Source organism: Manduca sexta, chromosome 17 (genome assembly GCF_014839805.1).
Source record: "Manduca sexta isolate Smith_Timp_Sample1 chromosome 17, JHU_Msex_v1.0, whole genome shotgun sequence".
NCBI classification, from domain to species: domain Eukaryota; kingdom Metazoa; phylum Arthropoda; class Insecta; order Lepidoptera; family Sphingidae; genus Manduca; species Manduca sexta.
The window spans coordinates 15097046-15241224 of record NC_051131.1 but is presented as its reverse complement, the minus strand read 5'-3'; the positions used below and the strand labels follow the sequence as shown (position 1 = coordinate 15241224).

Below are 144179 nucleotides of genomic sequence, written 5' to 3'. Positions count from 1 at the left end.
CTACCCTGTGATATACATAACACACTAGCCCGTTACTGGATATAAACCTTTACTACTAAGAGGACATGGGCCTATTTAGGTTCGGATACATATTTCATATTTAGATATAAAATATTACTTTTATTGAAATTATTGTAAATTGTAAAGGTACTTAACGATTACCTAAAAAGTTCCACAATAAAAAAATTATATAGACAAAAATGCTATGGTATATAAATAATTAATAAACTAATAATATAAATACAGAATAACATTGAAATCAAACTGGTCACGTTAGAAGACAGCAAAATCTTCGAAATATCGGGAGAAAATTATAATATAAAAAGCCGCGGGATAGAGCTATTTCAATGTTTTACATTCGCGCGAATATAAAAGGTCATTATAAAGAATAACAACTATATATAAAAATATATTAAAAAAATATTTTTGTAACTACCTCCTCTAATTCAAAATACCTACATAAATTTTGCGTATTGTTGAAACGGTGAATCATGTCGCAGATGTAAAAAAAAATAACTAAAAACAATAATTATGAACTACCTCCTTTATTGTAAATACAAATATAAAATTTTGAATACTGGTGAAACATATGGCACATGTATTTGACATCATAATTTATACCATGTTTTGAGCAAAATAATTAATTTAAATTTTCGTCTACCACGCCGGCTTAGTTCCCGTTGATTAAAATAAAATAAATAAAATAAAATGCTTTATTCATTACTTAGGCGAACATAGTTGCACTTATGATAAGTCAAGGTACATGAGAATATTTAATTATTACTTAGATAAAGTCCCTTATATAAACTAAAGACAATTTATATTTATATTGATTGAGTTGTCATACCCTCAAAGCTAATTATATAACTAAGCATCGACGATGCACTCCGCAGTAGTCGCCAAAATAATTCCTGTCTTACACGGCTATTCGTCAAGTAACCTCGGAACGCGAGTAATCGGAATGAAACACTATGCCAGACAAGGTACGGTGGTTTATTGAGTAGGCATACCTGAATTCAATCAATTATACATACGTCATAGTTTATACTTTTGCAATTATGATGTAAACAGAAAACAGGTCTGATTTTTTGCTTTTTAAAGCACCTACTTCAATAACAAATTAATGAAATTCGTCAGTTTTTTAGCTATATTTTTATTTGGTAAGTTAGGTATATAGAATTAATCCCGACTTAAAGAACTCTTTAAATGAATATCTTATAAATTATTAAAAGACGCGTCAACACTCGTTTAGTGGAAAATCTTGAAACACATTTTTATTCAGTCTCAACGAATTTTTAAATCACTATCTCAGTAAAGCCAAAAATCCCTAGTATACAAATCGAATGAATTTTTCAACAAAAATTGCATCTCCGCTGTGACGTGAGTGAAATTCATCGACATCTATCGTAAGAGAAATGCTCACTATTTGTTTGTGAATGGGACTGATTGGGAGCGATGCTGCGGTCTAGGAGTGGATAGACAGACATAGATAACAAATTAAGTGCACCAGTCTTATCTCAGTAGCTTTACCTCTTCCCAGGTTTTATTACAATGTCCCACTGCTGGGCATGGGCTTTCTAGCAAACTGCACACACCTTCAAAATTCTAACGAAGAATACTTAGGTACGTAGATTTCCTCACAATATTTCCTTCACCATTAAAACGAACGATAATTGATAAACAATACACTCGTAATTTTGAAACGTTTCAGGTGTATGTGTTGGTTGTACCTTTGTTTTTGGTTTCGTAGCCAAATTGACCACGACCTGCAGATACATAAGGAGCGACGTGACGGTTATGTTGGCTTCGCCGATCTTACGAACAGGCGTTAAGATGCCCAGAGAGATGTGTAGTGTTTGTGATATAATTATACTTATATACACATTATATATTATTATGAAATATCAAATATTATTATATTTAACATTATACTAAACAAATATACAAATAAACATACATAAACATAATATATACATTTCACTGTCTCGAGCGCACCGCGTCAGTACACGAGAGCCTATCAGCGAGAGTGGACGCGCCTTAGTGTATAGTGCGAGTCGAGCCTGTGTAACACTACACAAAAGTAAATATTACAAGATGGAAACGGGCGACCGCCAGAATGAATCCCGAATATATAAACACTAGCAAGAATGTATAATATATAAGCTATTTAAACCCTATGCAGTTTGACTGCAACTCCGCAGGAACCCTCTTCGGCGCATTAAGAACGATTGCGAGCTTCCTCTGGTGGAAAGTGTTTTTCATCAACAATCGCCCTTGCGAGGTGCGCCCAGTGCAGCCCGTCTCCTGTTGTACCTCCGAAATCCCTCTTCACGAGCACTTGTTTTACGAAACTGCGTATTTTTGTATCCGTATCAGCTCCGTTTCATTCCTTAATAGGTTATCGTACTAGTAGTATTTCGAAGGTGGAGAATATAATATGTAATATCGAATTAATAAATTTCTTATCATCTATTTATTGACAACGCATAGATTGAAATAGTGGATTTAGGAGAATACCACACGGATTTGTTATGTAACTCAAGTAAGCAATAAGAAAGAATTTTATTAATGCATTCCCTAAGTTTCAAATCCCATTGAGAAAATTAGAATTTTAGTAAAAATAAACCCCGTACATTATGTTTGTGTAAAGGAATTCATAGCGCCACCTAGCGGCATTCCGCGCCATATTTCATCGCGCTTCCACATTTACCGCAATTCAGTGTTAATATTTATTAAAATATAATTAAAACCACTCAACAATTTCCAGAGTATGCTTCAGCGAATTACGAATGCGGTAAAATCGAATAGTTATTAACATTTATAATATAATAATCACACTTTATTTCAGAAATTTTAGGAAGAAATAAATTAGACGATCTTTTTGTTAGCATTATTTCCCTCTTGTATTTTAAAAGGCATACATGTCATGTTAATATTATTAAGTAATGGCGGCTTCAACTTTGGCTCTAGGCGGGAGATATTTTTGACGGATTTTAACTCTTTATCCAAAGGAAGGTTATGTTTTTCCTTGTGCCCCTTACAAGCACGTGGTCCTGGAATCATACCCTTTTTCCCTCCCTAAGGCGTACACAGTTAATAATGATAATATTAGTCTTGTATTAACTTTGGGAACTGTAAATCAAATGTAATCCAAAATACGGAGTTTCTTCGATTTCAAAGTCGAAGTACTGTCCCACTAGATTTGGACTCGTCTAAGATGATATTCATTAATAACTTATTATTATTAAATGTTGCGTATTTTGAAAACAGAATTAATAAGTTACTTTCAATATGGACGTTATTATTATTTGGTTTGATTTTTTGAATTCGATGCCAAAATATTTATTGCAACTTGAAATACTAAATGCAAATGTTGCCAATCTACAAAAACTTGCTTAGTATTGCTTACGCTGTTAAACAATGAAAGCTATTCAAGTTATATTAAGTTAATCTGCAATGAAATTCTTGACAGCAATACACGTAAGTTATTTTAATAAACTTCTTTATTATTCATCACAGCCCTACGCTGATTTAGGTTGTTCTTGCACAACCTTGCATCCTAGATACAGCTGCCAACCTTATCAAACCAAAACGCAGCATAGATATTAAAATAAATAGTAAAATCAGAAATTACGGGCTAGGGGTAAAAAAATCTCCCCGATTTCAATATTTGCTTACGTAACGTGCGCAATATATTTGTTTTTTTTTCTGGTGACCAAAAATAATACGCCCGTGAGGTAATACATTCAAAAAAAAACTAGGAATATTCAGAATCTAAACAACAGGGATGACATAATAAAATCAGTAAATCAACTGTTAAAAGAGCAAGGTTGGCAACACTGATCCTATATGAGCCTAAATACATTCACTAACCCATATACACGCAAGCAACGAACGCCGCATCGATTCGCCTAATTGACGCACAAGCGTATCGACGAAGCGCACAATACGTGCTCACACGGGCGTAAAATACAACGAGTTTAACGCACCACAAACTCTTTAATCAGAAAAACGAAACCCTACCACGATATTCAAAAGAAAACCGTGAAATAATAAATATGCATCGGCAACGACAAATACTTAATCCTTTATTAATTAAAGCGGCCGGGACGAGACTTGGAAGCCGATGCCATCCGAATGTTTGCCTCTAACCTCTTGTCTTCATTTACATTACTATTGTGTCCCGGATAACCGTGCTAACATCTGCTAATTAAGGTTTTGACCTGGTAAAGAATGTATGAGTTACCTGGTGGAGTACTCTAGTGAAACTATTGAAGAACTAAGTTCAATATCTGGATCAAGTAAAAGTCATAAAAAGAAATGTGACATGATTTTTTTTCTTTTTGTAATTTTAAACGAAATTATTCTTACGATAAATCTAAATCTAATAAATGAATCCCTATTTCCTTTGGTCACGCCATCACGCATGAAGGGCTGGACCGATTTCACTATTTTTTCTTTTGTTGTGTTTGTTATTGTCAGGAGAAGGTTCTTATGAAAGAAAAAATTCAAAAAATTGCGCGAAATTAGAAAATTTAAGAAAACTTAACGACAATATTAATTTTATATAACTGTTAGTGGTTTGAAATAACTATCAGCGATCGACAGAATGCGCGCGTGCATACATAGTTAAGACGGGACAACGTCTGTCGGATCAGCTAGTATGTTATATTTTGAATCGCAGTATCAGTAAAGAAATAAAAAATATTGTATTCGACAAGTTATCTAATTTCGTTACCTTCTCGGCATAGCCACCCTACTTCGAGTTACTCGTGTGGGGCCTTTCGAAGCAATAAACGATAACATAAATATCAATAGGGTTGCGGTGATCGATTTCTAACCGTACATTAATACAATCATTTCGTCGGATCGGCTGAGCGTTGCCACGGGATTAACATCTGTATTACATTAACATTTGGGTGTGTATTGCGATAATTAAATCATTTTATCGATGTACTGTTATAAAGTTTAAAATTATTTAATTCTTTCTACCACTATAAATATAAAACAATAAAACAAATATGGTGAAAATAATTAAAACAACGGTGCTACAAATGGCGGTCTTATCGCTCGAGGCGACCTCTACCAGAACCATTGGATGGAGATGATAAAAATAGTGAAAGGGGCAGTTTAGGGCCTATGTAAAAAAATGGTTAGGAAAAGATATAGAATGGAAATCAAAATAGTTTATTAAAGAAACGGTTTTAAAGTTCTTTCGCTAAAAAGTTACATGATTTATTAGTGGTTATAGGCTACATAACTTAGTATTATAACACAACTATATCCCCGAAGGGATAGGCAGAAGCGGAATTTATGAACTACAATACCGATTTCACAGCAAAGCTATCACAATTTATTTAGTATCTAATACCAAAAAAGTTACACCCGTATCTGAACCCGGAATTTCGATAACTACTTAGGTACACTGCCAATTGACAAATAAGGCGAAACAAATTCATAACTGTTTGTCTGAAAGTTGTAGATCTCGGCCCTAGTTTAAGATTGCCACACGTTCGGATAATGTGGGACATATCACAATTTGTAACATTATGCCAGCATTTATAATTTGTCCTGGTTTTCGATTTAATATTATAATTAATAAATACACTCGTCACAACTTTAACCCTAAAGGAAACCAGAGGTGTAACCAGAGCACCCACTTTTCGCCTGCGTGTTTCATCCCATGATGTGATAGGGAACGAGCCTATAACCATATCGAGCACAAATTCCAGACTCCGGCCTGATATAATAGCAAAACCCATAACACTTTACCCAACCAGGGATTTGAACCCAAGACCCAACGATGTCATACCGCGCACGCCATACAACTACCCCACCAAAGCAGTAAATTAAAAACTGGTGTAAGGCAGGCACGTCTCAAATAAACGAACCAATAAGTTCTCTTTTATTCATTTGAAAAAGGCAAGTTGTAAATATCCCGTAGGAACTTCAGCAACGTGGCAACCCTAGTTCCATCGATAGTAACCACAGAACAGTTCGGAACTAAATAAATCATGAACGCGGCGAATCGTTAATAATTGATTCGGGAAACTAATTTCATGAATTCCCTGCCGGTGCGGAACGCGATCTGATGATGTGGGGACTTGCTCAAGGACATCTGTGATATCTTTACCGTCTTGACGTTTAATTAGTTATACCTTTTTAATATCGGCATGGCAAAATTATACTACTAGATCTAATGATAAGTGGAGTAGGTTCCAGGGAGTATCGACTGACGACAGATGATTATCCATCGCCAGTTGACACAATTATGCCGGCCTGTTCGAGACCTGTGCTATGAACAAAGTACCGAAAACAGGTTGCTAGAATGACTCCCACGTATTTATTTATTTTATTAGATGAAGACTTTCTTTGGAATAAAAGACTCACATTGTACTTTCTCGAAAGAAACTTATATTAATCTAATACAATCAATATTGTCTATTTATGTGCAGCTAATTTTATCGAAATGACAGGTAATTTCAAAGGTTTGTACGGTACTGGCCTCCTCTATTACTGAGAGAGATTAGGCGCTGGTCCAGTGAGAATTGGCTAACTTCATATACCCAAAATTCTTGTAGAAACTACTCAGCTATGCAGGTTCCTTCACGATGTTTTCCTTCAGCGTTAAAGGATAACTTTAAAAAAATCATCGTGCCTTTGAGTTTTGAACCTGCGGACATTCGTCTCGGCAGTCCATTCCACTCTCAACTAGGCTATCACACATACTGATGAGTTGTAACAAACATCCAGATATCCTGACAATTTTTTCTTCAGTTGAATTTCGAGAGGGGTTTAATAGATGGACTGCCACTGATATTTTCTATAGACTTTTTGCACGTATGTAAATCTCAGCCAACTTGTACATATTGTATATAGACACCCTCAATTACAACCTGGGACACTACGCGAAAAAGGGTGATCCAATTGCAGCTCTGCCTACCGCTTCGTGACAAAGGCGTGATATTTATTTTGTGGTTTTTATACATAATTTCCAATTGAGAAACTCACGCAGTATTTCACAAATCAAGAAACAAGATCTAATAAACCAAGATGGCGGACTAAAAACTATTTTTCGCATAAAATATTTCCAACGTGCGAGTCTAGATCGCACTCGAGGAAGTGTGATAAGCCGAGAGGCTCTCTTAGATTAGTGCCATTGATAACTATACACTAAGTCCTACGTCTTAAGGGCTTTAATCGTCGAGAGGAACTGGAAATGCCAAGAAAAATGTCGTCAATAATTGTTTTGTAGCAAGCTGCGATGGAGCAAATAGATCACGTGATGTGACCACACCCCCTTAAAGATCTTACAGTATAAAACAGGGACTAGACACAGTGGCTTATTTCTACAAGTTGCCTTGTGTGACAGTCAGTGTATTTAGTACCATAGGCTAACATAATCCTAAACAATATAAATATAATATTTTCTTCTTTCTTACTTGCTCCCCTTTACTATGAAATTACAAAAAACTATAGAAGACTAGTACCTATAACAAAATAGAAACAAAAATAAAACTTTAAGATGCCACTCCCTGCATACGTTGTCAATTTGTAACTGTATAACACTGCTTAATTACTGACAGTTACTAAAGTTACTAAAACATATAAGTCACACTAGCGCAGTATTACTCAGCAACAAGTACCCGCGTCTGCGCGACGCCTTAACACTATAATTCAGTAAAAACAAAACGATTAGTGAAACACGAACAGATTTCATCGTAATTAACATAAAAACGTCGCTTGCCGTACAATAAAACTAGCAACTCAATTAAAAAGCTATTTCCTGTCCTGCGAAGCGTCCTGCACGCAAGCCGGCAAAAACACCGCTACACCAAATTAAACAGTAAATGTACGAAACAAGGGTGAAGGTGTTTTGGAACTGCTTTAATTAAATATTAAGACATATTTCACATTACATTACTGTTGTAATAATCATAAATATTATAATAAATTGGAAGTTATTTTATCAAATACTCACTTTCGCATGTGCGCATTTTTTGATGGAAGGGTGGACTATAAGATAATGTTATATTGGAATTTATTTATTACTTTTGTAAGTTCGTGGAAAGCATTATTAGGCCTTTCATATTATAATAGTTAATGTAATCGTTAACATATTTAGGCTGACGCTTTTCCTTACAAATTATCATATAAAACAACATATTTTCATACATCGCTCATGTCACATCGACCATAGTGAGTCTCCTTTATTTAGTGCCGAGTCTACACACCGTATGGAAAGGTCCAGTGTAGGATCAGCGCTAGATTAATTTCCCACGCATACCGAAATATATAGGTTAATTATTACAACCGACCCTATCTAACGTCAATGAATGACGCAATCCTGATCAAATTGTTACTTTCAGAAAAGCTAGTAATTGTTGCACGAGCTAGGAATCAAACCCTGGATTACCCAATCAATATCACCTTCAAAGCGATATAGGGCATGATAAAACATTATACTAATCAAACAAAACAAACTAACATTTAAATCTCATATCCTTACCTACAAAGTGTTAAACCCTACGTATTAATTAAGAAAATAAAGACATAAACAATAATGTTTACCTATAATGTATTCCACGGAACCGCCGTATTTCAAACCGGGGTTAGTGACAGAACTGGACCGGGTTAATTAAACCATATCTTAATTGGCGTAACGTCCGCGCTCACTTTTGTTTTATAAATTAGTTTAAGTCGTAAAAATATGGTGAGAGCTAATTGTGACCTTATTTTTACGAGGGTTATAGCGAAAACTAATTGCAAATGAAACATTTTGATGATAATCATTAAAATAGTAATAAAAGGACATTTTAATTGTATTAATTAACTGTAAACAATGTGCAGTATTGTCATTAAAAGCGTAATTCTAGATATACCTCGGGTGTATGGAATCCGTTCCCAAACATTAAGATTACAGAAAACTAGCAAGATCGTCTAAACGCAAGCGGCAGCGTCTATAAGCACCCAGCACGCCTAAGCAAAAATTGCTTAATCGATTTCTAATAATAAAACAGCATAGAATGACCGAACGATGCAACAGCAACTACTTTCGAATTTCGTCATAGATATATTTTTTTATCGTGATGAGCCAAGAAAGAGATGTCTTCTTTAAACGGTGACCACACTATAACTTATGTTTAAAAGCCCTATATAACACCTTAAGATTCATAATCCCTCATCAAGCAATAGTTCCCAATTCCACTGCATCTTTCAAAATACAAGTTCAGTGCCGCTACGCTGCATCAAACGAAATCATATATATTTTCAAACCATCGGAGCAGCGACAAAAATGGCGGCGGTTAAAATTACCACTAGAGGTTGAAATCGTTGGGAAACAGCTTATTTGAGTGCAGTCTAAAAATACATTTCCCCGCGCGGTTTCACTTTCAACGGGGAAAGTGCAATGTCGGCGATCCAACTGCCCTTGTCTATATTTAGGAGGCCGGCCTCCACACCAGGGTTTGTGATCAAACAGTGACCGTGGCTAAGTGAGGCAGCCGTCAAACTAGTAGCACTCTAGTATGCGCGAATCTCCAGATGGATTCTTTTGTCATTTCATTCGTAGACAAGTTTTCGTCGTGATGAGGCTATTTTTGATTACTAACCAATACCGTTCTTCTTGGACTAGTGGCAGTGTATATAGGATGCTAACCCGTGGGTTTGATTTTTACATCGGACCTGTTTGTGAGGTTTTTGAATATTATTGGCGCGATTGATAAATATTCCTTAACCCAAAAACCCGCAGCGGCCTTCTTCGGCGCATCCGAGACGGCCCCGGGGTATCTCATTGGTCTCCTTAACCCCGATACAACGTACATAAATTATGAGCTGGTCTGGGGCCCGAATCCCGGGTCAGGAACACTTTGAAAGGTTTATCTAACTCATTGAGTCACGATAGGATCACCGAAAAAGAGTTAGGCGTAATAGGCCCTAGTTGTAACTACTAAGCCATTACCATTCTGCCGCTTGTAAAGATGTGTTTTATCAACACGAACTTAGAAGCATATACGAACAATAAGGAGAAAAAGATAACATTTCAAAATCATTTAGGTTTTATCTATTTACTTTTCAGTGTAAAACAGTTCTATTAATTTTATTCCTAGTACAAATTTCTAGGAACTGCACTATTAAATAGCCTTTCCCTGAATGGAATGTTGCGCATTATTCGGAGAATGCATGTTGTCATTGATAGTGAAACAGAAAGTTATCATTGAGAAATAAATAGGTGAATTGTTACACGACGTCAATATATAAATCCTATTTTATATCAGTCAAAGACGGAAAAATGGTTCCTTTTCTTATACAATAAGGCAGTTAATTCAGGCATCGACGACGCAGCGCCGTTCGTTAGTAAAATAAACTACACTTTTTCAGTATGATTTGATAGCCTTTATCAAACATGGGATTCTTTTTTTTTTATAAGCGAATGACAATATTTTGGCGCGTGATAATATGCCTTACGAATAACCTTTAACTATAACATAATAAGGACTTTAAATAAGAAATTGTATGACACTGCACCATGCACTTCTCCTTAAGACATTATATTAAATAAATAAATAAAATAAAATGCTTTATTCATCACGTAGGCGAACATGGTTGCACTTATGATAAGTCAAGGTACATGAGAATATTTAATTATTACTTAATTAAATTAGCTTATATAAACAAAGACAATTTATATTGAAAATAAAATAAATAAAAAATATACTTAGTAAACAAAGAAGCCAGCTCGGGCTGGCAGGGAAGAATATTAAATCTATTATACCAGTATACCGGGTATAACAATATACTTAACCCAAACACAACAGCTCGGCTCGACAAAGTAACCCCACTACACCTGATGGTAAGTGGAGTGGGATCCAATCGGATAGACTAGAGATCACCTCTCGACAGTCGACACAATTATGCCGGCCTGTTGGAACCGGATATGGCACAGGCTGATCCCGGACGCGACACACTTACGTGGGCCACTGTGGCGAGTTAAACACTTTGTGTACAGTGGTCGCTATCAAGGCGGATATAAAATATATCCTACCACCAGTATAATAAGAAATTATTCGCGGTAGAAATAAATAAATTGAAGGTAGGTACAGACTCCACATACGAAAGACATACTACGTAACAGATTCTTCACACAGAACCTGGATGCAATTCCCAGTGCTCAAACATTACTTAAAACCGTAATTAACTAGTCCGTTTTGCTTTGTTTGTACATATCTAATTACTAGTCTGGTTGCCCCTACGGATTCAATAAGTCTAAATTAATTTATTTTTTAAGTTAACTGTTTCTAATTACACATATAAGTAAAGAGGACCCAGTAAAGATAGCTCGATGGCAGATGCAGGCTTTCAAGAGGTGGAATTTAAAATCTTTTAGGAAAGACTATTATACTAGTGCACATGCTGTGAAAAATAATTATGAAAAATATTATTATTATTAACAACGACCAGTCATAACTAGTCATGTGGCGATTTTATTATAATTGCGTTTACACACACGCGAGTTATTTATACTAGAAGGGTGAAATAGAGGCGTAACTGGTGTAACCATTTTTCGCCGTGCATATTCCGTCTGACTGCCGAGACGAATGTCCGCAGGTTCAAATCCCAAGGGCACACACCTCTGACTTTTCTAAAATCATGTGTGTATTCTTTGTGAATTATCGTTCGCTTTAACGGTGAAGGAAAACATCGTGAGGAGACCTGCACATCTGAGCAGTTCTCTATAAGAATTTCGAAGGTGTGTGAAGTCTACCAATCCGCACTAGGCCAGCGTGGTGGACTAAGGCCTAATTCCTCTCAGTAGTAGAGGAGGCCCGTGCTCAGCAGTGGGCAAGTATATAATACAGGGCTGATATTATTATTATTATTATATTCCGTCCCATGATGTGATAGGTATGTGCCTCTTGCTATCGGGCACAAATTCCAGACTCCAAGGTGTTACTGAGTAGAAAAACCCAATATCATTTTGCCCGGAGATAGAACCTGGGACCACAGCACTGCAGTCAGCAATTATGTAATTATCTACTACATCTTATAATGACTGATCTGGTTCTCCACACTATGCATTAATTGGCATTCTTTAAATTAGTAAATTACAAAACAGCTGATTTATTCATTTGTAAAATATAGATACGGTAGCAGAATAGTTGTGAATCAGTTCTTTGTAAGACGAAAACCAGAATATTACTCTGCTGAAAGTATACTATTCACACAATAAATGCAGATTTAGTGCTCTACACCTGATAAATATTATTTTATTTATCCAGCCACGGAAAAAGTAAACACATAGGGCTTAATATAAGTTCTATATTACCTAAGGAATAATGTATACTTCTCAAATAACTCGGCTAATAAACAAAGCTTCCCTCTACGATCGACAAAATTACTACTGGCTGACGGAAACTCAAAACGTATCACGAACAGATTTTTCGCTATCCTGTAAACGTATCCAATGTTCATCAGAACTAAACCATTTTTCAGGAACCTACAAAAATAATGTATAAAGCAATACTAAGACCAAAATAGAACGGGGGCGCGACCGAGCGCCGGTGACGTCACGCGCGCGTCCCCCGCGCCCCGCGCGCGCACCGCCGTGCCTCCTGCCCGTGACGCAAGCGGGCTGCGTTTCTAAATCCCATTTGTACCGTATAACTGGACGTCGCGGCTTCCATCATTGTAAACAAGGGAGGGTGTATGGGGTTCGGTCAGATTTATTATTCAAATTATTTTTATTGATATAGATAATTATTCGGTTTTTGATGGTTTCCTGATTGTCTAAAGGCGGCTTTAAACCTTTAAACTGTTTTTTTTTGTTAATTGTATAGAAATAGATTTTAGAGAGACAATGCCTATTCGTGCTTTAAATAATGTATAATTTAATATTGATTTCCGTATAATCGATGTGATATGTTACTTTTTAAATGTTTGCTTTGTAGATGTTTCATAATTATTTTAATGTTGAGACAAAGTAAAATATTTTTGACATTAATATAATAAATCGTGAAATAAACAAATTGTTTGGACTTATTTAGTGATGAATTTAATAAAATCTGACCCCCAAATTCTATTTAAAATGAGGAACAAATCTCCGTTAACTTAAAAGTAATGCTTCATTAGAGCCTTGACAATGTAATACGTGACAAGTAAAATTGTTGACAACTGTGTACTTTAAACAAACAGCGCGACGCGGCAATTTAACTTCATACTTTTCAATGATTTTACTCTCGTGGCAAAATAACAGTGAAGTGTAATAGTAAGTACCTATACTAATTAAAATAATGCCAACAACTAAATAAACCCCAAATAAACAAGGGAGGCATCCCTAAGATTAATTCTCCAATGAAACATTTAAAAAAAATCCATCAGACCAAATATTATTAGTTAAAAACATCCAACATAAGAGTAGGCAAGAGCCTCATCTCAAAAAATAGCACCCACATATTACCGATATACGTCCCATAAAAGGGGACTAGTCCAAACCTACATTGAATACAAATGTCAATACCACAATTCCCAGTTAACATTTTAATGGCTTCACCAGAGAACCCGTTTCAAGTTAATATATGGATCAATCAGATTTTGCGCAAGTTATATCCGATGCATTTGGGATAAAAATAACCCGCGTGTTAATCCATGTGTCATGTCCTGCGTGCCCATCCGTGTAGTGGTTTACGATACAGCTCAAATATTTTTTAATATCGAAATGTCCGCATCATTCATAGACTTCGGGAAAATTTCGAGTCGTCAAATAATGCTTGCACTCACATTGTTTCTCCAGCGAAAATAAACTGACGCCTTTGAAATAAAACAATTTTTCAGAATTTAACGCCGTTTCGTATTATAATTTTATCCCGACGTTTCGAAGACTTTCATGATCAAGACAGCCTCCATGATCACCAATATTATTATTTCAATGTGTAACACGTAAACATAAAAAATCACTAGACTGACACCACTCTCATTAAATCTAACTCCATTATCAGCCCATTGCAGTCCACTACTAGACATAAGCCTCTATCAAGGTACGCCACTACCTTGGAAGAGGCCTAACTTCTACCTTACTTATAAATAAACTTTAAAACAAATATTAGAATTAAATAATCATTTATGGAAGCCAACTATCGCGAGTGATTGACAGACGTGTGGGCCGCGGTCGCCGTGCCACTGGCACTGCGGTCGGTCCATCTACCCGGATGACGTTTCCGTCGCTGCCAGCCACTCGCAGTTTATCTGACTGCGTGATTGATTGCTCTCAATGGGTTTAAGATATAGTTCGGTCGGATATAGGTCTCTGGTTCATGGGACTGTTAGTTTATTATTAAATAATTGTAAAGTGTATGTTTTGTTGGCTGTACAAATAAATAAATAAATAAATAATTTTACACGAGCACAACGACACATTGCACTTGGAGTGCATCTAGATTGTTAACGGAGTCGTTTACCCCTCGCCAGTCGACACAATTATGCCGGGCTGTTTGAAAACCTAATACATGGCTGACAGCGGAACGCGACACACGCAGGCTACTGTGGCGGGATAACATCTTGTGAGAAATAGTACACGGTAACTGCATTTAATATAACTGAACCTTTTGCGTCAATGTTATGCCTATCTTAAGTCTTAACAATTATATGTGAAAGTTTTGAAGATTGTCATATGTTGGTGTGTCCTATCACGCAGTAACAGATCAACGAATTGACGTCATTTTATATATATATTATGTGGAAGAAGCAACATAGACTAATTTTATCATTTAACTTTCTTAAACTCCTTTACGCTAACATATCTACAACATAAAACCAGTAAAGATTTAAGAAGAATGTTATTTGTTTATGAATTATTTCTGGTACTATACAACTGATAATAAATTCTTCCGTTAGTAGAAAAACTATCTTTGATAACGAAGGATCTTAATTAAATTTGGGTTCAACACCTACTTTTAAAAAAATAATTTCTACCGGAGCTAAGACATATTTATCATACAAATAACATATTTGATAAATAACGCAACAAATATCTGTAAAATTTTCCAATAAAATCACAGTAAAGACTTAACAAAATATTTCACCGTGAGGTTTTATAAACAATAAATATAGTTATTTTAATATCCGTTACTAGTAACAGGAGTAATTTTATACAGAACCAATTAAAATCCACTGATTTTTTTACATTGTATTGGAAAATCAATTAACATGAAACGAAATTCGTATATCAGCTTTTTTAAGTTAATTGTAAAAAACTGCATATTTATAACTATTTTTTGCCCAAAATAAAATGTCTGTAGGTATTATATAATTGTAATCACACAAGTATAATTAGCAACTTATTTGGAGTAATAATTAAATATTCTCATATATCTTGACTTGTAATAAGCGCAACTATATTCGCCTACGTGATGAATAAGCATTTTTTTTATTAACACACTGGTTAATAATTATTATGTTCCTTCAATATATTCGTTATGACTTTATAAAAATAGAGTGTTATATTTTAGAAAAAATAAATTATTATTATTTATTTATTAATTATCAAAGGAAGACACAAGATATTCCACGTTCCCTTTCAATACATATTATTAATCAGTTGTATATTTATTTATTGTTGTTACTTTTTTTTATAATGAAACTAAGGTTATTATCTTTCGTTGCAAATCTGTTATAATTACTTCATTGACCGTAAAACTTAAAATATTATGTTTACGCGAATGTTAGACATTAAAATCAAACTATTTTTCGGATTTTATCACGGTTTTTTTATTTTAATTTTTCCTGATATTTCGAAGACTTTGCAGCCTTCGTCATCATAGGGGGGACATTTCCCATATTTATATTTTTTTTTTTTGTAATCTGCGATATTGTTTAAATCCTCCTTTCGCAAAGCACCTTATGTTAACAAAACTACCAATCTTCAGTCTGTATTAAGAATAAAAACAAATTGTTCTGAACATCTGAGCGAGGCTGGGCGTGGTAACGACGGAATGCTCTCAGCCAAAACTGATTCGAACCCGATACCCTCAGCTTAATGAGGCCATCTCATTACCACTGAACACGCTTTTAAGCGAACAGTGCGGGTATTACGTTTCTATGGCAACTCACTTCATTATACAGAATACTTTATATAATCTATATAGATAATATATGTAATAATTCAGTAGACAATTTAACATTTACTGACTTTATTCCATAGACTTATGATTTTAGAATCAACAAACAGTTTCTTTTATTAATATTAACTATTAACATATTAAAATTTCTATGAACGTGGAGACAGTGGACTGTGGAGCAGTGGTCATTAAATGTAAAACTTGTGAAGTTCGAAACATAATAAAAAATACTCAACGTCACGGGACTATTATAAGGTCTGCATATCTGTACCATTTGAATCTCTACTAACCCTTTCAGTCAGTTTTACACAGCCTTCAGCTTACATATTCACAAACTAATCCAAACACTCAAATCCAATCAGCACTTTCAAAAGTAATTGAAACTAAAATAACTAAAATCAAATGGAGGCGTCTCCCAAGGGTCAGGTGACCGTGGCTCCGCAAACATATTAACTGGACGTAAAAGGTTTATATTAATGCCTTTAACGGTTATAGTGAAGTTCTTAACTGCTTCGACCTGAGCTTTCTCAATGTTATCGCAAAACAGATTAAAGGGGTCGTTAACACATATTTTTGTTAATCTTTTGGGAATGGAACAGTTTTGCGTATGATTTAAATAGTTTTGGTATTTTGTTACATATATGGAAATAAAATTATTTTACGAACTTTATTGCAGTTTTTTATATTATCGTTTTCGAAGACTTTGCAGCACTCGGTCACAGAGGGGACTGAGTTGTTGGTCATCCGAAAAGTCAAGATACATTATGTACCTACATTTTACAATTAAAAAATATATTTATTCTGCAAATATGGGTAAATAACAATGACTAAACATGAGATAAGAACAAGAATAAGCGGCGATAGCCTAGTTGGGTAAGGAACGGACTGCCGAGACGAATGTCCGCAGGTTCAAATCCCAACGGCACACACCTCTGACTTTTTTCTAAAAAATCATGTGTGTATTCTTTGTGAATTTATCGTTCGCTTTAACGGTGAAGGAAAACATCGTAAGGAAACCTGCACATCTGAGAAGTTCTCTATAGGAATTTCGAAGGTGTGTGAAGTCTACCAATCCGCACTAGGCCAGCGTGGTGGACTAAGGCCTAATCCCTCTCAGTAGTAGAGGAGGCCCGTGCTCAGCAGTGGGCGAGTATATAATACAGGGCTGATATTATTATTATTATTATTATTATTATTATTAAACATGAGATTCTTCAGAAAAACCATATTTAACCAAATGATGATATGTTGTCTGTAAATCGTTATAAAAATAATTAGATTTTATACAATTTACGAGAGAGTAGCTGACAGGAATCGGATTGTACAGACCCTTCGCCACTGGTAGAAAGTACATTAAGATATAAATACCGAACAGATTTCTCGAATAGCATACATATGAATGGTCGCGCGACGTGAATAGCCGAGCTCGCTAACGTCGCTTCAGAGCCGATTCACGGGCGATTTTATGGTTTTGCAAAGCAACGGATGTTAGAAGGTCTATTGCTTTTATATTTATTTGAAGTTGTGTATTATGTTATGGATTAAATTCGCATAATAAAATCATTAATGATGAAGCAAATAAAAATCATAGCGTAGGGAAAGCGATAAAAACATTATTTATTATAACTCAGATTAAAGTTAGTGGTAAATAATGATTACTAGCGCTTACTAGGAAGATTGGTAAACAAATTCTGTTCAAGAGAAATGTTGTGTTTTATATACAATTAATTTGGTCCCATTCATTCTTACATATTATAAAACATAGCTCCGGGCCGCGCCTGTCTGTTTGAACGTGATAAACTCAAAAACTATCCGACAGATTTCGATGTAATTTGGTATGGAGATAGCTAAAGACTCTGAAAAGAACATAGGCTACTTTTACTGGTAACATAGCAGGGCTTTTATCCCGGAAAAAAATATTATACACACGCGAAACCGATAGCTAAAGCTAGTAATTTATAATGTAAACAGTCATGACCGAAATTTTTAATAACATATCTAATTATTTTTTAATGTCTAATATTCAAATACTATTATAAAGAGCAAGATAATATATAATATGAAAACCAATCATCAATCAGTGTAATGGAGACTTGATGGGCAAAAAATAATAAAGTAACATTTCTATTGTTAACAAAAAGCTTGATACATTACAACTTACATGCCATTTATTTATCGAAAAAACTTGATTTACTAAATTATTCATGTTTAGCAATTTTCATAGATAAAAAATATGTCTAAAGTGAACTTAAAAAACATAAACAGGAACGAGTGTAAAATATACATAAGATTTAATTACGCAAGAAAGAGCTCTCTCATCTCTACTTTAGAACTTTCTCGAATCTTAACAAAGAGACTATTTAACTAACATTAAACTACACTAAACATTACTAGTCCATTTTGCGGTACAAACATTTTGGCGACATCCGGGTATCATCAGCGGTTGCTACATAAGTGTCTACGAGCTGCTACGAAACCGCTACGCTCGCTACGACGATGCTACGCATGTTCTACGTAGTTCAATAACGAATGTACGTAATTGTGTATTTATAATCTCGTTTATTTTAGGCATTGACCTCATTTCTTTTACACAAGCGACTATGCCGTAATTTAATACAGTTATAAGGAAATTGATAGAGAATAAATTATCATATTTTTTTACGATAGAAGTTTTATATCGTAGGTAATAATAAGAAAAAAAAATCATTCCCAAATTAAAACCCGCAAGAATTATGCGCGAAACACATAAACAATTTAATCACAGAGGTAAACGACCTCCTGTTTTACAGTACTTATCGTCCTCTACATGAACCTTAAACTACACCAATTTAATTTATCAATATATAATAAATTAATAAACAAATTAATTTAAATGTTCTACTTAAAATGAAAAGTATTGAACCGAAGATCTAAGACGTTTGTGACAACGGTAAATTTAATTAGAATTTGTTTGGTTAAGGAAATTGATGTCAGCCGTGCCGACCTACCCTCAATGCTGTTCAAACGATACTATGCCTTCCAATTTCCGTTACATTCAAATGGGTAGCGGAAGCAACACATTTTACATGAGAGTAATGCTTGCTTATTGTTCAGGTATCAGGTACTTGTACGAGACGGTGTTCGACCTGGAGTTGGCTAATCACAATTTTTGGGTAAAGCGATCAGTACGAATCAAAAATGTATTTACACTCAGAGAATATGAATTCTTTGACCAAAATTCTTTGACCAAAATTAATAGTTCTTTATGTATAATGATTTCTTATTACACGAATGTTAGACCATGAAATAAAACTAGTTTCCGAATTTTATCGGGGATTTTATATTAATTTTTTTCCGACGTTTCGAAGACCGCAGCCTTCGTGGGCACAGGGCGGAATAAGGTGTTGGTCATCCGAAAAGTCTAAGTAATAATATCTATCTTTTGTTAACTCGGACTTGAATTATCACTATATAACGCTGGGAGGATAATGTTCTTGTTAAAACTGCGTAATTTACAAGTAAGCAAGCTATCTGTTTAGTTATAGTAGAAAATTTTGAGAAACATTCAGTTAATATAGGGCGCTTTAGAAGCAATTAGGCAATCTGTGGTACCAACAGTAGTTAATCATATAAAGAACCTTAGGATTAACTTTATATTAATGCAAAACTCGTTCATCAAACTCCATTAATAAGCTTAGAGTTTTCTAAATTACTTTAAGTTTCGTAATTTTGAAGCTGGCTATTAGATTTTAGTTTAGTTCGTTTTTTTAACACCCGTTTCAATTAAAATGTTTGAATTAGATCCAAATATATAAAAAATATACTAGTTTTTAAGTAAAGAGAAAATTTGTGTTAGTTGGTGATCTCATAATAAATGCCAAGGTCGTGCTCGCCAAATTTACATTTTAGAAAAAGATTAGAAATTAGAGAGGCCTCTAGCCATTGGTTTTAGGAAGAATAGGTAATATGTATGAGACGGAGCTTGCACATACTTATAGAAGTTATCATAACAAAATAAAGCTAAATTTACAAATAGTGGTGAAATTTCTATTCGTCAACGTGATTCTATTTGTGATATAGTGGGATCACTCCAGTCGAGCCGAGTTATACCAACATAGCTGCTACATATAGCTCTACTCTGCACATTTTAGGTGAAAGTATCTACATATTCGTTCCATGCGTCCCCTCAGTGAGGGTTGTCACCCCGCCTCGTAGATTGATTGGCACGGATGTAATCCGTCGTGACAACCCTGGCTTATGATTTTATTGTTTAAAGAGGGTGACTGCAGAGACATATCATATGAGAGTCCTGGGTTCAATTTCAAGACACTAGTTACCGAAAAACTTATTAATAAATTTTTTTATGGATCATTAATGATTGGTGAAAATTATCATGGTTAAATAGTAAAATAGTTACAAATTACAAAACTGATAGGAGTATTGTTATTAAACAATTCTTGCTTCAATAGTGAAGGAAAATATCATGAGGAAACCTCCATAAGTGGGAATTCACCATAAGAATTTCAAAAGTATATTCATACTTAATGCCTGTCATTAATTGAGCCTTATGTCTATCAACATTTACTACACATACGAAATTAAAAGATTAAGCAATGTTATTACTATAATGGTTAATACTATAAAAACTATCTCGACCCACTACAACACCTGTACACCAGGATCAGCACAGGCACGCAATTTATGACACCGACCGGGGAAGCTCGGCGAGTCTCTGAGTGCTCTAATCAGTCGCAACTCACGACGAAATAAATCAAATAGAATAAGAGAAGTTGATAGTCAATATTAGTTATTATTTTATTTAACAGATACGATTCTGTAAATAAATATACTGTTTTTTCGTTTGGACGGCCCACGCTCCCATCCGATAAAACTCGACTAGTTTACGCAAAATCTTTATCTATTATATAGGTATATATTAGTATAATTCTTTATATATATTTATTATAATTGCAAATAAAGAGTATATTGAAAGAACATTAGTATTTATAACTTCAGGAGAAGGTATAAATACTAATGTTGGTTGGCGCGCTTGTTTACACTCGGATAGTTAATTCTATTCCCATCGTAGTCTATATAAAAAATAAGAAAACAAATAAACTAACGGTAATATGGAACATAAATACCAATCCTAAGCACCTTCTGTGTTCTAAATTTAAAAGTTCATTATCACAACCGACCTGGTTATCTTACCAAGAGTTCCCTACGTAGAGACTATTTAACAAATGAACTGAAACGCAATGTGTTGAATGGCGAGGGGCAATCGTCTTATCATCGTGTGCACTAGGATCACTTGCTATGGCCGTCTAAAAAATGACTTAATAATAACTTTTCCCTACTATTCTTCGAGTATTATACATATAAGTGTGAAGATGCTTAACGAGAAACCACTGAATACATTTATATGGATTCAGGTATATAGATATACCAGATCCTGCCCTATATAGGCTACGCTACTCAAGTATATGCACAGAACCTTTAAACGGGCGATGCCGCGAGAAAAGCCTGTTAAATTTACATATGTTAGAGTCCCACGTTTAACAAGTAGAATTCGCTTTATTTTTAGAAGTAGGTCTAAACGTGTCCTGCGAGTAATCCTACGGGACGGTTTGTTTAATAGTAATTCATACAACTACACTCATAAAGGCTAGGGAAGTCTCTAAGTAACATATTAACAACGATTTTAAAGTCGTGTCACGGGTTTCAGGGGTCCATTTATTAATTAAAGATCTCACTGACTTAAAGAAAAGATTGGGAAGACTTTTGGGCTTCTAGTATTCTGAACAATCGTAATGCTAAAACAGAATGGATAATTAAAAATAAATATTAGGATCGCGACTCCACTTTTGACAATTTTACAGTCTTACTATCAAAACAATGATTTTACATCATGGTTCTGTGAGGCGATACTTCGTCAAACAAAACCATTGTGTAGTGCTTGGTCTACAGCGTGGTTTACTACATTGACTCACCATTTGGTAGTTAACTTTTGAACCCAGTGAGATCAAACTGTGTCCAGGTAAGACTATGGAAATATTTGTAGTTACAAAAACTTAACTCTCAAAAAAATACATTTCACTTTATGACATACAATTTGGAAAAAATATGGTAGTATGGGTCAGAAGTTATTTAAAGCTTTGTTTCTGTTATACCCGCTTTATATAAGAAACATTATGAGCTGGAACCTGTCCTCAATTAACGTTCGGACTCACTGTACAGGACTGTAGGGATACGCAAGTCTTATGACATCGACTTTAGCTATGAAAAGGTTTACACGAAATAACCGTGGATCGCATAAATATCTGTCAGTTCTACTCAGCAGTCTATTGCACAGAAGCTGCCTGGTTGGTCAATAGCTTCCATGAATTACTAATGATTAGGGTTAGATTTTCACTTCTACTTGGCGGGTCGTTGAAGCCTCGTCCGCGAGCTAGCATCACCACGTGCAAGTAACGTTACGCCTATTTAGTTTCAAAGGTATTGACAGACCCTCATAGTCTATTTATTCATAACTATGTACACAGATACTTGAAATGTTTAGCTTCGGAAATTATAAGATTTACAATAGCCCAAACTCTAGCGGTTTTCTTCGACAAACTACTTGGATTTTCCGAGGATTCAAAACAAGGGATTTACAGTAATAACGGGGCAAAGTTTGTAAGTTTGTTTGTAAAGGTAATCTTCGGAAATTTGGGCCGAATTTAAGAATTCATTAGATTTTAATCAAGCTTTACTAAGTTTTGCATTAGGGTATAATGGAAAATAAGTCTGCAGAATCTCGTTAAGACAGCATGTTATACAAAAAGTTTATCGTTGGTAGAGTCTAGCCCAGCAGTGGGACAGTTTAACATGGGGTTATGTATGCCTACCTATATTAAATGTGGTGTTTCTTTTAATAGCAGACGAGTCACCTGATGATAAGGAATCATCCAAAATTTTGCATGACAGGTGCATTGAACTCTAAAGCATGGGGATTATGAAGTTGAAAGGTTTTATCTGATGAACTGATATCTTACTCCATTAACTTGAATTAATGGTGCACCTGTCTTTAAGAAAGGATTGGAAAAGGTATATTGAGTCACCAATAATATTCCTCATGAATAATAATGATATTTATAGAATGAATGATTGATTCCCCGATGATTGATCTCTACCGACTCTACCGTAATAAAAGTGTTCGTTAGGGCACGTTTCTTACACTCATTATATTGAGTGCTGTATTTATGTCAGGTATAAAAGTTTATGTTCAAGCCTTCTGTGGGTAAACATGTTACGAGAACACTTTAGGCTGAGATCTATAAACCCGGTTTAAGACTTAGCCTGAAAACAAGTATGTGCTTCAGAAGGTTAATTTTTTATGTTTTTTAATATTGTACTGAAATGTTTTTCTTAACTTTGTTCTTATGACTCGGACGTTGGTCAATAGAACTTGAGTTAAGTTTCAAAATTATTGTGTGAATATGAGCTTTTAAGCTTCGCTTTACTTTAGAGTAACGGAAGATTAATGTTCATATTTTGTTTTTGATAACTGATACTTAAAACATCAGGTAATCAGTAAAACGTACATTCCATAACAAGTAACAATTCCAACGCTGCAAGTACGTGGGTCACAACTGGCAACGTGCCGCCGTGTAGAGTACACACACGAGCCACTAAGGCGCGTCATTCACGTGAGCGTATGAGGCCGCTTACACCCGGCTCTAGTCCTCGCGGGCCGGACGCACGCATAAACTAACACCAAAACTGCGTGTCATCAGTTCCTCAAGCGTTCAATGCACGTCACCACGGGGGGCGAGCAGACAAGCCGCCGGTCACACCGTAGCGTGCATCAGCGCATGTCACTACCGCGGCACCGTTTTCAGGTGGTGAAACTTTATCTACATACGTAATACACATGGTTCGGCCAGGGGGTACTGACCGAAAGCTCGTAGCGGCGCCGCTGCTGAGGCCGTAGGGGACACTACACTACGGGAGCAGCGTGGGGAGGAGGCCGCGCGTGCTCGCGTCGCGCAACATGGCCGTGCTCGAGCAGCGTGCAGTATCGACCGCGACGGGCCGCGCGCCGCCCAGCGACTGACGCGGGAGCGGTGCGCGCGCACCGGCCCCGCTGCACGCCGCCGCGTCCGCCGCCCCGCCGCCCGAGCCGCCGCACACCCGCGCCCTCCGCCCTCCGCGTTTCACCGCCCTGCCGCCGCGTGCCGCCGCCTGCCGGCGCTCCCCCGCCCCAGGCGCGCCCGAGCCCGGCAACTTTACGAAAATTCGTGGAAAAACGCGCGCCACACTCTCTCTCTATGTACCAATAAATCATCAGTTCTATGTTTCTCAACAATTCTGTTTCAAATGATTTAAAATTTAATACTAACCAAGTTTCCCTTCGATAGTTTTACTTCACATATTCTAAGCTAGCTTAATGGGTGTGTTCCATGGGAGAGGTTGGTCCGTGGTTGGACCCAACGTCACGTGACCGGCTCTATAGGTACCATTTTGGCGTGCACCTTGAGTGTCCCGGTAGGCTTCGTGGTGTTTATTTTCGGCCGCGGCCGCTCGCGAGAGCGCGGCGTGCCCGCCCGTTGTCATGGCAACGCGCCCCAGACGCCGCCGGAAATGGCCGACGGGCGCCGGAAAAACACGAAGGGAACGGAATGAAAGAGTAGGGCCGGCCGATGGTGATTTTTAAAATTGCCAATAGCTATAGGTAATCAATACCGGAAAATTAAATTAAAGTCTCTGTTTGGAGTAGCAAGTTGTTTACAATGTACACAGAGAAATTAATCATAGCTCGGTTGTTCGAATCCGTTACTTATCACGTGAAAAATCTTTTGCACTACTTGTGCAGATAAATTAACTAAAAATGTTACGCGAATTGTTGCTGTGGGGTACTTATTGTGCTTTAAACTTAGATTTCTCTTAATAGTCCAAAATACAGCTTAAAGGGCAGATAAGGTAAGTAGAACTTGGTCCTGCTATGGGGTGTATAAATCCTACTATAAACGGCACACAAATCATTCAAAACAAACTCAGATATCGTTAAAAGAGTAACAAAGAACGAGCATATATTCCAACTATATTATTTACCGAGCTGATTTCCATTCGTAGCTATCAAAGATGGCATACAAATCTCTGTGTTGGGCATAAACTAGACTCGGACGACTAAAAATTTTCTCCAATCACATTTTTGATTATTTACTGACCTTGATATCATATCCAAACCCCTTCATGGTCTAAACGTAACCACTAGACATAATTTATGCAGCCCGCTTGAAACTGCAAATAAGAATACCAGTTCCAATTTGCCATGCATCTATATTTTTATAAATTTCTTGTTTTTTTCTTCAATAAGAAGCTACATTATCCACGAATATTATAGAAAGTACTTCTACACAGGCGAAACAACGTGCAATAGCTTCTAAAAAGCAAATGATAACATCCTTTTACAGGATACCCATTCGTAATTCTTAGGGCAGAGAAATCAGTTCAAATCGTCTTGCAAATTTTATTCTAAAGGTCACACCACGTATTGCTATTCACAATGCGCTTGATGTTACCGATATAGGAGAGAAAACAAAGCTGTAAAGCCACGGTGCAAATAGTTTATAACAGCATAAGGTATCGGGCAACATCGCTTAATGATACTCTGATAGGTAAAGGAGGCTAGGACCTTCATCCTCCCCGGCGAGGATGATAAGAGTTTTAGCGGCCTTTTACAGTGTTCCTTCTCTTTTTAACCGACTTCAAAAAAGGAGGTTCTCAATTCGATTGTATTTTTTTTTATATTTGTTGCCTGAGCACTTTTGACTTGGTGTACCGATTTCGATGAATCTTTTTTAATATTAGTTCTAATTGTCCTTCCCAAACCCTAATCCAGTCCCCGCTCGCTACCTATTAGCCCATACTGGTTGTTTAAATGATCTTTATAAATTATTTAATTGATTTAAATTGATTGATTATTTGAAAATCGCTTTAAATGCCTACATAACCAATAAGGTTTTTAAATTTTATTACTTAATTAGGTATTGCTGGCAGTTTGCCCGCGTAATAAGCCTTTCCCGGGATAAAAAGTAGATATGCTTCCCAGAACATGGCTTACCCGTATGTAAAATTTCATTCAATCTGTTTAATAGTTGCTGCGTTTACTTCTAGAAAATATACGAACATCCAAACATAACATTCTCTCAAACTTTGGCATTTATAACATTAGTAAGAAGTAAGATAAATGTGCCGGCACTGTTGCGACTACTGCGTTAATTATTTTACTTATTGTTCTGAGGTTGCGACAATACAACGGGCTCCCAAAAATCTAATATCTTCAATAACACCTGCCATTAAAACTGGTTCGTTTCGTGTGGAAAGTTTTCGAAAGCCACAACATCCCCATTGTAAAAGTGGACGTACGGAGCGACATAGTCGTGAAATAACGACCGTGCTCCTTAGAGATTTAAAAAAAAAAAAAAACATCCCCATTCCTTCATATTGTCTATTAGTTTCCTATTAAATCAATAGTCAATTCGTAATTCTTTCGAAATTCACTTATTACATGCTGAACAGGAAATAAAAAACTTGCTTTGAGGGAGCCACTTTTGCTTTTTCCTTCTAATAATTTATTCTTTCTTATTTATTACGATCCCAAAATGAACTAAAAAAGGTTATAATCTTGATATTCTTTGGGTATATTCGTGGACATCAGTACAAAATTGAATAATAAGATTTAGCTATCTTGAAATAAAAAAAATATAAGTACCTACATATACAATGAGGGGGACTCAGATATTCAACGTCAGATATTTGAACAACTACTCTCGACTTATCTTCGAAATAGGTAATACGGATTTTGTCTCACTTTCTTTGGTAGTTAAATAACTTTCCAGAGAATATTATGTATTTACAACCTTGTAGTAAACCACGCTATACTTTTACTCGAAAAAACATACTTAATCGAACGGAACTACGACCAAAAACTTCTATGCCATAAATCTAATAATGGTACAAGGAAAACAAGAAAGTCTGATTATCTAATATTGAAAACGCCTTGTGAAGTGAGTACAATGGCGTACCCTTGCCACCTAGCAGGTTACAAACTAAACCAATATAGAGTAGTTCCATTAAGGAATCATAGATGGCGCTACAATAAATCCAGGAGGCCCTGATAGAAGCAAAAACTACCCTCTTTCGTTTTTCAATAAATGAATCATTTCCAACGGCGGAGATATTTAGTTCTTGAGTATTTACTGCACCCATTAGTAGAGCTAAGGGCGCAAAAAACACAGGTTAATTAAATATTTTTGTTAAGAAACATTTTCAAGAAAAGGAAATGAATTAAAATATGAAGTTTTCGGGAGAAAAGATTAGAGACGTTTCAAGCTCATTTTAATCATTGTTCCGTTACATTTTAGTGGAAATGCGATGTTCGGCAAGTCAAGCCTACGATCACTAGGAGAAGGCAAAAAATTCTAATAATCCTGTAAGGCAGTTATGTCTGTATATTTGGACTTACAAAATTAAAATAAAGTACACATTGCTATGTGGTTTATTTATCGATCCAAGTTCACGTAGTAATAACTTGGTACAATGGTTTAGGTATTGGAGTATAGATTGTGCATATTGCTGGTATTATATAAAAATACCCGTAGATTTGTCATGTAATATAACATATTTTCTTTTTGTCTGCTTGCTTAAATTTTCATAAGAGTATCCCGCAAAATCTACCAAATCCAAGTAGGATTCAAAACGGTGTTACGGTGAGATGAATTGAGAGACATATGAGATATACTGATACATTTACGTCCCACACAGACGACTTTGTGAGCGCAGCTATTAGTTCATAAAATTCGAATAAATACCAATATTTTAGCAAAAAATATTGTAAATACCTGTGCTTGTAATGTAATACAATTACTTAGGTTATCAATATTATATTAATGATAATAATATAAATATGTTTTAATTTTTCAAATATAAGAAATGTAGTTTATATAAAACTTATACCAAACATACGAATTTCTGGACGAAACTGTCACTTAACGAGTATAATATTATCTGTAGGCGTTTTGAGGTTATGTCATAGAAATGTTTTGATCCCGAATCGAATATATTTTTATAAAAATTAAATATCACAATGGCTATGATAAGAGCTGGATTGCAAAGAATTGCCAATATATTTAGCGGCCCTCAAGGTCAGTATGATAAATGATTTCTAAACTATAACCTCAACTTACCTAAAAGAAAACAAAACAAAATATTATTTCATTGTTTCAGGTGGTATATTATCACGATTTGCGACAAACCTTGTGCCAGTAGAAAGCAAACCCGTGCCAGAAACTACTAAAGACGTGATAGCGGCTTGCAACAAACTTATTGAACAAAATGCGAGCCGTAACTTCGCAATAGTCCATCTTCTAGGTAAACAGTGGAGAATTACTGACGGAGACCTTCTAGTAGTTGAAGGATACTGGCCTCCAAACATAGGAGACAAGCTTACGTTAGACAAAGTGTTACTTGCAGCAACTAAAGACTTTTCACTTATCGGAAGACCATTGGTTCAGCCAGGTTTGGTTACTGTCACAGCCACAGTCATCTCCAAAGGCTTGTCTCACACCAGAACTCATTTCAAAAAGAAGAGGAGGAAGCAGTTCATGAGAATCAACTTCCAGAGGGCACAACAGACTATCCTCAGAATTAATTCTATTGAAATAGCAAATAAGGTCAATGAAGCCCCCAAAAATGTATTTTAGGTTGTTAAGAAATAAATTGTAGTTGTTAATGTATGTTGGTTTTCATTTATAACTGCTGATCAACTGATAAAATTACTTCAGAAGTAAGATTCTGCACTGTGGTACATAACATCTATAATAATGCAATATTAAATAACTGGCATTGGTAAATTTATGATATTTGATAAAAATCCAAATTGAGGTAGATTCATGAGGTAGAAAGTAAAGTTTGTGTTATCAATTTTAACTGTCCACAGAATATTTTTGTTGTCACTTGTGCAGTATTTATCAATGCTAGTTCTGCAGTATTATCCTATTCCCAAATATAATTCTGCTACTTAAATATTTATCTATCTTCATAACACAATTATATTAGGTACTTGTTATGAAAATATATGATGGTATGTATGGGTCATTACAAGCAGGGATTAATAAATAATGCTCATAAAATTATGGTCTATAATAAATAATTAGTCTCAAATCCATTAAATTACATATAAATTGTCACTAAATTAGATTTATATTATCACAATATTCTTGAAATGTTGCCTTATGTTCTTCCTTGAGGAACCTCTTCATGCCCTTTAATAAATAAATCATTTTGTTATTTTCAAATAAATCAGTCAATACTTTTAAAAACTTTGGATAATTCCCCTCCTTTTTGTAAGCTGATATTGCCAGCTGAAATTCTTTATATTGCTCTGCCTGCAGAAGCACCTTGATTTCCTTAACAAAATCTATTAAAGATGTTGGAGCCACTTTTTCCACTTTCATCTCAGACTCTTCTTTTTTCAAATTTTCTTCAAAGCCAAAAGGTTTTATCTTTAATTTCTTCTTCTTAGCTGCCATAGATACACTGACATCTTCAGCATTTCTTTTATGTATAGTTACTAAGGATTGTGAAGTGGATTTGTTAGTATCATTATTGGTGTTTATAGCACTGAACAAATCTTTGGTTTCCTTTGGCTTAAACTCATTTACATAAGCTGATGATTGTGCATTCTTGTAGAAATCCATTGAAAAATCTGCATACACTTCATTAGAGTTGGGGTATTGACTTAAAGACTTTTTCCCTGATGATTTTACAACCCTGCTGTTTGTTGCTGGGAATGATACTCCACTTATATTAACAAACCCACTATCTTTGCTTATTATATTAGATTCATGAGGAAGTAAAGGCTTTAATTTAGGTGATGGTAACGTTGATCCAGCTGTTTTGAAAAACCTACATACTTCACTCACAGTCTCCCCAAACTTATTGGAAACTTTAATATAATCACGTAACCAAGCTGAGAGCTGACTTTTTAATTTTGGACTGTTAAACCTTGTGTCACATAACAATATAGCTCCATAGTCATTCTTATGTCTAATTACTCTTCCTATAGCTTGATTCACAGCTCTGGTAGCTTCTAATGAGTACCACTCATCTCCTGATAAGAATTCCTTCTGATTGACTCTTAACTCTTCTAAGTATTTCTTCTTTAAAACAATCCTTGGATCCTTAAGAGGTGGAAAAGGTAAGCCAGTAATAATGACAGCTCTGCCATTCATGTCAGCAAAATCCAAACCCTCAGAAACTTTACCCCTGCAAACTGCCATAAAGCAGGCTCCTTTTGTACTAGGATCACTTATTTTACTATAATAATCAGTTATAATGGCATTGAATGTGTCCTTTCTTTGTGGTTCAACAAATATTGGTTTGATGTTATTTATGCCTGACCAAATACCCTCAGATTGCCACATTTCTTGACACTTTGTCATAATAGGATAAGATGGAAAGAAGACTAGAAGACCATCCGGCACTACCCTAGAGAAACTCAATATTGTTCTTCCTAAAGCAGAAATGTATTTTGGGTTGTCCCTGTTCTGATAATTTGAGTTCAGTTGTGTGCCATCAGGACCCTGGCCAATAATTTTTACACATATCTGATTAGACTTCACAATGTGTGGATTCTCTAACCTCACTCCAACAGGAATACCCAATTCAGAAATTAATGGCTTCAATGGAGCCAGTGTACCACTAGTTAGTATAATGCTTCTCACATTTTGGTCTAAGAGTTGTTTCATGCCAAATCCTGGACTGAAACACCAATAACTCAGAACTCTCTCTGCAGATTTTGAGTTTGAAGCTTTCAATGCCCCCCAGCCTTCAGTTTTCTTATTATTCTTTTTATCTTCTATCTGAATGTGGACTTTGTAACACAATTTGACTCTTTCTTTATATGAATGTGTTGTGCCACTAAAAACAACATTTAATAAATCAACAATTTTCTGTAATCCTACACCTTTTCGTTGAAATGGTGAAGCACTGGCCGTTGATAGATATTGTATAAGATTTTCTATTAGTGTAATAACAGACATCTGATTATGATCTCTGATTTCAGCTTTTGAAAGCAGCTCAAATATAAAACCTCCAGGGTATGTTGAGCCTTCTTTGCCTATGGTAATTTCATCAATAGCTTTTTCTAATGCTAGCATCATTTCTTTTAAAACACAAAGGTCATCACAAGTAAAATCTTTTGGTTGACTGTTATCAACAGTCATATCAATTTGTTCATCTGATGCTTCACTGAAAGATCTCATGACATGAGTTATTTCATCTATACACAATGCAACATCTGTAGTACGAATCTGTAAAGATGCAGACTCCTCACACATCTTTTCAACATTGTGAGCTTCATCTAAAATAATTATATTGTTCATTAACTCTACGCCATTAGCTTTCCTTGATTTTGGATCTAATAAATAATTGTATGGCATGAAAATGATATCTGCATCCTGTTTCAACTCCTTTGATAAGTAATATGGACAACATTTTAATTTCTTTCCAACTGTAACCAAGTCCTCAATATCCAAGATTTCATCACCTTTCACAGACCTATCATCCTTTTTGATTCCACATTGTTGAAAAATGGCATGTTCTTGATTTTACACGTAACTGACACATATGTACCTTGTTCATGTTATTTGTCTCTTTAGAAACTTCAGGATGGATGCACATCTGGTCTCTTGATCCTAAAACTGTAGCCTTAACGTGTTTGTAGCTTGATCTCTTTAATTCCTGCATAGCTTGGAGTTAATTGCGAGTGTGTTCGTGACGAGTAAATAATTTTTGGCATTCCCCACGATGTGTTGTCTTTAGATTTGCCAGCTCCAGCTTTCAATGTATCTCTTAAACCACTTGCACCACTGTGGTCTGAAAAGTTTCCTAACTGTGCGTTCATTTGCAACTGCGCCTTTTTTACAAGCAGCCATGCTAGTGACGAACACAAAAGGCTCAGAGTCTTGCCTGTCCCAGTCGGAGACTCCAGTACGGCATTCGTATTGTTCTGAAGACTCTCGATTACTCTCTCCATGTATGCCTTCTGCACATCGTAAGGTTCAAATGGGAATGTGACCGGAATACCTAATATCATTATTTCCGGCATTTTCAATAATTTTTCGAGTATCTAATATTTAAAAAATTACACAAAACAGACACAATATTTTATACAAGTTGACATTTTTGTACTATCGTGCACATTCCAAGTGTCATTTCTGCCGCCAAAATGTAATGCATTCCGTTTCCACCAAAATATAAGCTACTTAATTCTGCAATATTATATTATTTTTTAATTATGCCATATTTATCTTTGATTTTATTATTGACTACTAGTAATTAAAGTATTTTATATGTCAGAAAACACAGTTTCCTACAGTGAAATAAGTTCTAATAATATAATATTCTTTGGTGGAAAATGAGAAAGCTGTATGATTGAGTAATAATATAATACTAATGCATAATGCTCAATATACTGTTTGACGCATAGTTTGACGTCTACCGTATGATTGACATAACCTCAAAAATAGTCAATAACATTGCTGCAAAAACTGAAAAATAAATGTTTTACGCCACTGATACATAAATATAAATAAAAATGAAAATTATAGTTGAGCAAGAATATACGTCTGTTGCATGCAACCGCACGCCGGAGATAGCCGACTGGAACAACGAAGGAATTATTTGTTTTGGTGCCAAAAATGCTGTTGTTATTTATGACACGGTAATAGTTTTATAATAAATCATATATTTTTGTAACTAAGTCACAACATTATATTGTATTAGTTGAAACTAATCTAATAATTCCATATAATTTTAATAAATCTAGTCCTCGGAATATCATATCTTCTTCTTTTATATTCCTTATAACAAAAGACAACTACATTTTAAGAATATAACGTTATTAAATTATACAAAATACATTTGTCTGTTACAGAATTACAAATCCAAAGATCCCCTTACGGTCCTGAGCCATCATAAATCTCAAGTGAACTCGGTGAAATGGCTCCACAACTCATGCACAGAGCTGGTGTCCTGTTCAGCAGACAAGACTGCGGCCATATGGACCCTTGATGATGGGTGGAAGGTCACCAGCACCCTCACAGGCCATGGAGATGGTGTAACATGTGTCCACGGGATTTTCGATGGAGAGGATCTGATTGTATTCACTGCTTCTATTGATTCTAGTGTTCGTGTGTGGGAGAGGAAAGGGGGTGAGTAGCTGTTGACTGAGATTCTTTAATCCTTGTAACTTATAGTATATGAAATTATTTATAGCTATATGAAATACTAGATAATTAGATACCAAATATATCATTATTAAAATTTCCATATTTGTATAGAAAAAAATGGTCATTATTGCAATCCTACAGCTTCAAACTTGTTTCATATCCAAAAAAAAGTGAGCTGGCTTAGGATTGGACAAGTGGCTACAAAGCCTGAATAACATTTCTCAAATACGATTCATAATTATCATTCACTTTTGTTACTGCAATTTTAAATATGGTTTACAATAAAGATTTTATTTATTTAAAACTCCCAAACTAACCCTTCTTTGCATTCCAGGTACGGTGTCCCTGAAACAATCAATCTGCCTGCAGTCCGGCCTGTGTCTAACCCTCCATGCACACATGCTGTCAGGCAAACCAGTCTTGTTCTGTGCCCTGGATGACCACAAGATACATGTGTTTGCTGGGGAGGAGTATCACAGGGTCCATACATTGGTTGGACATGAGGATTGGGTCCGAGGAATGGATGTGTTAGATGTTGGTGAGTTTTTGAATTCTTTTATCACATGAGGGCACATGCATTTTTTTACACAACTAAATACAAAGTTCGTTGTGTTACTCTCTTGATATTGAACATCTGAAACTGTTATAAATAACAGCAACAACACACAGGACTTCAAAAACTTTTGATGACATTGAAATGATCTTCTCGCTCTAGACCATTTAATGAAAACTTTTTAGTCACCTGTAATTTTTCTGGATTCGTCCTACATTAATCCTTGCATATTGCTATTTGCAACGGAAAGCGTATAATGCTGCAGTTCGAAATACCAAGTGTGTTTATGAATTCCAGAAGACAACACAATATTACTAGCATCGGCATCACAAGACACGTACATCCGTCTATGGCGCATACAAGAACACGTAGACCAGCCCACTACAGGAATCAAGGTAGAAGAGAAGGTATTTCATGCTCACGGCAAGCCTTGGTCAGTGAAGCTCGAGGCGGTGTTGTCGGGACATGAGGGATGGGTGTATGGAGTGCAGTGGCATCCGTACAGCTATGAGAGTGAGTTCAAAGATTGTATTCAAGAGGTTGTTCAAAAATTAATAGACCATTGGCAATTAATATTTCCAACTCCTCCCTAACTTTCTAGTTAATTAATTTCGTTGTGGGATAATGACAAATTAGTTTTCCATGAGACTCGTCGAGCTTCACGGTTCGATGTCATAAAATGCGAGCCACTGCACACTTTTTAAAATTCAATTAACATTATCAATTTGTTTTATTATCAAGATGGCGTCAAAAAGCCAGTATACCGTCTTCTATCATCGTCCCTGGACAAAACGCTCATTATCTGGGAGCCGGAGTCTTCTCCAGCCGGCGGCGAGGGAGAAGGGGTGTGGACGGAGAAGGTGCGCGTCGGTGAGGTGGGGGGCAACGGGCTCGGCTTCTACGGCAGCAGGTTCGGCCCTGGAGGAACGCAGTTCATGGGTCACGGGTATAATGGATCGTTCCATATATGGAACTTTCGTAAGGTGAGATTAAAACAACGTAATTTCGTACTTAGGTGGGTTTCTGATTGACTCAAATGACATAATATGATCTTACAACAGTCACAAAGCCAAATAAATAGTTTTCAACTTATTATCGGATTTCTTATCCCCACTTACTTTTTCTGAGTATCGGACCCCGCAGTCAACGTCGTAGGAAAATTGCGAATGTTATGCCGGAATCCCCCGCTTACTGACTGCAGGGGCTTGGAGGAAAGTTGGGAGGGTATATCTGGGGAAGGGAAGTGTGGCGGAAGGAAAAAGAACCCCCATAGGAAGGGCGGAGGGGGGACGCCAGTAAATATGCCTCAAGAGGGGGGAGGTATTCCCACATACTGAAAACCAAGACACCTAAGCAAACATGCCGTCTATGTTATTTCGATTTTATCTATTATACTGTGTCCCTCCAGGAGACAGGTCAATGGGAGCCGGCGGTGGTGGCGGGCGGCCACTACAGTGCGGTGGAGGACGTGGCGTGGGAGCCACACCGTGGCCGGTACCTCGTCAGCGTGTCCGCCGACCAGACCAGTCGCCTGCACGCGCCGTGGGTCAAGCAGGACGGTATGTGAATACAGGGAGGATGTGGTTTAATTAAATCAGTCTAGGCCAGCGTGGTGGACTAAAGCCTAATCCCTCTCAGTAGTAGAGGAGGCCCGTGCCCAACAGTGGGACAGTACACAATACAGGGCTGATATTATTATATTGTTATAAATCGATCAACGAGGTAAAAAATTTGTGCAAAACAATACGATGAATTGTATAAGCTGGGAAGGTAGTAAAAAAGAAAAGTAAATTGAAGTTAGTTGAAGCTTCTCAAGGATATCAGTCAGTGGGAAGTATTCCGATATGCTATTTAATATGCCATCTACACAATCAACAATAAATTCTAATATTTCATAAGGACTTATAAATGCGTAAGTACCTACTTGGCTGTTATGTTTTCACGGCTGAACTATCGAACTTATTTCAATGAAATTTGTTATGGAGATACTTTGAGATTGTAGGAAGGATATAGGCTACTTTTTATCCCGGGAAAATATATAGCGGGGCGTTTATCCCGGAATATTTTTTGGCACGGACAAAGACGCATTTATCCCCGAATCCGTATGCAGAGACGCAACCAGGGCATCCATTTTTCGGTAAGTGTGTTCCGTCCCACAATGTGATATGGAGCGTGGCTATCGCCTTATCAGGCACAAATTTCAGACTGCGTGCTGATACTGATCAGAAAAACCTAAATTTCACTGACTGACCGAAAATTGGCCTGGAATTCAAACCCAGGACCTCAGAGCGCAGCAGTACAAGCATGCCACCGAGGAAGAATATAGAAAACCGCGATAAAATCCGAAAAATATTTTTATTTCAATACATAAATAACCTAGCCTGTAATATCAGCTCTCTACCCCAGGCTCATCAGAATGGCACGAGATCGCGCGCCCACAAGTGCACGGGTACGACCTGGCGTCTCTGGCGCTCATCACCAGCACCACGTATGCGTCAGCCGCCGAGGAGAAGGTGATCAGGGTGTTCACAGCGCCGCACAACCTCATCACCAACTTCAAGAATATAGTCGGTGATGAGCTGGTGAAAAGGTGGAGCGGTTGGTGAGTTACTTACTTTTTAGACCACCGTAAGAGGAGAGCTCTGATCTCACAATTTTTTTAACCAAAATAACACCACCCAGAGACAATACGCGTGTTACAGTCCATGCGCAAACGCCGACGAATTTTATGGAATATTGATGTAATGAATTTATGCAGTTTTTGATAAAGTAATATCGACATGATCATTACATTAACTCATTATGCCAACATTCCATTAGATTCGTCGGAGCTCGCTTGCGGACTACCTACCCGGGCCCGTGAACAAAAAACTTGACGTCCATAGTTCAAGTGATCTTTTTTTATTGCCTTACAATTCACAAGAGACCGAATAAATTGCAATTATGTATTTCACTAGTTGTATATCTGACCTAACATATTTAATCAATTGGTTTGCAGGTCCAGAAGGAGCGTCCGTGCCGTCTCTAGGGTTATCCAACAAGGCTGTGTTCAGCGGTGAAGACAAACCAGACTCTAGTGATGACAATGACGGGTACTTCGTGCCAGTGGATATGACAGGTTAGTCACTATTCTTATATTATAAAACATAGTCCCACTGCTGCTGTCAGTCTGAATGAGATAAACTCAAAAACTACTGAAGGATTTTTGTACAGTTTTTACTAATGCACAGAGTGATTCAAGGGGAAGGTTATGTGCATAATTCATTAATGTTTTGTGTAACAAAAAAATTAAGGCATATATGTTCTGGGACCGATGCATAGCCGTTCGCATCGCTAGTGTTTAATTAAAGGAGAGTTGCTGTTTAGTAATGGCGCCGGAGGAGGGAGAAGTATCTTTTATATTCTAAAGCTAATGTGAGAATAAAAGTAAAAAATAGGTGTAAATTCAAATGGTATGAGGTATTGTGTGCGAGCATGAGGAAAGCAAGAATCGAGAATAGCTACCTTTACTATGCCAGTGACGTAGAAGGGCCATATAGCATAATTTTTGGGGACTTTTTAGGGTAATGCGATCTTTTGACGCCAGCTTAGTTTAATATAGGTATGGGTTAAGAAATGCCTGTAAAGCTCGGTCACGGTGGTCACGTATTATATACGGTAGCACCTACCCCTCTTGCTTATGAGCTTAAGACGTAGAAGACTGGATTTCGATTATAATTGATTTTGTTTCTCTACATTGTATCCGATCCATGCATAGAACTTGCAGGGCCGCAGAAACTGTTCCGGTAACGATCTAATGTAATACGTTACAGTATCTCCTGACTCTAATGCGTTATTGAAGATACCACGAGGTTCTAATTGGTACGCCGGTATAGCAAGACAGTAACCCGGACACATCCACCTCCTCTCAGATCTTAGAACGTTGATATTAATTGTGCAAACTTAATTGAGCCATGTATTACCTAATTTGCTTTATTTAATTCATTATTGCACATCAAGTGTTTCCCTTAAAAACCAATAAATAAATATCCCAAGGCCAACACTGTCCGCTATAAAATAACGATAGGCTTCTTAATTATTATTTGTTTATTGTGATTAATGCACATGACAATTATTGTACAGACATGTTACATGGCTGAGCACCGGAACTAGAGAGGGCCGTGTAGGGATGGGACACATGACATTATTTTTTAATCGATTACATATTTCGCTACTAACTGTGCTTGGACGACTGCAGAGCCGCCGAAGGAGGAGACGCTGGTGCAGCACACGCTGTGGCCGGAGACACAGAAGCTGTACGGACACGGGTATGAGGTGTTCGCACTCGCCGCCAGCCCCGACGGCGCGCTGCTCGCCTCCGCCTGCAAGGCCACCACTCTGGAACACGCCGCCGTTCTCATATGGTACGCTTCCTTACTCCAGTGTCTCCATGTACACGGTAATTAAGGTAAATGCACCGTAATCTGGTCAGAATCTACCGTCAAGGTAGGAAAAATGTGGAAAATGGATATGAAAATATGTATCTAAAATTATCATTGAAACATTCCTTGTATGTAAAGTGCTAAATGACTATGACAGCCAAGGAGTAAGTCCAGAATTTGGATAATTTTATTAAGTGGATAGCGGTTCAGCCCATTTTGGACGATACTACTAGGGGATCTCTTTCATTTTAGACTGATACAAAACAAACATCTGGCAGCACTACAGAACAATAAAAAAATTAAAATTGTTACAGGGAGACATCGACATGGCATCAGATCCAGAAATTAACTTCCCACACGTTAACAGTAACGCAAATGGCGTTTTCACCCGACAGTAGTCGTTTACTGTCAGTGTCGCGCGACCGCAGATGGTCGTTATTCTGCAGGCGACAAGGTTCAAACTTGTTCGACATGGTCGCCAGCACCGATAAGACTAACGGAGTACATTCCAGGATCATCTGGTGCTGCGCGTGGGCACATGATGGTAGCGTGTTTGCGACAGGATCACGTGATGGGAAAGTAAGTTAGGAAATTATATCATTTTATCTTTATGACTAGAGTATTAGAAAAAATTAACAAATATTTTGTATCACAAAAAATCTTATGGTTTTGTTTGGTTCTTTCTTTAAGTTTTTTTTAGTTCTTAAAAAAATAACATAGTTTTTGAATACAATAATGTCTCCTATGTCCATTGGTAACGTAAACGGACTGCGGACCGTAAATTCCAGGCCTCTAATCCCATGAACACACCACGTGGATGTTTTAATAACAGTGTTTTCATGTGACTGAAACCTCCAATGGAGAAAAAATGTGACAAAATAATATTGTTTCTTATTTTTCTCGGGTAAAATTTTTTTTAGACCATTTAAGAATTAATCCTTTATAGACTGAAAAAAATCTGGTAACCTTAGTCAGTACGGAAAAACTGCGCCAAATCTGCTTTACAACATACTTGTAAAAACGTAATGCGCCGACCCCTTTTTATTCCATATTTATGAAGCGTTGTCGTATGTGACTACTATGAACTCTTTTTAAAGTGATTTTTTTTACAGCTATGCGTGTGGACCAAAAAGGAGATGAAATCTCAATCCTCCCTCGGCATGTACGGGCTGTTGGGCGAGGCTCTGAGTCTGCCCAACACTTCCATAACCGCCATAGCGTTCGCACCGCTCAAGGTGTCCGGTGAGAGGATAGTAAGCATTGGGTTCGAGTCCGGGGTGATCAGAATATACAGCTTTGGTGATGCTTGGAGGCTTCTTCGGGAGTTGGATAATAGGTATAATGGTTATTTAGACATTTTGTATCTGCCCGCATAGCGACTATAAACCATATATTATAGCGCGTCCTATAACTGGGCCCGTTGTTTCGGCACCGAGCTCGTCGGCCCCGCAAACCTACCTAAGGGAGGACGCGTGCGCGAGCGTGACCCGTGGGCTCACCCGTTGTTATTGTCGACCTAAATTGAGTATTATTATTGTTACCCTTACACCCCATATAATTTTTGAACTTAAATTAAATAAATATATACCCGATAATATGTATCTTAAATGATGTATTAAAATCTGTCATCGTGGCTGTGTAAGTGTCGCGTTACGAGATCAGCCTGTATATATCCGGTGTAAACAGGCCTGCGGTGTAAAAAAGCGGCGATAACCTAGTTGGGTGTGAAACGGACTGCCAAGACAAATGTCCGCAGGTTCAAATCCCAAAGGCACACACCTCTGACTTTTCTAAAAAATCATGTGTGTATTCTTTGTGAATTTATCGTTCGCTTCAACGGTGAAGGAAAACATCGTGAGGAAACCTGCACATCTAAGAAGTTCTTTATAGGAAATTCGGAGGTGTGTGAAGTCTACAAATCCGCACTAGGCCAGCGTGGTGGACTAAGGCCTAATCCCTCTCAGTAGTAGAGGAGGCCCGTGCTCAGCAGTGGGCAAGTATATAATACAGGGCTGATATTATTAAACAGGCCTGCATTGTCGACTGCCTGGGTTATTATCTCTCGTTAGTCGATATACTATTAGACCCCGCTCTGCTTACCCTAAGGTGCAGTGGGGTGTTTGCGATGCTTGTATAATTGATATGAACGGGTCCCGTGTACGCTTGTTGCAGCGCGGCGCACCACCTGGCGGTGCGGCGCGTGTGCTTCCGTCCGCTGCGGGAGGGCGGCGACGTGCTGCTCGCCAGCTGCGGCGCAGACAACTTGTTGAGGATACATCGCGTCACTATATGTTAATTTATCATAAATATTTTAAGTGTTGTGGTTTTGTTTTATTCATTTCGTTATTAGCCGTGCTGTTAGCTATCTAGCTGTGCCCGCGTAAATCACATCGTAAGATTTTTTACGACCACGTGACTTCTTCAACAGCAATCATTATATTTCAGTCAATATACAAAAAACCGTAATGTACTATTAACTTTAACTTTCCTCAATAATTGCACTATCTTTTAGTAAAAACCGTACAGAAATCCGTTCCAAAGACTGAAATAATCGATCACATAGAAGCAGACAGCTTTTGGGAACTTTGTTCTATATGTGTAGATAGATAGATTATAATTAGCAGGTAGGTCTCTATGTGACAGTCCGTCTGGGTAGGTACCACCGCAATATCTATTTCTGCCAAGCAGCAGTGTGTAGTCACTATTGTGTTTCGTTTTGAAGGACATTGTAGCCAGTGTAACTACTGGACATAATAAGACTTAACATCTCATGTCTCGGTATGGCGAGCGCAGTGGAATACCAAACAATACTTTGTAATTCAAGGTGTTGGATGGTGTTTCTATTGTTTATGGGCGGTCGTGTCGCTTACCACTAGGCGAACGGCAATCTCGCCTCTTCATTCAAAGCAATAAAAAAATAACCTTTGTATAATTAGAATGGATATTCTTTGACAGTAGTAAGCGTGACTGAGGGCACGCGTTTTGAAGTCTACGTAAGCATGTTAGAGCTGCCCTAAACATACTGATGCTTCTTCGTAGCTTCATGGCCACTACCATTGAAATTTCAATTATATTGTCATAACGTTAGAGTATGCTGTAATCGACACCTAAAACTATGTCGATCTGTACAAGTGAGCGCTGAGCTTTACAAGTAGGTAACGTACGCGAAAAGCAATTTAGGCGTTCATGAGCATTTTGAATGGGAATAGTGAACATCCAGGGAAAGTTTCAATAGGCGTTAATGACAGTTCAGGCAATTACTATTCATATAATTATAGATAAGTATAGCAACAATATGACTTGCAAACTTACCACAACCACCATAGAGCTGGAGCGACTTCTCGAAGAGCTTGAAGACCGAGCAAACGATTTTTTTGTGAAACCACGAAATTGTACATTAACAATCATGTTGAACACTGACCGAGGGACCATTTACAAACATACTTTAAAACAACACAAAACATAAAACATTTGCTTCGATCCGAATCATACGCGACACTAGATGGCGCTTGTTTGTATAATCTGAACTACCCTCACATGATTTACATTTTCCTAATAAAATTCTCAGTTTCACAATATTTTTCACTTTTTTACAATGTTAAATTATAAGAAAAATTACTTTAATATTTACCTATGTACTACGCATAAATATTTTTAAAATTAGAACACTGTGATGTTTAATGGGGCGGTACAAAAATCGACCGAGCTTTGTATTTAATACTTTTATCACCATTTCAAACATTTTGATAAGCCGCGGAATATTAGTCAGATATACGAATACTTTAAATAGTTTACTCAAAATCAACACTTTCTTATTATCACTAACACAAATTTTATATTTATTAAGGGCACGACAAGTTCACGTTACTATGCAGCACAGTACTGCAATTGTTCTTTTTTCAAAATCAACACGCTCCGTTTCTAAATTGCGTAATGGTTGTTGTGTGTTTACAATACAGACCGGCACTAGAAGTAGGTCATCTGATGCCAATACGAAATGCTACATAACATCAGAGGAATTAGGAACGCACTGCCAGCTTTATAAAAGGAAAAGTATTTGAAGCTCCGACAGGCTCATTGCTTGTTATTGTTCTGAGCATTCGCCATACCAAAAACAGCAAACTTCATGTTGGTTTTCTTAAAGATGGTACTGCCCTAGTCGACACAGCAGTTTTAAATTCCTTTGTTTTTTTTTAATATGATTCCAAATACACAAGTTGCAAAGGATCACAAAAATGTGTTTGTAACAATGTGACCCAGATCATAGTAGTTTTAGTGTTATATCTATAAGAGAAGCTAAGTAAATAATAATAACTACTTTATACTTCCTAGAGAAAACTCCATTTGGACCCAACTTTTGTAAAAAGAAATGCCATTAAAAGTATACGGTTTAATTCATATAATCTGTTTACAATCTAAACATACTAAAACGCAACATCTGATAAAGTATTTTAAATGCTTTGAACATCAGCTTTTGGTCAAAGATACAATAAAAATGGTTTTCAATAGAACATATACTTAGTCTGTATAACTTTTAACTTCAAATCTCAGCATGAATAAGCAGAATCTGAAAATCTCGCGTGTCTGATGCTCTTGCCTAGCGCTCGCATAATTGAACTTACATGCGTACTAACTTTGAATTTATCGAAGTTTAAATTAGGCGGAACCGTGGGCAATAATTGTCAACGAAAGCATCTTTGCTGACGTTAAATACATAAATTTAAGGTAATTTAAAGAAATATACAGTTCATCTGTTCCATGACTGCCTCGGTGGCGTAGTTGTATTGCATGTCCGGTACAATAGCGTTCTGAGGTCCTGGGTTCGAATCCCGGGTCGGGCAAAGTGATATTTGGGTTTTCCTGCTCAGTATCAGCCCGGAGTCTGGAATTTGTGCTCGATATGGCGATAGGCTCGCCCCCTATCACATCATGGGACGGAACATACTTGGCGAAAAGTGGGTGGCCCTAGTTGCGCCTCTGTATACCCCTTCGGGGATACATGCGTGATGTTATGTATGTATGTATCTGTTCCATTAAAAACACTAAGACGGGAGGCGGATCAATTACCGGGCCGAGATATTTGTTCGTTCGTTCCAAGTCGTGAAAGTTGAAGAAGCGATACCACTAAATTATTCACACAATACTAGGGACACACTTGAGTACATTACGGCCACTATCTCCACGCCGGCTTGATATTAATCACAACTCTTTATATTTGACCCCCCCCCCCCCCGGCAATCCTGTCGTCACTCGTTACAAACTTCATGCCGGCGGATACTGAGCGACCATACTGGAATTCTTAGTCAAAACGAATTCCTTTAACTTGACTACAGAATTCATCACGCGTCATTTATAATGGTAAAGCGCCGACAGCCTAGTTGAGTTGAACGGACTACCGAGACGAAGGTCCGCGGGTTCAAAACCCAAAGGCTCACACCTGTGGTTTTTCTAAAGTTATGTGAGTATTTTTTGGGAATCATCGCTTGCTTGGTGAAGGAAAAGATCGTGATGAATCCTGCATGCCTGAGAAGTTCTCTTTGATTTTTTTATCAGTTTGTGAAGTCTTTGAATCCGCACTAAGCCAGTGATGTACTAAGGCCTAATTTAGCTGTTACATTGTTATGGAACAGCTTATAATACAGGGCTAGTATTAAAGTATTTTTGCAAACCAAAATCCTGGACCCGCCACTGTGAGCCAGAGTATGTCCAATAAGTCAGACATGAGGATCTTTGTAAGAAAAATGACACTTATTTGGACTTCAGTGTATTTGTATAAAGTGCAGTATGATGTATTAATAAAATCATTGGTTTAAAAAGTTTTGGAATAAATTTTGAAAGAAACAATTATCGAATGTTAGATATTTCACTGTTCTTTCCCGTCAACAAAGGAAACAAATGAAAAGACGAATAATAGCGGCCAGTGGCTTTCGTGGAAGAATGTAATATTTGTTTAGTTTAGCGCCTATTTTCAAAATTTGATCGATTTATTTCAGAAATATAACTCGTACTTATATCAAGGGAAAATTATTTATTTATACTTTGATATGGAATTGTATAAATAAATAATCATTCATGATACACATCAAAATGTATTACAAAATTGCAAACAATCATATAACAATACTATAATAAGGTCGAGTCCACAAGTGGACCACAAATATAGATCTATAAAAATAAAATCTTATAAAGAATATGCGGAAGACTCGTCACATTCAGCCTGTCGCACAGGCACACGAGTTTGAGACGTATTTGACTTGACTTTGGGTCATTTATGACCCGTAAAACATTACTGGGTCAATTATGTCCCCTAATAAGACTTCTTCAGTTTTTTGTTATATATGACCGGGTCGATTTGTCCCGTTTAACCTACACCAGATGGCGATACATCACAACAGCAATCACAGATAGATCTATCAGTTGTGCGCAAATTGAGCCAACTGACTTTCTTTCTTAGCCTTTCTATTCTTTCCCCTGCTTAGCATCCATTTTAAAGGGCTCATTTTCTTCTTCTTTTTTTCCGTATTATTATTATCGCCTAGGTTATTGTAGATGTTTAATGACTGAGTATCCTGGCCAGTGCTGGTCGACGGCAGGGAGTCTAGGTGGCCATTCGTGTCCTCGGTGGTTGTTGGCGGGAGGAAGAAGCGCCCGTCGCCAGCAGCGCCGTTACTAACTCCGTTACTGTTCGACAGCTCTTCTATATTCAACGCTGAATGCGACGACGACACGCCGTTGAGTCTGAAAAAACAATATAAGCAATAATTTTAAAATATATAATGCCGAAACTGAATGAGTAAGTTAATAGGCGCAGTCTGGCGTGAGCGATTTATTTGTGTCCTAATAAAAAAAAGAAAAAAAAGAGATGCGTTGATACGGAGAAGAGTATAACCCACGTCTCAAGAAGTAATGAAGAAATACGGCGTTTAATATATTATTATAATAGCAACAAATTATTTTTGGCATGGTTAAGATCAGGTTATTATGCATAGGCCCTACTACGTCGTCCCTAAGTAACTTTGATAAACGTTATTTTACTAAGCAATATTTTTTCTTAAACCATTGATGAAGTTAATGATTTAGATTGTTAACTTAAGCCTATTTGGACCAAACAATTTGAGAAAATTCATGTTAATCACACCCTCACAAAGTGAAGCTATCGAAGACCTAATCCCGCAAATTTATGTGCAAAAATTAAGCTCATTGCCCCTATAGTTTTTTTGTTTACTTTTTTGCGGATACAGCAAAGTGATCCCAGTACACTTTATAAGTGGAAAAGGAATTTGTTTCTAGATAGTGTGGATGAGCGAGTGATGTTTTGATGCAAAATATCTAAGCTTCACAAAAACGGAAATCCATGGACAATGTCAACTCTAGTAGTTAAAATGCGATCCTGAATATGATTCTAGAAACATGAAATTAATACTGGGTACTTTAAATTATAACACTGTGTATAAAAACAAAATATTGAAATAAAATCAACAAGTTGATCACAACACGAAGCCTTTCTTAGATGACTATGCCTTCTTTGCTACAGAGGACGACCTCCAAACATGCACAAAAAAATACAATTGCAATCCCATAATCCAAAAAGGGTCACAGCTTCATTGCAATGAAGAACCACCATTGCACGTGACACGAAAACAAGAAATCATGCTCCCTAGCGGCCACCGATGATTGGCGATAAACCTTCACTGAGCGGATGTTTCTCCAAATCGCTTCGCCGGACCACGGCTCGCTTGATACGAGAAGAATAAGTAGAACTGGCTGCATCTCCTGGGCAACGCGACCGACCTAACAAACAAAGTGATACCACTTAAAAAACCTCTGAGTTGGCAATGAATGTTTTCATCGGCCGTGGGGGTCATTTTTGACCCACTTATATAACGACAATGAAGTATACCGAGGATTTACATTGCAAACACAATACCTAAGCTATGAAAATGAAGCGATCCTGTTAACATTTTATGTAGCTTGAAATGCAGCACATGTCTGGTGGATTGGCAGCCTAAAAACAAATAAGATGATGTATATACCCAGGAGCTGCTCTGATCTGCCTCGGATTGTGGACGAGGGACTGGCGCAGCTTCTCCCAGAAGTTGTACATGGCACGGCCCTCGCCCGAGTAGTACAGCTTGTGGTAGAACATGAGGTGCAGCGGCGGGGTGCACGACCGGTACATTATCGGAATGATCTTGCGCTGGAAACTGTGCTGTTTCGATTCTGAAAAAATATGGTAAATATTGTAAAACTGAATTTTTTCGAAAATAGATAAGCAAGCAATAGATGCAAATGTCGAAAATGTTTTATTTTTTTTAAATACTAAAAAAAACAGAGAGATTTGATTAAAATCACTAATGTGTTACTTTGAAATACTCGGTTGTTATGACAAGTTGCATCGAAGTTAGCCTGTATACATTGAGTGAAGTAGGCCAGCATAATTCTCGCGACGATCCATGGTGGGAGAGTACAGGAGCTGGACTCTGGCTCTAGTTTAATTCCTACACAATGTTGTATGAATATTTCACGATTTATATCACCTTCGACAAAAAGTTAGAATAGATCCTACCTAGTTCAAATGCTGGGTATGTGTGTAACTATTGAATACAATATCTCCTCACCAATGCTGACGGCCTGCGCGTAATCTCTGTAGAAGGTGTTGGCTGGACTCATGAAGAAGTCCGGCGAGTACACCAGGATGATGTACTGGCACCGCTTGGAGATCAGCTGGGCCACTGGCGCGTACTCCGTCGCATGGCCTGGTAGCAACCTCTCTTTCGTGCATAACTGGACATACAAAAATTGACTTAAAACTGATGGATATATGGTTCATCCATAATCCATATGGGAAGGCATATGAGCTGTATACTGGAAGGTCCTGGAATATAATTAACAGGGAAGGTCATAAAAGTATCTTAGTTCATGTCCTTGATTGTAGAGGACGTATGTAGACAGTTATTTTCAACATATTTGTTTTGTATCAGTTGTCATACTGGGTTGTCCATGAGCCAAATACTGCAAACACATTTCTGCAAGAAATGTGGAATATTAATATTCTAAAACTAGATACTGCTCGTGGCTCTGCCTGTGTAAATGATGCTTCCATTCAAACTAGGTGTAAAGTGGGAATCCATAGTCATTAGCATAGACATGATATTGTGTATGTAATACGTATTTAAGTATATATTAACTATTATTTACTCGAAAAGTCCCGCTGAGCTTCGCTTCGAGTTCGTCAACGAAGTGTTTGTCAGCGTCCGCGTAGAGCACGAACGCGTCGTACTGCTGCTCGTAGCCGTGCCGGTCGTCCACCGTGATGATGCTGTACTCCTCGTCGATCGGCGTCAGCGGGTTGTTGTTGATCATCATCTGGTACGGTTGGTTCACTGGAACAAATATTAATGCTACACATGGAACTTCAAAGCATGCGTTACATTATAAATAGCCCACGGCTGTGACGGAGGCGTCATGGGGCAAACAGTATTTTTGTAGAGCTTTAATATGTTGCTTACTGCAAAAAAAATCACGCATTTTTTTACCTTACCTGGAGATTTAACCTACAATGTCACTTAAAAGTTAATAATGCTGCTATTGGACCATTGAAGCAAAGACTTGCAGGCATTGTTATGATAACTCACCGACGAGCTCTCCCTGGCGACATACTCCTGAAGGTCCATAAGGATGTCGTCATGCACGTCGTATCTGTCCAGCCGCTGCAAGTACTCCAGCAGCGTGCCTACAGTCACGGTGGGGTCCTGCAGCCAAACCTCCAACACACGGGCTGTCTTGTCGCTCGACCGGCGAAAGTTTGCGGCCATTTCTGACGATATGTTGACCAGGGAGGCGAGGCCTCGCCAGTCTCTGAGAACACAAAAGATTAGAAGTTTTCAAAGTGTTTCATTGAACACGATATTTTAACAAAACTGAGGGATATAAAAAATCTCATTAAAAAGATGATAAGTTTGGACTGGAAACTGGATTTTATGTAACTGAGACATGAGCAAGTTGCTCTCATGGTAGTAACTAGGGGTCGCAAACCGGTATCCCGGATTTCGAAAATACCGGAATACCGGACCAAATAAAGAACTTCAAAATACCGGTATTGATTTTACAAATACCGGGATTTTCGGTATTTTATTTTTATAAAATTCAGTACAAAACGTCTGTATAATTATTAATTTTTCGAGTTTTATATCGCAAAAATTTAAGCTGCTTGCAATTTCATTCATTCGTATAGGCGTATATTCTATAAAGAGCGAGCAAAATACATGGTATAAACCATGTATTTTGCTCGCTGTTTATAAAGTAGCAATATAGCCATAGGCTATATATAGCAATATAGCCTTATGGCTATATTGCTACTTTTGTTTTGTTCTAAGCATAGCGGTGTTAACTGTTAATTGTTATTTTAATAGAACTTTTAAGAAATATTTTTTGTTCTTTAAAGTCTATCCTCATTATTAATAGACGTTATTTATCTAAGGACGGAGCATTGCTGTGATAACAAGTCTGTTTCTTAGTGCTGACGGCATGGCAGTCTTCGCAGTGCGTAGACGTAGGGCCGTTGTGATTGGCTAATATTGTGATACAACTTGAATCTAGTTGGCTGTCAGATTAACAAAGCTGAACAAACAGCAAGCTGTCAGATAAACAAAGCTGAGAAACATAACAGGGGGAATAGATGTAAAATACAACCTGTTTAAAAGCCTTGAGCTGCCTACAATAATGGCCTGGTATTTCGCGGGGTTTACCGAAAGGCCGAAATTGTCCTTATTTACCCTATCTACAGCTGCGGACACATAATCGACTTGCTCCTAAGAATAAATTTGCAAGTCATCAGCATACAGATGGTACGCACATTGAAGATTTTGTGTTAAAAGGTTTATGAAGATAGAGAACAATAATGGGGAGATTATGCCGCCTTGAGGGACGCCACAGTCTATATCACGCCAGCTAGACGAAGAATCGTCTAGGCGCACCAACTGTACCGTAGGCGAGATCATAAGGTGGGAGAGGTTTGCAAGAAGAATGTCGTGACTGACTGTATTGAAGGCGTTGGAAAAATCAACCAAAGCCAAAACAGTGACATTGGAATCCTCCATGCCCGCCCTAATATCGCCAGTCACTTTGAGGAGTGCAGTAATAGTGCTATGGCCAGGCCTGAAGCCAGACTGGAGTGGGCACAGTAGGTTGTTTCGGTGCACATGCTCAGACAGTTGCTTGTGAGCACAGGCCTTGAGCACTTTCAAGAGAAAAGGAGAATGGATATGGGACGGAAATGCTTAGCAAGTGATGGGTTAGGGATTTTAGGAAGAGGGATAGCAATAGCTGTCCGCCACAAAGACGGAAAGATACCAGTAGGTACTGAGGGAGGCGTTAATGATATGGGACATGATTGGTAGAAGTTGGTCCAGGATAGGGATTATCATGCGACGACTGATGTTGTCACAGCCAGTAGCATTGGATTTAATGGACAGTATGACTTTTCTAATTTCACCCAACGGCACAGAAGAAAAATGAAAAGTATTAATGTTAGGCCTGGATAGACCCGCTAAGAAATCCATGGTACGACGCCTAGTTTGGTGATCAATCATGGTAACAGATGTGAAATGTTGATTAATGTCATCCAAACCAATAGTCGCACCGTGGACATCTATGTTTTTAACTTTGCCAATACCCAGAGTTCCGAGGAATCTCCAGATACTGGCTGGCGAATAAGAAGAAATATTACTGAGAATATGTCGGCGTTTAGCATTACGTACCATATGGTTACACCGATTCCTTGCAGCCTTAAAAAGGCACCAGTTCTCCTCCGAACGATCCCTTCTGTACTGGCGAAAAGCCCGATCCCTTCGTCTCATCGCCATCCTAACTCCATGTGTAATCCATGGTGCAGGAGGACGTTTTAATTTAATTTTCTTTAAAGGGGCCTGGGTATCAAAGAGTGCAGTGACAGCGCGGTTAAAAATTGCGACTTTATCGTCAACAGAGGTGGCTGCCAATAGGTGATCCCAGTTAAAGTTAGCAGCATCTCCTTTCAACTTATCCGCATCAATGCGACCAAAACTACGAAAGTGCAATATCTTAGAGGGGAACTTGGGAAGTTTTAGGGCGTAAGATATGTAGATGAGATCATAGTGAGTGAAGCCAGGAGCGGGAAATTGACCGTGAGAGAAAACAGGGGAAGGAGCAGAGGTGAGGATAATGTCAAGCCAAGTGTCGTGACCATCCATATTATGGTGGGTGGCTTGCAGTGGTAGGACATGCAGTTTAGCAGAATCAAGCACAATAAGGAGTTTACGAGATCCATGATGATCCACCCGTGATGATTTGATGAGCATATTGTGATCTTATAGATTCCAGAACTGTTTCCAGACTGGAGAAGTAATCAAGAGATGGGGACAGTAAATAACACCTAGTAAGGTTTTCACTCTCTTGACCCAAACCTCAAGAAACAGAAATTTCGCATAAGCAGAATAAGAAGCAGAGGAAGATATTACAGTTTTATATTTTAGGTCGCTACATAAATATATAGCGACTCCGCCCCCTATCCTGTCAACTCGATCATTTCTAATCAAAATGCAACCAGGGAGGGGGTAAAGGGTAGAAGGAAGGTGAGGTTTGAGCCAGCTCTCAGAAATCAGAACGGCATGAACGTTGGCTTACGAAAATAATCTCTTTTCATTCAGCCTTTAACCCGTCATGACTTGTCAAAATTTTATTTTCAAATATGTACAGGTAGCTGAATGTTTGCCGCCAAACATTGACAGCTACGCGTGTGACGGAAAAATAACCTTATTATGTAGTATATAAGGTTATAATCCCGTGACACACGCAAATGTCATGTAGCTGTCTTGGCTCGCCGGCGAGCCACGAGAGACCAAGAGTTAACTAACCACTAAGCTGTCATTAAAATTTGACATTTAATTACTAACTTAAATGTATATTTTCTATTTTTTCTAATATTTCCTCAAATACCGGAATACCGGAATTTATTTTAGGTCAATACCCAAAATACCGGTTTCGAAAAATGGTCCGGTATTGCGACCCCTAGTAGTAACTCGTCATCTGTCCTAGTCTTGCGACTCAATAGTGCTCACGGCACGCATTTAAACCCACTACAGCGACACTATAGTAACAAACAAATATAGTTCTTATAGTAAAAGCAATACAAACTGGAGATGCTGAAAAGGGACATCATCAACGTGTTTACATGTTTAGTTTGACTTACATTTGAAACAAATAAATACAAACCCAACTTACTATAAACAATTAAAAAATAGAGTAAAAACATTGCCCACCTTAACGGAAGGATAAGGCTCTTTCATTTCTAAACGAACATGAATTAAACGTCTGGTAAAGCCCCCTAATTCTTAAATACCAAATATAGCGTTTGCTCCGCGAAATATAATTTTTATTAATTACCAATGTTTACAATAGTTAAGCGTTATCAATTATAAAAGTCAAACAAGATTCAATCGGTCAGGAAATACCACAGATTCCCTTGCCCGGAGCTAGAGGGGTTATCGAGAGCATGCGGAGGTCATTAAGCACGAGACGGGGACTCTGTTCTTAGTGAATGACCACGAGTCTAACGATGAATACTCTCATTTCTTTTAAGTTACCCAAAAAAAAAATTACTGCTGGTAGGTTTCTCATATGTGAGACTTCACCTGGGTAGGTACAGTCAGCAACAGAAGTCGTTGAACATAATTTATTTCCAATATTTCCTAATCATTATCATTTACCATAAGTTACTGATTACATTAAATTCAAAACAACTTGTCATAATTGAACTACAAAAGTAGCTGAACGCAGTCAAACCATTAACTGCTAAACATTACTAGCGATTTTTTTTGATCTGTAATAAATACGAATGTGGCTGGAATAAGCAAATTCTTTGTTTTATATACACAAGCTTTTTTCCTATTCGTTAAATTGAACCCATCAAGCTTCAATACACCCATCTCGCGAAGCGCAGCGCACCGCGTTTTTTACTATCAAAACATTACCGAATAAATACAACAGTCCAGAATATCAATTAAATTGTTATTTTATAACATATTAGCTTTGGCTCGCTGCTCTGCCCGCGTGAAAAAGTTTTTCAAGGACAAAAGTCATTCTTTATATTTATCCGGGATAGAAAGTAGCCTATAGCACTCAGGAGTAATGTAGCTTCTTATTAGTGAAATATTTTCAAAATAAATTAAGTAGTTCCTGAGTTTAGCGCATTCAAACAAACAAATTCTTCAGGTTAATATAATAGTATATATTGAAGTTAATAACCAGAATTATATATTTTTTTAAGTATGGGTAAAACATCATAATATATTAGTAAATAATATTATAACAATAATAGGAATAGGTTAGTTACATTTTAAACATTCTATTTTATAGAGCACTGGCTGGTTTAAGAAACAAATGTGTAAATTAAAAATTATTCTGGCAGTAGATTCTCCTCGAAGGATTCAACATAAACGTCAGTTTCTTTTTCATACTTTTTTCAGCCAATCCTTTACTTTGGTATCCATATTATAGGAAGTAAAAAATAACTAGTCCGCCATATTGGATTTAGAAGGACGTCATATGTGTATGTTAATATAGAAGGACGTCACTTAGTTAACCATGCATTGTCATCCAAACTAAATGTATATCCAATATTTTATTCCAATAGGTTGAGGAAAAAATCGCTTAAAAAATCATTTGCAAGATTTGGCCCAAACATACATACATACATACATACATACATACGCACATAAATGCATACATCCGCAGATGCATAAATACATACAAACTTTGCATCGTAAATTAAAGCTTGTGATAAAATAAAACTATGTTAAGCAAATAGTGGTGTAGACTCCTATCTTATTTTAAATAATGAAATTCATCTACTAATGCACTATCAAGTTATAAAACTAACAAGTTAAATGTATAGCGACTTATGTAACATTGAAATGATGACATTAATCTGTACTCTTCTTTGTTAAGTGATTTATGGTCCGTTTCAATGTTCAGGTGTTTTTTTAATTAGTATCTGTTCATCGACTTTTGTTGCCGACCGTATCACCACAATGTCTAATTCTACCGCCAAGCAGCAGTGTTTAGTTACTGTAGTGTTCCGGTTTGAAGGGTATTGTAGCCAGTGTAACTGCTGGACATAATAAGACTTAACGTCTCATGTCTCAGGATGGCGAGCGCAATGGAATACCAAACAATACTTTGTAATTCAAGGTGTTGGATGATGTTTCTTCTGTTTATGGGCGGTCATATCGCTTACCATCAGGCGAACTTCAAGTTCGTCTCGTCATTCAAAGCAATAAAAAAATAAATGAAGACAATTTATCATTAAAGTAAAGTACCGCCGATTTTACCAGATACCGCAGCCATCATAAGATTGTAATGTTTAATATCTTCTGAAACTTTAATTGTTGCAGGTTTGGCAGGCGTGAGGCGAGCCTGATATGGATGACAACGCGAGTACTAGGCCTCCCGCTTTCCTAGACGTCAATAGCGTCTCAAAATTCTGGGGCTCCTTTAGCCCCTATCTAAATGAGTCGCCCACAAGGCGGTATCGCACAGAGACGGCTCCGCGCAGCTACCTTTGTGCAACAGGATATCCTGGGGCAGTCTCTTAAGTGCCAAAGAAGGCCGACGAAAAAGGGTTGGCGGGCATACTTCACATTTTCTTATTTAAAATGATCCCTTATAATAGTTTATGGTTACAATTTCATTGTCTACCTCTATTAGTAAAGTACATATACTTTTAATGACCCACTTTCCCATGCTTATTACCATTATCTTAAAAAAGAATTATTTAAAAAACATCCTAATAATTTAGAATACATACACATTTATTATTCCCTTCTCTAAATATAAAATAATTCATTGTAGTAATTTAGAAATACGATAACAATATCATGAATGTAGTACATTGGTATTTAATAAGTTCAATATATATTCATTATCAACATTTTTTGCTTTTATACTCTAGAGGTCACGTAATTTGAGGTCAGTTAATAATAAAATTAGACATTATCAGTGTCAGTATTTTAACTTTCATAATTAATTTTATAAATTTTGGTTGGTTTATTTGTACTATAACAAAAATAATATAATCTTGGAGCAATACAATAATTATACAAACTCCGAGCGAAACACAAACAAAGATAAAGCAGTGCATGTTATATGGACATAACACAAAATAAACCAAAAATATATATAAAAATATTTTTGCATAATTTACAAAAATGGTTGAATTTATGTAAATTCCATTAGCAATTTATTTTCTAAAATATATCTTTTATTATTGATTACTAGAATGAATGAAATGTTTAAATAAAAGCTCAGTGAAGCATTGATCTCTAGCACATCTGCTGGTAATCATCCAATATGCTGCAATATTTTTGAAACTCCAATAGGAACTTGAATTTCTTCGATTTTTTATAGATGTAGTTCAATCTTTACGACAAGTTGGCCTCCTTATGTCAATTCTCCTAAATCCAATTCTATGCATGAACAATTCAATTCTCATGAGAATCGAACCAAAGCAAATCAATGGACTGTAGTGCCTGTATTTGAGAGCAAATATACTCAACCTACAGCCCGCATGCTGCAGCATCTTTACAACTAGTATACAATAATGGTTGATTACTGCTGATCTAGACAATTGAATTGAGCAGACAAAAAATAATATATATACTAGTAACTGATATGTCATCAGGAATAAAAAAAAATATAGGGATTTACATATCTTGTGACCTGTGGCACTAAAATTTAGATATCATTTGTTTGATTCAATATTTTCTTTACGGCCAGTCTGAATAATGTACTAAAACTTAAATGGACCGCCCCCAGGCAATTCTTCTGCGCTCGGTCTCCACACCGAATGCATGCCCATGCATGGGGGTACATTTGTCATGGCCCTAGGCACAAATTAAATAAATGTGTATACCTCATGGTTCCCATTTCACATTGAGGCCTATAAGAGCTCGTGAACATTTCCCTTCATTCTCTCCTCCACCCATCCTAGTATAGTTCCTTCTCCCCCCTTCCACTTCCGTTCCAGCTATCCCCTATATATTCCCCTTGGAACTGCCGTGGTTACCAAACCGGGGGATAGCTTGTATTTCGTTTGCAGGCTAACCTGGTGATAACAATGGTGGTCACGAAAAAAAAAACAATTGGAGATTGCTATCGCATTCCACAGTAAAAATTACGCTAACTGTTACTACTGTTGCAATATCCCGTAACTCCAGTGCACCGACTAGTGTTTTATTATTGCACAGAATACTAATAATGATTTAAAAATGTTTTCGAGAATATTCAATGTTTTCAACTATAACAATTTTCAATGGTATTACATAAGATTTTGTGTAAAGCCATTTAAATAAAATACTGCATAGATTATCTCTATGTTCATCCTTGACAAAAATGACAGTTATCATATTCAATCCAAAATTAGAGAGCTAAACTGTATGGATAAGGTAAGATGAAATCGGCAATCTGATTTTATAGTCACTTTTTGTTTTGTTTCTGCTATTATTACTCGACATTGGCAAAATTATGGATAAATAAACAATGGCACCCATAATATAAAAGAAGAAAAAGGTATTCTTACCCATCTTATTTTATAAAAACACAGATGTCCACCAAAACTTAACATTTCAATTGCTTATAAATTGTCTGTAAAGTATTGTGACCAGTTATTAATAAGTAGTACAGTTACAACTAATTAATTTCATGTTTCGAATTATTGACAATGTTTTCCTTATAAAAGGATATTGCTGCATTCTCAATTATAGGACTTCTGTGAAAACATCATCACAACTGGGATATGTTAAATATTAACATTTTCAAATATTGCAAAGAGTAAAAGAATATATATGTGTGTAATATACTTATTTTATTTTCATCAGGAGCATTAATCATTTGAACTGAATCAGGAACAATTAAATAACAAAGTATCTCAAGTGAGCAATTTTGTGTATACTATTATTTAACTGAGTTTTTGGTTTATTTGCTTGATCTCTAATGAAACTACGAATACACACACATACTCAGGCCCTGAAGAGGTTGACAGAGGCGCAACTGGTGCACCTACTTTCTGCCATTCTGCCCTTGATATTATATGGGGGAAACATATTGCCCTCTCAGACACAAATACCATGACCCTGGACTGATACTGAGTAAAATAAACAATATCACTGGTACCCAGTGCCAGTTACAATTGATGCACCATAATCTGGTCCTAATTTACAGTCAAGTTGGGAAGATATAACCTTGACAGTGTCATATTCCACTAACATAATACATGTACAATTGTATAATAATATTTTTATCCTTGCAACACCATAATTCTTGGTTTCATTGATGGATTTATTCCTAGCCAAATTTAGACTACCACAGTCATTCTCAATGGAGATCAGTCAGGTACACAGGATATTATTATAATGAACATGTGTGTGAGCAATACACGTGCATTCTTCCTTCACTCTAATAGTCTGGTGAGACAGGAATCATACATGATAGAAAAGAGCTCAGGCACAGGACCAACGGCTTTAAGTGCATTGCAAGGCATTGGGGAATCACACTGCCAACTTCTTGACTCTAAGCTGCGGCTGAGTAATTAAAATAGAAAAGCCCAGTTACAATTAATTTTTAGCCTAATTTGAGATTCCATCTCAGGACCTCAGAATGATAGTCATACTTGTACAGTAGGGTGGAGCGTCAAAGTATGGAGAGAAAAAAAAGTCACCAAATCGATTTTGAACACCTGCTGAAAGTTGCATATGGCAAAATTATATGTAAATATATTTTTATTTAATTTTTTTGACATATTTTTTAGCCCTCTACCTTAGCTCAAACTTTCAAAAATATATTAAATAAGAGATTTTTTAAATCAGTACAAAGTAAGTTCAAAATCAGTAATCTATTATATTTTAGCGTAAACTTAAACATAAAATACTAATACTATGAACTGAATTCTTTATTGAGGGAAAAATATGAAAAATCAATATGAAATTGAAAGCCAAAAATAACAAAATCGTGAAAAATTGCGTAAATTATTCAGATTTTTTGTGTACTTTAAAATGGTTTTGTTTTAAAGTATGGTATAATTGCGCGCGATTTTATGTTAGATAAACACAAAAATGAACTCTTTGTATAACAGGATCAATAATCTTTTTAATGTCAGCTCAAACATCGGAAAAATTCTATTCATTTGTAGATGTGGGTTGGCCCTTGTTTAAACGAACTTTCTTTCTTTATACAAAACCAGACAGCGACATAAACTTTAAAAATGTATTACATGCATTTAATTAATTGAGAAGAAGGGTTTGATGACGCTACATATAGTCTTGAGATTCTGTTAGTCGTTGTTAAACATCTTCAATGAGCTATTTTTCCTGGATTTCTGTTAGACAAGCCTTGAGAACATGAGCCCATTACTTATAGCTTGACACATTTGGTATTTCTGATCTATACAGTGTACACAGACTATTTTCAGTTTCCTTCAGAAAAACAGGCACGTTTGACAGTATAGCAGAAAACTCAGTGACAGGAAGATCAGTAAAGTTTTCCTACTCTTTCCCTATTGGCCCCGGAATAGAGTTGAGGGCTGCTGGTTGCTCCATCTAATTTTATAAACAATTCCCAAAAGGATAGTTCATTCGCATGTAGTAGACAAATAAACCAGTGTATTGGTCTGCTTAATTACAAAAAAGACTTGGAAAAAATACAAAAGATGTACTGAACAATTGATGACAAAAAAGAAAGCCCGGAGTTTCTTTCTGCTATTCTTCTTAGGGTAGTCATCACTTAGGTAGCTAGTGAAAGGCTAGTAGATTAGCTAGGTTAGGGCTCATGTCCTCGCCGGTGAGGATCGCGACGCGTTATGCTTTTATTCCCCTACCTGCCAACCGAGCTGGTTACTTGGGTTTGTACCTTGTATTCATTATAAATTTTATCCCTAATTTAAAATGACCATACTTATATAATTAATTTTAATTGTTATTTAGATATAATAATTATAATTATTGTTATACATTGTTTTGATGTATCATAAGTGTAACTTTATTCGCCTACGTGATAAATAAAGTATTTTATTTATGCCAATGTGAAACGATTCACCCCACCTTTCTAACCAGTCTTTGTAGCAGTTCGGTCGCATCCAATAGCCAAAGAATTGTTTAAATTTATATGATTTTTAGTAAAAACAAGTGTATTGAATCCGCTATGGCTTTTCCTGTACCACATAACGTAGTTATATACCCTAAATAGGGTGATCCTGGCTCCATTATTAAAGTAATAATATGTTCTCTTGTAACTGCAATTATAATTTATTTCGTTCGTATTGACGTTGTGTTTTTATTGCTTAGTTGTTAATTTTTCAATGTACAGACTATTTATAGATATAAATATAGTGATTTAAGAGAATATAAGTTACCTAACAATATAAGAAATAGTCACTTCTTGCTATATGTTATTTTTAAAAATATCTCAATTTGACGATTTTTCGTGACCTTCAATCGTCGGTAGAGGGCTAAAAATAGGTTCCAATATTTTTTTAAATATTTTTTTTATATAATTGAGTGTGGTATGCAACGTTATAGTGCTATTCAACAACGAAAATATAAAAAAAAAATTGACGCTCCACCCTATTGTACAGTGTAATCACTACAAATCAACCACCAAAGCAGTCAATTCTCGATTTACAATGAAGACACTGGTATGTACCATATTGGTTGAGCATAACTGTGTAAGTTTAGTTGTACTCTATTTCATCTTTACAATCAATCATTTTATTACATTTAATTACTGGAAAGTCTTAGTTGAAGATGGCAGTGTCATATACTATTTGTTCTATATGTAATAAGGAGTTTGTCTCAAAAATTTCCTGAAGTATTCATGTAGCCCAAGTTCAATATAAACATAAAACCCTGTATAATATTGCGGTTGCAATTTTTACATTCAATAACTATATCTTAAATACTTGAGCACGTCTTCAAACGGGAAAAACAAGAACGTAAACAACAACAAAAAAGGATACATTATGTAATTAAAACATATATACACATATTGTACAGATATGTAGCGCAGTCATCAAATTTATTTTGACGAATAATGCCCGACATTAAATATTATTGCAAAAACAACTCGCAAATCAACATTGCGTTCCTAGGTCAAATGTCAATACTTAGATCATTTCGCAGAAAACAAAGAAGTACAACACTACCAACACAACATTATTAGCAATAAAGATGGGTTAAATATAGAATCGTTAGCTTATAAACATCGCAATAATTACCTGGGTACTTTTCAGAATCAAGTAAACGTGATAACTGCTTCCTAGTCCTGTATGGTAATAGTGCCAGCGGCAATGAATAAATATCCGTGTCTTCAGCCATATTTCCTGGCGTTAATTTACACATTTAGATATATCATATAATCCTTTCTATAGATAACAATATTATTCAATTGTAAACACTAAACACTCTAGGAAATCATAAAGTTTATTCACAAATAAAATATGTTGGTACAGCTCACAGACATCGCAGACGGACAAGTGTCAGTGTTGCTAGTTGCCTCTTGCCACTTGCCAACATTTTACCCAGAATTATACCTAAGAAAATCTTCGCATCTTTTACAAAACAAAATATGATATGTAAATTAACTTAAAACATTTAATTAATATTTATGAACATAAAATTGTGATTCTTAATATTTCCCATAAAGCCAAAAGTGTAATAAAGATGCCACTTTCCTTCGATCGTGTTTCTCGTTAGTTTCCCCGGCAATTTTGAAATGAGAAAACTAAAATTTTATGTTCCGTAGAATATTGTTATAGGATAAAATAATTACACTATGTTCAATAATTAACACTCCATGGATGTATTGAAAAAGGTAACTGCCGGTCTCATTAACGTATTAACATTAAACGAGAGTTTGCTATCTCAACTTTGCAGTAAAAGGAACGCTGTTACTGTTTGTTCAATATCAAAAATTTTGCGGGGAACTCGAAACGAAACAGGTCTATAACTTTTGTGGGTGCAGCGACGAAGATACTTATTTTTGCATTGATTACCGTTAATGTTAGGTTTAAAAAAGTGTTATTGAGTACTATTTACTTTTTAAACTATAATTGTTTTCAATATTTTTACATAAGTTTTTACGTAAATTATATAAAATACTGCATATTTATTAGAACATTGGGTATTGTAATATTATAGCTATATGTTATTTTTGGGAAAACGTAGCGAAACCAATAACAGTTATCGTATTTGGCCTTCTGATAAATAATTAAACTTCACGGATAAAGTACCTACCTGTTTTCCAAAATCAAGTATTTCAACCGTTTGTCATCTGTCAGGAAGATATTGAGGTCGGCTGTAAAAGTGGAAGCGAGTCATCTGATGGGAAATGGCCATCGCCGCCAATTAGTATTTGTATTCTCTTTGCCGCCAATAAACATTCAAAATAATATCAGAAGAATAATCATCGATGCGTTGCAGAACTTCGAGATAGGAATATTTTTTTTTTTGCAGTTGAAAGAAAATATTTAACAAAAGACTATTTATATCACCATTATGACTAAGTAGCCTTTTTTGAAACAGGTAGATAAAATAGCTTCAAATAGATCTGGGACAGGTTTGATTTTTTATCAAGAGTTTTTATAGTCCATTATTTTATAGTTTTTTCTTTAATATAAAATAAAAAAACACTTTTATAATCTGAGACGCTTTATTGTCATTCACATGTGCATTCTCTATACAACTACGTTTTCTAATAAATATATTACATATAAAAAGTGTTATGCAGTAACATTTCAACTATATTACATTTATCTACATTTCACATAGACGAGTGGTTTCCACACTTTCATTAGGTTCCTCTACAACGACCTGTTTAAACCGTATTTGATAATCCGAGGTTGTCACAAAATGTATTAATTTGAAACCCACGACAGTCACACATATCATGAATATTAGAGAAGGTCATAAAACTTGAACCTACCGAAAATGGACCCCACCATCGTTAACAATGTTATTGTTGTCTTTTACAGTTACGTCAAATGCAGTTTTTACTTCCAAGTTCAAATATAATTGTATTAATAGTGTTATATAACTATATAAAAACAATGTGTTAATATTTTTATATTGTACTCCACATACATATGCAGCTTATGTAAAATAAACAAACATTGTAACCAGTGTAACTACTGAACATGATAAGACTTAACATCTCATGTCTCAAGTAGGCGAGCGCAGTGGAATACCAAACAATACAAGGTGTTGGATGGCGTTTCTACTGTTTATGGGCGGTCGTATCACTTACCATCAGGCGAACCGCAAGATCAACTCGTCATTCAAAGCATTAAAAATAAAACACGTGTATGTAGATTGTGGTCAAAACTGTTGATCAGAGTAGGTATGTACTACCAGTTGATTATATTATTATCTGAGAACATAATTAATTAATTGCACGCACTGTCGCTCACTGGCAGTTTGATACACGTGTGACGTCATCCGATACATCAGAAGTATTTCCAACAGACAATTTAAATACAAGACCCATAAAAAATGCTACAACGTTGTATATATGAGAAATTAGGTCTTGAAATTAACATTTTATACAAAACTTGTTACTAGGAAGGTATTGTTTATTACTATATCAATTAAGTCATAAGATCTCTAGTCAAATCATTGTTTTGTCAAAACGCCCGATGTTCCTCTTAAAACACAATTATAATTAAAAATATTTTGTTAAGAACGTCGACAATTAAATAAATATTACTTTAGACAAAAACATGTTTACAAACTAAAAATAAATAATTTATTTACAATGATAATGACTAACACTGTAAGCTCTTTAATGGAATGTTTAATTTTAACGAAATACATCCATACGTAGATAATAAATTTTGTTTGTTACATTTTATTCATCACCTATCAGTAACATTGACTTTACAATAATTTATAATTTAAGTGAATACCAGGACATCCTATTTGTGCATTTTCCCAGCCGGCTGACAATTTTTGGACAACTTTGGAATTTGCCATTTCTTTTTACACAAAGCTGAGTTTAGACTAGCAAGTTCTTGCAACAATATAGCGTAAGAAGTAATCTATTTTACTGGCGGTAGGTCTCTACATGTGAGAGTCCGCCTGGATAGGTACCACCGCAATGCTTATTACTGCTGCCAAGCAAGTGTGTAGTTACTGTGGTCTTCCGGTTTGAAGGACATTGTAGCCAATGTAAGTACTGGATATAAGACTTTACATCTCACGTCTCAGGATGGCGAGCGCAATGAAATACCAAACAATACTTTGTAATTCAGATAATGGATGGTGTTTATATTGTTTTTGGGCGGTCGTATCGCTTATCATCAGGCGAATGGCAAGTTCGTTTCGTGATTCAAAGCAAGAAAAATAAATTAAAATTCGACATTCGTTATACACATGACACTTGCCGCAAGTCCTACAAGGTTCAAATTGCAATAGTCAGCTTGCAGAGATGGTTATACGGTAAAAATTACTAGCGGAAGTCGACTTCTGAAAGTTTTCTTGCTAATCTAAACCTCGCTTATGACACGGTGGTGCATCAGCCAAGTTCGGCTTCGTAAACAAGCAATTTCCAAACGGAATAATTGTTCTAAAATCTTAAATTAATATAATTAGATATGTAAGTCAAAATCTTAACATTAATAAGTAAAGTGCAGACTCATTATGAGAAACCCTGAAGCAAAGTTTTAACAATTTTTTTAAACAAATGACTATCGCCCGCAAACGATACAAATAAATTAAATAAAATGGTCTGGAACAATTCTAATATATTCATTTTTTCTTTTCGAATCATCATAAGACACGTTACATATACTCTGAACATTCAATAAACTCTACATTGTATTTCCTGAGAATAACTTGACAGCAGCAAACTGGAAGGAGCATGTAAGAAAACTTCAGCTGACTGGCGATTAAATAAACCCTACCTGGCAGAAAATTACAAAACATTTCTGATATTATATGAGCATAACGTCAAAAGTGATATTATTAGGATAAAACTAAACGGAAAATTTATTAGACATATGCAGGCAATATTTACATACAATTACTGTAATCTTGTAAATTCAAAATTCTTGTTTCACAACAAAAAATATTTCCTACTATATACATACATATAGCGGCGTGGCATGTAAACACATACATTAAGAAACAATAAATATTTCGTACTACCCACATTCCGCCTTGTTTCACTATTAACATAGCTGTCATTATTTGTTCTATAAAATAAATAAACTTTAAGTGAATAAATAACGTGGCAAGATGTTATGTACAATTAACTATAAACATTGAATTACCACTATACTTGAAATACTTGAAAAAATGACACATGTATAAATTGTCAATACATTAGAACGGCTACTACTCAGAAATTAAGCACAAAAACAGCTATTGTAGAAAAAATAACTTGAAGAAACTGCCTCCTAGTAGAGATTTATCTAAAATGACCTTATTTGTCGAATTAAAATGGTAGCTGTCCACGCAAGCATTAATGAAATCGCCATATCATACATCCTCCAGGTTTACAGTAATTATAAAGTAAATTAAAATATTAAATATAATATTGTAGACAATTTCAACATGTGTTATTTTACCAAGAATTTTCGATTAAACGTAGGTACATTTTCCAACTTTTACCATTCCCAATAAATATAATAGAACGGATAAATAAATTCGTGGTCGATTGAGGCAAGAAACTATATCACCAATAAATTTCGTCTTTTGTATACTTAAAGTAATTGATAGCTTTCGCATACATTTTAATTAAAGAAACAATAAAATCCATAATTCAAATAAAGTAAGAAAAGCCATAAATTCCTTCAGCGATAAAATCGACATACCAAAATCTACTGAATAAAATAAACATGACTAATAATTAGATTAAAAAACAGCTAAGGGGCCGTTCAAGTATTACGTAACGCAATTTTTGAAGATTTTTGAAGCCCCTACTCTCCCTTGTAACGCGCCGTAACGTTTAACTATACGCCATCCTCCCTCTCCCTCCAAAAGTTATGTCACTCTAAAGTGCCAATTTTTTTGTAATATTCACAATTATTTTATGCAAAATACCGGAAAGTCGCTAAAATACCTTTGTTATTGTTTTAAAATAAAAAAAAAAACAATGATACATAACGCTTTGTACGAGTATCCCCTCCCGCCCGTGTACACATAGTAAAGTTTTAAAAGATCCTCCTTCCCCCCCAAATTGCGTTACGTAATACTTGTACGGCCCCTCATAAAGTACCAAAAACACTGACAAATATATATTACGTAATAAATCTGCTTCATTTTGCGAATACTTTGAGATACTTAACTTCGCATTTACGAATAAATATAATTCCAGTCTCAAACATTATTTAATGCACTCGGCCCTCATTTTAGATTACCTGTATCACTTATCCATATCATACAATTATTTTTCAGTAAAATTTGCAGACAGTAAACTAATATTTTAGAAAATCAATTGCTTTTATACACATAGAATTATATATTTTCATATAATCATTATGTCTTCCAGCTGCAACCAGCGTTTCATTTTTCGAAAACAATGGTTTATTCCTTCTGAAAATCAATATTCATTTAAATGAAAAAGAATCTACAATTCCGTAAAAAGCAACGTAATTTTTTATATTGTCTGCAAATTCTAAAAAAAAATAATCTGATCATACCATTATTCAGTGAAAGATGAAACCATAAACCAGCTTTTCCTTCCTTGAAAATGCTATGTACATTTATACAAACCCCATTCATAATTGTCTCATATCAACTATCACTAAGCTATGTACAATGATATGACTTTAACGATATTTGGTTACTAATACTAAATAAGGTTTTAAATTTAGTCATTAAGTACAAAATAAAGCAAAGAGATGGATAATTTAACTACTGTATTGACTGTAATGTACGAACTTTGGAATTGGCAAAATATTCAGACGACAAAGACTGTTACACCGAGCCTATCCAATCCCACCAAAGTAATGAGAGATATCCAAACGAACCCCACGTTGATTCAAATCCACTGAAAGTTTTCTATCATATTATGTAATAATTATTATATCTACATAAACAGACCGACTAAGCCAAAAAGGTATTAAACTTCATACATTACTGCCAATACATACACTAAGGTACGTTGATATATACATAATATTAAAGTTGTTTCATATCAGTCTTTAATGGTATATATATTTGTTTTTTGTTACATCGCGTTCGGGCATGTTCATGAAGCATGATCATATTTTTTATAAAATTAATATTATTATATAATTAATAAGTAGTAAATTCGAGAAATATATTACGAATATAAAAAAACAACACAGTCCTAATCCCACGCTAGTACTAAGAAACCTATGTTAAGTCAGGTTATTAGGAATTGCGAATCTTGTAACAATCAGCAGATCTATATTTGAGGTATTTGGGTTGCTAAAGCGACATCTAGCGTTATTCAGAGTACAGAGACACAATTTGGTAGGGTTCGATCAATTCCGCTTATATTTTCAATCCCACATATTTTTATTGCGAATCCCACCACACGACCATGTTTCATGAATATGTCAAACGTCCCAACCCTACAGTCCAAGTAAAACATGACACCATTCGATAATAATGTAGTTCTTTGGCAACACTGTTGTAGTCTTCCATTATGTTTAAGTCACTGAACGCTATGATTGAAGTAAAAACTATTAGTCTATTTTATTTTTTATTGCGCATTTTTTACAACTGCATAATGTTGTTTAAGCCTTTTATAATTTGATTTCCAAAAACTCACGCCAGTATAATTCCATGTTTAATTTTGTGTTATAAAACATTGGACATTGTCAGACTACAACTTACGTATTCAAATATTTAATGTTCCTTACATAACTCAGACAAGCCTTCAGTGACAAAGTTTGTTAAAAGAATTAGTAGTATATTATTACTTCAAATGTTATGTAATATGTTATTGTTACCAATTCACCCACTATGTTATGATATAAAAATATTTAATTTGTTACATTTTCTACCTTCTACATTACTTTTTACGATTTAAAATCAGTTTTTATGCATGTTAACACTAACGCTCGGATCTATATTCATATTGGTCAAAATGTATTAAAGCACCAGGAGCCAGAACCGTAAATTATCAAAAAGGAAAAATCAACTTCCATATCAAACCTTACTCAATTTCACAAATCCCACATTTTCCGACGAATCCAACAAAAATACCTCCAAAACTCCGAGATTACTGAATCGAACATTACTGACCTTCTTGACCTAGCGAACGTGTTAACTTTCAAACCCTACGAATCCCACCGACCCACATTAGTCAACAAAGACTCCACACTCCACGAGTGACGTATAATACCAACCTGATCCCACATTGTTCAATTATGTGCTGCCCGTTTCCCTAACATGTATCCCTCCCACCTTTTAGCCGTATTCAGTAGGATTGGGTCGTTGTCCAGGCCTGCTAGAAGATATAATTGATTGACGTGGGTGGCGTGGTAATCCCACCTGGCTATGTTGGGGCTGACACCTAGGGTGAAGTGTCGGAGGTCGTAGAAGCTGCCGCTGCCGGTGTCGAAGAGCGGGAGTAAGGTCTTGAGGGAGGTCATGCCGTCGTCAAACATCTTCTTGGCGAGGGATATGGAGTTCTCGCCCTCGATTATGTGCAGGTCGTAGAGGCCGAGAAGAGTATATATGAAGCCGTTAAGGACGAACAGCGGCGGCTTGGTTGGGTATTCTTCGTACCTACAAGGGAAATATCGATTCCGAAGTGTTTTATTAGAAATTTCCGCAGGTTAATGAGGGCAAATTATAAATAAATGAGACTCAAAAATGGGATCAAATTACCTTATGGCATGGTCTTGTTGCTCGAGTTCATGGTAAGTGATCGAACAAATATTCGACTTCTCCGACATTAACAACTGAAGCGATTTTATTTTGAAATCCGGGAAGTACCAGATCCTTTGAATACCTACCACACGTATTTGTCCATCCAGTACGCCTTGACGCCGCCGGCGTGGCTCGGCACGTCGAGCAGGAACAGCGCGCGCTTGGCCGCCTGCAGGTACGACGTGTCGCCGCTGCGGTGGTACGCGCGGGACAAAAGGGAAATCGCGTGGCCTTGACTCATCGCCGAGTACCTGCGCAGGGAGTGACGTTTACAGAAGGCTATTTAGTGTATGAGATGTGACTTAGAAGGCGTTACAATTTGAATTTTAAAACTAACGGTACTGTACTGTACTACTAGCTATACCCTGCGCCACTCACCAGCCCGGCTTGAGGTCTGCGACTCCGAGCGCCATCCTCCTCCTGACGGGCACGGGCCAGCCGCCCGCACTGGCGCGCTGCGAGCGCACGAGCCAGCGCGCCGCCGCCATGAACATAGCTGCTAACTGTACTGTACTGTACTGTACTGTACTACTAGCTATACCCTGCGCCACTCACCAGCCCGGCTTGAGGTCTGCGACTCCGAGCGCCATCCTCCTCCTGACGGGCACGGGCCAGCCGCCCGCACTGGCGCGCTGCGAGCGCACGAGCCAGCGCGCCGCCGCCATGAACATAGCTGCTAACTGTACTGTACTGTACTGTACTACTAGCTATACCCTGCGCCACTCACCAGCCCGGCTTGAGGTCTGCGACTCCGAGCGCCATCCTCCTCCTGACGGGCACGGGCCAGCCGCCCGCACTGGCGCGCTGCGAGCGCACGAGCCAGCGCGCCGCCGCCATGAACATAGCCATGTGCTCGCTGCGGGACACTGTCACGTTGTCCAGCGCGCCAGAACCGCTTAGAATTATGCTCGATATCTAAAACGAATACAAAAAATATAGCCATATGTGATAGAAAGATACCTGCTTAGTATCTTTAGTCTCTCCACATACTAAAGGATGGTTAGTATACATGATAAAACCTGCCGTACTGGTTCCTTTGGAAGAGTTACATTATGGTGTCAGTCAGCTCCCATCCCGTAAGACATATACAAATTCAACCCTCTTTCTTCCTTATCCTTGCAGTCACTAATAAGTCTAAAAATTATTTGGTTTTCTGGATGCTCAGTAACCACTAGCAACACACCTGTTAAAATCAACAGGTACAACTACATATTGCATAGGTAGAAAATTTTCTACCTTCAACTAAAAAAAATGTGTCAATTATTCTCTAAAACTAAGTGTACCCCGAGTGCTATGACTTGTCCTTCTTTAAACGGGGCTTAAAAAGAGTGCTCACCTTCCAGTAGACAACGGCTTGCCTGTGCCTCGGGCATTGCTTTAGTCCATGGGCAGCAGATGCTGCGTACAGTCAGGCGGACTGCTTGATCTTTTGCCTACTAAGCCAATAAAAAAGACTACCTTAAACTTATTCCGTGGTGACCTCCGCTTCGGCCTGTCCTGCAACGCCCAGCCTTTCTGCATGTCGATTATAAGATCCCTGGTGATGCGCCGCCATTGCTGCTCCACGCCTATACCGTAGTATATATGATCGTCCTAAAAATAATATAACTTATTTACATACATTGAACAAAATATCTACAGGATGTTATATAGAATCATTTTGATATTGTGTTACAAAATAAAACCACCCCCTATATTTTTTATAATAACACTAAAATATTTTACTTGAACCGTATAAAAAGTAATTTTAATTTTACACACCCTTATACCACTACTACTCTAAGAGAATTCGTCGCATCGACAATATCACCCTTACAATGGGAAATACTCTCATGCACACCAGCACTCCAGGCCATATACCCACTAAACTACAAAGTAATAAAAAAATTAGAAAAGTAAAGCAATGAAATTTTTGAGCATAAATTCCTTCAGTATATTATTCAATCTGCTGGTGTATAACTATCTCCTATATCTTTGTACATAGAGGACGATTTGCAACTAACAAAAAAAGCATACATAGTTTCCAAGTTATATTCTAACTACAACTAAAGAAAATCTACCTATTGTATAAAAAAAGTAAGATACAAATCACATATTACAAGAAAAATATAATTTTTTAGCAATATACAGGGTGTCAAATAAGCATAATTAAAAATCAAATAAACTTACCTGAGCATATATCATCTGCATATTCGTAACATAATGCAAATACACGGTCTCCCTCTTATCCTTGTTCTGCAGCACCACGGTCATCGAGGAGTTAGGCTTCATCATCAGATCTGCACTGAGCACGAAGTCCTGGCTCACGTTCACCTTCAACCACACCTGACTTGCCACATGCTCTGACGTCGAAAACTTTATAACATTAGACTGTACTGACTCATCAAATTCCCTCGCCATCGTAGCATCTTTACTGACTATCCAGTTTTCTAGATGTTTCTCTCCATCATCCAAAACCTTTCTCCTTGGCTCTGGTTCGGTCAAAAACTTGCTATAGTGAGCCAGTCCAAATTGTGCTATCTGGGTCGGGTAGAAGAAGCCCTTAGGGTCCCACTGGGTGGACACCGGGACCCCCTCGATCCCGCTGATGCATTTGACCCTATCGCGAACTTCCACGTTGTAGTTTTCGAAGGTGGTGAAGGTGCCGCGTGGGTCATACTTCTTCTTCGGATGGTATATTTTACCGTAGCTGTGGGACCATTCGAATTTCTCGATGCCGTCCGTTGAAGTTATCTTGCCGTAAATCTGGATAGGAGTAGTTTATGTCACATAATATTTCCCAAACTTTAAAATTTAGTTTCATTTCCTAGCATCTAAATAATGTATGAGTAAACAAAAAAAAAAAAAAAATACAATTAAAGTACACTGGATATCTCCTCATAAACAGTAGCATCATCGATCATTTTGAATTACAAATAGCTTCAAGGCACACTTTATTAATGTAAAGTATTGATATGAGCTTAAATCCGCACGATCAATATTTGGGCGCTGTGCGGCTCAAGGTCGGTCGTACTTTGATACAGGGTCGATAAAGGGCATCCCGTGATAAGATAAGCTAGTTTATAAAAGAGGTACGACGTTTTATTTGACATTCAAAATAATAATTTTCAATAACGATGTACTAAGTCTGATGACTGGCAGAAGTACCTACACAATTCTTCACAGCTTGCCGTTATCTGACAGTTTATCGCAGTAATAAATCCAATTCTATCGATTGATTGATGGTTTTTTGAATAAATCGATCGAATAACACTCGCAACTCATCATCATCAAATGATAAGTCAACATAATTTATATTTAATGATTTCAAAATCACAAAAACATCCCACTTAATTAAGCGCCATCTTCTGACAATAATCTGAAACTATTCTATATAAGTATACCAAATGACTGCAATACCCAAATAGATAAACAAAGCTAAACAAGCTCAAAGAAATTATAAAATTGCCGACAATATGCGTCCTTATAGTATTGTTTGTGAACATGGGCCTAAGGTCCTCGTTATGCACATCGAAGAGTGTGTTTACCTCAAAATACTTGTGGACGAGGGAGAAAGGCACGAAGACCTCGTCGCGGTCGCGGTCGCGCCGGCACGCCACCGAGTACTCGCCGTTGATTACACATTCTATGTCTTCTTCCACGCGCTCTGACAGGCCGTTCGACAACACAGAACCTACTGGCAACACATTATAATTATCATAAATCAAAAACATATAAGAAAAATAAATGAAGTATTATCTCATGCAAAAGAAAAGAAAGAAAAATATTATTGACACAATATACTCATAATAATAATATAATCATGCCAACCAACCTTTACAAAATATCTAGTATCGCATTTTTAAAGGTTTATAATTATAAATAGGTTTATTAAAATTATTCTGATGGTGTGGATTTTAAACACATCTATACCCAAAATGAACCGTAACCTTGTAAACACACTAGTTTCAAAATAAACTATTTTTGAAGAAGAAAAAAACTATTTCTGTCTCCTAATAATTATTATTATAATTAATAATCACAATTTCGCATTAACACTTGAAATACCAGAATAAAAATCGACCTTAAATCGGTCTTATTGTTCTTTTCGCGCTTTATTCTAAAATATAGTTATAATCATTTAAGTAATAATCAGCCGCTACTGAGGTCAAAGGCGGCCTAAGGAGATTCCGATATCACGCCCTTCACAGAACATAATTATATTGATTTTAAAACTGTTTTTTTTGCATGTTCTTAGAACCCGTCCCTATAATACTTTAGCCATCCTTATTATGTTATATTATATTTAATAAATACCGCTACGGTAGATATAATTTTTTTTTGGAATAATTGGCCCTGAGGTTCCAGGTTTGATTCCGAGATCTGGCAGTGATATTGGGTTTATCTACTTTGTACAAGCCCATAGTCTGGAATTTGATTCCGATATGGCGATAGGCTCGCTCCCTATTGTGTATTGGTCCGGAATACACATGGCGAAACCAGGTGCCTTGTAGGGACTTCTGCCTAGCCCTTTGAACATAAACAGCGTGAGTATATGTAATACATGTATACTAATACATGGACAACAATACAATGGACATACTTGGCCTCCTGGGGAACTCTCCGCAGTGTCCCCAATACACGATGTAGAGTAGCACTGCGACGCACAGCGCGCCCAGTGCTACCTTCATGTTCATTCGGACCAGCATCACGCCTGCCACCTGCACAATAAAAATAATTTATAATAATGTTAATGTACCAGTCTTGTATTATGTACTGCTCATTGCTGAGCCTGGGCCTCTTTTGCTACTAAGAGAGATTTTATTCTTTATTCCACCATGCTGGTATGGGTTGGCAGACTTATATACCTTGAAGATGTTAATTGGTAAACAATTTAAATTAAAGACGTAACTTAGAAAAGTCAGAGGTGATTGACAGAGCATTGCTTTGAAGTTGGGTTAATAGCTGATTAATTATATACCCTTTAGACAATGCCAATTAGTTTTTATTTCAACACAATGCAGTAGTGTGTTATACTTTTTTTTGTGATGCTTTTTTAAGTAAACTGCATCCATGCTGTAATTATTTTGTAGAGATGTATGGTCTTGGCCATTTTAATATTGTTATATTAACCACACATCATATTATATATTTAGCTGTATACTAAAAGAATAACATTTACTAATAGGTTTGTTCGGCATTGTAAAAAAAAAACAAATAGTTTGATAAACTGAATGGACTCCTGCAAAACAAATTAATTAAATTTCGCTCATTATTGTATTAATGATCTTTCATCCATCAACACTATCTGGACATAAAAACAAAATAAAAACAAAAACAAAATTAAATCATCTATAATGATAAGAACCGTGATCGTAAAATTATTTATCACTTATGTTTTTGTTTTTAATAGTTATGTTAAATTTAAATGGAAATCCCAAAGTTAGGTCAAATCTCTCATTCAAATAAAACTACTTATTGTTTTTATCACCAAATTTTGTTTAATTTTTACTCTTTGAATATCTCACTCAAAATATAAAATACACCTAGCTGAGAACTATAAGTATCAGTACAATGATTACCAAGATATAAGTGACAAGTTATCACTTGGCACATTGTATTAAACCCCTATATTAATATGTGAAAAAAATAATTTTTTACTCCTTTATAAGTACATTGTATGCACAGAAGAGTGTGAAATTCGCCATGATTAAAGTTTATAAAGAAAAATATAATTTATGTGTGTGTTCAAAATATACAAATATATTAAATTTGATCGTCGAATTATGAACACTGAATGATCACTAACCAAGTCTAATTTGATAACCACTAACTCTGATTCTAACTCTCCAGTTAGGTCACTAAGTTCCAAGTGACATTTGGTCAACCAAGTTATTTGCCCTCATTACTCAGAACTAAGGATAGTAATAAAAATGGGGTCAAGGGAAAATCCATTAAATAAATGATAGATTAGGAGTTGTTTCTGCAAATACATATATATTTATGACCAACTTCAAAAAAGGAGCAAGAAGTAGAAATTATAATTTTGTTATTTTTTGAAAATATCAAATAGATGGATTATACATTGTAAACAGATTATTTAATTTTTATTGTCGGGAAGAGTGCAGTGCCACATAAATGATACATAAAAGCCTAGAATTATCAATTATAAAGTTTAGTATAGTAAGGATTAATTTCAATTTGCCTTTTTTCGTTGGCTACGCGGTCTTGCATTATTTCCGACGATATGTCGTCTATTTTTCTTGTTATCGTAGCATAAGAAGTTGAATGGCACAATAAAATTGGAATGAACGCTGTAACCGATTCGAAAGAATATTTAAAGAAATTTATAAGTTAATGTCCGCTTAATTTATAGGCGCCTGTCGCTAGCGCGTGGGAGTTCAAATTGCTGCAGAGCGCATCAAGTGATGTGGCAATATAAACACGACTGTATGTTATTTATGATATAATTAAACGAACATGACACTTTTCTAATACAAAAACATACAAACAAAATGCGGAAACTTACTTTGTGTACTGAAAACACATTCCATTCGTGTTGATGAATGTTGTAATGAAATAAACGTATTCTTTTCATAAGAAATAACGCTTTCACATCTCAAATCACATCAAACTGGTAAATCGGTGAAGTGCGGGCAAAAATCAACTGGAATACAAACATAAAACAGATTCTAAACGCAAAATAATGTTAAATAATCGCTGGATACACAGTTCCGCAGTTTACAGCTGACTTTTGACAGTTATGCTGACAATCGTCAGTGTTGACATTAAACGTTCCATATATCGGTATCGATATTCTTAACTTGTTACTAAAAATTATGAACTTTACGTTTACTATAATGCAGGTGATGTTTACTACTTACTCGTAGACTGCTCGCCGAGTCAACTATGTCCTTATTATTATAAAAAAGTTTGTTCCAATTTAAATACCACATTGATCTCAATATTGAAAAAATATATAAGTAAAAACGATGGCATTATTATTATTGTTAGCATAAGAACAATGCAGCACTGACTACGTCATCTTCTTCCCAATGGCCCAAGAGTCATTTTCTCTGGTCGTTTTGCAGTATCAACGATTGTACCGTCTACTAGATACATACATTTATATTCAATATTTAACCTAAATAGATTGGTATAGACTGGATAGGAAAATTTAAAACCTGCTTTGTGGGCGCCATTTTGCAGTTTCGTTTGAAAGTTTACCTTGGTGAGTACCAATGTCTAGTAACAGACATTAGTTCCATATTTTACCACAACATAGCGAAATGTTTTATTTTTCAAGTCTAGCTTTATCTATTCATAGCTCCTAAGCCTTATCGCCTTTATTCGAGGGTAGTCATCTTTTCTGACTACATTGAAATGAGATTTATTAAAATTATGTGTGCGATCAAATTGAAGATGGTAAAAGCCAAAAATTTTCGCAGTAATTCAAGAATAGAAGATCTGAATATAGGTTTGTACCTTCTACCTTCTTTTAAATTTTAATAAACAATTAAAAACTTATACTATAAGTAGCTATGGGGATTCTCGGAATTTCTGAAAAGAATTCGATACTAGAGGCGGCATATTAAAATTTCTGGCTTTGTCTATCCAACAAAATAAACGGAATAATGAAGCTATAATCGTCATCATCGAGAAACTTATTGATGAATATGAAGAAACGATTTGTCGCTCGGAGACATCATGTTATCATTAAAAACTTTTTAAAGTTAACTAATAAGATAAAAAAATTAGAAACAATCCCGTAATGTATTTTAATTAACCTAAAAACAGGCCAGCGCGAATTAAAAACATCAGAACGAAATATTATGATTGATTAGAGTGAATTAACACCAGATAGAAAGTTAAGTGTAGTTAGCAGGAGCTATCATAGTTTGTTACGCGAACTTTTGAAGCGGTAATATGGCTTCGAGCGACAAATAGGTTTATCTCTAACGTGATATATTACACTCCTAAATGGGATTATAGTTAGCCTAGTGTGAATTCATAGTAGGTATTTTAGGAGTGATTATGAAAAACATAATGAACGAAACCTACCGCGTCATCTTTTTAAGTAGGTGATTAATTAAAAAGATAATTCTAATTTTGCACGGTGTTGTTATCTTTCAAAGGGGTAAACGGAAAGAAAGATTAAAAATGCTTTCGTAAGGACTTTTTAAAACCCGAACAAATTTATTTTTCAAAATACTTATTTGAAATCTCCTTTTAAAATATTTTTATAATAATTTTATGTCGACTTGCGCTTTTACGTCATTGTCGCGTTATCAACATTATTGTTTTAACAGCACAAATTAAGTACAAATATAGCACTTAAGGAAGGTAATTAAATGAAATAGATACTTTCCTAATGAAGTAAATAGATAACATCTTATTATTACAATAATGACGTCTAATGTTTTTAATCTGTAAAATATCTATTATAATTTATTAATAGGAATACTTTTACGGCAATCTTCTGAAGAAAGAGGTTTCAAATTAGATCTTAAGTTTTCCCTGAATAAATTGAAAGTAGGTACATAACATTGCATTCATAATATAAACAGTGTTCGGCGTAGCAAAATTAAGCTCAAACAAATCCAATAGTGCGGTACAGTTTGCCTTTATTTCACAGTTCGTTTATCACGAGCTGGTCTGAGCAGTGAGCACGGAGGCGGCGGCCGGCGGGCGGCGTCTCACTAGTGTGTAGTGTGCTGTGTGTAGAGAAGTGTGCATGCACAGACCGCTGCTCGTTATCTAACAGTGCAGTCGCTGTGTGCGCCGGCCGCATACGAGCGAGCGCTTCGAGCGGCGCTGGTGGCTGTAAGCAGGTCAGTGTGCGCGAGGCAAGTGGGTCACGGATGCACCACGGTGCGGCGGTGCGGGCGTGCTCGGCTCCGCTCGGTTTGCGTCGGCTGCCTCCGGCGACGCAGGCGCGCGGCCCCCATCGATCGCCGCCCACGCGCGCAGCGCCGCTCAAGTGCTCCGCGAGTCGCGACGCGAGTCCCGGGCTTGGCCCCTCGACGATGGCGGCGTGAGCGCGCGCCGCCCGCGGCCTCCGGCGGACATGCCGCGATGGCCAGAGAGGTAACCGTCTCACCTTTGTATTCCGCCTCCACCCTGTTATGTAACGGGGGCACCGGCACGCCCGCGCCGCGGCCCCGAGCTCCCGCGCCCGGCCCCGCATCGCACTGGCTCCGGCCTCGTGGCTGGTGGAGCCTCCGCACCCAGTGGTCGCCGCTCGTGTTCAAGGCTCGGGAACACGACGGAGCCGCGCTGATGTACCGCCGCATCATCGTTAGAGTGCCTTGCAGTGATGGAAGAGTCAGTGATGAGCGCAGTGTGTTCTTGGCCCGGGCCCGGAGCTGGCGCGGCAGGGTGGTGGTGCCGCAGCGTGCATCCCGCTCGCGCGCGCCTCTCTGGCATACTCTCCTCTCGCTCGCTCTGCCATAGCCGGCGCTGCAATTGCAGCCTGCATTGTGTTAAATCTGTGCTAATTCACACCGTGTAGCTATAGGAGTCGTTTGGGTCGTCTGCTGCCAATCGGTATTGACACCATTGCACCACACCTCGTAATTGCTTAAAACATATCCTTTTTATAATCATTCTGTGGTGGGTCATTATTAATATGATAAACTTATTTAATATTTGTACTTGATTTGTTTAGCTAAACAGATAATGAGTCATAAGTATTATATTATTGATGTATGTCGCCCGTAGCACATTCGTAGCAGGCGGCGGCGGTGCCGTAGTCCGACAGCATGGCGTAGCATTCACGTGATTTTTAGCGCAGATTTTTCTAGCGAGAAGCTTTGCTGAAATCTGTATGCGTACTAATTAAAAACGCAAGTTCAAGTTAAATTGTAATATCTACATAACCTCACAGCAGGTTAATATTAAACGCCAGAGAATCGTGACGCATAACAAGTAATTTCATGATGGCAATGCGCTAAACTTCTGTATCTCTAAACATAACTAGCTTTATATATTACAGCAGTGAAAAACCTATCTAATAAAGTTGATTTTACATCGGTAGTGCTGACTCAATGCGGATGGATATGCAGGCAAGTGGCCAGGTTAGTGCCACTATATTATAACAATATACCTATAGATATGAAGTATTTGTGTCATATACATAAATATGTTTTGGAATTAATCTTTTTGTGATTTATTCAAATACTGATATGTGTGCAGTGTATACTCAATCATTGACAATCGAATTGTTGGACTGGATTTAGATTAATTTTCACTGATATATGTCATTATAATACAACTGAATACTGGGACGAGAAAGTAACTCGCATGGTAAGCATCGCAGCCCACAACTGCCCACAAATATTAGCAATACTACCCAGACTCCCAAAGTTCTGAACGCTACTAAATCGCTCTTGTCATCCTGAGATAGAAGACGTGAATTATAACGATGATCAGCACACTAATTGACTTAAGCCAAAGACATTAAACAGCATAGTTAGAGACCTGCAATTTATTTTTAGAAAATTTGAATTAGATTAAAGAAATGTTGAAAAATATGCTGATCCCAATATATTTAAATTCAATATTGGAAGAAAATGTCGCTCAAGTCAATTATAAATTATGAATTTTTAGCCTAGATGTTCATAAGTTAAACTAAAATATTAGAGATAGTTTCGTTCAAGCGACAGACGCTAAATGTGCGATGACTATTACCTTATTTTTTATGGAAATCTCAATAATTTTATCTCGCTGACGTGCAGCTTGATTAACGATTGTAACTCTACAATCGTCAACATTATTTTTATTATTAAATTGTACCATATTGTTTATATATTAAACAGATAACATAATAAAACAGAATACTCTACATTTAAAAAAAAAAGAGGTGTCTAAATAAGAGTAATTGAACACAAATCAACGATTTTCAGAATTATTTTTTGTTTGTTTTTTACACATCTCTAACACTGAACGGATTTTCATAATGTTTTCACAGGTGGACGACTATAATTAGAAGCAGGAGCAGGTTATTGTTTCATTTGCTGGTGGTAGGTCTCTCAAATGTGAGAGCCCGGCTGGATAGGTACCACCGCAATGTCTATTTCTGCCGCCAAGCGGCAGTGTATACTCACTGTTCCGGTTTGAAGAACATGTAGCCAGTGTAACAACTGGACATAATAAGAATTAACATCTCATGACTTAAGATGGCGACCGCAATGGAATACCAAACAATACTTTGTAATTCAAGGTTGGATGGTATTTCTATTGTTTGTGAGCGGTCGTATCGGTACTATCAGGCGAACGGCAAGCTCGTCTCGACATTCAAAGCAATAAAAAAATCGGATACTGAAAATTGTATACTACGAGAGGGGTTTAATTTAATGTGTTTAGGGGAACAGGGGGCTTGTTGTGCACGAGGGTAACTTGTAACACGGCATTTTTACTTTAATTTTACAACTGCTCTAAACTTTTTTTTTTCTCTTCTCACTTTATCATGTACTGTAGTCTTTACCCTAAACTGATTGAAAAGAGCAACACCAGAGTTTCTTGCCCGTTCTTCTCTGGTGAGAACTGCTCTCCGAACTGGTGGTAGAGTTAATATTGACGGAATCTAAATAATGTATAACATTTTACAGATTCAAATAAATCATTTCATTTCATTTCAACCATTTTTTACCGAATCTTATTTGTATACTGCGTCACATGCCTAATACCAATTAGACGGCACTGACTGCGCATCCGCATCATTTTTGAAACCTAATGAAAAATTAAGTCTGTAAGTATATAAATTAATATTAATTTTAAATTTATAATATTGTTTCTTAATTTATTTGCGGTTATGATTATGGACTAATTAAAAAGTTTTTGAATCTTATGTACATGGAAATATATGTGTTTCTAAATTTGAAATTTATTTATTATTCTTAATTAGATATGTTACGACGATTTTGAAAATTATACCACGGGCTTAGTACAAAGTCTGCTGGAACATGTTATAACTTGTCCGAATCTTTTCGATTACATTTTAATAAGGTGTAATTTGATTTCTATTACTGAATGAGAAAAAGAACAGATAAACAACGTCAAAATGCGTATGAGTAGTTGAAATTGTATTAAACTAATTTTCTTAGTCCGAAATTGAGTCAGAGTCTTGGGCGGCCATTTTGTATTTCTTTGCTAAATAAAATATAAAGAAATATGAAAATAATGAGAGTGCAATAATACCTACTGTAGATTTTTGTGACTAAGGTCCGTTTTAACTAAAGAAATTATTAAAAGAGCTTTTGTTGATTTTTCCTTATACATTTATAAAGAAAGATTTACAGTTTTGAGCTACGTACGGTCAGTAGTAAGTGAACCGGTCGATCTCAAGATAATATATACGTTTTTCTGAAAATTGTTACAAGAAGCACCTCGTTCCTCTATATGAAATAGCGGCAAAGATAGTCATTAATAAATTCGCCATAAGATAAGCTAACGGGAAACCAACGAATCCATGGTTACACGCGCTTTTGATCCCTAGCAATTCGTATCAGGTATTTTCATATTGATGCACCTTTCTATTCTTATAACTGACACTTATAACTGATTCACGTTTTCAAAAAATACACTCTTAACAAATAATATACATAGTACATAAGAAATACATTCAATAAATAAATTAACTGATGCGAACAACCTAAAAAACGAATTGTAATGTTTTTTGGATTATGCACCGTACTTTATACTTGAATTTTAAAAAGAGCAACACTAGAGTTTCTTACCCGTTTTCTGTGGTAGAAACTCTAATCCGAACTAGTGGTAGAGTTCATGGGATTAAAGAGGTTTAAAGAGATGTTTCACAAGTCTTATTTGACAGTTATTGCATTGACAGCCAGAAAAGTATTCAGTGAAGATTTTTATATGCATTCAGATTAATTATTGGTAGGATATTTGTGTCTATGGTGGGACATTGTATCTGCCCAAGTAGCGACCACCGTGCACAAGGTGCAAGGGTGTCGATTAAGGCATAGACTATGTTGTTGGGCATAATTATGTCGACTAGTGAGAGGTATACATCTCTCAGCAGTTGATATTCTATCTGGACCCTACTCCATTTACCATTGTCAGTGGAGTCACTGCCGTCCCCGTAAGAAAAAAAAGAACTACCCAGTTTTAATAATTTGATCTTACCTTACTTCATACTTATAATATAAATGCGAAAGTTTGTGAAAATGTTTAAATGTTTGTAAGAAATAAATGCTGAAACAGCTGAATGGATTTCGATAAAAATTGGCGTAGTAATAGACCATATTCTACATTAAATTATAAACTTTTATTCCCCGTTATTTGCTCCTATAGGAAATAATGTAATTTTTAAAATAGATGACGCTAACATCAAACATAGTTTAGAAAACTTTATATCGGAAAAGATTTAGCAAGTGAAGCCGCAAGCAACACCTAATGAAATATAAAAATATGAACCCTCACGCGACGATTGCTGGATTTTTTAATTCGTTGGTTAAATCATTAATCGGGTAATAAAGTGGGTATGAACCGTCGCGGATCTCGGAGGCGGCCGACGCACCCGCCCGTCCCGTTCGCCCTCTGATTTTAAATTATCGGTAACCGATTAGCACAATCTATTAATTTAATCAGTATCATTTCTTTTGATGGAGGAATGTGATGTTAGATTGAGTTTTGTAAAATAAACTGTGATGCTAGTCCAAATCCGAGTGAAAAATCTTTTAGAATTGTATTTCATGCCAAAGTTTTTTTTATTGAATGACGAGGCGAGCTCGCTTTTCGCCTGATGGTAAGACACGACCGTACATAGTTAGTAGAAACGCCATCCAACACCTTGATTACAAAGTATTGTTTGGTATTCCACTGCGCTCGCCGTCCTGAGACATGAAATGTTAAGTCTTATTATGTCCAGTAGTTACACTGGCTACAATGTTCTTCAAACCGGAATACAGCGGTGACTACACACTGCTGCCTGGTGACAGAAATTGACATTACGGTGGTACCTTCCGAGGCGGACTCTTGCCTATGAGAAACCCACCACCAATAAGTTTTTCGGAATTAGATATTTCTATATGTTTATATTATTCCCAGAGACTATCAATTTTAAATAATAACTGCATAAAGTATAACTAACTATTAAACGTTTATTGATTTTTGAATGATGTTTATAACTCGCACATAAAGTAAATAGATGTTAGCTTTATAGGTCTACAAAACTCGAAATGGATACTTTAATAAAAAAGTTAACTTAGTCAATCATGTATGTCTAGGAATGAAAATTACGAAAATAAACTTAATCGTTGAGTTTATTCTCGTCACTACGACAAAGCCGAGCGTTAAGTAACGCGACCGATTTACCGTATTCAAATGTTTGCATCAAAAACGCGACATCTCGTCAATGAAATATACTTTGTGTACAAAATTTTGAACCCGGACATATCCAGACGATCACGGTGTAAATTAAATTGTAGTAGGTTCGCAAAATATACGGTTTAGAAATATTAAAACTATTTTTGATCCGCGATACTATAACAGTACCAAGTTTGGTATTTACCAAAAATATTTTTTCCATTTCGAAAATCTTCGGGCAAGAGACTGTAATAATATTGATTTGTCAATTTAAATGCTTAAAATTATCCGCACGAGTAATATTAGAACTACTCTAATTGTACATTTAAAACGTGCAATCATAATACGACACTTGAAAATATTCAGACTAGACTTTACCGTCACAGGAAGCTAGACTAAAAGTTGTACAACTATGATAGACGTTTACACCATTTATTAGTAACGCCCATTATGTAATTAACTTGAAACAAATACTTTAATATAAAAAGTGGTTCACTCTACGTATGTACAGAAGTACAACCCAAGCCACTTTAAGAGAAAAATTACATTCCCGAAAACAATTATAGGCGTACGGGCGTCTAGAATCAAATCAAAAGGAGTTTGTTAGAGGCCGGCGGGTCGTCGGCCGACAGGACGCCTCGCCCCATATCAGCCCGGTGACACAGCGGTCACCTACCACGTTCATCGGTGATTTACGATTCAATATTAGAAATATTTCTAATATTTAAGTCGAAAGTGACTTAAACTATGTTATTGGAAATACTATTTTTGTAGTTATAAACGTACTCAAGATGCTCAACGATCTAACTCAATTAACTAGGAAATTAGATACCAGCTTGTGGAATGAGGGATGAGTATTGGCAGATGTTTAGGACCCCGGAAAATTAGCAAAATTAGAACTTCACGTCATATTCCTAATATCTGATCATTGCCATCATGTTGTGGAATAACTAGCGCTTATTATCCTTGTTAATTGTTTTTATTTCAATTGGTAAACTTATACTGTGCTTTTCGGTCCTACAATAGCATGTGACCAAACACCAATGGTGCTTTTTTCGTAATCGTTATCTCACAATCCATAGTACCACAAGTTAATGAGTAGCAGAGTACTTGACAAGCTTTCCTCTCCTTTACTAGAAATAGTACCTAGTGCTCATTTGTAACAGTGAAAATCAGAAACTTGATTGTTATCCTGTGTAGAGTCCAGCAGCGCAGGAAAAAAATTTCATAAGCGAACCCGACACGACATCTACTTAGGTATTAATATACATGAATGCGATTTGCAAATCCATCTAATGATAATTAGATTTTACAAAAATTACGAAAGGGAAACCGGCAGGGATCTGGTTATATGAACCCTGCGGCACTGTTGGACATCCAATAATTTCCACATTTTACAGCCAAATCGTAACGTGCGGCTTCAGGGCAATTTTCAAGTATATTCCTAATTTGTACTTGCCATATACAGCTGACAGATTCTATCAAAGTTCCGGTGTTGGGTAAAGTTCCTCGAAACCTGCATGTTGCACGTGAAAGGTGACGAGTTCAGAATTTGGTGGTGGAGTTACTGTTACTCTCTGGTGTGTAATGGAACGTAGGAAATACTCCTTGATTAGTTTGCAAATTGTACAATTATAATAGTTTCTCTTGAATAATGTTATTCTTCAAGTTAATGCTATTATATTGTTTTTAAATCTATGACAAGTAAAACTCGTAGCTGAGCGGCAACCACCACATCGACCTTTAAATCATAGCAATAAAAACAATAATAAACCCTCGGATAATTTCGGGCTAGGTATTAAGAATTACGTGACAGCATTGCGCTTCCCATCCTAAAACTTGTATCAAATTTAATTAAGTTGGTTGCAACAATGTCCTTCGAACATAACAGCAATTCTTGTACATTTGAATTTTACGACAGTGGTACTTCTACCGCCTAGGAGAACAATTATTAAATACTTTTGTTATAAATTTTATATGGATTCTAAGCTGCTTTGATAAAAAAAAATCAATAACATACCTATTACACAATAATTGTTCTACGTGTATTTTAATTCCTAAATCAGTTTCTAATCGTTTTTACAGATTAATAGAGCCGAATAAAAAGTTTTATGTTTTAATTGAATTTGAAGTTTCGTGTCCTATAGTATGCATAGAAAATGTTTTTAACAATTTTTCATAAGTACACCTCAAATAGTCGCATAGAGTTCTTTGGTTGTTATAAACAACAGCATCGATTGGCGTTAAAAAAGTTTTTGCGTAAATTGTCAATTTTTTTACTGAATAATTTTATCAGGATCTGTGAATGTAGATCTTAATATCTCCAAAAACGACTGTTTCCTAAAACATGTTCTCTCTTTTCTTGTAGCTAAAGCAGTTAAGGTAGCTACCCTTTCTGCTCCATCTCAAAAACTCACCATGTATAATGCTTTGAGTCTAATGCAATGCTTGATATTTTTTATTTTACATAGCTTTTTAAATTTTATCAACATTTAGCGACCGCCAAATAACAACTAATAATTATTATAAAAGTAGACTGTTTAGTCTACTGTGTGTGTATGTTTAGTCTACTACGTAGTCTTTGCTCATGTGAAATTGTTTTTCTGGAATATTCTTTCAAATAAGTAATCATGTTTTCTGATTAAAGCCAACTTTATAATGCTAATTTCTTTTCCTTATTTTAATACAACGATTTGGGCACGCCGTTCGCCTGATAGTAAGCGATACTACCAACAATAGCAACACTATCTGCAACTTCGACTTATAAAGCACTGCGTAACATCCATTACCCTGAGTTATAATTGCTAACAAACAACTTAAGATCTTCACAAACTTTCACATCCCTAATATTACTGCGACGATAGCGTCGTTGCATTGCGTGCGCACTACCACTGCTCTAAGGTCCTGCGTTCGAATCCCGGTTCAGGCAACTGATATTGGGTTTTTCTGCTCAGCATCAGCTCGAAGTCTGTAATTTGTGTCCGATATGGTATTAATATGGCTCCCTATCACACAATATGGAGAAAACACAGGCGACAAATGGGTTTCCTAAATGAAAGCGTGATATATGGATGTGTGTGTAATATATAGATTTTTTTTTAAATTAACTTATATTAATTTCAAGTTGTTTCTCTCAAGCTTTGTCTTATTTGCGCTAATATAAAAATCGGTTTTTAATTGCATCAAGCATTGAATAAAACAAATCCCGCCAATAGATATGCACATTTACTCACGTAACACCGTAATTCATTTAGGGCTGGCAGTTTTAAACGATGGCCTCACGGCGGCCTTGTTACAATGACATTGGGCCGAGTGTGAGGGGTGACCCTGCGGCGGACAATACTCTCAAGTCTCGAGCCTCGCCTTGAGTCGAGCCGCTCTTGACGTAGGCACGGCTTGTAGTTATACTCCATACTATATAGATCAGGCGCGTCACCTTGATCGCTTTTAGATAATTGCTTCAATGGTGATGAAACTCCAAAAGACATTGATCAAAGGTGAATGATGCCTGCCTATAAATGATAGTTTTTGAAGATGTTTGAAACAAGTATTTCACGCGTGCGGAATCACAAACAAATACAAGTCATAGACCCTTAACTTAATAGTTTGAACTATAGCACGAATGTCTCGGCTATACCAGAATTGTACATCTGGAATAAAGCGACGTAAATAATAATATAATATTATATTATTATTGCTCAGCAGTGGGCAAGTATACTCGTTTGCTTACTTTGTGTTATAACGGTAAACTTTCTACACTGAATCAGCTCAAACATGTTTAATACCATTTAATAGCACCCCATCATACGCGGCACGCCAGCAATTCTGTAAGATTTGAATTTTTCCTTCCAGAAAGTTACATTTTTCACGTACAACGCGAACATACTTGCACGCCGTTTCGACTCGTCGGCATCTTCAATAAGAGCTCCTAAAAATAAACGTTCGTTGAGTTTCCAGCGTTACCTTCGCCCTCATTTGTCTCGCTGTCGTGAAGGGCGTAAGTTGCAGTTTAGCTCCCTTCATAATTGCAAGTGTCTGGTGCTAGCGACGGCTTTGTTTTGCAACCGTTGAGTGTCCACTTTGTGCTGTACAAAGGACTCTCAGGATAGCAAAGGATGTAGTTCACAAGTGTCTTCAAGTGCGGCTGTTGCTTCATTTCGTGCCGGTGGTGCACTGTTGTGCTACATTTAAAAATAAATGTGGGTAAAAGGGCAATGGTGCACTTTTGAAACAATTCCTTTGAATATTCGTTGCATTTTGTTTTTATCTTCATTTAAAAATGGTATTTGTATTAAAGGGACCAAAATGTTATTTTTAAAGAGCTCTTTCGGGAAAGTATCCACTATCCATAAAAGTTCGATACATAACTTTCACGTGATATGACGGGACAGCAACAGAAAATAAAAAAGAAATGTAGACGTGTGAGTATACCTTCTTGTTTCATAAAATGACTAACGCTGATTGATAAAAAAAACATACTTTAAACCGGTGGATCTCTGAACTTGACATTTTGAAACGAATTAATTATACAACGGAACAAAAGAATTTTTGTCAATTCTTTCCCTAAAGTAGTTTAATTCCATCGGGCACATGGCTACTGAGATTACATCGATTTTGATGCTATACATACTCCGGCCTGCATCCCCGATGAGGCGTAAAGAATGCTACAATAAGTGATGATAATATTTTAGTCAAATGTAATACGCAGTGAGATTATTGCTCATCATAATTCAAATAGCTCCGCCAACTTCTTTCTTTACCGCACTATGACGCTTTGGAATGATTTGCGCGCACACGTGTTCTCTTCCTATAGTCCTGGACCCTTCTGCTAGAGCGTGAAGAAGGAGCTGGGTAGGCTGGCATGATTGTGTGATTGTGTGAATGACATGAGATAGCCATCTGTTGCCATTCGGTACTCTATCTGGATGTGATCATGCTTACCATCAAGTGCAGTGCAGTGCAGGCACTTTAAAACAAATCTTTGATGCATTCAAAGAATCCCGAAATTGCTCGACCTGAGAAACGAAAACAGAGTCCCGGTTTACTTCCATGTGAATTGCCACTGAACCAAAGAAACTTAGCTTTATATCTACTAACAAGTTAGAGCTGGCAGACAAGCTCTCATCCGTCAAATTACATACATAAATAACTACGTACAGTTCTTAGTAGAGATGAAATTACTTCGTAACTGTTCTGTTTCTGCTCTATGTTTATTTTGTAACTACAGTTGCTCGTCATGACGATGACAGTGTACCTATTACAAATTACATATATTACTGTAATTATGCCATTAATCGAGAATAAGCGTAGGTGTAACCATGATTTATCGGGATAATTTGATTAGGTACATTCAATGTGTCAATAAGCAATTGGCATGATGATTGAATTCTCTGCCCATGGAATTGTAATCTACTTTTTTTATCTCTATGAATTTGACAATATAAATGTATTATGTTAATTGTATACAATTTAATATATTAATAGGTGTACAAATTACATATCATATTAATTCCGGTGTCACATGTTAACATGGTGCGGCCATAGCATAGGTATCATCTTCTGATATCGAAGGACGCAATGTCGCTCGTCGATCGACTTTGCAATTGGAAGATCCTATATAATAATATCAGCCCTGTATTATATACTGTCCCACTGCTGGGCACGGGCCTTCTCTACTACTAAGAGAGATTAAGCCCTAGTCCACCACGCTGGCCTGGTGCGGATAGGTAGACTTCACACACCCTCAAAATTCCTTTAGATATTTCTCAGATACGTCGGCTTCATCACAATGTTTTCCTTCACCGTTAAAGCAAGCGATAATTCACAAAGAATATACACATAATTTTAGAAAAAGTCAGATGTGGCTACCCTTTGAATTTAAACCTGCTCTTCTTCTCGGCAGTCCGTTCCACAACCAACTAGGCTATTGCTGTTGGAAGACTATAACGTACTTAATAAAACCACGTCATGCATGGTATACTAATACCCAGTCCATGCTGGCTTCCCTTTATATAGAAGTTATATAGAATCTAATCACCATTAGAATGATTTGCAGACCGCATTCATATACTAGTACCTATATGTTGTGTTGAGTTCTCTTTCGGAAAATTTCACCTTTCGCCAATGCTAATACCTTATGTTCATAGACATTTTGATAATCAAATTGCTCGTCTGATTGTAACTATACAAAACATGAGTATCACAGCATAATATCCCATATTAATATGCAGTCTAAAAATATACGAAGAGGAATAAAGGTATAGTGACACACCAACAGACACGACTAACTTGATTATCAATTTCTTAACTATGTTACCGAGTGTTTGGAACATTGGTGTCTGAGCCGCTGAGGTGCGGTTATAAACTGAAATTGTTTATCGTTAGAACATTAAAGGTTTCTCTTTATGGAAATAGTTGATTTAAATAAGGAATGGTTTTTTAACACGAAATGTAGAATTTTAAAAATTTAGATATGTAATTTTATTTTTATTTAATTAATAATCATTGCACACGAACAGTATATACATACTAATGTCAATATAGAAGACATTGTAATTAAAATATGATATGCATACCACTTACAGGCATACACAAAATTCACAAAGTAAGTAGGGTAAAGCTAAAATATTAGGCACATAATATGAATATTAAACAAAAGTAACAGGTTTAAATATTTTATAAAAAAAATGTTTTTTTTTTATAAAATACATTTTACAGACTTATGGAAAACTAACAGTTTGAAACACTTATGGAAAACTATCAGTTTTTTTGAACGTTTTCTGTACCGTCTAAGCGAAAAGGTATATTTTTAACCATAAAAACCAATATAATTCCTAATGCGTTACATTGAACTTACTACACGACTTGCCCATGTAAATAAAACTTACTTTCATCACTGCGTTTCGGGATTCTATTGCATCCTATGCTACTATGGGGGGATTTAGACCGCGGTGGAGAAGTTTACCGCATAAAGTTCATCCATATGACCTGGAAATGGTCTATATTATATGTCCTACGGGTACCTCTCTTGTGATTTGTGCTCTATACGAGAGAAGATTGGTCATCTCCTGTAGACAGCAGTTTGGCTTTTCCCCTGGCATTGTCGATATTAAAAGCGATTGCCTTTCACTTGTCTGCGAAGACACTAAAACAAATGCTAGCAAAGATTTATTAATCTTATCTTATAATTATTATAAATGCGAATATTTATGTACATGTTTGGATTTCCGGATATTTGTTCTAGTAAACTCAAAAACATCTAAACGGGTTTGGATGAAATTTGGAACACTTAAAAATCATATCCTAGATTAACATATGCCACTTTTAAAAGCTTTAAACGCAGAGAAAGCTGCGAAAAAAGAACCAAGTTTTTCCTAATATAAATCTTATTTCCATTATCATTGCTACAATTTGTGGGTTTAATAAGACTTTACAATCATGGCAACGTAGAGTAGCCACCAGTGGCAAAGGGTGAAATGTTTCAAAAGGTAACTTGAGGCAAAAATTGCTTTAGTTAACATATAGCGATCAATTTACCAGAAATAAAAAACTGGACAAATGTAAATAAACGCAAAAGGGAAGCTGGTAGGAACCGGGTTGCATGGACGCTTCGCCACTGGTAGCCGCTGATGTACTATAATAATTAGTCATACGTAGCCCCTAAGTTTACTTTAATGTCATGTTTATAGACCATAAGTAATGTGGTATATTGGCCACTAACAAATTATCCATCTGCATTGAGTTAGAATGCTGATAAATATTAAGAGTTGTCGTCCAACCATTACACCTTAAGTGCTTTAAGTATTTAATTTAAAAGAATAAGTAAGCATTTAAAAAAAACTATTCGCTAGAGTAGACCCTATTTTAATTACTATAGATAAATCTTATAACCAACACATCAAATCAACTTGTAATATTCTACGGCGTAGTGACTACGTAATTGTCCGTAGCTCGACAACAAACGTAGCGTGCGTAGTCTCGTAGCACAACCGTAGTCGTGTGTAGCAAACATTTTTTGATATATTGTGTCGGTTATTACAAGACAATTTTACCACAGATTGTTTTTAATTCTTGTCCCATAAACACTGAACAATGAACTGATGGAATAGCTATTTCAAGTTACAAGCTAATAACTTGGAAAATCAAAATAATATAAATTATTTTACTATGCATTTTACTAGTTACAAATTTATAACTTTTATAGGTAAAAAAAACTCTATATACCTACTGATAAAAAATTTAAATTACCAAAAATGCCTTGAATCTACAAAAAGTGCATCATCGGCATCGCTAATTTCAAGATCTTACGGCATCAAGAGATTACGGGCGAGCGCTGCAGTGCGGGGCCGGGCGGCGGGGCGGGAGCGGTAGCGCGGCGGAGGGCGCGCCCGTGGGTAGCGGGGGGTGTGTGCCGGTGGAGCAGGCGGGGTGAGAGATGTGCGCGGGGGGGCGATGCCGCGACCGGGTCACGACTCGCGCCCAGTGCGGCCGCGGCAGCTCCGCCGGCGCGCACTGCGCCGCCCGCCTTCTATACAACCTCTCCATACTCCGAGTTAACTGAACGTTCTGTGTATTTAGTACAAGGTGTGGTGCATTGTCGGTCAAGTGTGTAGTGATCGGGGACAATGATTGTTGAAATACAAGAGGTACGTGCCGTTTATACACGTGATCGGACGACACTTGGGACGGTTTTATGTCACGTTTGATGCACCAGAGATAATTATACTTTTATATATAACAGCGATAAAAAATTGTCTACCATGTACCCACTACTACTTGTGACACTGATGTATTGTTGAAACTTTTAATGGTCCACAAGTTGTGAAGTCTCAGTGTAGATTAAAGATCGTGTAGGGTGCCGATGTCAGTCGGTCAACGCACAGTGCGTGCGGGGCGGGGCGGGGCGCAGCGGGGTGTGCGCGGGTGTAGCGCGGGCCGCGGGACGGGAGGTGGGGAGGTCGCACGGGCGTTGCACCGCTGCAGCCAGTGCAGGCCGCACCGACAGGGCAGCTCCGCCGGAGCCTGCGGGGCGTTACTCGTATTACTTACATCCTAATGTACTAAATATAGTTTCGTACCTGAATCAATGAAAATGGGTTACATTGTCATCACTCTAGAACAGATGATTATAAGTTTGAGGTGAATAAACGTATTTCAAATTAATGTATTTTCAGGAGGTTAGAGGAAAGAGGCCTTTCAAGATATGGGACAGTTCTCGGAACGTGAGGAAGGGGCTGGTGGTCACTAGCTTTGAAGAGTTAATACATAGAGGTCAGTGAACACAGTTTTTATACGCGGGCAGTATTAGCAATACAATTACAGGTGTTTGACATAGAGAAAGCAAAATGATTACGAAATATTTGAATATATTAATTTGCGGTAATAGATATTTATTAATTAGCTGGCTGAATGAAAAAACGCGTTTTAACTTAGAAGTTATACATTCAATTCGCATTACCTAATCTAGTTTAATGAATTATAACTACAGCTTTGAATCGTTTATGAATTGAAAGGATACTTACAAAATTTTTATTATAATTTAGCATCTTCTATTTTAATATAATCCTTTTTTATACTTAATACAAAAATACTAAAGTGTTCTTAATACCTACTTTTATAATCATGTGATAACTTCTTTATTGCTTTTAATTAATGTCAATATTAGCTGTTGTTTATTTAAACTCAGCCATCTCAGTGGTGCAAGCTTTGTCATTATTGTTGAACATAGACTAAAGCGAACTCATATTTAATTCTCGACAACTGTCATTTACTTGTGACATTAACGGCCTGTTAAGTTAGACAGTAAATGCTAAATGCATTCTTGTTTACTATTTATTTGGGATTTTGACTTCGTATTGGTCGCCGTTTTTATGTTTAATTATTAGAGTTTACTTTTACATCGTGAACAGGCCCCTAATGTTGCTATTACTTCCGTTTCAGTTTCATTTGATATCATTCATCGTTGTATTATTATCAATTTGATTAATTGGGTTTATTTTTACTATTCATATGTTTACAACTTTTTTGTTTAATTAGTAGTAAAATACTAAATTTTGTGTTTTTGAATGTGGCAATGCTCATGGATTTCAACAATTAAAACTGGCTTTTACGATACTTTGAATCTTATCCCTGGACTAGAACGTAGCTTTCCCACTGCTGTGAAATTTACAGTAAATATGAAAACTGGTGTCTATAAAACTGGAATAACTACACGTTTCCGTCTTGTAAAATATGGAACTGCTTTATTTTACTAATACCGTTAAGGTGGTAGCTCAAGGTCCATTTTCTAAAATTTAATATGACGAAATTTTAAAGGCAGAAATATCCATGATTATTAATTATTTTTACATTTTTCTTTCAACTGCGAGAACTAATCACTAACTAGACGTGAATTTAAATTCTTTACTTGCCAATACTTGTTTAGTTACCCAGATTAAAGCCGAAACAAAATGTATGAAAATGGACCTTGAGCTACCACCTTAACTTTAAACCAGAAAAGGAAATGTGGCGCCCTCAAACAGCTTTCTGATTCTCCTGATCAACCTGGGCTCACATAAGACAAACCACATAGTAACAATAGCTTTTTAATTTACAAAAAACCTAAAATTATTAGCCTTATCATTATTATAAATCACAACGGACTTTAAAAAACCGAACTCAAAACAAATGATGCAAACATACATTTGTGTCATTTAGGAAATTAAACCTGTATAGTGTATACCTTTTACCTTCTACCTACCTTTTCTAGCTTTAATATAGCTACAGAGTTTAAATAGAACTAAACTTGACACAGCGCCAATGGTAGCTAGAACATTAGAAATGCCTAGATTTGTTAGACAGAACTATTTTTTTTTACATTGGCACGTCAACGCGAGCCCACTGCACCTGATGATAAGTGGAGTAAAGACCATGTAGAGTGTCGACCTCGCGAGCCTGTGTATATCTGGATATACACAAGCTAATCCCGGCACAAAATGCACTTCGGGAGCCACTATGACGGGTTTTATACGTTGTGTACGGTGACCACCATCCGTTCGAATACTAATATGTTACCACCTGCAACTTAGTAGTAAATGACGAGATTTTTATTTACATATAATATTATATGCCGCTATATTTAGGCTTTTTATCTCAGAAAATGGACAATGGTAACTTCTGTTCCGGAAAAAGACTTTCAGTTAATATAACATATTTTCCGGTAGTCTATATATAGGCCACCCATTGGTCGACACTCGCACCGAGGCTGCCCGGCAACTCCCACTGGCTTTTTCCAAAAATTAGTTTGCTGCAAAGCTATTTCCGTCTCTAGGAAGTACGTAGCGGAAAATTTCATGCATTTTTTCCAAAGACTGGCATTTTAAAATTTTAGATATATAGGTTTACGTTTTAGTTTCGTGTTGTCTGATAATTTGATTTTGTGTTTTTTGTAGTGAAACCTTATATTGTGTAAAATTGTATTAGTAATGAGGTTTTACATGAGTTTGTACTGTAAATTTTGGGGTGCGCTCTTCTCGTGTACTATAAAATAGTAATATATTACATCTATAAAATAGTACCTTGATCGAAATTGCATTGTGCAGTCCCAATCAGATCCGGATTTAATGACTTCGCCGTAATAAAACTGAGCACAATTACATTACTTAAAAACATTATAATATGACATAAATAATATCGACTTGGCGACAAATTTTATCTAGTAGAGGTGACAACCATTTAAAATCGTAATCATAAAACTAACGAAAATAAGGAATAAAAATAACAATTCCTTTTAATGGAGAAAAACAAAGTGGCAATAACAAGGATAGCAAACACTCAACCTGGATCAGAATGTTTGGGATCGGTGGGGACGGTTCCACGAACAACATTATGTGAAGTGGGTTAAAAATAACCTGACTACCTTAAGGAACTTTGAGATGACGTCAATGAAATTAATATTTAACTTGAAATAATTTTTTCTACCTTCTACCACCCTGTAATATGCAAAGACTATTGTTTCCCAATTTCACATTGTAGATGTATGTATGTATGTAAAATTATTATAGAAGACTTTAAATCTCATGTTTTAGGATATAAAGCACATTGGGCGCTCTGAGAACTTAATTACAAGGGTGGTTACAGCTGCTACTTTTGTTGTCAATAATAGGTAGCAGAGTAATAACCTAACTATTAGACAGTTTTCTCAAATATGTATATCAATTTAGTTCCTTTCAGGGTAAGCGAAGCAGAAGGGTAAGATATGCTGAGAATTTGACCACTGCCAATTTCTTTCTCCCTTCTACTTTTACTAAAATACAATATACGATGCAGTGAAACGAAATAATGCCATATTTACCAAAGAAAATTGATCAAATACACGTTCTGGTTTTTTGAACTAATAAGATGCTAACAAACATATATTCCGCCTGATCTTAGCATTAAGAGAATTGAAGAAAATACATATTATTTCTTTTATATTTCTATTAGTTCGCTTCCAACGTCCTACGGCACCTAGAATACAGAGTCGAGGTCGGTCCGGCTGTAGTAAACTGTTTAGCAGCGGGTCAACAGGGCTGCGCGGTTGGTTGCGCTCGTGACCTGATTACGGGTTCGAGGATGTCACCGCTCCCACCGTTTAGCCAATAAACATCCGTCTTTGTGAAGTTTTCTTCATTACTTTTCGGATTGAGTGGGTTTTGAAACATTTAAGGGTTTACATAGCGAGTAGTTTTGTTGTGTTAGGTCAGTTTCATTGTACAAATTAAATGTATTCTTACGGTTGGTAGCTGCATTGTCTTATAGATCATGGTCACCATGTCGGTGTTGAGTAATTGAAAAAATATATCAACACTCATACTACTACATACTTAATAATATTTGTTTTCTCTACTTTGATTTTTAAATTAAAATTTTAGTAAGTAATTACCCAAATGAGTTGTCGTTGATAAAACAAAAAACTACTTGAATGTAATATAAGTATTCTTAGTAACGGAACCTGTTAACCTGCGTGTTCTGACGGCAGGTAAGGAGAAGTTGTCAGTAGCTGCGAGTGAGCCGGTGCGGCTGGTGCTAGAGAGTGACGGCACGCAGGTCGAAGACGGCGAGTACTGGCGTACGCTACCACCCAATACCGTACTGCTGCTGCTGCGCCAGGGCGAGCGATGGTATCCCACAGGAGTCGACGTCATCAAGGCCGGTCAGTGCGCACACATCTACCATATCACACCTACACGTATCAACGTTATTTGACTCTATGCTATTCCATTTTCAGCAATATCAGCAATCCCCAAAATAGTATGCGAGACGATCCACGCGCTCGAGTTACACGATGAGACGCCTTCATGGAAGATCATGGACAACAAGGGGCGCGTCACGGTGGTGCTGCACTGGGACCAGCGGCCCGCGGCGTCGCCGGCCGCGCGCTCACCCTCGCGGCAAGCCAAGCCGGATCGACGGCCCTCGCTCGTGATCCAGACGTCGCTGGACCGGCCGCAGCCGCCGCCGCCACACATCACTGTTGTGAACCACGACGAGCCGGGCCCCGCGCCGCGCCGACTGTCGCGCGGGCCCGGCTCGCTCGAGCATACGCCCGGCGGCGTGCACGTGCATACGTCCGAGTGCCGCGCCGCGCCCGCCTCGCCTGCGCCGCACCCGCCACACGCACGGCCACCGCCAGACGAGTGCGACTTCCATTGCTGTGCGCTACATGAGGAAGGACGCCGGATCGCCGTACACAAAAGCGTCGCTACCTCGCCCATACAGGACGCGCAGCCTCGTGCCTCACCACAGGGCCGACCGAAAGGCCACGTGCGCTTTCTAGACGCAGAATCGGCTCGACGAGGTGATCGCGACTCGTCTGAGAGTGAAACAGAAAACACACTCGTTGAAGACGAGGCGGTCACATCGGAGAAGTTCTTGCTGTTGATTGACCAACTGAGCGTGGACCAAAAGCGACACCTCACCATAAAGGACATCGGCATCATACTGGAACGGCTCAGCTCAAAGATCCTAGACGTGGAGCGGCTCGACCGCGAATCAGAGTCGGACGACTGTTACAACTGGACAATTAAGGCGACGATCAGAGGCGACGCGCTGAGAGAGCTCGGCGTCATATACAATGGCAACTACTACGCCATCAGCGAACACCCGGGCTACCGGGAGGAGAACGAGGAGGCGGGAGACGAGGGCGAGGAGGAGGAGGAAGAGGACAGACTCTGATCGGGCCTGTGCGGCGCCGCCGTGCCCGCCGCCGCCGCCGCCGTGCGCCACGCGCTGTGCCGCATCGCCGCGCGCTGACGGCTGCGAGCCTCGAGCGCCGCACCGACCCCCGCGCCCCCGGCGCACACACCGCGCTCCTCCGCGGCCGCCGCGCCACGGAGGATACCCACAGAGTGAGTGACAGAGCTGCAGCGTGAACGGCTCGGCTCGGATCTCAATCCGCTGTGAACGATTAGAGACTTATATATAAAATTGAATGCGGCGCGACCTCTCGCCCCGCGGTGCGAGGCGCGCCGACGCGACTTAGGTAATAAATAGCGAAATTATTATAAGTAAAACTGACTTCCTATCGTTTTCTAAGGTGATCGTTTAAGTGTACGCGCCGGTGCACAGACGGGCGCCAGCCGACAGCGCCGGCCGCTTACGCCGACCCCTCATATTAGCGTAATGTGTATTATATTCCGATGTCAGCGGAACACAATAACTGCACAAATATTTATCATCGAGATTGTCGTCGTATGTTCTTAGGTAAATAATAAATTGTACACGAGCGCGTTGGCGACGATTCACTGTGTGACCGCGAGCCAGCACTCCGACACGTGTCCGGCGCCCGGCACCCGGCGACCGCTCTCGCTTGCTCAACCACCTTCATTCTACTCACACTCGAGACTGGCCTAATGCATCGAGGAATATGTATTGTATGGATCACATTGCACAATCGACATTCATATTAACTGTTAATAACACCACTTTAGGCGTGAAAGATGCAAATAAAACAATAAAGTTGTGACTTGGCACGGCCGCGCGGCTGTCGGACGCCGGGCCGGTCGCCGGACGCCGGTGCCGCAGCGTCACGGCACTGCGCGTGCGCACAGACTATAAACAATAATGTTATGTAATCGAATGAGGTTAGACGGAGGCGGTGCGTTACAGAACCGTGTGATGTTACTCGCAGAATTTGATTCGAGTTCACTGTAGTCAATAAAGAGATGGTTTGTCAGCGCTGGACGACAATTCCGTGTAGCTAGGGCGATGTTTCAGAGAGAGCACATAACATTATACATATATATAATAGATATATAAATTATATTAATAAATTCAATGTTATAAAAAGAGGTTGTAACTAAAATACGAATCCTTTATACCGCCATCGCATCAAGTCATCATGCCAAAATGGGTATTTGTAGTGGGTAAGTTGATTCTTGTATTTATTAGCTCTATGATACAGTAGTGTTGTGGGATGTTTTTGATTTTTGTATAGTGTCGATGCGTGAAACGGAACACGCAATAATGTATGATATATGAAATGTAATAAGTTTTACGGCTCCGCGGAGGCCACCATCAAATGTATAGATAATTAAGGTGTAACATTAATGACGACCGAGCGCGCCGCCTCGCTCCGGAGCCGCTGCGCAGCGCGCGTCTCTACGACGGGTTTGGTTTCGCCTCCCGTTCATTCTGGAATACGGTTCATGAAGTTGCCGCTACCTCATATTTTAGTGCATTTGGTTTTGTTATAGCAACGTTTGTTTACGCAAATATATTTTGCATAATATTTTCATGAGCCGTCTCGCATTCCATGTTGATGTTTTGAATGTTAAAGTTATTGTTTAAAAGTTTGATATTGTGATTTGCCCTCGAGTTAATTATTTTCAAGTAATTCTCGCTGTTAAGATGGTAAGACTAAAGTTGAAATATTGTAAGAAATAAAATCGTGGCCGAGTTACGAGCGTCGTACATTTGGATGTCTTTTTGCTCTACAATTTGATTATCGGTTCATAACGGACTGATAACTGAATCGCCTTTGAAATTCATTGCGGCAGAACTGTATGTTTCATTGTAAGTTGCATTTTCGGGTATATGGAATTTATATGAAGAAATGGTGTGAAATTTTGTGGCAGGGCGCAGGCTGGATGTGAGCTTTGAGATGTATGATACGAATAATACTTATGTACATTGCCATTTTAAAAGCAAAAACTATATTACACCAAGTGCACGAAAGATTTAAAACAGTCATCTTATTAATTGTTAAGAGATTCGTCACGACAGACATGATAATTTTGGGTGGCTTCGGTTTAAAAGGCGTAAGATGTAGGCAAGAGACTATGGTGATGTTCACATCCAGCCTGCGCTTGAAGCTATCGATCGCAGGTGTGTTGAAAAGACGGTGAAATTTCTTTTCTCGCTGTCTAAATCATTCGCTTAATTCGTTTTGTACAGCTAATGGTGAGTCTATGGGATTACGATCCGTTACGCACATTATTATATTGTCTAGTTAATGAAAACGTTCCGTTTTTAATATTTTTATGTGCATAGGAGTAATTAATAAATTGTATAAAGTATTATTTGGGGTCGAGCGCGGACGAGTCGCGTTTAATCGATCGGGGATTTGGGCGTTACATAATCCTTAACATCTTTCAATATGCTTTAAATGTTTGAGTGAAACGGAACGGACAAGATGGCTATGCGGAGATGGGCTTGTGAGCTTAGTACGAGTAAGGGAAGGCAATTTTGTATGAAGTATTTGATAGATAAGCATTTTTATGAATGAATATTATGCAACTTTGAGATGTTAATGAATCGGTGGTAAAGTAAGTTTTTGATATCGATTGAAAATGATTGATAGGTTATATCGATTCTTGAATTAAAATTCATGCTGTCAACGTTTAGAACGAATTTTTACTTTAAATGTGTGGCTAATCAATATTGCTAAAGATAAAGAACCGTTTATATTGAATGAAACTAATTTATGATAACTTTGCACATGACGATTGGAAAGTAGGGTAGTTCGTGGCAGCTGTAGAGATATAAATCGAATTGAAAAGGTCCCGTGTGACGAGGAATATGTTGGGAAGCATTTGCTATTTGAAAGTAATCTTTATGTAACGCCTAATTCCTTTGCGATGGTGTACAAATGATAATGTTGCGCGGTCCGTCAACAGTGGCGTCTACAGGACTATTTTCGCGTTTATGTCAAACTAACTACTGTTTAACAATCGATTCTACTCACAATAAATCGATATATTGAAGACTTGAAATGTCATCAAAAGAATGCTTCAGTGTTAAAAAGATTACATCAATTACAGCCTATACATTGAATATACTTTATTGATAATTAATGGAGTAGGCAACGCTGAATAGTCCTGTGCGGTGCCAAAGAGCACTAGATGCCTCATAATAGTTAACTGACTGACATAATTATTAAGTATCATCTACAACAACTGTTGAACGCTGCCGTAACAATATTATCGTCAGGAATGTGAAATGGTGGGTCAGTATCGATTCTTTATCGGATTCTATTTGTACGAATAATCGATTTAAGACCATGTTTGTCGCAAGAAACGTGAAGAATTCGAAGATAAATGGTTGGTAATGCATGTAGCATTTTTATAATAATGTACTAATTAATCTTCAAAATGAAGGCTTAGTTACGCGAAAGCAATGGTACGCCAGTTATAACGGGGTTTTAGAGATGTGGCTCAATGTCGATAGTCGATACGACGGCCACCGTTTCCCATCCCTAACACTAGGTACACGTAATGACGTATTAATTCGAAATAAACATACATAACGTTTAGATAATACGGTAAAGATAAAAAACTGATTTTCGAAATGGTTATTTCGTTTTCTTATCTCGTTTTATAGGAATGAATAGTGAATTGTTTTAATCGGTTATTTGTTACACACGAACACATTGTGCAAAAATAATACGTAAACTAATGTTAGTGGAATCGCATGAACGCAGTTTTAGTTTCAAATAACGTGCCAATATGGAAAACAATACAATTTATAAACAATTATTTACAAACCATAGAACAGAAATCGTGCTAATAAAATAGCAGTGATTATGGAGAAATGTTTACTTAAAACTTAATTATGTTTACCATTATATTATGAAACATATTTTGCTTTTCGTCAAAATATATTCTTTTAAATTTTATGATACAGACATGACATTACGAATATTTTCGATTTCAAAATAATTCTATTATTGTAAATAATTGTTTATAGATTGCTAAAACGAATAAAAGTGCCAAATATGTTTATATAAATTTAAAATTCAAGAATTCTGGTCTACCTACACTTGACGAAATCCATTTGACGTTCAAACAGGCTTGTAAATTAAGTATGTCTACACACTGAAGTGTAACACTAATGAAACAAATATTTAATGATCTCTCTCTCCCCAGTCGGTCCCTCATTACTAAGGATCGTGACTCTCAATTATCTTCGCAGTGATATCTCTCCATCGGCTTCGGTCTTCTTCCTGATGAAATGCTGTATTAATGGAGACATTCAAAGCGCTGGAAACCTGGCCTATCCATCGTGTGGTGTTTCCTCGTGGTCTCTTCCCTTCCAACTTTACAACCATGAGCATCTTTTCGAGGTTGTCTGGTTCTCGTCTGGCGATATGTTCAAAATACTTTAAGGTTCTGTAAACAGGTTGCATTTACTGATAAAATACTATTTTTACCCATTCTCTCCTAATGTACAGCTGATACAGCGGACATATATTGGAACCTTGCATAGAGTATGGTCTTGCATTGTTTGCATGAAACACGAACATAATCGACCATTAGGAGACATCCCTCTGGACTCGCCTAGTGTGTGACTTTTATAATTGTCATTATGTTATTGAGCCTCGGTTTACTTTTAATCAAGTCTCGCCTTGATTTATAACAACAGTACCCTGAGCGTATTTATCAAAATATTTGCGCCTTAAGCCAAAGCAATATCGACTTTATGCACAAAGTTGATGTTTGATTGGTTATAGACGCAAATATTGGTTCAAAATATGCCAAGTGTGCCTATAAGCCTGTACGTCAAATGCTGGTCGAGTGTAGGTCCAAGGTCGTCCCCGAGCGCCGACAGCCGCTAGCCGGACGTGGTGCAGTACCGGATTACGTTCATAAACACAGCATACCTAAAACTTCACTGCCACTAATTTAAAAATAAAAATATTGGAAACCAACTGTGGTTTTGATTTCACGCCCAATAAATAGAGGTATATTGGTAATTTGATTGATCAAGGTATATTCTTTGTGCAGTATTTCAAATAAATAGATCAGTGAAAAAGGTGGGGCACTCCTCCAGTCCAGTCCACTTTGTATATAAATATAGATAAAACACCACAGTAACGTCTAACAGAAGACAAAAAGACTGGTAAAGCTGAAAGTTATTTTTATTGCTTTGAATGACGAGACAAGCTTGCCTTTCGCCAGATGGTAAGCGATACGACCACTCAAAAGCAGTAGAAACACCATCCAACACCTTGAATTACAAAGTATTGTTTGGTATTCAACTACGCTCGCCATCGTGAGATATAAGATGTTAGGTCTTATTATGTCCAATAGTTACACTAGCTACAATGTGCTTCTTCAAACCTGAACACAACAGTGACTACACACTGCTGCTTGGCGGCAGAAATAGATATTACGATGGTACCTACCCAGGCGGACTTCCCCACATATGAGAAACGTGCCACCAGTAAATGAAATCAAGATGAAAAGCAATGGATACAAACTGTACACCTGTAATTCTATTCCAACTGTCATTACCATAGCATACACAAATTTTGTGTTTCACAAACTTTTGTCTCGATACAAGAATCAATCCTGCAGACGCTATTGTCATGTGGAATAGTCACTACATAAACCTATAGGTATAGGTTCGATGCCTAGCTTCTGTCATACCGCTGGCTCACTATAACGAGGTTCTTACTTCTTTGTTATATTCGTGAAAATTTAATTATATATATCAAATGATTCTAAATCTTTTTACTGGACATTTCCAATAATCCCGAAATATAAATAAAGAGGGTCCCATGACTTATTGTCTTTTCTAATTTTTACCAAAATGAAAACTTTCTCATTTTTGTAACATAAGTAAATATTAACATAGGTAAAAGTGAGCCAGGGATATTTCCCCACTGTGTATATGAAAGTGTATATCAAAGAGAAGGTGTATATCGAAAGTTGGATTATTGTTTAGGGTAAGCAAAAACTAGACATAAACAAAACTCAATACAATCCCGCTTTTGACGCTGCTATCAACCATGATGGTATTGAACTCCGACCTTCATGATCACAACCTATCTATTCCACAATAGACAAAATAGTGTAGAAACAACGGGTAAAGACCTTGAATGTAATCTTACACGGAATTCGAGTGTTCTAATAGGGAGCAAACTACACTCAATGAGTTTATAAAAAAACATGACCAAAATCAACCTTTATCCCCAAAGATGTAAGTAAAGCTGCTACCAGGGCATCCGCTTTTCGCCTGTGTGTTCCATCCCATGATGTGATCAGAGGCGAGCCTATCGCCATAAATTTGCGACTCCAGGCTAATAATGACAAAAAAAATTACAAAAACAACGATAATATACTGGACTACATCAATAATGTAGATAAAGTACCCACGCCTGGCGACACCTATGTTTATTGAAAACCATTTATAGTAAGTATACTATTTTGATTTTCTATTGAAAATAAAACCTAAAACCACCAGCGGCTTCTTTGAATACATTTTCACTAGCGACTTTATGTCATATGTAAATGAAAGAATAAAAACATATTGTATTCGTTTTTTCGACCGTCACATATGACTCTTTATACGTTCACAATTCCACCGCGATTTTATAACTTTATTCCGTAAACCCTCTGAACCTTTTCAAGTCGTAGGCAAAACTAAACACAGCAAACAAGCACACTTGTAAAGAGCAAGAGATGCAAACCATCTCGTTACGGCCACTTGAGACTATTCACTTTTCAGGAAAACATTCAGGATTCTAAATAAAATAAGTCGGACTAAAACTTCATGAATGAAAATAGCACACTTGAAACTGAAACTTTAGGACTTGCACTGCATCTCAAATTCTCAGTAGATAATGTTTTTTATGTCTTAACTTGGGCTCATCAGTTGAAATTATAAATTGTATAGATTCAGGTTTGATTTTTTGTCAGGTTATTAAAATGTGTGTGAGTTTTTATTTCAAAAATATATTTATGTTGATTTAAATTTTACTAACTGCAATAAAATTTACAAATAAGCCGTAAAAGTAAAAGTATCAGCGATGCGTTGGAAATCTGTAGAAATAAACTAGTTTATAAGTTTTCTAAAACATCCAGAAATAAACTTCCAATATTATATAAAACATGGTGAATGAGAAAAATAATTAATTCCAAAGGAGAATGCCCATTTTTGTATGAGAGTTGGGCTACGCTTGCGTCTGTACAAAACCTTCACTAAACTATAGGGAATATATCCTAATTTTTATACAAATTGAAAACAATTGGATATTCGATGGGAGTTCGGAGTAATCAGAATTTTTATAGCGCGGTTATTTCGAGGTTAAGTATGGACTGCAATAATGTAAGGTAGAAAGTACTGTTACGTGCCGCTAACCTAGCCGATGACATCGGGCGTTTCCGGAAGTATTCGGCTGCGCGGCGCAGGCTGGCAGAAGAGAAGATATGTCACGCGGCGACTATTCTATTATTATTCTCTCTGGCTGGACGTTGTCAAAAGAATGTCTAAAATTGTATTCTGTAATTATTTTGCTAATATAATGTTTACTGTAAAAAGAGCGTTTTACATTCAGAAGTGGGATTATACAAATGATAATTTGAAGTTACATTGAATTCGAATGTGAAGAGAACTATCGGAATAAATCTGTGATGAATCATTGAATGCCAAAATTAAAATTACCAGATTCTCAGATTTTTAGTTACCATGGCAACGTCTACGTCTGTTGAAGTAAATATGTTGGGAATGCATATGGAATTGATGTCTGCACATTACTACGATTCACGACATTCATAAGAAAAACTTCGTTATGCCTGCTGCTTGGCTCACTGAAGAGGCTGTTTTTTTAGAAACTAAATCATTGGAGACAGGAATGATTGGAGTCATGTGTAGTCAAATCGGTGGCGCAACACTTCAGGCTGACAATGCGAACGTGCGTAACTGTTTAATTTATTTAATCTGATCTGTCTGTGGCCGTGAGCCTTTTGATCATATTCTGTCTGTAGCCATGACCATTCTGATCATATTCTGTCTGTAGTCATGAGCCTTTTGATCATATTCTGTCTGTAGTCATGAGCATTCTGATCATATTTTGTCTGTAATCATGAGCATTCTGATCATATTCTGTCTGTAGCCATGAGCATTCTGATCATATTCTGTGTGTGACCATGAACATATTCTGTCATTCATTGTCTGTGATCATATTCCAGGGGTATGTCACTCTCAAACAGTCACTCTATTTGTTTTTGGTCTAACCTCAAATTAATTTTGTTGTAAGATACTTTCAGTTAGATGACACTGGAAATAAGTTTTCAAAACACTAATCATGCCTTTTATCCCTATTTATAAAATAATTATGTACGTAATTAAATTAGATAAGTAAAAACATAAAAACAAATGTCAGAGGCTATTTTAATTAGTTAAAAAATATGCATTAATGAAAATTCCGAACGAAATACGATAAAAAATTGACTGACACAATGACAGAGATTGTGGCAAGTCGTCTGACACAATTTCAAACGAGTTGCCACAATATCTGATGATTGTTATTAAATGGTAAAATATTAAAGTTCTCTTTTGTTGTAATATGACAACTGAATCTTAATTTAATTTTTCCATTTTATTAATACAATTATAAACAAAACAACGCATACTTTTTAAATTTTATTCTAGTTTCCAATAAATTACATACCTATTTTCTCATAAGCATGTTAAAATATTTATTGCATTAAGTGGCAATATCGCCTTGTTTCCGTAATTTGAATTCCGGTTGAAAATTTTCAAATTTCCCATTGCAGTTTGTTTGCGATAAGTTCGATTACGATTTCCTAAATAATTAAAGAACTTTGCTTATTCAAACGGACCACCGCTGCCTTCTTACTAATTCACCCCGGGCTTTGTTATTTGTTTTGCACGCGATAAGGAACTGATAAAATATTTGGACAAAATGTCTCATGTTATCTTGGTTGTGCGATTGATGGTAAATGACATTTATATTTTTATAAAAATAATATCGATAGTACTCATTAAAATCGTACATAATATTTACTTAGTCACCGCGATGGCGAAATCTGCTCATTTAAATAGTCTTTTTTAAAATACGTGTGGGAATCTGCATACCTTAAAATTATGCGATATTCATTTTTGATTTTAAACTATGAAAAATCTGTTGGTAGACAAGATTGTCGTTATTACGTCATCTTGGTTTAATTTACTTATTTTAGTTTGACTATTGAATAAACAAATATCAGAGCTGTATCTCTAATGGACTAATTCCTTGCATTTGTATTGTGTTATAAATACATGGCATCATTTATTATTTATTATATTTTAATAAATTATTGTATTATTTTTCAGGACCATTACATTATGTCCCTAAAGCAACTAGTTATAGATGGAAATCCTGGCAGGACAAAAGGTTTCAAGTTTGAATTAAAGTTCTCGATAAAACTCTTAACAGAGGACAAGAATATACATAAAAAACTTGCGGTACACATATACATAAGCACTTTGAGAGCTGTTATAAATTATATATTGGTGCTTTATGTAGAACTACATTTCCCACTTTGAATCTAGGTAAGATGTTTTCCACATGTTGCGCCAAGAAATTTACAGGTTGAACTGATTCAAATACTTATATATTATATATCTCCTTAAAAGTGCTTAGACTAGATGTTGTACCCTAGATATATCACACTGACGGCATACGATATATCACACTGATATATCAAATGCATAATGAATTTGCTGTAAATTCGCGGCGGGCGTGCAGCGAACAAGCCGTGGGTGCGTAGCGTTCACGCAGCGGGCTCACAGTTGGCTACGCATTTTGGACAGTTAGTAATAGAGTGAATTCAGATGAGGAAACATTTCTATTAGCTTTGTTAATTGGAAAAAGTAACTAAAAAAAGGGATATTGCCGTGGTTACATGACACCGTATTAAAAAAGTATGTAAGTTGGGACTAAAAGTACAGGCGACAGCACAACAGCAGCCTGAGTGCTTACTAATATAATTTTATTTAATTTTTTTATAATGTGTGTATAATATATGTGTGCTAAGCGAATTTGGCACACGGACAAAGTTGCAATAATATAAGATAGGCTGGGTGCTTTTATCCCCTGGATAGTATTTTAATTGTGAATCTGAATATAAAATAGACAGTGCTATGCATCGATACTGTTATTTAGGCATTTTTCTAGCGGGAAGGGCTTTTAACGTGCGTGACACTACGAGAAAATCTTCTCTAAAGATCTCGGCTTTCACTTTTCTGTCCGTTCATGTCTCTCATATCGAATTATGTTACAGAACATTATACACCGGATATTCATTTCATGAAAACATGGATTTAATGGCCGAAAGAAGCACATATCTCACCGGTAATGCTATATACATATATTACTTAAAGTTGTGAAAATGTTTACTTAAACTTTTTAAAATTTAGGATGTTAATTTTGACAAATCACACTAATGATGAGGCTAAGGTATAATCGTTATTGAACGTATTCGATTATCGATTACCATTTTTATAAAACTTGATATCGATAGTTGCATAATTATTTGGTATGTTCAGATGATATAAATATTTTTTATTGAATTATCTATGTATTATTGGTAAGCCATTTTCATTTATGTTTTTTTAAACCCTACACCACTTGCAGTTATCATTGTGTTAACTATTTAAAATCGTGAAAACATGAGATATATTAATTATAGATTTTTTACCAATAAATGTGATAAATTACAAACAACTCGAATATTTGCAAAAATAATATAATTAAATCTAAATGCAAATTTTTATATTATCGATTTATTTTATTTCAATGGCGATTTGCGATAGTCCGTGATTGTTCATTATGATAATGAGTGGTACTTCAAAATAAAATATGATATTACCTGTAGTAAATTTTACCGAAAAAAAATACGAAACTTCATGTGAAGGAGCTGTCAAAATTACCATCCTATATTTGATAACGTATAGTTACTAATTAGAATTGGGTAGGACATGACATGAAAAAGAGTATGTAATAGTAACCTCATTTTAACATTGAGCCGGTACAATGTCCTACTTCAAATTAGGCGAAGCGTACTGAGGCGAGGCGCTTTAATGTGCGCCTTACAGTATTTTGTAATCATAACACTCAAAATACTTTCCTCTGACTCGCGACTCGAAACGCAGTACCATAATATTCATTGTAAAATAACGTCCTATTGTAATTGTCTACCTCTCTGTCCTCGTCCTATAGTTAACCACGGAGAATGAGTAACGCGACTGCCGCGACATAAAGTTTAAAGTAGTACAATATATAATTTTGAGCCACTCTTCCTTTTTGACGTTATGTACGGGACAAATGTACCGCTTCTTATATGTCCTACTCAACAAGTTACTTTTCCTTGCTCGAACAGTAATATTCATTAATGTTTTATTTTTCAGATATTACTAAAGTATTTTCGGACCATATCTACTGCCTTACAAGTAGGTCCCGAAGACACGCGGTATACAATACTCAAATTGGTTTATTCCAAAAATATAAAACATTTACGAAAGCGAAGGGAAGACGATTTTCACCAGAGGAAAAAAAATTGTCATTGTCTTTATTAAAAAAAAACGTCCTAAATGTTACAAACTTTTATGCAAGTATTTTACTCTACCATCATCAAGAACTGTAAAACGAGTACTAAGCCAAATTAATATAATCGCAGGAATAAATCCTATAATTTTCCACTTGCTCTGGTCTTTTTGTCTGTGTCATATGATCCATACAAAGATACAAGAGTTTGCTTCACATTAAAAATGCTCTTTTTCTAACTACGCTTTGGTTTTATAATAAAAGGCATAAAAAAAATATTTTAATCAGCCAATAGCATATTATTTCACAAATGGACTTAATAAGATAGAGCTAAAAATATTAATACGAACTGTCTTGGAAGATGCCATTGATGCTGGGCTTAACGTAATCAACACAACATGCGACCAGGCACCCGTTAATGTCGGTCCCATAACAGAGTTGGTTAAAGAAAGATGTAACTAAAGCTGTATATTTACGGAAAGGAAAATACTGGTAACATGACATCATACGCGTTAAAGGACAAGTAACAACCCCGTTTATGAGCTGTTGCGGCTGAACATTTAACGGCAAGAGCAGAATTCCAGCAGAATGTCGTCAGTTAGTACATTTCACACTTTTACTTAACAATTTATTTAATTCATTGAACGGGTGTAGCGATTTTTATTTATTGTAAACTAGCTTTTGCCCGCGGCTCCGCCCGCGTGATATAGTTTTCGTTTAAATCTCTCAAAAGTTATAAAGTTCCCCCTTTTTGCTACAGTTTTCATTACTGCTCCGCTCCTTTTGATCATAGCGTGATGATATATAACCTATAGTCACAACGTAGTAGTAGTGATACACAACCTTGAAAATTCCTCTAGAGAATTTTCCAGGTTTGTAGGTTTCCTCACGATGTTTTCCTTCACCGTTGAAGCAAGCGATAATTCACAAAGAATATACACATAATATTTTTAGAGAAGTCAGAGGTGTGTGCCTTTGGATTTGAACCTGCGGACATTCGTCTTGGCAGTCCGTTCCACAATCAACTAGGCCAACGCCGCTTTTTTGTTCACGTATTGTTTATTATTATTTATACAGATATTTTTTTATCTTTCACGTTCATATTTAAATGGTAAAAGGTGCTGCCCTTGCTGTCCCATCTTAAAAATAGAATATGTATCTACAAAAATGATTAGCAGTCTCATAAGATTGATTTCTTGTGACTACAGTGTTTACGATCCCTTACTAAAAGATCCTTTAAAATTACCATAAGGGCAAACGACTTTGATTTGAGTTTAAAATAGATAAATTATCAAGTCCAAGTGTGATTCTTTTTACTGATGTATCCTTCATGGACAACAGCTTCAGCGTAAAATTAACATTTCAAAATGTTAACGTGCCTTAAACAAAAATACCATTTCTTAATTTTTCTACTCTGAGTACGATTATGTATTTGTATTTATATCTTCTGTGTCGCCTAATAATATTGCATCGTTCAGAAAATATTCAATCGTTCCTGCGTCGACCTGCTTGCTTTAGTTGATGTTTTGTTAATGTAACCGGTACGTACATTTCTGCAGCAATTCGCATTACTTCCTTTATATTTTATGTAACAATTATCATTTTGTATACGACTTATTTATGATTTCGTTATTTGATCATAATGCTCATTTTGTGTTTATTGTATGTTGTAATTTAACCACCACGTAACCCATAATTAATAGTTAAGTGATGGCAATTTAAAGATAATATCATGTACACAAGTGCGAAATTATTTTGCTTTTATCGCGTAAATTGTTCGAATCTCTCCTTTTTTTTAGTACATACTCTATTTAGATCATATACCCACTGTTATGGTATATATCTAATATGTATTGGCAATTTGTATCGCATTCGCATTTCGCTGTTGATTACTACCTGGTTTCATAGACCTGTTTTAAATCAGTTCTTATTATAATTATTTAATCTTTCTTATTTAACAAATTGTTAAATTAATCTGTTTGATATCTACATAAAATATTTTTTTATATTATTATCATAAGTAAAACAACCTTCGCATGACGAAGAAAGTATATTTTAATGAATGCTAATCTTTATAGTTCCTTTTTCTATGGATAGGTATAATGATCATTGTAAACTTGATGTTAATTTCTTTTCCAGTGAACATTTTCAATTTTTAAAAGTAGCGTGACTTATTTGTGAAATAATTTTGTTTGGCTTAGAATAAGTTTGTTCTTGTTAATATTAGTTTCACTTGTTTGTGTAGAAAGATAATGCTAGAATCCGAATTTCCTTTTGATGAAGACAAAGATAAATAATATGGCTATCTAGTATGTTTCAGAGTTAATTGCTGTTCTAGATTTGTAAATTTTTATGTATTTCTATATTGAATCGTATATTATTAGGCAATTTTTATAAAAATAATAAATTCTCTTTTATTTGAACATTGATACTTGATATTTATTTGATGATACATTAAAATGATTATCGAAATACAAAAGAATTCATATATTTTTATAAAGTTAAATCAATTGTTATAAAAATATAGTTTGACAATTGAGAATGTTTTAGCATATTATAAATATCAATGTTAATTATTATTCGTCACAGTATGTATTTTTAGACATAAAATAATTTTAAGTATATTTTATTATTTAGTATTTCGGAATTTTACAGTGTATTACAGTTTATTTTAAAGTAGTATCGTTTACTTTTCCATTGAATATAATTAATAACTAAGATCAAGTTATCAGCGCTTACATAGCTTAATAGAGGTGTAATACTTTGTAAATCTAATATTGAATGTGAATATCATTAGTACTTACTATAAGCATTTTGTACACAAAATGTTATAGCAAAAATAAAATAAAAATAATATTTTCAATATGATGTTTGTCTGATTAACGATCTTATTCTTAGATCTTATTACTATCGAATTATTATGTATTGATAATGATAGAAGTACACTGTAAATAAGATGTCAGAAATATTATACTACGACGGCATAGCAAATGCAGATCTGCTTCTAAGTATTTTAATACTTGGATTGCCGTCTTCTGCACTTTTAAAACCGTTTGCAAAATAATAAAACACAATAAACCTGAATCGTGAAACGCAACGAAAATCGCGAACGCCCTCTACCTCACAAGTATGAAGCAGCCGTAATGTCGATTGGCACAAAAACCCAACGAGTAGGCTCTCTATTTCCATATATATTATAATTCTCTTTGTCATATTCTGTCTGTAGACATGAGCATTCTGATTTGTGTTGCTGGGCCCTATTTGTTTAAAATATAGGTACCCAATTCAGTTCTACTTTCTCAAATTTATTTTTGTGAATACCTTACGGTATTCACTTTGCAGGATGGCCGATGTTACGTGCCGCTAACCTAGCCGATGACATCGGGCGTTTCCGGAAGTATTCGGCTGCGCGGGCAGGCTGGCAGAAGAGAAGATATGTCACGCGGCGACTATTCTATTATTATTCTCTCTGGCTGGACGTTGTCAAAAGAATGTCTAAAATTGTATTCTGTAATTATTTTGCTAATATAATGTTTACTGTAAAAAGAGCGTTTTACAGTACCTTACGTGCCTAATTAAGTTCAATATTGCAGTACCTACTTGTTATTGCTATAAGCGATTATTGGACGATCTTTTCACCTAGCTTTAATTGCCCTCATAAGAAACTGATAGGTACTAACATATCTGATAAGACGAAACTCCAATAAAACTTCTAAGATAGTATTGCGGAATATTAGTTTTTTCACGGAGCATACATATGTTACCGGACCTTTTGTGTATATGTTTTTCTGACTTACGATTTATTCTATTACATGGATTACCTAATCTTTATTTCCACCTACCATTATCTCACTCCAATATGGCGTCAACACATATTGTAGAATAGATTCAGCTTAGTTTTTTGACCAGCCGTATGCCTGACGCCAACCCTCTTTGGAGGATTCCGATCCCAGGCAACTCATGTTAGAAACACCGAGATAAAATATTGCTTGGCCTGGAAATCGAACCCAGGAACTCACTTCACAGCCTGATTAGGCTAATAGTTAATTATCATAGGGAAAGAAAAATAAAACCAGAAATCGAAATCCGATGCATATTTTTATATAGATGTATATTTTTAATAGAAGTTTATATTCTTGGCATCCCAAAATAAAAAGAATTTGATATAGCTGCAGCACGTTTATATATATACTGCTGAAGTGAGTGAATGACTTCTTGCAGCGCTGGTCGGGTCATGACATGTTGTTGTCTGTGAACCTCTCTATTAGCTTTGTTGTAGAGAAAGTAGCACGCAGCACAAACTCATTCCAGCCTTGAAACCTAAAATATAATGTAGAAGTTGAGTAAACATGTTCAGATTATTTTATTGTTAAACTGTTTTTTTTTTTAACTTTGGCAAGATTTTTCCCACATTGTGGGTATATTAATAATAATCTACATAACTTACAAGCTGGACAGCTCGTTCAAGAAATATTCTTGTTGCTAGGGCACCGCAAAGGTGCAGTTAATACACCGCCGGGATATGCCGTTTCGATTAACTGTCCTGGGTTTAGGCTCTAGACGACATTGTGTTGCTAACTAAAAGCCTTCCGTCTCAAAGGTCGAAACACACACTATACACGTTGTTTTTTAACAGAGGATTTTTCGACTCAACATTAAAATGCATAAGAAAAACACTCCGATCTTGAGTAAGATAAAATATATTAAAATATTTTAATGATTTAACATTCAAACATATCTGAAGTGTCAAAATGTCATTAATTTCAGTTGCCAGTGTAATAAATATCTGTACCCATATATTCATTAATTAAAAATAAAGTCCAGACATGTTTTAGCTGACTTTTGTATTTCTGTCAATGCAAGTACAAGTCGCCATATGTTTGTTTTTGGAACGATTAATATTTTCTCTTTTTTTACCGGGTATTTGGAGTTTAGTCATAATTATTAAGTAAAATATATAATTTTATAACAATATATTTGAGATGAATAATATATTTAATACATATATTTTAGATTCAAGTACAGGCATATTTATTGTACATAATATTTACTTTTTTATTCCCTTTAAAAAGGGAATTTGTTATGAATTGGTATCGATTCGCCATATTGGAAGTAAATTATCCGGTGTTTCATTTGTAACAATGAAACAACTTTTTCATATCTTTTAAACCCCTATTCGCTTACAACTGAAATAAATACAAAGGAAGTAATAATTAAAATGATAATTTTTCGTGGATATTTGGTTAAGACGCATGACTGACGCAAAAATAGCCTTGTTTTGGGCATTGTCCTTTAGCATCCCAAAGAGAGTTTTCCAATCTCTGCATTCCCGAAAGGATATCTCTAATCAAATACTTGTCACAAACGCAATCTCGGTTTGAATCGTTAATGCCCGATGCACTTCGCTCGTTCCTCTAAGGGGTAGGTATAGCTAACACTTTTAATGGGCTAATAAAATAACTTAATATTCAGAGGCACGTCTCTCGAACTAGTTGGAAATTCATTTCATAGTTCAAAATGACGTGTGGTTTTAGTCTCGTGAGGGCACTCTCATCGATAATCCGCCCACTATTTTACACACATACTCACGCCTTTATCCCCAATAGGTTAGGCAGAGTCATATCCTTACCCACCCATATTTCGCCGAGCTTATATCCGCCCCGTTATTTGATAGAGCACAATATTACCGCCACTTGTAGACGGTGTAATAACTAGGCATTAAGGGGTTAATTTTCCAAAACACATTGTTATCGTTCACCTCCAATAAAATGCAACCTGATTAAGCAATTTTCTTTTTTTATTCCCTCTGCATCTAATGGTCACTGTCCCAATAGAGTTCACTGACAAAGGATTACCCCTTGCTACTCGACATAATTTTGCCAGGTTATTAAGAATCTGCACGAAGATGCCAGTCGATGCTAATCTGATACAATTTAGCACATTGGCAAATAGACACACACCTCTGTATTTTCTAACATTATGTGTGTATTCTTTGTGAATTATCACTTGCTTTAACGGTGAAGGATAGCATCGTGAGAAAACCTGCATACCTGAGAGGTCCAGCCGCACTAGGCCAGCATGGTGGACTAAGGCCTAATTCCTCTCAGTAGTAGAGGAGGCCCATGCCCAGCAGTAGGACTGTATATATAATACAGGGCTGATATTATTTTTTAAATATACTATAATATTTACTCAAATCAACCAATAATCATTTTGTTAATCCGGGTATACACAGGCTGATCCCGGAACGTTATATACTTACGTGGACCACAGTGGCGTGTTTAAGTACCTACCTACCAAATTGCTGAGTAAAATCGATGATCGAATTATTCGATCATTTTAATGTATTTATACATCTGTCACGACATTTATTTCCTCCGCATCAGCTTTATGTCCTATAAAATGTAAACAGAATTTAATTAACAATTTTCCAATTACTGCACTTGATTCAGTTCTGGGAAAACAAAATTCGCGGGCAAACAACGCGGATTCCCGTTCAATCTTATTAATTACCGCTGTAATTAAAATTATGGAATATGCAGATTGTGCAATATAGATTATATTTACTTTGTACAATCAATGTTATTGTTTGTGTATTTATTTAACATACCAACTCAACAGTGGCGAAGGCTGAAATTTTCCGAAAGGTAAACCAACATAACATATAGGCACTAATATGCATGAATGCTGTTTGCAAAACATTCTAATGCTAATTAGGTTTTACATAATTTTCGAAAGGGAAGCCAACAGGAATCGGATTATTCTCCACTGCAGCTCAAAATGGGTCTTACGGTAACTACGATTCAAATAAAATATCATACAACGAATGATATTACGTATCTTGACGGCAAAAGTGTTACACCAGTCTTACAGAATGTGCATTAGTGTACCACTGCAGCTGTTTCAAGCAAATACCTAATTTATCAAGATTCCAAATATAAAGTCGAGCAAAATCGCACCGGTTGGAAAAGCAGTATGCGCTTTGAAATTGTCTAAATTGTTCAAGATCCCAAAGCCGCCAGACCATACCCATTGCGACTGGCGAAACTTTCTGCCGATGGGAAGTATTTCGCAGTATTGATTAATAATATTTATACATAAAAGTCAGCATTGAGAATGAAGTAATATTTTTATAGGTAACTTTAGCATCTTCGGCACAAAATAGCAACTATGTTGTCAAGGTACATAATTAACACTACTTACTCTACACATTTTGATTCTGTTTTGATCAAAACTATACAAAACGTTCTCCAACATAATATGATGGTTGCTGTCTACTATCGAGTATAAAATATAGGAATCTGATAAATGAAAAGAAAAGCTTTTACCTCAGTGGTCTAGTTATATCACGATACGACTGAAGTCCTGGGACCTCAAGTTTGATCCCTGGGAGGGGCAAAGTGATATTAGATATTTCTACTCAACATCAGCCTGAAGTCTGAAATTTGTAACCAATTCGGCGACAGGCTCGCCCCCTATAACATTATGGGACGGAATACACACGACGAAACGTGGGTGTACCAGTTGCGCCTCTGCCCTACCTTTCGGAGATAGAACCAAAAAAAGTCAAAGAAAAGCCAAAACCACGTCATTTTTGTTTTATTAAAAGAAATCCAAAATCCTGACACAACTACACCCTTTAACAAGCTGTCCCTAAGGATGGGCGCAGGTTTGTGCGCGAACTAGTGCTCGCTTCTCCGCCGTGATCATCTTATCCAGGACGTCCTGCATCTCATTCCAGGGCTCGTACCGCTGGTGAATTATCATCAGCTTGTGGATCGTCGGGTTCCGAAGGTCCATAGTTCGGGAAATGTTTTCGCGACTGCGCGATGTGAACACTACGTCTACCTGTAAAGTGTTGAGAATGGGAATGAAAGTCTTTATATTAATCTGAAATAGTTGGTACATTGGTTTAATGATAGCGCAGGTCATGAGGTCTTGGATTCGATGTGTTCTGATCAACAAATAGGTTTTTCGTTCCGTAGACACATATAAATTATGCTAATATTTGTCAGATATGACTATAATATGCTTACTGTTGGATAGAAATACGATAGACCTAACCTCTTTTGTTACACTTCTAGCTGTTCATGATTACAAGTATAACATAAATGGAGTACAAATTTAAATTTCACCATTCTTCTCCTTTGACAATTGTTACAAGACACTATAAGATTTCCTCGCCGGTATTAGAGACACTATCACTAAACCAATAAGGCGATAATTCTCTTTCTGAATGACAGCATATTATGAAAATACCAACCTTGTTCCTACAAGCCCATAGAATAGCGCCGCACATTAATCCCAGACTAAACGCGGTGACCACAAACAGGGGTATTGTCTCCCAGTACTCTCTGATCACGTAGCCTAGCTGCAGCTTCTTGGGTATCGGTACATCGTACTGCGAGGGGGGGATGAGATCCATCCACCGTACCCCCACCGGCTGCGGCGCCTTCCGCACCAACACTGCTTGAGACCTCACGCGGGATGTGTTGCGCAGGAATTTTGATAACATTTTGTAATAAATATAAAAACGAAACGTCAAAATGATTTGCTAAAGGACGTTTTAATTCTTACATAGTATATTACTTACTCTATGGTATTATTAAATGCTGAGCGTAAGGATTTATTACGAATAATTTGATGAAGATACGTCTCAATACATTGCATGCATAGCATTGCATTAGTCTAAGTTGCTAATTACTTCTTAGAGTAGAAAGGAAAACCTTAAAAATTAATATAAGATAATCTAATAATATCGCAAAAATTGGTAACAGCGCTTAAAACCTTCAAAGTGCCATGACTCTGGCTGGGTCTCATTATTTCAAAAAATTAGGAACACATCGACAATTAACAATCAGATGAAATTCAAAAGTCAAGCGTAAAATTTAATTATAATAAAATAAAATTTAACAATTAAGAATAATTGAAATAATTTGGCAACATTTTTCAAATAAATTCAAATGAGAATATGGAAAATTCATATAATGGAAAACAGACTTTCTTGTGAAAAACTATATTGTAGAAAAGGTATTATTCATATAGGAACATCTTAATATTGTTCGACAAATTAGCTAACAGGAACTAATGATTGCAGAGCCACGAGAGACATACATTTCTCAAATCTCGCCAGAATTAATCCTATCTCTTTAACTGTACGTACTGGGTGGTGATTGCGAAAGGTGGCTAGTCAAATCGTATACAGCTATTTAATCACAGTATATATAGTGTTTGCTATATAATTAAGTACAAAATATATCGGTTACACTTCCACCAGCTAGTAATAGTGTAGTTGATGCTTCCATTATACAGTTGCATGTTGTACAGGCGCACGAGGTTTGAGGGTTTGTGATGACCCTGCGCACTCCTCGCCGTCGCATATCTCCGCGTACCAAGCGCAGGTGTCGTGTTATACGGAACTTCTTTCGGAGAGCGCTCGGTATGTACTTGTTTGATGCATTGCACATTTGGTTTAGCTGTCTGTGATGGATGAAGGCTTACCCGCTTTTCAATTGAAGTGTTGTCATCTCATCACACTTGGCCATTGAGATTGAGATTGTTCTTCTTTCATAGGCCAACGATAGTTTATAATTCATATGATATTACTATCGTATGATCACTTTCCATTAGCCGATATCCTTAGCCGTAGAGTGAATAATGAAATTGTGCTATAAAACTGCGATATAAATTGACTCTCACAACAAGTAATTAGTAAGCATATTGTTACAGGTAGCTCTTCACAGCCTGAAATTAAGATAAGTTCAAGTATAGCAGTCAATGTAACCGACTTGAAGCACAAGATAGTAGGTCTCGAGCACCAGCTCAACGAAGTAAGCCAGCACTGTCAGGACCTCGCCTGCCTGGAATCGCTATCTAAGAACAGTAGCTTGAGACCAGAACTTAAACCAAACGCAGAACCAAACAGATACCCTGACGCACCCTCTGCGAGAAGTACCAAAGAAGAAGTTACTAAACTCCTCTACAAGACATCAGAGAGCCATTACAAACAATCTGACGAGAGCGACTATGGTACAAAATTCCGCAGTGAATGCGACAGACAAACAAATGTTATGAACTCGTACAATTGTGATGCACCTGCCTCAAAAGCAAAAAATAAAAAGAGTAAATTATACAGCGAGTTGAATTACGATCAAAATTTATCAAAACGCAGAACTAAGTCGGTCTACGAAAATTTCGGTTCGTTTTACTCGACAAGCAGCTATCACTCTATTATAGATCCGAAAATGGCGTATGTACATAAAGGTGATGGTAATGAACGTCAAACCCGAAATCACAGACGTGACTATATCGAAATAGAACCTTTTCATCTGAAAGATAAAAAAATACGAAATCACGTTACAGATACTTACAAGGAAGAGAATCGGATTAGGAGCCGAAAGATCAAGCATAACCGTGAGTTAGACCAGGAATTTATAGCGGATATAATTAGGCGGCAATATAAACCCGTTAAGATGTTTGGCCGAAAAGAATCTGATTTAAGTCAGTTTTCGGCACCCGTATGCCGCGACCAAGACTATTTGATACCAGAAGATACACGAGGTACAGATCTGTGCTCCTGCTGTTATGAAGGCCGTCGAACTAGACCCAAGAAACATAAAGAACTCACTGACATGCGAAGTATTTGCGATACCAGACTTTACAGTTCTAAAAGACAACCGCGTTCTAAGCAACACAGAAGACTGGTTGAAGTTTACAATGATTCGGATCTTTACGACCTAGTTCCCGTAAAGGAGAAATCCAGTCCGAAATCAAGAAAAAAATTTGCTGAAGACAACTTGATGGCGTACAGCTACTACAAGGAAGTACCGCCATCTCCGCGAACACATAGGCCACGTCTGAACCTCAAGGCTCAGTATTTCGCAGAATTTGAGGACTTTTTGGCTCAAAAACGGCAAAACCGAAGAAATTCTCCCACAAGATCAAAAAGAAGTCCCAGAAGAAGTGCTGCTTTTGAATCTGATACGTCGGAAATGCCGGCAAACTTCAATCAGTTCAATCAAAAACAAAAATTTATACACTCGAATAGAATTCAAGTACAGACTCAAAATACCGGAACTGCGAGTAGTCTCCACTCTCCAAAGTATGGCAACGAAATAGTACCAGAGACTGCGTTGAATAAAACACAAGAAACTGATTTATCCATTGACAAAACTGATAAAGCTTTGAGTGAAATCAAGGATATATTACAAAGCTTTCTGTTAGAGATAAAGAAGGAAACAACGGCTTCACAATGCGATAAGTCAGATGTTACCAGTAAAGTAGCTGCTAATGATTTGAGTCATCCTCACAACAGCGCTAATGCAAAGGCGAATATGTTTCCCCAAAGTGGCCATAGTTTCAATTATACTGCGCCTTGTAACATGGCCCCCTGTATGCCTGCATTCCCGAATCCCTGCTGTTATCCCGTACTCCCCATATGTCCAATGAATCCCTTAAACTGCATGCAAAATGGATACACGGCTCCCACTCCCAGCTTCACATGTGCCACTTGTGCAAACAAAGACCCTCCTCAAGAAGAAAAACCATCAAAATCTGCCAATAATACCACTGAATTCTGCAATGCAGAAACTGAAGAGCTCATTAAAGAAATTTACAAATATGTTGCACAAAGTCCAAGGTTGAAAAGGCATAATCAACAATCTGATAGGAGAGAAAAGGATAAATTATTGACTTCTAGGAGTGTAGGTGGAAGTGCTAAAGGTTCTAGACGAGATGCAAATGTAGGAACACCTAAAATGAAATGCTATTCGAAGAGTTGTGAAGCTATTAGTACCAGATTAATATCTGATACATATTACAGCGGAACCAATGCAAGCTATTCAGATACACTTCTTGAAAAACTGAGCGTGGAAGCAACGCCTTCTGATTCAATATCGGAAACTGATTTTACTACTGAAAGTACCTCAGTCGAGAAAGTAAGTAATTTTTTTTCTTGCCAAAGAAAAATTAGTAAATACCTATCTGATTAATAATGGCATAGGTAAAATTCTTTCACACAAAATTTATCTTTCAAGAAAACATAAATGCACTTTAAAGCATAATTAACGTTGAAATATTAAACGTGGCATTACGATAGTGGAATAGTATAGTATGATTTTATTTGGCAGGTGCCCATTGGGGTCAAGTTGTGCCTGTATATTTTACTTTTCTGGCTTAATAGCTTGCTCTCGCTCATATTCCGATGTCAGTATTGATGCGTGGCCAGAAATAGTTTTTTGTAATCATTTTCTTCCGATAGTCTTAGGCCAGGGTATATATCATTGTGCATAATGTCGAACACTTGTTTCCGAAATGATTTCGGCACATAGCGTCATAGGCGTGTTTTGGTATTTTTATAATATATTGTCTCTCTCCGGATAATAGAGTTCTATAGTTTATCAATATAATTAAAGACATTTTATTTACAGGGTAAACAAAACAAATTCGCAAAAGTCCTTCGTTCATTTGGCCTCATGAAGAAGAAGAAGAAAGATGTCATAGAAGAGCTCAGTGAAAGCGAAAGTGCTATTGACGTCGAAATTAAACCTAAGCCACCCTTCAAACAGAAGATTACCAACTATATGATGCATGGACAGGAATACTATCATCCACCTCCAGTACCCCCTATGCACCACTATCACCCAGAGGAGTACCACGAGCATCGTCCCTACCTTCCCAGAGTGGCGGAATTTTCTCCTCATGAAGGAGAGCATACACAAAGAATGCATCCACATGTTCATAATCAAGTTCCATATCATCCTCCGCCTATGCCCTTAGCACCACCTTACTCCCAAGCATACGATAATTACAAGCAGCAAATGCAACAGAACGTACCTCTTTGCTTGAAAGAAATAGAAGTAAAAAGTATAGGGACGCAGAGCGAGCGGAAGATGTCATTCTTTAGGAAGATGAAGACCAAAATACAACCACCTGGACTGTCAGTGCGCAGTGAAGACATGCCTATAAAGAACTGTTCAACGCAAACACAGAACGCACAAAACAAGCCGCAACTACCTCAGATGAAACCAGGTTTGTTTAACTGGAAGAACTTGCAAAAACCGCCAACTAAGATGGACCCGATGGCATTTTCGTTCATGAAGCAAAAACAGTTAGCGGAAGGTGACTTCAAAATACGAGATGCGATGGTGAAAAAGTTATTTTACAAAAGGAATCCGTTTTCTCCGAGGAATCTCCTAGTGAGGACCATTCTAGGAAAAGACAAGTCGAGTTACGGCGACCCGCCGACCATGTATAGGCCTAGGATGTTCTTTTAAAGATTGTGATGGTAAAATGTGTTGTGTAAGGAAAAGTGATAAATTATTGTGCCGTATATTTTTGTGATATTGTCCATTTTTAAAATATATTGGGTTTTATTACTCACATTTTAAATAATTTTCATTTATACATAATATAATTAAAAATTCCTTAATGAAGATCTTTCCTGCGTTTTTTAGATTTCAGTCAAGTAAAATCTAGATGGTATTAATATCATGAATTTAACCTCTTTTAAAAATCATTCAAAATATTAAAAAGTTCTAGCAAATAAATTAGTAAAATCTTTTTTTATGTTCGACATCTCAACCACACCTCGTAGAATTCTAGAATGAATTTAAAACAAATTACAAACAATGACTGATTAAGTCATAATACGATAGCTGACTGACGCTAACATGACCAAAATTTACTTGATGTTTCTTATAATATAAATATTTAGCAACTTTACAGTTTTGGCCACAAAACAAGATGAAATTATTTGTTGCTAACAAAACAGAGAAACCAAGATACTTAATGAGATTATACTGAAATTGTAAGTTGTACTCCATTCCTTAGCTTATTCCAATGGAAACTGAATTGTACACTTTTGCAAATTTTAATACAGTTTTATGAAATATGAGGACGTTGAAAATAGTCCCATAAAATCCATATTTTTTTAATTATTACATCCCTTTTCACCCTAGCTGATAACCAGAAAATAATCTAACCTAAAATAAGAATAAAAAAGTTCCTTAGTAATTATCTATGAGTAATATTTTACCTCGCTTTATTTTGTAGTAAATCGACATTATGAGTGTAGAAGGCGACAGAACCAAATGCAAACAGCGCTTCAAGGGAGTTGAAAACTTTCTGCGAAGAGTCGCTTTTAACTTAGGTAACAAATGAATATGTTTAATAATTATTATTCTGTAACATTATTATTCAACCGCAATATTAGCAGTTAATATTCTCAAATAAGTATAGTACTGTTACTAAAACAAAGATTTGATTTTTAGGGAATACGCCATCACAAACAGAAGTAAAAATCATATCATGCATACCGATCGACGTAACTGACCTGCAACAGAAGATCATTCAACTAGAGAAACAATTAGAAGATGCAAAAACTGTAAAAGAAACCGCTAAAGAGAACGGTAAAGACGCGAGTAAAGACACTAGCAAAAATACTTATAAAGAATCTGGTAAAAGTAATTCTAAAGACACTGGCAAAGATATCGTGAAGGAGAGTGTCAACATTGTTAAGGCTAAAGGATCAGAAGTTTCAGATAACACTAATAAACGCGCGTCTGCTATTCATACTGCATTATACAGCTCCCACTTCCCACGATTAACACGTGGAGCTGTATCCAAGGGTGTGGAATGCAGTCAGTCAAGCCAAGCCATACAATGCGACGACCTTTTATCAAAGACTAAACGAAAAAAATCCGCCGTTTCGTTTCTATTGTCGACTGCAGCATCGAACAAAGCAATCAATGGCGGTTTCTCATCAGACAAATCTAATCTAACTAGTGAGGAGAGATCTCATACGGTACTGAACGAACTGCGGAAGAAATTTCTCAAGAAGAAAAAGAAAGCTGCCAATAAGCACAAAGTAGAGACGCAATTGGTGTACTACGCGCGGACGGATAATGCTCGATACAATAGTAGATCAACGACTAGAGATTTTACCGCGACAGAGACCACAACACTTAAAAACCATGAGATGATAAACCAAAATTGCCTATCAAATGTGGCCCGGAAACAATACAAAACCGGAAAAATTATAGATCGCCTCTCTGATAGTAGCCAGTTCTCATCCCCCATATGCAGAGATGTAGACGAAACTATCAGAAAATCACGAACTTACGAATCAGACATCTGTTCCTGTTGTCACGAAACATTCCACAATGTGGACAATTACATCACTAATAGCCCAGTAAATGAGTTCGCAAACTTAACATATTATAATCATGTGAATGTTAACAGAAATGCATACTACGACTCTAGTCTTTATGATTTGGTACCTGTAAAAGAGAAGCCTGTTCGAATAGAGATACCCAAAAGAAAGGAAAACAAAATAGACATGAAATGTTGGCCAGAAAATGTAAGAGCTAAAGCTCGATGCCCAACAGTTGTTGTAAACTATAACACTGTAACACCTACTAGGCCTGATTACACGAAGAAGTTGTATACAAAAGCGTTGAAAAAAAACTTTATTGAGGAAACAATGACAACACAAGACAAACGCGTTGCCAAATTTGATCAACACACAGCTATGGAATCCTCAAAAAGTTGCTGCGTGGATCTTGGTGAACTTTATCCCAAGCCCGTGCAAAAGGCTAAAACAGTAATTATGACTGAAGCAATAAGCCCGCCGCACAGAAACGCGGAATGTTTCACAGATGTCGTCTCGGCAGTGGATTGCCAAACAGTGACGCCGAAACTAGACGACAAAACAGAAATTACCCTCAATCAAATAAAAAATATCTTGCAATCCGTATTGACGGAAGTGAAGACAAATTCTCAGTTGAAGAACACCAATAAAAACGCAAAAAAGGATGCAATTATTCAAAAGGGAACTTCTCAAAGTAATTTACTAGACGGTTCAAGTTTCCTAAACAGTTTCACGTATAGCCCTTACAACATAAACCCGTATGGACCATCGTGTTCTAAACAGATGCCTTCAAACTACTTTTGCCACCCAGGCATGCCGCAGTCCTTGCGATGTATGCAAAATTATCCCTTATTCATACATACTCCTGGTCGACAAATGTGCACAAGTTGTTATAGAAGCTCTCAATACAAGTCATGTCCAAAAAATACAACTGCAGCGACAAACACAGACGAACAAGACAAACGTGGTAAAGAAACTGAAAAATTAATAAAAGAAATATACAAGTCCGTAGCTCTTGGTGTCCCTGGGAAGGATACTTCTAGCGAATATGATGATTTGAAATCAGCGAGGACAGCGTCTAATAGATCTAAACAAAGTGAAGTTAAAGATACGAAACACCTTATTTCTGAAATATTTAAGAACACAGATATGCAAGTGAATACTTCGGACACACATAATACGAACACAACTGTCTTCTACAGAAATCATAAAGACGTGAGCACTCGATCACATTCCGAAACTACTGAGCCTGGCGTTGAACGGCGTAATAAAAATAAAAAAGTAGAAGATAATACTCAGCCTTCCACGGAAACCGAACTAGAAGAAGAAAAGAGAAAATATCCTCGACGCGTGGTACAAGCCACTAAGAGAATTGAAACCATATCGGAGAGTACTAATAGTGAATCTTCCAGCAGTGAATCAGAGAGCGATGTGACCGCAGTCTCCATTAAAAAACCAGTCGTAAGTTTCATCCTTTTATACTTGTAAATTAAAATATTTTTTTATGTTTACCAGAGTTCAATCTCATAATAAGACGTTTGCGTCATAAAAAATTATACAATAAATATTTTTTTATTGACAGGAAAAGAAAAAAAGCGGCCTATTTAGCAAAGTTTGCAACCTTTTCAATAGAAACAAAAAGAAAAAGGATACGAAAGCGGAAACGGAAGCGGAATCGGAATCAAGCGATTCAGATTACCAAACTGTATACAGCCAGAAAATTAATATGCCTAAACGCAAGGACCATAGAACACAACGGAGTAGAGCCCATTCTAAATTGCACAGCAGGAGGTCACGCCAAGCACAGCGCAGTCCGGAGAGGCCAAAACGTACCCCTTACATGGAGCAAGAGTACCGAAGGTTATGGAACGAAAAGCTGATGTTCCAAAACACAAGACCGCGATATTCTTCAGAGAAACCCGTCACCAGAGAAACTACTCCGAGATCAAGACAACGGCCGGTGTACTACAGGAATTATGAAGCCAGGAGTGTGTTGGTAGACCCGAGGAGTTATCAGCCTCGATATGACGTGATCAATAGAAAGCCTTGCCTCGCTGAGGTAAATAACCAGATTAAACCTCACAATTATCTAAATCTAGGTAATGTAGGAGAAGGAAGGATCCCTTTACGACACTCCATTAATGGTACAAGGGGAAATGCTGTTATGAAAGACGCAATGATTGTTCAGAAAGCTATTAATACGAAGGCCATGACCAAAGGCTTGACATGGTTGAAGAAACATAAGCCTGGTTGCGGCGAGCAGTGGAAGAAGTTCATAATTGAAGGTTAATTGTGACGTCTTGTGGTTGCTGTGATATGTAATATTGATGTGGTAAAAGTGTTTGTTTGTCAAATTGAAAGTGATAAATAAAATTACAGTGCTGTCGTCTATTTATTTATTTCAATAAGTTATAAAAATGTAATACAAGGTAATAGTTACATTATTTATGATAAATACAAGCCCAAACTAAGTGGGATGAGATTGTAGAGCATAGTATAAAACATGTAAAATTTGTGAATAATACTTGATCACAAACATATTAATGATTTTTCATCGACTTTTGGAAAATGTCTCTTTACGCTGAATTAAAAAACTTTTTCTTTCAATGAATTCACAAATTTGTGAAGCTGTATAGCTTTTCTAACTCTCATATTATTATGGTGTTATGCGCCGCTACCCTAGCCAATAACATCGGGCGTTCCCAGAAATATTCGGCTGCGCAGGCAGCCTGGCAGGACCTCAGGCAGAACAGAAGCTATGTCACGCCGCGACTATTCCATTATTCTCTCTAGCTGCACGTAGTCAAAAATTGTCTAAAAAATTTTATTCTGTAAAAAGAGCGTTTCAAAATGGATTGTAAAGTCATAAATAAGAAATGCATGTATAAATCAAAATAGAGGTCTTACACAGGTGATTCAAACATAAGCTGTCCGTCTAAAAATCTTAACTTCATGTTCGTACCACCTTATGCCATCTTAAGGTCCAACTCATCAAGCCCTTGCATCCACCGTAGATCGTCTATCACGAATCTGAAAAAAACACGTGTTTTTTGTTATTACTATTTCAATGTTGCTAAATTAATAAATATACGATACTAGAGTTCAGTATTTATATCAATCTTTACCAATTAGGGTATTTTAATATTCCGTGAATCCATACTGGATTTTAGTAATCGATAACGTGAAGTTCGATATCCAAAAAATACATCTAATTACCATATTTATAAAAATATTATAAACTTACTGATAAAAAAGCAGAGGCAAAGGCACAGTCGCCAGATGCCACAGCGCGTGCGCATCAAAATTGTAGTTGGGGGGGAAATCCAAAACCTCCAGGGAGAGTGCAGCACCAGACAACAAGGTGAAGGCGATCATGCGCCACATGTACCGTCTACCAGCCAGATAATGGAAGAAGGACCAACACAGCCATATTATAGAGCCCACCACTCCTATTGACAAAGATGAATACTTAGATTTGATAACTATTAAGAAAAACTGGTCCTTTGATATTCTATCTATGGTACCTACTATGCCACCTATTATTTTTGAAAAAACATTTTCTCCTACTAAAATATTATCAACTCATATATATCTTTCAGCCATAGATTATTATGTTCTTTATATGTCCAATCATAATACACATGATGAGTTTTCCTAACTTGAGCTTACAATATAACTATAAGTAATAATGTTTTAATTATTGGAATTGTAGTGTTAAGTCTGCTGAAAAACCTAATAAATAAATTATTCCTCTAGCAATGTGTGTGGCAGACAGTAGCAATCCCTCACGTCAACTTACCACCTTGTTTGCCTAATTCCTCATTCTTACCAAACAATATGTTGACTTTCATGTTGTGGTCGTAGTCTATTCTCCCTGAGTACAGACGCTGCGCGTGCGTCACGAAGAACAGTAGCGGTGATACGAGTAGAAGAGCTGCGAACTTCCTCCTGTTGTGGAACAGCCTGTAGCGAAACATTTGTTTTCAAATATCGGAACACCGGATTAACAAATTTTGCTGGTAGTAGGATACATTTTATATCCGCTCGGATAGCGACCACCGTTCACAAGGTGTTAAAAACCGCCATAGGAAGTGTGTCGTGATTCGGGATTAGCCTGTGTATATCCAGTTCCACCAGGCCGGCACAATTGTGGCGACTGCCGAGGGAACATTAATCTCTTGTCAGTCGACATTCTATTGTACCCCACTCCACTTACCATCAGGTGCAGTGGTGACACTGTGACGTGCACATATAAAAATAAAATAACATAACACCTGTATCTGTGAGGCGCTAATCATGAGCGTTCTTCTCGAAAACCCATCAAAAAATTTGGTAGAGTTATAGGTCTCTGTTATTCGAAACCCCGTAGCTAGGTAGATATAACTCAGCATAAACATATTGACCATGATAATAGGGGCACCCATCATGGTAAGCCAAAAATCTTCCCTGAATTACAGCCCCACAAGAACCTCTAATCAGTTCTAAAAAAAATTAAAAAAACCTCTAATAAATACAGTCTTTATATGCTAAAAAAAAACTTACATAATACAACATTTCCACCCACCTAACAATGACAGCAATAAAGAGTCCCATGACCATAGATAATGCACAAGCATAATCCATAAACTCGGTAAAATCTGTATCTCTTGTATGGAATATAGTAGACCACATCCATGCATTCATGCACACCTGAAAAATATTTAATTATTGTCCTTCCACAGATCACCATCACCATCCTCCATCCATCCATCCATCCTTCAGCTTCCCTTTTAGGTTTTTTTATATTTGTCTTTGTTTTTTTTTCTGTTAAAATGGCCATGATATGTTAACTAAGGGCAATTTGGTTTTGCCTCACATTACCTTTTGAAATTTTCACCCTTCACCACTGGTCTCTTTGTTTATATCTAACCAAAGAGTATTGTGCAAGCAATATTGTATTTTTAAATAAGGCATTTGTAGCTACAAGGTAACAGGCAATTATAAAACATAATATAAGGTACTCAGCCTAAAATAAAGAACCATTTCTGAGTAGTATTGGTACTGCTGTAATGCAGTTAATAGATTAAATATTAGTAAGAAGAATATGTCATTTCTTCAACATTATACCCAAGACTAGAAATTTATTTACATATATATTTTTTCTTTGTTATTCATTTCTGATATCATTAGTAGTAATGAATTATTAACTTACAAGAGCAAACCCATGCCAAAAGAGTACTATGGGCACTTTCCTCACAGTGAACTCACTACGTATCCTTCCATACATGTATGCATTTGTAGCTAAATTTAGCATTGATGCTATGGCTGACGCCGGCTCTTGCATGCCCAGCATTCTTGTAAATGGCCACTGAAATGTTATAGATCTTTTGAGCAACAAATCAAAATCAGCTAAATATTTTTTAAATTAATACTATAAAAATGAAAACTCAAGCCAAAATAATTTCCTTTGAGAAAATGGTACTGTATATAGGATACAGAAAGCCCATAATGGTGATTGAGCTGGTCGATTCATCAAAATTAACCAATATTGCTATACGATCTATGCAGAAGGTATGTACCTTGCCATGAAATTTAGGCACATATCCATGCTGTGCCTGGAACTTCTCCACAGTGTTCCACATACAAATGTACCTGCATTCATCGGAACAAGTCCAGCCTATCAACTTACACCAAAAATCTTGCTGGATACTAGATTTGGGGCTGAAACGATACCCATCTGAAATAATGATTGCTAAATGAAGATTACAAAGCTAGGGCGAGACATTAATTACAAAACCGTTTAATAATATAACGTGGTTATCTTACCATTAGTACAATTGCCCTTTATGCAAAATTTTAAGCAATTCTGGTACATATTTGAGCGGTCACCTACACTGGAGGCTGCAGGAACTAAATTATGACATAAAAGTACAAGGAAAATACCAAGCGAATACATATTGTGTTTCAGATTGCTACAACAACTTTTTTAATTATTAGCCCTGATAAACTCAAATATCACAGAGAGTTATAGATACATAATTTCAATGTTTACTAAACATATCGGCAACCCGATGATAAGAGACAACTGACAAATAATGTCTACTAATATGACAAATACAAATCAATATTCTTACGGTACGTTCCATACATATTTTATTACATATTAAGCAATGCAGTTCAAAAACTCACTTTATCATTAAATAATATATGCTGAAAGTATTGACAAAAATGATGGAACAAGTAGGAACAGCAGATGCAAAATAAAAGAGATAAAAAATAACCAAAAAACATAAAAATATAAACATGAGTGCCTAAGACATATTTCGTTACAAATAACATTAGAAATGGTTTTAATATTGCGAACGCTATTTGCGAAAGAATTCAAAAAACCTCGGAACTATCTCCGAAGTAAATTTATTGATTCTGTGAGATTGCATGTTAAAGGCGGTACTGGTGGGACGGGACTTCCAAAGTTTGGAGGACTAGGCGGGCAAGGAGGCTGTATTTACTGCGTGGGAAAAGAAGATGCTAATCTCAAAAATATTATGACCAAACACAGAGGGAAGACAATCACTGCCGGACACGGTGAAGACAGCAGAAAAACAAAAATAGTTGGTAATCCAGGTACCGACGTAAAACTAGAGGTTCCATTGGGTGTTACTGTGTATAGAGAGGATGGTAAAGTTTTGGGCTCGATTGATAATGAGGACGACACTGTCATAATAGCGAGAGGCGGCCCTGGCGGCACTCCGCAGAACAATTTCCTCGGTCACTTCGGTCAAACACATCACATACGATTAGATTTAAAATTAATCGCAGACATTGGTTTAGTGGGATTTCCAAATGCCGGAAAAAGTTCATTACTAAAAGCAATATCAAGAGCAAAGCCTCGCATAGCCGACTACCCTTTTACAACCATCAAACCCAACAAAGGTGTGATGATATATTCAGATAAGAGACAGATATCAATTGCAGACTTACCAGGGTTAATAGAAGGAGCCCACGTCAATGTAGGGCTCGGCCATATGTTTCTTAAGCATGTAGAAAGAACAAAATTATTACTTTTCATAGCTGATGTAAAAGGTTTTCAGTTGAACCCCAAATATCCAAAAAGATCCTGTTTAGAGACAGTACTTTTACTGAACCAGGAATTAGAACTTTATAATCCAGAATTATTAGAAAAACCAGCAGTCTTAGCTGTTAATAAAATGGATTTGGAAGGAGCAGAACAGACATTTAATGAAATTAAAGAAGCATACAGAAATATAGAACATATTCTACACAAAATTCCAGAAGAAATAAGACCTGAAAAATGCATATCTTTTGAGGATATTATAGGAATATCTGCTTTAAATGATAAAGAGAGTATAGAGAAACTAAAGCTGCTATTGAGAAAGAGACTAGATGACTTTGCAGATGAGAATAACCCTGATATTGTAGACTCAAGCAAATTATTCCGCAAACACACTGCTATGGTCAGAGAACAAGGACCACAACTCACTTAATTATAATAAACCATAATCATAATATTGCGTGCTTTTATTTATCAAAATCTGTTTTATAGAAGCATATTTTTGCATGTGCAGGTCAATATCATTCAGCAATGAATTTTAATGTTGACTGTATGCGAAAGGGTAAACAGCAATACAATAATACTTTGTACAATAATATGGTATAAAACAAGTATGTACTATAATGTGGGGCATTCCACTTTATATATATACATTATATAATCAGATGTAATTGAATCGTTAGAGCGATGCAAAACATGATAAAATACTCTGATCGAAAGTATTTAGTTTAATTGAAAGATTTTACTACTTCGCTCTTTCTGGCGACCGCCGCGCTTCGGCACTGTAATCGGTCTAGCTCCTAAACCACTTCTCAGCCCATTATGAAACTTCGCAGGGATTATCTATACAATAGTAACTATTTTTAGAAAAAAAATATATAAATATGCCAACTTTGTGAAATTCAAATTTGAAACTTTCAAACACATTTTTTTCAAAGAAAAGAAATCATTTTTCAATTTCCAAAAATACAATAAAAAAGCTCATTAAATGAAGTATTTATTTCATTGCTTTATTTATTTTATTGTAACATTTAAAAACTTGATAATTGGATTTGAAGTGGCGTATACCAGCCGGCCAGTCAAAACTTCAAAGTCCTTTTACTCGCTAACCAGGCTTTATACTTTAATAATATTTTGTATCTGGATCGAGGACATATACAGGTATAACATAATGAAATATTACGAAAATCTGAGACATCGAGTTTTTTCGTGCCCGCTTCACGTGGAATGCCCCATGTATTAAATGACGTTTAATCAATAAAACAGTAAACTCATTTTCCAAATTACTTTATTCTTAACATCACGCCATATTACAGACGGCACAAACAGATAATTCACTAATTACAAAGACATTATCTCAAACTTATTTAACATATTTTTTGTCTTAATTTATATAACAAAATCGCAATGTTTTATCACAGTAACCTAAAGGGTGCAGGTCTTATGTAATTATAGCTTGTTCTGATAACGAATTCAAAGTTACCTCAACATGCGGTTTTACACTGACCATAATAAATGTAATGAACAATAAGTGATCACATATCGCTGTAACTTACCGACTACTTTCAATTGATCATTACCAAAATCTCAAATTACTGTTGATTTTATTATATTACTTTAACACTTATATAGACAAACACCCTTTTCCTTTTTCGCGACGGTACGTAGAATGCCAATTTAGACCTAAAGGTACTGAAAAGAATCTTGTCATTTCTGTTAGCATTACACAATGAACCACAATTAGATAATGAAATAAATATTTCAATTTTAAAATCAAATATATCTTTGTTTTCTCCCTTATTCCATAATTTAAGGCGATACCTCAAGGTCCATTTTCATACATTTTGTTTCGCCTTTAATCTGGGTAACTAAACAAGTATTGGCAAGTAAAGAATTTAAATTCACGTCTAGTTAGTGATTAGTTCTCGCAGTTGAAAGAAAAATGTAAAAATAATTAATAATCATGGATATTTCTGCCTTTAAAATTTCGTCATATTAAATTTTAAAGGCCGAAATATCCATGGTTATTAATTATTTTTACATTTTTCTTTCAACTGCGAGAACTAATCACTAACTAGACGTGAATTTAAATTCTTTACTTGCCAATACTTGTTTAGTTACCCAGATTAAAGCCGAAACAAAATGTATGAAAATGGACCTTGAGCTACCACCTTAAGGGAAGGTATCAACCATAACCTGCAACTACAAACTATTTAAGTGCTGCGTCGTCGCACTGTTGGATATGAGTTTATATATTTCTCATAAAAATCTTTATTGATAAATGAATTATTAGGAAGGTATAAAATACTACGTCCGTCGCCCTCACGCCATCCAAATTACTTGTACATTTCTTCTTCTCAACTACCGATAACAAATTGAATGCCTCCTAAAAATGAAGCACATAATGTTTAAAAAAATTGTCAAAGATGATTTACAAAATCCCTAATCTTGTTTTTATCGTATCGTAAAGGCATTCAAAGTGTTAAACTTTAATCACATATATAAAATTATTAAAAAAAAATGTTCACCAGTCACAATATTCTAAACTTACATAACTTATTCGTAGATATATTTAGAAATAAAAACATTCACGGCGCACGATATAGAAATGAACTTATTATTGAGTAAATAATGCGCGTTTTATCTACCGTGCTCAGTTTAACTTCAAAGACCAACATAAGTATCAAAATAGTGCAACATTAAGATGACTTCACCTATGCCTTTCTTTTAGAGTACTATTAAAGTAACAATTTATGAAAACAAACAGCCAAAACACGATAAAGATTAACACTGAAAAGGTTTAAAAATAACACGAAATATGAAATAAAATTGTAATGGCGATCCTTAATCTATCGTATTTCTACATAATATTCTAATTCTTTCTTCTTGTCGACTACATTTGCAGTTTCTTAAACTATTAACTACATGATACGCGTTGTATTTACATTAAGCATACTATACACATACCCAATGCCCGATTGCAGCGCCAATCCCTATCGGAGGGACCCTGATGGTAGATAAAACATTTAAATGGTTTTCGCTCGTTGTTTATGCGTTTGGACCTTTAGAGAAACCCCTCAGACAAGGAAAGGCAGATGAACGCGGGCATTTATAGCATTTTTATCAAATAATCTAATTTTTTTTTATTTTAGGACATTTCTAACAGCTCAGTTTTAATATGCCACTATAGGCAGTAAAAATACGCAATAATTCCGCTCCATATAGCACTACGTCTAGAAGGAAGATATAATATTAGCCCTGTAATACTGACCCATCGCTGGGCCTCTTCCTGTAAGGGACAGTTCAGGCTTTCATCCACCACGTTGGCCTAAGGCCTAAGACAGGTGGGTAAACTTAATATGCCACCGAAATTGCCCCAATTTTGCAAGAATTTCATAATCTCACTGTGATATGACAGGATCAACAGTTCTACTGTGAACCCTTTACATTCTACTGCGTAAGTCATTATCACACCACTCAAGGAAACTCTTGAGTAATATTCAGTTCATTTTCATTCATTCGTCCAAATTTTACTTTTCTACATCTAGTAAGTATACTTGATATTCAGTATAATTAACATATGAAAATTATTGATGAAGTTATCTGTAATATAATTGAGAATTATAGTTTTATGGATATTTGTTTTTATGTTATTCTAAATGTTATATGCATTATAAATTGATAGGTTCCTTATATGACATGAAAAAAACAGCTTAACATTATTTAATACTACATTATTTTGTAAACTATCGATAATATGAATGACAAAAAAACTTACCTAAACTGTGCTTAATTATTATATTATTAAGAGCGATTTTTGATTAGAAAATCTCTTTCAAATCAATGACAAACACTAACTAACTAACTAGTGACTCGATCAAAAGTTACAATATCGGTAATTGAAAAGTATAAGTATATAACAGTTTTCGATTACAGTGGCCATTACAATTTTGTACAAGTGCATGAGAATAATTAAATGTGGGTGAATAAAAATTCCATGTGCCGAGTATGTATCCTGTTTATACAATAGAATAATCGATATCGATAATGCTAACATCGCATACTCAACGAGTACTGACGCCTAATACATAGATTCCAAATACATTTTAATACTATCAAATCAAAACATCGGATCATTCAAAAACCGCCCTTATATTTAGAAGAGAAAATTACAACATATACAGTAAAGACTAGAAAAATGCGCTTAAAAACTAAATAACTAAACAGGTAATCTTGTGATTGTTGCATATATTAATGTTTTATTTATGGGTACCCAACTAACTAACGCATGTAGTGCAAGTTCCTATAAAGAAGATTGCAAGGGACGTACCACCTCTTATGTAGTATTGTTGGGTAACGACTTTTAAGTCACTTATTTTTTTCTTATATAATATACATAGATGTGCTTGGTGGAGATGCTCCTTATTGCAACATATTAAAACTTCTGTATTTAAACTAAATAAGTTCAAGATTATTAACATAGACCTTATCAGTGTAGAGCCAATGCACGAAATGCATAATTATTCAAAATTTACTGACACAGATTTATCTTACCGAATTGTATCATCGATTTAAGAAGTCATATTAAATAATTAAAAAAGGTGAGCAAGTTTTTCGTCTGATGTTTATAATTGTGCCGGCCGAGAAACACAAAATTCCTCGCTACTATACTATTCGACCTCACTACGCTTACGAAATCTAGTGAAATCACTTTGTTGTGTTTACGTAAAAACACCCAATAATATGTTAAGTTACAATGGATATTAGACACATACTTCTATCTTCTGACAGAGGATAGATAGACAGATCCATCTTCAGAATATTCTAGAAACGGATGTCAATTCACACGGGTAGGCAGCTGGAGAGGTCGTCAGTACGTGCGGCGGCGCTTCTGGGGCGGATGGCGGGTCAGTCGTTGTACTCGTCCGCCTCTGTGGCGGTCTCGGCGGGCGGCAGCGACCGCGCGCGGGGGGGATCTGCCGGCCCCTCCGCCGCGGGAGGGGGGGACGCACGCGACGCGTCACTGCTCGAGCCTGGGGGAATTATATCGTCATGGTTGTATTAGTGTTAGCAGTGGGAAATTAGAATAAGGACTCGATACCGCCCAGAGCTTGAAGACTGTCGCCCTAAATAATGCAACATCAACCTATTACGCAAAGATCGATTTTATGCATGAAAATTTGTAATAAGTCAGTATGCAGGGGTCATTGGAAATATGAATTATTCAGTTCAGTACTTATGATTGTTGGGTATCTCACCATTGCTGGGGTTCAGCCTGTTCTCCTGCGGTGAGGGTCTCTGTTTCTTGGCGGCGGGGTCCTCGCGAGCCTCCTCCACTTGCGCTGGGCACTCCAGGTGCACCAGGTGGAACACCTGGGAGAACGAAAAAATCTATACATCATAAAATTACTTACAGGTCTCCATTAAATAATTGGGACTATACCATACTAAACTGGATAAAAATGGTAATAATATAGCCTCATCTGGTTCCTAGTACATCAAGTAAGTGAAATTAGTTTGAGTCTCGAAGATATTAGTTGGACTCCACGTATTATCTGTATATCACTGAACAGCATACTGTTCATACTGGTTGAGCTACAACACTACATAAAATATTACCTCGTTAACAGAGTTGTTGGTGCCGATTATTCTGATGATGGAGACCGGCCGCGGTGTGAAGTAAATCACTTGCCAGGACCTGAAGGAAATGTGTTTTTTATATGGTCAATTTTAAATGACTCCACTGCCCCTGTAAGTGTAGTAGGGTCCAGATAGAGTGTCACTGACGCCAGTCCACACAATTATGACGACCTGTTTGAAGCCAAAAATACATAGGCTAATTTCGGAATGCGGCACACTTTTGCGCACCACTATGACGGGTTTTACACCTTCCCACCACCAGCAAACCCATCATTTCAAATCTAACCCACCCTGGCGTTGGTGCAAGACACTCACCTACAAGCGTCCCGAGTCCGATCCGCCACCATCTCCCAGTCCCAGTAGTTGAGCGAGGTCTCGACGTAGTAGGAGTAGTGCCGGTAGTCGCAGTCCCACAGCAGCATGCGGATGGAGGAGAGCATGTAGGGCTGCGCGAGCTGCACCACGATGGCGCCGGAGCCGAGCTGGTGGCACGTGTAGCCCTGGTCCCAGTCGTAGTGCTCCGTGTCGCCGTTCAGCAGCGCGTTGCGGGAACGACTGCCAAATTGAGCTTTATACAGTCTTGTGTCGCTGATTGCAGCCCACAAGATTGCTAGGCGAATGTGGTTCCACTTGTAACCGCCATCTTTATTACACGATTCCAATCATATTTGTCAATCTATTTTAAAAATGGACCAATCAGGACAAATGTTTTTTGACATCCTTACAAATGAGTTTTAAGTTTTGATTGGTTCATTCTCGAAATCGGATTGAAAATTGAGATTGAGATCGCTCATGATTTAACACGTTGACTGCGGTTCACTCAAAAGTTCGTTTTTTTTGGACGCAACGAATGTACAGCTAGCATACAATAGTGTGTACCTATCTAAGACTGTTTCACTCACTCGCATCGCGCCGCTACAGACCAGTGCGGGAGGACACACTCGTGACGTGAAGTCTGCTGTGGTCGATAATTCATTCTTTTGCTGCCACAGTCAATGGGTTAAACTGTATCTCTATGAAGACATGGACTCGTCATGTGATGAACTCACATCATGAGTCCCTCTCAGCACCATGGTGCTCACCTGATGCCCTCGATGACGACGGCGGAGAGCTCGACGGTGGCGACGTTGTGCACGGGCTTGATGAGTCCGTTGCAGAGCGGCGGCACGCGCGCCGTGTGCAGCGCCTCCAGCGACACCGCGTGGAACACCTGCGCCAGGCACGGCCTCAGTACGGCACTCCGGGAATTACGTTTGGTGGGAGGAAGAGGGAACATACAGCGCATTACTTTATATATACTGGGATAAATGGCCATGTCCTTCCCACAGTCTCAAACTATCTCCATAGCAAAATGTTATCGAAATCCTTTGGGTAGTTTTTAATTTTATTGCGTTCAGATAGACAGGCAGATGTGGCGGGAGACTTTGTTTTTAAATATATGTATATGTAAAATTTTTTTAAAAGGCACAATTCCGTCATACGTTTTTGTTGCGTTTTCGCAATGCACGTAACGGAAGCTCTGAAAACGATTTTTTTCCCTGCTGATTTTTTTTCCTTGCAACATTTTGCATTAATGCTCTACTCCTATTGGTTATTACATGATGTAACATAGTATATCGACATACTTAATAAATGGGCTATTCTACATTATTTTTATTGAAACAAAAAAATCTTCAGCTTTTTACGACGGTTCAGATTAGATATAATGATCAAATTTATGTCTTATCCTGGCTGCAGAACTAGTCTAAGAGCATTAGTGTTGTCACCATATTTAGGCAGTATCAAATCAACGAGAAAACATCCCAATAATTTCAAATTAAAAATAAGCATGTTCTCACAAAAACATATTTTGAATAAACAAAACTGATTTATTGATGTTTTTGTGCATTGATAATCATTTACCATCAAGTGACCAAAAAGTTACACTTTTCTAAGCAAGGCAACGACGACCAATCCACACATATCCTTCCAGCAAACCAGGACATATGCACCACAACCAACCACCACAACCAAGGACAAAATACATACCATTCTCTCGTTTTATACAACAATGCTTACTCACAACATAAAGATTGTTCACCTTGTTGACTGTGTTGCTGGTGCCGACCAGCTTGATGTACTGCACCACGCGCGGCTCGAAGTACAGGTTCTGCCACGAGCGGCAGAAGTAGTTGCTGTGGTCGATCACGCGCACCCAGTCCTTCTGGTCCACCGACACCTCGATGTAGTACGCGTACGATCTACAATTGAAGGTTAATCGATTTTATAGGAATAATCGATTACTCATGAATCGAATGAATCGATAAATTCAATCATGAAAATACATGATAGACAAGAAATAAGTGTAACTATAGTATGTTTTTGTAGTAGATAGTGTGTAGTTATTTGACGCACCTGTTGTCCCTGTCCCAGAGCAGCAGGCGTATGTAGTTGATGATGGTGGTGGTGGCGAGGCGCACGACGATGCCGGGGTTGTCGGGCGCGTCGCTGATGGTGTGGCGCGTGTAGCCGCGCTCCATGTCGTAGTTGTCGGTGTCGCCGTCGAGCAGCGCCGAGCGCATGTCGCCCGAGATCACGCGCGCGCCGCGCTTCGGCGTCGCCACGTTCTCCTCCGGCACTGCACACCAACATTGTTACTCATGCTAGCAATTACACACATAATATCATACTATTATCGACATCTACAACAAATTAAAAAAATAACATAGTCATATAGGATTATATGCTCGACAATAGCATATATATTAATCCACCAAGGGAAGGTGAAATAGCAAATTACGCATCTAACCCTGGGATTACTAAAGACTGTAGACATTAAATAAATATTGTACTCACGCAGCAGCCCGCGATGCCTTAGCTCAGTGCTCTTGGTCTGCGTCTTCTCCTGTATGGCGTCGAGGAGCATGTCGGGCGTGACCGGCGCAAACGGACGCACCACCGTCAACAGCTCCTCCAGGCTCATCAGCGTCAGGCGAACGCACTTCAGGATCTTCTCCTGGACCGGACATTGTTTTATTAATTTGTTAACCAATGCTAATATGATTTAGTTTCCTGATGATATGTAATTTAGGCACACCAGAAAAATTAGAAGTCCACTATAAACCTTTTAGAGGAAAATATGCGCATTGAACCAAATTTATTCATTTTTATTAACATACAGAATTAAATGTGTTCTTGAAGAGTCTAAGCCCAATAGATAAATCATTATTGCATAGAGTTTTTATCAGTAGCATTTCACACTGCAGGGCCTAATAAATATAGATTGGGACTTAAACCCCCCACATCTACACTCAGTACTCACCACCTGCGCCTGTCCACCCTCTGATTTGACCCACAGCTGGTTGGCGTTGAACCAGTTGCACACTGCCTTAAATATGTCCACTTCGGGCGCGAAGAACGAGTCGCGCTCCAACAGACCTTGTAATGCTTCCTGTAAAGAACACACACAGAATTATTATGATTGTCATCAGCCACAAGATGTCTGCAGATAAATATAGGCTTTCCCTAAACATTTACAAACTGACCTATTAGAAGCGGCCTGCATTAAACAACTTCTTACAGTGTTAAAATATTTTTACAAGATATTCTTTACTCAATCAAGTCTGATATGATATGATCCATTGGAGAATGAGATATTAACATAGCATAGAGGATAAAGTAACTACAGAAATAGTATTAAAACAAGAAGAAGATGAAGAAGGAGAATAGGAAATATTATCATCCCTATATTTGGAAAATATGACTGCATATTATCTACCTACCAATTTAAGGATATTGGCATGCACTTGGAAGATAAACTCACCACAGATAGTTGCAGAAACGAGTCGTGCTGTAGAATGTCCGTCGCATTTCTATCTAGAAAGTTGTAGCAGTAGTCCATGAGGGCATCGAGACCATACAACCTATAGACAAGTAAAGAAAAGAGGATGATATTTTATAATATACATTAAATCGATAGAATTGATGAATGAATAAAAATGAATTAATTTTGAATATGCAACAATATTGGGCTTGATACTACTTAATAGCTGATCTTGTAGTCATGGTCAAATAAATCATGATATTTAACTTGACTTTATTCATTTATAAATATCATATATTGATCCATTCCTCTCATGGTGTCGAACCAAAAATATTTCCAATCCATTTTCGTACATCGCCCAAATAATATTTTCATCCTAAACACAATTTAAAATAGGATAAGTATGGAACCCACCTAGCCGCATCCAGCACGGAACAGACATTCCTCAGTGCGAGCACCTGTCTCAAGTAATCAGATATGGCCGCTTCCAGTTCCTGGAAGTTAAACTGGTGTGCCAGTCCGAGCATGTCCAGGACAGTGTCTTCGCGCAGCATCGACAGCCCCATGTGACCTGGCAACACGCCTTGCATTAGCCTGTTATACTGTCCTGGATTCAACGACGCGTGTACCAAATCATGGTGTCGTTGTATTAGGTAGTATGAATTATCTATATCAGTGTGTATTAACAGTAGTATGGTGATGGATGAATCGTAAAGAAATACCATATCATAATAGAGATTATTTTTATTACCCACAATTAAATTAAGTAAGTCGATATGGTAATTTGAAAAACATGTTACAGTGTTAATCAGTTTTTTTTCATACCATAGGTTGTTGTGGATGTCAGTGTACCAAAATTTTATGAATCAAATTGTCTAAACGTAGATATTTTTATAATTACCGGAATAGACATATCGCAAAAGCGCTTTAAACGCTTGCAGCGGCGCCTGTAACTCCACTTCAGCCTAAAAAAAAAAACATTGTTATGTACCATTCACCAACAAAATATAGTAGCCTATATATACCTTTCATTAAATATATATATATATATATATATATATATATATATATAGCCTTTATTTCCATGCCTTACAATATTAAAGTAAATAAAATAAAATGGTTATGATATTCAAGAAGACGTGGTCCCTTCTCGGGTATAGGCCTCCTCCAACTGTCTCCATACTTTCCTATCTATTGCCTTCTGAGTCCAATCTGTGCCGGCAGTTTTAAGTATCTCGTCCACCCAGCGGTCTTTGGGTTTTCCTGCCCTTCTAGTTCCGCTTGGGCCTGTCCACGTGGTTACGCGTTTTGTCCATCTGTTGTCTGTAGTCCGGGCAATGTGCCCTGCCCATTTCCATTTTAATCTTTTAGCGTGTTGTACTGCGTCTATTATTTTAGTTTTTCTCCTTATATTATCACTATTTTGTTTGTCTTTGAGCTTGATTCCTAGAACACTTCGCTCCATTGCATGTTGGCAAGAGCGTATTTTGTTTTTGATTTTGTTGGTGTAAATCCAAGTTTGAGCACCATATAATAAGCACGGCAGCAAGCAAGAGTCCAAGACCTTTTTTTTCAACTTTAGTGGGAGTTATGACTTTAATATTTCTTGGATTTCATTAAATATAGTATAGGCAAAATACATGTTCAAACAAAAATATAACAGATTTATATACTCATGTTTGACAAAAATATTAAAAAGAAGGAGTGCCTGCTAATCTAAGAGATACTAAAGTTTTATCAACAACATTACCTGATTGGCCTCCCTCATGCCGCCGTAGAGCAATGCCCTGAAGTAGTCGCTGCTCGCCGCGAGGATCACCTTGTGCGCGGGGATCCTCTGACCCTCCACTATGAGTGTCACGTCGGAGTACTCTGACGAGAGGCATAGTGACCCTATGTGCTCTGACAGGTGACCTGAACGAAAAAAGTCTAAAAATTTTTTGTTTTTGGAAATTTTATGGTGATAATACACCAATGGATTAAAAAAGTCAATTAATATTTTAATGAGTTGCGCCCATTATAGGTTAAAATTTTTAATACATATTACCGCCAAATCTATCAATAACTCAATGGACACTTACTAATATGCTCAATGTCCCCGACGCGTGAACTAGATGTGTTGTTCACTGACATGTACTGGTGCTGGCTGCTCATCTTGTCCCTCCAACATCCACAACACTTGTGCTAACCTGGTAGTAAAATAACACTGCTTTACGAATTTCTATTGTATTTCTTTTGTAACAAAACCAAGGTTTTCAATTGTAAGGTTTGGTGTTTAGAAGAGAAATGAAACAATTGAAGTTCGAGAATATACTGATATATTGTTACTAAGACACCTTAATATATAGCTTTTTACTACTAAATCACACAATTTGTAATAGGGGACCGGCCTATGCCTGATTTTGTTCACTATTCTATATGTAAAGGTTAATGATACGAAAAAGAAGCACTCCTGCGAAAACTGCATAAAAATTGGTTAAAAAATGAGCCAGTAATTCATATTTAAAATATTGTAATGTGCAGAAGTGGGCTCGATGTGGAGATATCGCTTCATCTCTTTATTTCACACGCGTCGTGATTCCCGATAACGTCACATGTGGGTATTTCGTCTCTTTTCTGTTTCTTGTTAATTACCCCTTCCACCGAAATTCAAAGACTTATAACTTGTTGATTTTTTACTGGATTTTAATAATTCCTTCTGTGTTATAATTTATATTATGTAAATATTTGATAATAGTAAAGAACAAAAATGAGTTCGGTACCCTATTTCATTCTATGGAACAACAAACCTGGACCTGTATTGCCTTAGTTATACCGATTTACTATTATCCAGGTTGCTAACTGTGAACAATTTTCGTGCTGGAACTGGCAGCAAGATAAGATCTTTATGTCTAATAAATTATCCAAGTGTATACTAATATTGTAAAACTAAAGAATTTATTTGTTTGAACACCCTAATCTCAGAAACTACTAAACCGATAAAAAACATCACTAATAGGAAGCTACATTACGCCTGAGTGCTATAGGCTACCTTACATCCCTGAAAACCTTGGTAACACGGGTGGAGTGACAAATAAAAGCTAGTCACTTATAAAAAAAACAATGCGAATGCCTTTAAGTTGTGTAATTTTAAGAGAATTATATTAGTTGTTTCAACACATCCATAAACTCTGTGTGTTAAGGGATTCTTGATGTATTAAAGTGTTCTCCCCAACAAACAGCGTGGTAGTTGCATTTAGTAGTAGAAGCTATCTACTTGAAATTTATAAAACATACATCAGATTTCTATAATATATTATCTTAACTTTGATAGTTAATTTTTTTAATGTGGTAATATGTGTCATTAATTCCATAATAAAAATAAAACTAAAATTCTTAATTTGGTCTATCACCTCCTAAAGTACAGATCACTATAATTTGCACAAACTCTATTAATTAAGACATTTGAATAAGAAATATTTTGATAGCATAAAATAAAAATAAAATTGATTCTTTAAAGAAATTATTCATAAATATTTGCATATTCCTGCCTTAACTTTTGTGCCAAAAATGTAAGGCTCAAGGTTTTTTGCTCAGGGGAGGGTCATAATATAATCCTGCATAGTACCAACTGCACATAAACAAGAAAAGTTATAATATTTGTACAAAAAGTTTCTCATAGTTACACCAATCATAAATTTCAAAGTGGTTCAGGACTATGTATAACTGGAGGAAACATTTTTTTTTTCTATAAATAGTTTGCAAAGAAAATCATTTGAGATTTGTAACATTAATTAGTGCTAATTTAGTTTGCACTGTTATATAGAAAATATAGTTAATAATAATATTACTAAACTTAACGAATTTCACAAATGAAGTACACATCCAAAGACTAATGAGGAGACAAAAAATGCAATCCTTTTTAAGCATATATTATATGCATGATCTGAGGACACTAATCCATTGAGCCAACTTCCATTGTTAATTATTTATAATTATCAGGTCAATGCATAAATTTTTACCTCACAATAAAAACAATCATTTCACAGCTGTATTATTAAGTATGCAGAGAAATTCATTAACCTTGAGTAAAGTAGGTTTCTACAATAACTCGATCAATTAAGTGCACTAACTGATATATGTACAAACATACGCACACTTGAAAAATAATTTCCCGAGATATAAATGTTTACACTTCAAACTATAACACTGATGGAATCTTCTAGAAATCATAATGCATAATGCATTATAGGTACAATATTAAGCATAAAAAAATATTATTAATATAACTTGAAAACTAAAATAAATATTTTTGATAAATTTCATGTTGACGAAATAGGCACAGACGTAATTATTGCAAAAATACTATCTACAATAAAGGTTACTTACCACGATAAAGAACACAAAGAAGGCACGAACGGGGTTAACAAAAGGAAAATCTTTTCAAATGTTAAGAAATTATATCGGATGAGAGTTTTCGGTTTATTTGGGTAAATAATTTTGTTTTCTATCGCGAAATGCAAAGTAAACTACACCATTACGTGACAGATGACACTAACTTGACAGTAGATATGCGAATTGTGACATTTAGAGATAATATTAATGTATTTTAACATCGATATCGAGTGGTCAAAATGGAAGAAATAATTAGAAATATATATTGGGATGAAATTAATGAAAAAATACAATATCAATCAAAATATGTCAAAGAAAAATCAAATTGTCAAATTTGTCACTGCAACTTCGATACGTTTAACGTCTACAGGAAAGTGTCTGTAAGCATATGTTATCCAAATAAACCAATGCGTAATAAATTACAAACTAAATCAGTGACTTGCTTTACATAATCTATACAATAATAATTATGTCCTTTGACATCCAATTCAAAATATCCACCTATTATAATAAACACTTTGTATAAACCTATACATTAAGTATTTGTCAATTATTAATTAATCCCTATATTAAACAGCACAAATAATTCTATAAAGTAATTTCAACTGTGTAGTATATAGGTACTATATGCTGATATTATGCTATTTACATGCTAGCTTCTAATTAATACAGAAATGTATGTAAATGCTATAGTGGAAAATATTTTTTCGGTCTACCTTTGATTTTAGTTTTCCTTTGCCTATGCATGATGAATTGCTTAAATATTTTTTCAACACATTTCACATTTTAACATTTTATT

General features: G+C 36.6%; 12 protein-coding genes across 21 annotated transcripts; 6 read left to right on the top strand and 6 right to left on the bottom strand.

Annotated features, from left to right (window-relative positions):
* Positions 1-28105: 28105 nt before the first annotated feature.
* LOC115451465 (39S ribosomal protein L21, mitochondrial) lies at positions 28106-28870 on the top strand. The gene is made up of 2 exons (XM_030179806.2): positions 28106-28279; positions 28362-28870. The coding sequence occupies exons 1-2, from the start codon at positions 28222-28224 to the stop codon at positions 28835-28837; spliced, it is 534 nt and encodes a 177-aa protein (XP_030035666.1). The 5' UTR covers positions 28106-28221; the 3' UTR covers positions 28838-28870.
* A 385-nt stretch (positions 28871-29255) lies between these two features.
* On the bottom strand, positions 29256-32350 carry LOC115451470 (regulator of telomere elongation helicase 1 homolog). The gene is given in 3 exon segments (XM_030179814.2): positions 29256-31730; positions 31732-31889; positions 31891-32350. Coding segments are annotated over 3 exon segments (2919 nt in total). The 5' UTR covers positions 32245-32350; the 3' UTR covers positions 29256-29323.
* A 274-nt stretch (positions 32351-32624) lies between these two features.
* Positions 32625-40675, top strand: LOC115451469 (probable elongator complex protein 2). Its single transcript, XM_037439730.1, has 12 exons — positions 32625-32859; positions 33073-33349; positions 33702-33905; positions 34218-34433; positions 34662-34903; positions 35329-35479; positions 36327-36518; positions 36919-37038; positions 38158-38323; positions 38656-38920; positions 39454-39677; positions 40514-40675. The coding sequence occupies exons 1-12, from the start codon at positions 32734-32736 to the stop codon at positions 40635-40637; spliced, it is 2307 nt and encodes a 768-aa protein (XP_037295627.1). The 5' UTR covers positions 32625-32733; the 3' UTR covers positions 40638-40675.
* A 3127-nt stretch (positions 40676-43802) lies between these two features.
* On the bottom strand, positions 43803-55318 carry LOC115451464 (myeloid differentiation primary response protein MyD88). Its single transcript, XM_037439590.1, has 7 exons — positions 55290-55318; positions 47977-48199; positions 47883-47895; positions 47540-47724; positions 46960-47125; positions 46375-46561; positions 43803-45079 (listed from the first exon to the last, which is right to left on the bottom strand). Exons 1-7 carry the CDS (start codon positions 55301-55303, stop codon positions 44755-44757), a joined length of 1113 nt encoding a protein of 370 aa, XP_037295487.1. The 5' UTR covers positions 55304-55318; the 3' UTR covers positions 43803-44754.
* Positions 55319-61056: 5738 nt separating this feature from the next.
* LOC115451466 (D-glucuronyl C5-epimerase) lies at positions 61057-73999 on the bottom strand. 2 transcript variants are annotated; one of them, XM_030179807.2, is made up of 8 exons: positions 73778-73999; positions 71852-71969; positions 70797-70945; positions 69439-70014; positions 68728-68862; positions 67997-68184; positions 67356-67520; positions 61057-67125 (listed from the first exon to the last, which is right to left on the bottom strand). In XM_030179807.2, exons 1-8 carry the CDS (start codon positions 73844-73846, stop codon positions 66759-66761), a joined length of 1767 nt encoding a protein of 588 aa, XP_030035667.2. In that variant the 5' UTR covers positions 73847-73999; the 3' UTR covers positions 61057-66758. The 2 variants fall into 2 exon arrangements, with proteins under 2 accessions (XP_030035667.2, XP_037295599.1); XM_037439702.1 differs by having other exon boundaries at positions 70797-70942.
* A 2100-nt stretch (positions 74000-76099) lies between these two features.
* On the top strand, positions 76100-97166 carry LOC115451468. 2 transcript variants are annotated; one of them, XM_030179812.2, is made up of 4 exons: positions 76100-76335; positions 90750-90846; positions 94574-94747; positions 94823-97166. In XM_030179812.2, exons 1-4 carry the CDS (start codon positions 76324-76326, stop codon positions 95767-95769), a joined length of 1230 nt encoding a protein of 409 aa, XP_030035672.1. In that variant the 5' UTR covers positions 76100-76323; the 3' UTR covers positions 95770-97166. The 2 variants fall into 2 exon arrangements, with proteins under 2 accessions (XP_030035672.1, XP_030035671.1); XM_030179811.2 differs by lacking the exon at positions 76100-76335 and adding an exon at positions 90079-90221.
* Positions 97167-114947: 17781 nt separating this feature from the next.
* On the bottom strand, positions 114948-115970 carry LOC115450672. Its single transcript, XM_030178741.2, has 2 exons — positions 115629-115970; positions 114948-115213 (listed from the first exon to the last, which is right to left on the bottom strand). Exons 1-2 carry the CDS (start codon positions 115878-115880, stop codon positions 115019-115021), a joined length of 447 nt encoding a protein of 148 aa, XP_030034601.1. The 5' UTR covers positions 115881-115970; the 3' UTR covers positions 114948-115018.
* A 213-nt stretch (positions 115971-116183) lies between these two features.
* Positions 116184-120747, top strand: LOC115450667. Its single transcript, XM_030178737.2, has 4 exons — positions 116184-116395; positions 116693-116804; positions 117095-119301; positions 119794-120747. The coding sequence occupies exons 2-4, from the start codon at positions 116717-116719 to the stop codon at positions 120637-120639; spliced, it is 3141 nt and encodes a 1046-aa protein (XP_030034597.1). The 5' UTR covers positions 116184-116395; positions 116693-116716; the 3' UTR covers positions 120640-120747.
* A 146-nt stretch (positions 120748-120893) lies between these two features.
* LOC115450668 lies at positions 120894-124904 on the top strand. Its single transcript, XM_030178738.2, has 4 exons — positions 120894-121172; positions 121418-121514; positions 121636-123974; positions 124096-124904. The coding sequence occupies exons 2-4, from the start codon at positions 121430-121432 to the stop codon at positions 124801-124803; spliced, it is 3132 nt and encodes a 1043-aa protein (XP_030034598.1). The 5' UTR covers positions 120894-121172; positions 121418-121429; the 3' UTR covers positions 124804-124904.
* LOC115450670 (post-GPI attachment to proteins factor 3) lies at positions 124896-128601 on the bottom strand. Of its 3 annotated transcripts, none has more exons than XM_037439652.1 (8): positions 128319-128601; positions 128072-128229; positions 127705-127860; positions 127078-127202; positions 126343-126476; positions 125758-125962; positions 125476-125543; positions 124896-125342 (listed from the first exon to the last, which is right to left on the bottom strand). In XM_037439652.1, exons 1-7 carry the CDS (start codon positions 128446-128448, stop codon positions 125480-125482), a joined length of 972 nt encoding a protein of 323 aa, XP_037295549.1. In that variant the 5' UTR covers positions 128449-128601; the 3' UTR covers positions 124896-125342; positions 125476-125479. The 3 variants fall into 3 exon arrangements, with proteins under 3 accessions (XP_037295549.1, XP_037295550.1, XP_030034600.1); XM_037439653.1 differs by having other exon boundaries at positions 124896-125327; XM_030178740.2 differs by lacking the exon at positions 124896-125342 and having other exon boundaries at positions 125421-125543.
* A 127-nt stretch (positions 128602-128728) lies between these two features.
* On the top strand, positions 128729-130021 carry LOC115450669 (GTP-binding protein 10 homolog). The gene has a single exon (XM_030178739.2). It carries the CDS (start codon positions 128837-128839, stop codon positions 129995-129997), a length of 1161 nt encoding a protein of 386 aa, XP_030034599.1. The 5' UTR covers positions 128729-128836; the 3' UTR covers positions 129998-130021.
* A 2422-nt stretch (positions 130022-132443) lies between these two features.
* Positions 132444-143574, bottom strand: LOC115450662 (BTB/POZ domain-containing protein 9). 6 transcript variants are annotated; one of them, XM_030178724.2, is made up of 15 exons: positions 143375-143574; positions 141088-141195; positions 140757-140935; positions 139908-139971; positions 139421-139589; positions 139007-139106; positions 138506-138634; positions 138040-138199; positions 137599-137821; positions 137267-137444; positions 136287-136414; positions 135520-135759; positions 135184-135262; positions 134823-134937; positions 132444-134597 (listed from the first exon to the last, which is right to left on the bottom strand). In XM_030178724.2, the coding sequence occupies exons 2-15, from the start codon at positions 141158-141160 to the stop codon at positions 134473-134475; spliced, it is 1962 nt and encodes a 653-aa protein (XP_030034584.1). In that variant the 5' UTR covers positions 141161-141195; positions 143375-143574; the 3' UTR covers positions 132444-134472. The 6 variants fall into 6 exon arrangements, with proteins under 6 accessions (XP_030034584.1, XP_030034588.1, XP_030034586.1 ...); XM_030178728.2 differs by having other exon boundaries at positions 137285-137444; XM_030178726.2 differs by having other exon boundaries at positions 139421-139577.
* Between the last annotated feature and the right edge of the window lie 605 nt (positions 143575-144179).

What these genes read in the sequence shown, in the direction of transcription:
- LOC115451465 (XM_030179806.2), top strand. Translation starts at nt 28,222, where the DNA reads ATGGCTATGATAAGAGCTGGATTGCAAAGAATTGCCAATATATTTAGC. An exon ending in TATATTTAGCGGCCCTCAAG is followed by an intron (nt 28,280 to 28,361) that starts GTCAGTATGATA and finishes TCATTGTTTCAG; the next exon opens with GTGGTATATTATCACGATTT.
- LOC115451469 (XM_037439730.1), top strand. Translation starts at nt 32,734, where the DNA reads ATGAAAATTATAGTTGAGCAAGAATATACGTCTGTTGCATGCAACCGC. An exon ending in ATATATGGAACTTTCGTAAG is followed by an intron (nt 34,904 to 35,328) that starts GTGAGATTAAAA and finishes GTGTCCCTCCAG; the next exon opens with GAGACAGGTCAATGGGAGCC. An exon ending in CGTGCCAGTGGATATGACAG is followed by an intron (nt 37,039 to 38,157) that starts GTTAGTCACTAT and finishes GGACGACTGCAG; the next exon opens with AGCCGCCGAAGGAGGAGACG.
- LOC115451464 (XM_037439590.1), bottom strand. An exon ending in AGCTCAGCGGGACTTTTCGA is followed by an intron (nt 47,126 to 47,539) that starts GTAAATAATAGT and finishes TTGTATGTCCAG; the next exon opens with TTATGCACGAAAGAGAGGTT. An exon ending in CAGATCAGAGCAGCTCCTGG is followed by an intron (nt 45,080 to 46,374) that starts GTATATACATCA and finishes TTGTTTTTTCAG; the next exon opens with ACTCAACGGCGTGTCGTCGT.
- LOC115451466 (XM_030179807.2), bottom strand. Translation starts at nt 73,846, where the DNA reads ATGAAAAGAATACGTTTATTTCATTACAACATTCATCAACACGAATGG. An exon ending in CACCACGGAATAAGTTTAAG is followed by an intron (nt 68,185 to 68,727) that starts GTAGTCTTTTTT and finishes TATTCGTTTTAG; the next exon opens with ATATCGAGCATAATTCTAAG. An exon ending in GCAGACCTCAAGCCGGGCTG is followed by an intron (nt 67,521 to 67,996) that starts GTGAGTGGCGCA and finishes CTCCCTGCGCAG; the next exon opens with GTACTCGGCGATGAGTCAAG.
- LOC115451468 (XM_030179811.2), top strand. Translation starts at nt 90,201, where the DNA reads ATGATTGTTGAAATACAAGAG. An exon ending in TGATTGTTGAAATACAAGAG is followed by an intron (nt 90,222 to 90,749) that starts GTACGTGCCGTT and finishes ATGTATTTTCAG; the next exon opens with GAGGTTAGAGGAAAGAGGCC. An exon ending in AGTCGACGTCATCAAGGCCG is followed by an intron (nt 94,748 to 94,822) that starts GTCAGTGCGCAC and finishes TTCCATTTTCAG; the next exon opens with CAATATCAGCAATCCCCAAA.
- LOC115450672 (XM_030178741.2), bottom strand. Translation starts at nt 115,880, where the DNA reads ATGTTATCAAAATTCCTGCGCAACACATCCCGCGTGAGGTCTCAAGCA. An exon ending in TATGGGCTTGTAGGAACAAG is followed by an intron (nt 115,214 to 115,628) that starts GTTGGTATTTTC and finishes AACACTTTACAG; the next exon opens with GTAGACGTAGTGTTCACATC.
- LOC115450667 (XM_030178737.2), top strand. Translation starts at nt 116,717, where the DNA reads ATGACCCTGCGCACTCCTCGCCGTCGCATATCTCCGCGTACCAAGCGC. An exon ending in CTTCTTTCGGAGAGCGCTCG is followed by an intron (nt 116,805 to 117,094) that starts GTATGTACTTGT and finishes ATATTGTTACAG; the next exon opens with GTAGCTCTTCACAGCCTGAA. An exon ending in AAAGTACCTCAGTCGAGAAA is followed by an intron (nt 119,302 to 119,793) that starts GTAAGTAATTTT and finishes TTTTATTTACAG; the next exon opens with GGTAAACAAAACAAATTCGC.
- LOC115450668 (XM_030178738.2), top strand. Translation starts at nt 121,430, where the DNA reads ATGAGTGTAGAAGGCGACAGAACCAAATGCAAACAGCGCTTCAAGGGA. An exon ending in AAGAGTCGCTTTTAACTTAG is followed by an intron (nt 121,515 to 121,635) that starts GTAACAAATGAA and finishes TTTGATTTTTAG; the next exon opens with GGAATACGCCATCACAAACA. An exon ending in TCTCCATTAAAAAACCAGTC is followed by an intron (nt 123,975 to 124,095) that starts GTAAGTTTCATC and finishes TTTTATTGACAG; the next exon opens with GAAAAGAAAAAAAGCGGCCT.
- LOC115450670 (XM_037439652.1), bottom strand. Translation starts at nt 128,448, where the DNA reads ATGTATTCGCTTGGTATTTTCCTTGTACTTTTATGTCATAATTTAGTT. An exon ending in TGCCTAAATTTCATGGCAAG is followed by an intron (nt 127,861 to 128,071) that starts GTACATACCTTC and finishes ATAACATTTCAG; the next exon opens with TGGCCATTTACAAGAATGCT. An exon ending in TTTATTGCTGTCATTGTTAG is followed by an intron (nt 126,477 to 127,077) that starts GTGGGTGGAAAT and finishes GTTTCGCTACAG; the next exon opens with GCTGTTCCACAACAGGAGGA.
- LOC115450669 (XM_030178739.2), top strand. Translation starts at nt 128,837, where the DNA reads ATGGTTTTAATATTGCGAACGCTATTTGCGAAAGAATTCAAAAAACCT.
- LOC115450662 (XM_030178724.2), bottom strand. Translation starts at nt 141,160, where the DNA reads ATGAGCAGCCAGCACCAGTACATGTCAGTGAACAACACATCTAGTTCA. An exon ending in TTTGCGATATGTCTATTCCG is followed by an intron (nt 139,590 to 139,907) that starts GTAATTATAAAA and finishes GGCTAATGCAAG; the next exon opens with GCGTGTTGCCAGGTCACATG. An exon ending in CGTTTCTGCAACTATCTGTG is followed by an intron (nt 138,635 to 139,006) that starts GTGAGTTTATCT and finishes TGTTCTTTACAG; the next exon opens with GAAGCATTACAAGGTCTGTT.